Raw genomic sequence first — 141385 nt, 5'->3', positions numbered from 1 at the left:
TAAAAAGTATTATACAAAAATATTAAAAAGTATAAAATAAAAATATTAAAAGGAATAAAATATAAATATTCATATGTATAATATAAAAACAATAAAAATGTAATATAAAATGTTAAATAGCATAATTCAAAAATATTTAAAATATATAAAAGAATATGAAATAGTATGAAATAAAATATATTCAAAAGTATAAAAAAAATATCAAAAAGCATAGATTAAAAATATTAAAAAATAAAAATATTAAAAAGCATAATTTAAAAATATTAAAAGTATAATATAAAAATATTAAAAAGAACATAAAATATAAATAAGTATGAAATAGATTACATTAAAATGTATAAAATAAAAATATAAAAACTTATAATATAAAGTAATTATAAAGTATACTATCAAATTATTAAGAAGTATTAAAATATATGAAAAAGAATGATATAAAAATATAAAAAGGTAAAATATAAAAATATTAAAAAGTACGATACCAAATATATAAAAGTATAATATAAGATACTTAAAATATAATATAAAATATTAAAAAGCATGATATCAAATTATAGAGAAGTATGATAAAAAATATTAAATATATAATATAAAATATTAAGAAGTATAATATTAAAATATTAAAAGTATAATATCTAATATTATATATAATACAAAATATTAAAATATAATATAAAAATATTTAAAAGCATAGTTTATAAATATTCAAAAGCATAATGTAAAAATATTAAAATTATAATATAAAAATATTTAAAAATATAATTTAAAATATAAAAAAGTACAATATAAAAATATTTAAAAAATATAATATAAAATATTGAAAACTCTAATATAAAATATTCAAAAGTATAATATAAAAATATTTAAAAATATAATTTTGAATTTTAAAAAGTAAAATATAAAAATATTAAAAAATAAAATATAAAATATTAAAAACTATAATATAAAATATTAAAAAATATAATATAAAAATATTAAAATATAATATAAAATATTAAAAAATATAATATAAAATATTAAAATGTATAATATAAGATATAAAAACATATAATAAAATATATACAAAAATATAACATAATAAAAAGTATAATATAAAACTATTGAAAAGTATAATATGAAAATATTTAAAATTATAATATAAAATATTAATATTATAATATAAACATATTAAACAGTATGATATAAAAGTATTTACAAAGTATAATAAAAATATTAAAAACATATAATATAAAGTTTTAAAAAGTATAATAAAAAAACTATTGAAAGACATAATATACAAATGTCATAAAATATAATACAAAATATTAAAATATCTTATGTAAAATATTAAATAGTATAATATAACAATAAATATTTTTGTATTATACTTTCGATATTTTATATTATACATTTCTTATTTTATATTATACATTTTAATATTTTGTATTATATTTTTTATATTTTTATATTATACGTTTAATATTTTATATTATACTTTTAATATTTTATATGATACTTTTTAAATATTTTTGTATTATATTTTAATATTTTATATTACATTTTTAATATTTTTATATTATACTCATCAATATTTTTATATTATATTTTTTAATGTCTTAAAATTTTACTATTTGTATTTTGTACTTTTTAATGTTTTATATAACAATTTTTATATTTTATATTATACTTGTTAATATTTTTATATTGTATTTTTTAATATTCTTATTTTATATTGTTTAATATTTTCTATTATATTTTTTAATATTTTTGTATCATATGTTTAAATATTATATATATATATATATATATATATATATATATATATATATATATATATATATATATACATTTACTATTTGATATTATACTTTTTAATATTTTCATATTATACATTTTATATTTTTATATTATGTATTTTAATATTTTTATATTATGCATTTTTATATGTTGTATTATACATTTTAATATTTTCATATTATACAGTCTTTTATGTTTTTATTTTATACGTTTTATTATTTTATTTTATACTTTTTAATATTTTAATTATGCATTTTAATATTTTTATATTATGCATTTTAATATTTTATATTATGCATTTTAATATTTTATATTATGCATTTTAATATTTTTATATTATGCATTTTAATATTTTATATTATGCATTTTAATATTTTATATTATGCATTTTAATATTACATTTTTTATATTTTTATTTTATACTTTTTAATATTTTATATAATACATTTTAATATTTTAAATTATTTTAATTTCAATTATGTTATTTTAATATTTTATTTTATTTCATTTAAATTAATTTATTTTATTTTTTAATATTTTTCCTTTTTTCATATTTTCATTTTAAAATTTTAATAATTTTTATTTAACTTTTTAATATTTTTATATTATAGTTTGGAGTATCTATATACCATACTTTCAAATATGTTTATATAATACTTTTTAATATTTTGTATTACAGTTTTGGATATTTTTGTTATATACTTTTTAATATTTTATATTATATTTTTTAATATTTTTATATTATACTTTTCAATATTTTATATCATATATTGTAATATTTTTATATTATACTTTTTATATTTCATATTATATTTTGTAATATTTTTAGTTTATACTTTTTAATATTTTTGTATTATAATTTTTAATATTTTTTGTTATACTTTTAAAATAATTTTTATTATACTTTTTTAATATTTTATATTATATTTTTTACTATTTTTATATTATTGTTGTGGCCTTATTTTAGGGGTTCACAATATCAAACAGGAGAGTCGGTAAAGTCATGTCAACGATTAGGCTGGCATGGAATCTCTGATTAGAGAGTCCAAAATGGCTGCCTTTCACAGCGATGGGAGAGTCCATGTGAAGACAGGAATAGGGGTGTCAGTTACCCCAGAAAAATTATACTTTTCAATATTTTTATATTATACTTGTTAATACATATTATTTTAGAATCAATTCTCTATTGATTAATCTATATTATATTGTACCCAATATATATTAGTGATTTCAAAAGTTAAAAAAATATATAACTCGGGTTCCATCAGTTAGATTCGAAACCGAAACTTATGAAGAATTCTTGGTAAAATTATCCTTTACAAGATTCAAGCAAACTAGCAGGAACGCCCGGATGGTCCATAGATTTTAATCACTTTCCTACAACTTCAGCTTGCAAACATAATTTTACTCTGGGATCGTCATGTTGACACTACTGGTTCACATTAGATGAACAAAGTTAAGTAACGTTGAGTCTGGTTTATACCATATGATTGACCATTTTAAAATACCAGATGCTGTAGATAGGAGGACATCTACATCTCCTTGCCTTGAGATTGTCTGACTGTAAACTCATAAAGATTCTGCACGCTAATATTGAGAATCTGTCTTCCAAATTCATCGGTCAAACATCCACAGGCAACATGAACTGTAACAAATACGCTGAGCACATTGCCAATTTTTACAGAGCCACTATTCAAAGAAAATAGGCTGGCTCTATCCCTCTAAAAAATGAAGCACACTAGAGAGCAGCCTATATTTTTACAGAGCCACTATTCGCCCATGATGGAATATTGTTGCCATATCTGGACTGGTGCATTTACCACTAGTATCTCACTCTTAGACAGGGTCTAAAGAAGAGCCTTTAAGCTACAGGGTTGGACAATAAAAGTGTCGCCCTAGAAAAGACGACATGATTCCATTTCCGTTCGATGAAAACCGTTTCTGGGATTGTTTTTCTTTATGCAGACCATCTACTAGTTACCCAGTTGAGTACAAATCCCAGCAGTGATATGAGGTTTCTATCATGTCTGAAAGTGACACGATGTTCAACGAGCGAGATCGGAGATTCACCACTGTACGACTCATGCTTTTTACCTATCAAAGTTATGATAACAGGACCATTGCCAACACCCTCAAAATGCAAATCCGAATAGTTCAAGGCTTGAGGCACAGCTTAACACATCGAACAACCCTTTCCAGACACAATTATGCTCTTTGGTGTGGTTTCAAATGAGAGCCATATCATGCCAACTCACATCTCCAAAGTTGGTTTGAAAGTCGACACCAAAATGCACCTGGATGTGCCAAAGAGTGTGGTGATCCCCTGGCTGTGACAGCAGGACACGGCGCCAGCACAGAAATCCAAAGAGACCTAGACTTGGTTTCAGGAGGAGGGCTACGACTTTGTGCCCATTTCTCACTGGCTCCCTCCTTCCCCGACCTGAACCTGCTGAATTACTTTGTTTGGTCGTACGTCGAGAACATCACCAACATGACCTCCCACAACACCAAAGCCAGCCTGATCACCACCATCCACTGAGTACTCACCGAACTCCCACCGATGCTTGTGGAATAAGCATACTCCCAGTATCAAGGCGATGATTGAGGCTGAAGGCGGCTACATTAAATAGATGTCAGCTCTACTACATAATCAAGTTACCTGAATTGATTTTTCCAATAAAAGTTTGAAAATAAGTCTGTAGTATTATTTAATTGGAATTCCTTATTGAGATGAGTATTATTTATTAATTTATTTATTGCGGACTATATTCCTCATCTTTCTTAGCTGTTGTTTCACGACGTTACCACCTGACGAAGGCCAGAGGAATAGTTGGCCGAAACGTTGTAAAACAACAAGTAAGAAAGATGAGAATAATAGTCCGCAATAAATAAATTAATAAATCTGTTTTCTTTAGGCGACAATTTTATCGTTCCACCCTGTAATGTCCCACACTGTTGACCAAGCTCCAACCTCTGTCTCATCACTGCAATATTGTATCCCTGTGCCTGTTTTACAAGTACTTTAATGGAATGAGCTCTGATTAGTTTATAGCACTTGTGCTCCCTCGATATACATACACCCAACCAGCGGCAAAATCCCACCCTTTCACTGTTGAGGTTCCTAGATGCTGGAAAACCTTATATTCTAATAGTTTTTTTTTTTTTTTTGTTCAGACTACTAGATTTTGAAATTCCCTTCCTGTTTCCTGACTGTACTAACCTGCTGAAGTTTAAATGCAATGTGAACAGGCATCTCGCTGCTCAACTCCCCACAGTCCCCTGTTATGCATGATCCCAAATAGTAACCCCAAATATACAAACGCTTATTTCACTGTGCAACACTCAAAAAAGTACGGAACATCTCTGGCCATTTTAAGATGCAAAATGGTATTGAAAATCAATTTTTGGCTTTCACTTTGTCGAATTAGGGACAGTTCTTTTTTTTTTTTTGTAAAATGGACACGTTCAAGAATTTTGCAGAGAATCTTAGTGATGTTAGTGATGAACATGGCGATGTGACCCAATCCCCCACCATGAGTATTCTGATTTGTATCCACCACACACTGGCTTGCAATATTCCATTTTCATAAGAGAAAACGGTTACTGATTCCATTTTTATTTTAAAGTGCGTTTAATTGGATTTTCAATTTTTATTATGTCAAGAGTCATATATTCTATTATATGAATATATTTTTTTAATATTAGAAGCCTGTTATAAAAACAATCTTTGTTTAATCTCCATATTGCAGAATATTGGAATTTAATATCATTTAAAGTTTTTTAAAAATAATTATTTTTAGAATTCTGTTTTTTTCTTGTAATTCAAATAATTATATCACCAAGAAAAAATTATCAAGAAAAAGTGTTTTTTTTTGTTTTTTTTAACATAATGTTGCGATATTGAAATATGTCAATATCGTATCAACAAAAATAAATAAATTTAATGGTTAAAATTTAATGGTTAAAATAAATAAATTTAATGGTTAAAATTTAATGGTTAAAATAAATAAATTTAATGGTTAAAATTTAATGGTTAAAATAAATAAATTTAATGGTTAAAATTCCGAGACGCGAAGGAATCAAAACAATCAAGCAAACCAATCCGTCGCCATGACGACGATGGCAACAGCGAAAAAAAAAACAAATTAAAAAAAAACGCTGATATATTTAAAATTCAGAAAAATGTAATCAGCGTTTCTTTCGAAGAAAGTTAACTGTTAAGAATTTGAAACGCGAGTTAGTTGCAGAAAAGATTTCAAGAAGGAAAGACGTCTGTGTATCTCCACTGATAAAAAAAAACACGAGAAAAGAAAAACTTATTTGTTGTCAACCAGCGTAAATTAAAGGTCAATCTATCTTCTACTCTTCTCATTTGTCAGTCATATATATATATATATATATATATATATATATATATATATATATCGAACCAATGTGAGAGAACTATTAAATGTCAAAAACTTAGAAATCTCGCTAAAGTTTGATAAAAAAAAATATAGCTTGAAAGAAAAAAGAAAAATAATAAAAGGGAAAACTCTTGTTATCGGGAGCTCAAAAAAAAGAAAAAGGAAAAAGGAAACAGAGAAGAAAGATATATATATTATTCCTTAATTGGAATTCATTTTTGAGATGAGCACTATATATATTAATTTTATTAATTTATTTTATTTCGGACTATTAGTCTCATCTTTATTTGTTGTTGTTTTTCATCTTTTATTGGTTTGTTTATTCACAACGTTTCGGCCAACTATTCCTCTGGCCTTCGTCAGGTGGTAATGAGCATATATAATTCGCATCTCAAAAATGAATTCCAATTAAGGAATAATATATATATAACAATCGGTACGGACCCGACTATGGAAGATCAGATAATAAATAAACGTGGATTTATAAGATCAAAGAATCCAACCTTGATCGCCCTTCGGGGCCCGTGGCGCAGTTGATAGAGACGTTGAATCTCTACGGTTCCAGATGAACATTGTCTGAAGATAGCGGTTTCAATCCCACCCAAAGCGTTCCAGAGGTTAATTGGCCAAAAATGTGGTGAGACGACAACAACTACGGATGGCAGTGATGACTGAGAATGCAGTTAGGAGATTCGAAGTTCCTATCTGTCATGGTTACCACCTGACGAAGGCCAGAGGAATAGTTGGCCGAAACGTTGTGAATAAACAAACCAATAAAAGACGAAAAACAACAACTAATAAAGATGAGACTAATAGTCCGAAATAAAAATAAATTAATAAAAAAAGAGAAGAAAGACTTATGAATTTATATATATTATCATTTTTTTTAAATTTGTATATATTACCTATTCGTTCTTTGATTCTGCTCATTAAAATAAAAAGGAATATATATGTATATGTATATATATATATATATATATACATGTTGAATTGATTATCTTTTCATGTTAAAAATATATGTTGAAACTTCTCTGACCTACTATTTCTTACAGCGACAGAACAACCGATTGCTAAATAAATCTATTTATTCATCTGATATCTATTTTATATAACAAACAAGCCTATAGTTCGTGTTTAGGTCAAGAAGAGCAGATACTTGTTACCCCCATTTAAAATGCTCTTTTTGATAGAGGGAGTCAATTAAATACGGGCTGGCGCCTAGCTCTTCACGTTCTTCTACACAACCTGAGGAAATTATTTCTTTTTTTTTTAATTAATTTATCACGATTGGATAACACAACTAACCTCAGAAGGGGCACGTCACAATAATAATATTGATTTTATGTCCAATTTTATTTACAACATTAAGGTAAGTGAAATAAATAACGGGATTTTATATATTTATCGAAAATTTCAGGAAAATATCACTATTATTTGATTTTTGCTAGATTTTTAAAACACGGGTATATTTACAGCTTCAAAAACGTCGCTATATAGGAACGTTGTTATTTTTATTTTATTTTTTTTATTACATTTTTACCCCAAACAAGGCACATTTCATTTTGGTGTAGGGGGCTACTATCAGGGGCAACAACTACTGGGGTATTATGCAGGGATTTGAGCAGCAAGATGTCGGTTCATGTTGCACTTGAACTTCTGCACGTCAGTACAGTTGGGAAGCAGAGACCTGGAATGGAATTCCAAAGTCTAGCGGTTCTGGGGAAGAAACTACTGGAGTAGAAAGATCTTTTACATCTAGGGATCTCATCAGTGTGGGGGTGTGGGTGTGATTTTCATTTCCTTAAAAATAATTTATGTCACTAATAGTAATAATTAGTAATCTATTAATACTCTATTTTTAAAAGAAAAAACATGAATTTTTAATGTGATTATTTACAATTGAGACAGTGAAAATATCGTAGTTATCTCCCCTTGATTAGTTCGGATTAAAAAAGTTAATAGGGATAAGGCTAAGACTGTCGGGTTTGTCGAGGGTGTTCACGTCGTAGGGCCACAAGTGTTTGCAGTTCGTCAGAGCATTCACCATTAAAATACTTGAACAGGCAGAGGGATGCAACGTTTCGTCGATGGGACAGAGGCTGAAGCTTAGATGCCAGTTCAGGGCCTATCAAAGCGTCGATAATGCAAACACGATTTTTGTATCGCATTTTCATTATTTTTGTATGCTGCAAAAAATTTTTTTAAATATTAGTAGTTTATTTGAAGCTTCTTTTAAATGGAAAAAGCAAGGATAATAATATTAAATCAAATTACAGTTACATCGTGTTACATATAGGTTAAAACTGTGGTGTGCGTTAATGTGCGTTTTATATTTTGCCTAAATAAAGTATTAAAGGATGACTGATTATTACTATTAGTGACATAAATTATTTTTAAGGAAATGCAATTGGAAAATTAGTTAAGAACAATTTATTTGGATCTTTGCCAAACGAATGTGAAGAATTGTGAAAAAGGGGCACATTATTCCGTGACGTCAGATTTGTATTAACTATACGAACTATGGAAAAGCAGAAACGACTTAATGATTTTTTAAAACCTTTGTTTATCTTCTTCAAACTGCAATTAATCATTAATCTTTGTTATAATTTTGTTAGGTTTTAAGATTTACACAGTTTAATGATTAATAATATTATAAACATTTATATATTAGATATGAAATACGGTTTTACTGAATGTTCATTCGGTTAACTACCGGCTCCCATTAATATTTAAAAAAATATATATATAAAAAATAAACACAATTAATTGAAAATATATGTTATAACGGAACATTTTGAAATAATGGAATTTTAATCGTTTTAATCTTTTAAAAATTAATTGTACATTGTTTGTACACATTTATGACCTATTAACGTTTTTATCGCAAATAAATCACAAATTAGAAAGTAAACCAAAATAAATTTCTAACTGTGTCTTAAAATAATTTATGCCGTTAATAGTAATCTTTACTTAAAACAAAAATATTCCAAATGTTACATTTTTTCTAGTAGAAGTTCAATTGATCGAATGCCATTCCTATTAGTTTTTTTGTTTGTTGTTTTTTAATCCGAACTGATCAAGGGGAGATAACTACGACGTTTTTCGCTGTCTCAATTGTAAATAATCACATTAAAAATTCATGGTTTTTCCTTTTTAAAATAGAGTATTAATAGATTACTAATTATTACTATTAGTGACGTAAATTATTTTAACGAAATACATTTGGAAAACTAGTTACACACAATTTATTTTTATTGTTATACACATTTTTTTACCTATTTACGTGAAAAAGAATTTATAATAGAATTTATGTGCATTTTATAGTTTGCGTAAATACCGATTTCGAGCAAAGTAGCCATCTTTGTTTAATTTGTTTCATTTTACCTCAGTCAAAGTCCTCAGTAATCGAGGGCCCTCCTTGATCTCTATATGAGATTACATAGCTATTCAAATATTCCATTAAAATACTCCTTTACATCTCAAATATTGAATTATTAATAGCAGTCTCCCTAATTGAACAATTATATACGGCAAAATCGCGTTGATACACCGGTTTTCGTCATTATTATTATCATCATCATCATCATCATTATTATTATTATCATTATTATTATCATCATCATCATCATTATTATTATGTACGGCACAATCATGTTGATACACCTGTTCTAGTCAGATTACTGAAGTTAAGCAACGTTGAACCTGGTCAGTACTAAAATGGATGACTATTTGGGAATTCCAGGTGCTGTATACGCACTCCAGTACTTCACTTTTCTTGGAATTGTTTTCAGTCAGTTTTGTGCCTCTCCTTGCCATTGGACCCAAGCAGCAGTGCTGAATCAGTGCTGCTTAGCAGCACTGATTCAAGAGAGGTGTTGCTTGAGATTGCGCAACCCTTGTCTCACAAGTACATGTGCAGCTGCCCTTACAAAGGTGTCCGCTAAAATGTTTTTGACCACTAATGAGGTTATGCCACCAATGATTTCGACAATCGTTTCTATAACCACAGTTATAATAATCAACTAATCAGAGGCTTCAAAAAATATTATGAAAAATGTCGAATTTTGGATTCAATAAGTTCGCCGTCGGCCTCTGTCTTCAAATGACTCAAGATCGGGACTGCATTGATTCTTCGCCGCCATCTTTGTTACTAGGAATTGCTTAGCACTCAAGATCGGGACTGCATAGATTCTTTGCCGCTTGGATTTACTGCCGCCATCTTTGTTCAACATAATGTCTCAACACTTAACAGTGTCCATTTCTCTTGAGACTAAATGAAGGAATCGCAATCAAACAATTGTTTTATAGTTCAGTGTAACTCTGATATAAGAGACTTTTTATCGTGGAGGGTCGCAACTCTCTTATATCCGGGTTACACTGTACATTAACACAAGCTCTAATTTGGGACCAGAAAAAATCTCTCTTATATCCATTTTTCTTATATTCTGGTCTCTTATATCCGGGTTACACTGTATGTGCTTTTAGTGGTTTTTATTGCTCTAGGACAAGAATTAATCTGATGGAGTATTCGGGTTAATGCTGTTATTATACGTAATTTACTTCTCAGTAATCAAAGGGTCCCTTCCTGGGGCTTACACGAGCATACGTAGATATTCAAATATTCTATAAAACTTCTCTTTTACTTATCCAACGCTGAGTTAATAAAAAATTAAAAATTTTCCTATGATGATTGTATATTTTTGAAATGAGGATTGATAATTATTTTTTTGTATCATTTGGAGTATTGTTCTCATCTTCGTTGCTTTATCCACAACGTTTCGGCCGATGTAACCTCCGACTATCTTCAGGTGCAGTCAACACTGGATGTTATTGCATCTTGAATTTCTAACAGCGATGTTTGTTGGGAAAGCAAAAAAAAAAAAAAAAACGAACAAATATTTTTCATTATTCACCAATAACATCCAGTGTGAATACAACTGAAGATGGCCGGAGGTTACATCGGCTGAAACGCTGTGGATAAAGCAACGAAAATGAGAACAATAGTCCAAACAATACAAATAATAATAATAAAAAATAATAATTAATTTTCTTATTATTTTTTTCCATTCAAACTAATCCAGGGGAGATAACTACGATATTCCTGCATTGTAAATAATTGTATAAACAATTCATTTATTTATTGTTTTTGTATATATTTTTTTTTAATAGAGCATTTAAAGATTACTAATCATTGCTATTAGTGACATAAATTATTTTCAATGAAATGTAGTTGGGAAATTAGTTACACACAATTTATCTTAATTGAGCTACTCATTTGTGATCTATTTACATAAAAAGAAAAAGAACTCATAATGGAAATTCGGTACTTTGTACAGTTTAATCAAGACATTAAAAATGAAAATATCAAAAAAAGGTTATATTGTACGTATTCGTTTGAACTGAAGATCTCCGAAAAAAAATTTCACTTAATTTGATAGAGTAATTTTTTGTGGGTTTTTTTTTTGTTTGTTTGTTTGTTTTTATGACAGCGCATTGAAGGCAGTCATCTTTGATTTTTTTAAATTTTTGTTTGGATGTTAGAAACGCCACGGGGAGATAACTCCATGTAAAGCGCCGACACTCCCTCCCCATTTTTAAAACTAGCTTTTCTTCCTAAAAATCGAACCTTTTGCTCGGTATCATAACAAATTGTTTTTTCGCTGTAAAAAAAAACAAAAACTACTTGATGAAATTAAGTAAAAAAAAAATTTCCCCCACTCTTTATCTGTGCCTAAATCAAAGCGCGGATTCCATGAACAAAGCTTCTTTCTTAGAACTGCACGCCTGTGGAACTCTGTTCCGTCTGCCTGCTTCCCACCTGACTACAACTTGGATGTCTTCAAGTCCAACGTTAACAAATTCCTAATGAACCGCCCCCTTAAGTAAACACTTTATCAAATCTCCACACTAACGTACTGTACTTGCAATAACCCTTATCCCTGAATGGCTTCCGGGCCTTGATAAGTGGTGACCACCGTGTAAAAAAAAAAAAATATGATATTTCCGTTACGTGATCGGTATGTACATCATAAATATTTTTCTGTAATTTTGTTTTTTCTTTATTTTTTTTTTTTTCGAATTAGGTTGAATTCTAAATTAATTCATTCAAGTGGTGTCCTGCCTGGTTCAGGCATTGACGGCTATGACTCTCCGTCTATTTCTCTCTACCTGGAGGCATTCATGAATTCATCGTTGCTCATCATTCACAACCCCATTCATGCTGTTTTCTCGAAAGGGTTTTTGGTGTATTTCTACATCTTTCTTTGCAGTTATACAGACAGTAGGTTGCAGTTTCTTTCTGTCCGAGCAGTGCCCATAATGAGCGATTGTTCTGACCATTGTATCCAAAGTATCTATTTTCTGACCATCGCAACGAGATATGAAACCACAAACAGAATTATTCCTGATTACTTTCGTATTACATCAGTCACTTGCTTTCCATGACCTCACGTTACTTTGGTCAGGGGAGTGGGGGCTGAAGTGCGTGCTCGACCCTGCCCAGGAGTCTCCCACAGACTAGAAGAGGGAAGGATATGCCTAACTTTTCCTTTGACAGTAGTGCTGTCCTAGGTGTATCTGAATTTTTGTAGGAATTTTTGACACCCCTAACACGAAACTGCGAATAAAATATAAAAAAACTCGTAATTTCTCTTTTAAAGGCGAGTTGTTTATTTTCTTTATGGATTATACTTCCAAAATAAACTATTAAATTTGTTTTAAAAGTAATAGAAATATATATATATTTTTTTAAACAGTAATGAATTTTACGAACTCAATATTTTTCAATTTTTAAACTTTAAAAATCTATCAAAATTTCTCTATTGATTCTATTTTTACGATATTTTCAGGGTCAATGTGAAATTGTATGCTCTTTCCAATAAACCGAATATAATATTTTAGACAAACGTTTTTTTTTTTTTAATTCACGCCCCTCCCCCATTTTCAAGTGTCTATTAAAAAGTAAATAATTAATTTACTCACCAAAGTTTTATATATCACAAATTGAAGAGAAAAGGTCAATAAATAATATATTCAAATTTAAAACAAAAAAAAGTAGTGTTTTTTAGATATTTACCTGCAAAGTTCGAAGTTTAAAACCTTTTTTTTTTAACCACGTTGTTTGTTTTTTCTTTTGTTTTTTTTTTGTTTTTTTTTTTAATGAAACCTTGGTCCTTGCTCCTTTAATTGAAAAAATATTAAGGCTTGAATTACATTTTTCGAGTAGTTATAAGCTTGGAAAGACAGTGGGTCGAATAATTCACGCCTCCCATTTTGAAATGTTTATTAAAAAGTAAATAAATAATTTAGTCACCAAAGTGTTATATATCACAAATTGAAGAGAAAAGGTCAATAAATAATATATTCAAATTTAAAACAAAAAAAAAGTAGTGTTTTTTTAGAAATTTACCTGTAAAGTCCGAAGTTTAAAACCTTTTTTAAAAAAAAAAAAAACACGTTGTTTGTTTTTTTAATGAAACCTTGGTCCTTGCTCCTTTAATTGAAAAAAAAATTAGGGCTTGAATTACATTTTTCGAGGAGTTATAAGCTTGGAAAGACGGGGTGGAATTATTCACTATTTTTCACGAAATTTCTGACACACCTAGTGCTGTCCTTCCACTCTGTACAGCGCCTAGTATTCCCAAATGGACACACATCAAGTATTAGCCAGATTCATCATTGCTTAACTTCGGTGATCTGGTTTATCTACGTGATTGTGCAACATATGAATTCTAGATAGAACCAAAAATGTTATTCTAATATTTCAAATTTTGAAAATAGTTGAAAAGAAAAAAAAGATGGTCAAGGGGACATAACTATGATTTTCCTGCTTTTAATAAGAAGGCAATGTGAACGAAGACCGTTTTCAGTGATTTTTTTATTTTTATTATTATTTAATTCCATTTTCAACCAAAACAAGGCACATGTAGGGGGCTACTATCAGGGACATAATTTTCCGGGATCCTATGTAGGGAGCTGAGCAGCAAGATGTCCGTTCATATTACACTTGAACTTCTGCATGTCAGTACAGTTGGGAAAGCAGGAACTCGGAAGGGAGTTCCAAAGTCTAGCAGTTCTGAGAAAGAAGCTATTACAGTAGAAGGCTTTCTTACATCTAGGGATCTCTATCGTGAAGGGGTGTGATTTTGCTGCTTGTCGGGAGTATTTACGTCGAGTGAATACAAGGGCTTGTAGTTCATCGGAGCATTCACCATTAAAATACTTGTAGAACCGGCAGAGGGATGCAACATTACGTCGATGGGACAATGGTTGAAGGTTTGATGACAGTTCAGGACCAATCAGATTGGCGACTCTTTTGAACCCTGTCCAGGAGCGAGAGACTGGTAACAGATGCATCAGCCCAAATGTGATAACAGTACTCCATACATTTTTTTTTTCTCTTTTTTTTTTTACATGGGGTTCACCACTTATCAAGGCCCGAAGGCCACTCAGGGATAGGGGTTATTGTGTGGACAGTACTCAATGAGATAGTATTGTAGTAATCATTAGTATTGGGTGGTTAGATAGAGTGTCTTACTTAAAGGGGTGGTTTATCAGGAGTTTGTTTATGTTCGACTTGAAGACGTCCAAGTTGTAGTCAGGTGGGAAACAGGCAATTGGCAGAGAGTTCCACTGGCGTGCAGTTCTAAGAAAGAAGCTTTGCTCATGGAATCTACGTAACATGGGCGAATGGTGGCCTTATAGAGACACAGGATACTTTCAGGTGTGAATATCTTTTTAGCACGGTAGAGAGAGCCCACCTTTTTCACAGCAGCCTTGGCAATGCTCTCAATGTATCTGTTCCAGTTCATGGTCCTTGTGAATTGTGTCCTTACTATCAACAAACATCGCGCCGAAATCATTTGCAAATGAGTGAGAATCGTTGAAGCCAAAATTGTGGAGAGATACATTGCGAGCGTTCATACAATAGTGAACTGTGAAAGAAATAAAAAAAATAAAAAGTGGTCGAGCATAGTCGAAAACAACACAAAGGCTCCCCTTCCATTAACTATTACCCTGAGATATATGGGAAGGGAGAATACCACTCCACTCATTTCCTAGAATTAATTTTAAGCTGTTTTTATCATTACTAGTGGGGGGGGGGACTTTTGCCCAGGGGTAAAATACGCTTAAATACATTTTAATTTGTCCAGATTTCGTATATATTATTATAGAGTCAGGATTTCAAAAATAAAAAAAAAATATTTGGGTGCCATCAGCTAGAATCGAAACCGAAACTAGCATTCAAAGTGGGTGACTTTACTACTGTACTAGCATGGCACACACTTTTTTTTTTTTTTTTTTTTTTTTTTTTTTTTTTTTACATGGAGGTCACCACTTATCAAGGTCCGGAAGCCACTCGGGGATAAGGGTTATTGCGTGTACAGTAATCAATGAGATAGTATCATAGTAATCGTTAGTAATGGAGATTTGATAAAGTGTCTTACTTAAGAGAGTGGTTCATCAGGAATTTGTTTATGTTGGACTTGAAGACATCCACGTTGTAGTCAGGTGGGAAACAGGCAAACGGAAGAGAGTTCCACAGGTGTGCAGTTCCGAGAAAAAAAGCTTTGTTCATGGAATCCACGTTTTGATTTAGGCACAGATAAAGAGTGGGGAAAATTATTGACAGCGGTTTCAGCTAGACGGGTGTTTATCATGAAAGATTGGCGAGGGGGGGGCAGAGATTGGAGCTCAGACGGGCACTTGCCATGAAAGTAATGATAAAACAAAGACAGGTTCACAACGTCTCTTCTGTGGGAGAGAGGTTGCAGGGAAGAGAAAAGAGCATCCCCCACTGAGCCACGAAGTCTATTTTGTACTCTGCTTAAAAATTAAAAATAAACTAAGATCAATTTACAAAATGTATAACGACTTTTTCCATTTTGACCCCTTAACGACCATGTTAACCAGCTAAAGACCCATAAAAGAACGGTTCATGAAAAATCCGATTATTTGAAGTACCTAGCGCCACTCTACGACTTTTAGTTTCGGAGGAGATAGAGTTCGAAAATATGGAAACAGACAAACAGACATATAGCCTTTTATATATTAGATTATTAAATATACCATCCATAGATTTTATTAAAAAAACTTCTTATACATTGTACGGCCCACAATTTCCACAAAGTTACTCAGATTTGCTTGATAGCGGACATCAATAACTGGAAAAGGCCGATCGCAATATTAGGAATGAATGGTTTTTAGCTAATATAAATCTAAGCATGCGACTTTTTCATAAATTGGAAGAAATAAAAATGTCATTTTAATCACACAGGTTAGAGTTGGGGGTTAAATAAACGTTTATTTTTTTCATAGCGTTTTGAAAGATTGAAGAACGCTCACCTGGCTTTTTCCAGTTATTTCCGTCAGCTGACGAGTGAGCTTCATCCAATTTCGTGGAAATTGCAGATCGTAAAATGCATAAGTACAAAAAAAAAAATGAATCTATCAATTATATTTGGATTCAAATTTAATAAAAATGCTGATCTGATATTTTTAATTTTGTAGATACTTGAACAAAAAATGAGTTAATGGAATTTGCAGGGAACCGGGGGGGGGCAACATAATACTATTAAAAATCGTATATAGGTAATAAAAATGTTTTTTTGTTTTTTAATATTACATGAGAAACCCTAACCTGACTTCAAATCTTTTTAGTACTATGCATAAAATCTTGTTTGAAATGTGTGAATAGTCTTATCGATTAGTTTGGACTTTTTTTTTCTTACCATCCAGTCTTATCGATTAGTTTAGTTTGGTCATCTTTTCTTAATTGTTAAAAACATGGAGTTGTGTCTTCTGTTCTTAGTCTTGTCGATTAGTTGTGCCTTCTATTTTTATAGCAATGGCTGTCCGAGAAGCTCCAAGACTTTGCTTGTTCCAACATCTGGTCTCCCAACTAACTCGATTACAACTTCAAGATTGTTATGTGTGGGGCGTGGGGCGTAGTCACAAATAGTAAATTAACTTTTTTTTTATATTAAAATTTTCTCAATTTTCGGTACACACAAATATTTTTTTACTGGTAAATACTGTAGACTAACCTGACAAGTAGGCCAGCAGAACAATTGAGTGTCTTTTGTGAAAGTTTGGCAAAGAGTGATCATAGATTGGAGTTCTGTCGAGCACTTGCCATGAAAATAATGATAGAGCAGAGACAAGCTCGCAACGTCTCTTCTGTGGGGAAGAGGCAGGAGAAGAGAAAAGGGCATCACCTACTAGGTTTCCAAGATGGTTTTGATCTCTTTTTTTTTTTTTTTTCACAAACTTAGGGGAAATGTTAAAAATATTGTGTTGAACATGAAAAAAAAAAAAAAAAAAAAAAAACAGTTCCTTTAAGTTAAAATTGTAATTTTTTTATAGTAGGTTTACAAAAAAAATAAATAAATAAATAAAAAAATAAATAAATAAAATGACAATGAAAATGTTTTATTAATATTTGTTAAATACCCTCAAACAATTGTTTATTTTTAAGAAAAAAAAATTAAAAAAAAAAAAAACACATACGAGTTCGTGTAGATTAAACTCGATTGCTTCTTGTTGTTCTTGGCATAAGAAGCCTAGGTTGCTTGAATGGCGTGCTTTGTTTAGAAAAAGCAAGGGGAGGCAAGAACGTTAACGACACAAGGGAGATCACTTACTTTAGTCGGTTTAAACGTAGATTAAAAAAAGGCGTCTTTTCTAAATAATATCGAAAAATTGAATTTCTACTAAAACCAATGTCTATTTACTTGTCATGTCGAAATTAGGAACACATCCAAAAATTACGAAAAATTAGAAATAAATTAATGAAAATAGTTTTCAAAGTAAATTACAAGTAAATCATAAATAGAAGAGTTTGTAATTGCATGAAGTCAGGGGAGGTAACTGCAGTCTCTTTAGTGCAACGGCCCAGTTGTGAGAGTATCTCCAATTTAATTAAAGAAAATTATCCAGGTTTAAAAATCAACATTTACCTAGAAAAATATGCGTATGTTCTGTTAACTTTGCTATGTATCCCTGAAGCATGGTGTGGGTGAAAGCATGGGAACTATCAGCAGCAAAGGATGGTCAGCATGTGAAAAGATTAGCAGCAGCAGAAAATCGCACATATGCAAATTAGGAATTGTGAGAGAGAAAAGGAATGAAAAAAAAAAAAAAAAAAGAAAAAATGCAACACGTGCTCGGCAGAGAAAAAATAATGGGCATCGAGAATGGACACAGGAAGATGCAGGTGAGAAATGGCTGGCTGCAGCTGGTCTGCAGTGGGAAGGAGAATTGCTTTCCAGGCTAAAATGAACATGTGGCCGCGAGACACTTTTTTTTTTAAGTGATGCCGAAAGTAATGGTAATAAAAAACCTTTTGTAGAAAAAGAAAAAATGTCGACCCGGATTTTTTTTTTTTATTTGTTTAATTTTTTTTTGTTCATTTGCAACATAACGGCCACACACAAAATAATGTTTATTTTTTTTTTTTTTATAAAGATTTTTAGTATAAAAATAAAAAAAAAAAAGACAGCATACCAGTTCGTCTAAATTAAAATCGACTGCTTCTTGTTGCCCGACATCTTTGGTTGCTTGAATGACGTGCTTAAATATCACACAAAAAGAGAATCGACAAGTTCATTTGTTGCTAAACACCAAAATGGTGATAAATTAAAAAAGTTTAGCCAGTTATAAATTTTTAAAAACGGAAAAATTTCGAAGTTATTTTGATAAATAAAAAAATTCAACAGTTACCTAAAAAAATATGCATCCACTTTGCCGTGTATTTCATGTATTGTTTTTCTTTTAATAAATTCTTTCTGGCTTCATTCACATTTAAAATGGTGAGTTACTTCCCTTGAGCAAGTCACATTTCAAAAGTTGACCTTTGGATCAAGATCAAAGTGTAGTATCTGTTCTTCAGATGCTACACTTCAATTTTTTTTTGTTCTCTGTCAGTGGAGGAGAAATCCTTCACGACTGAGACAATTTTTATTTTTTGTTCCTTTTCTCCACATTAAAAAACGACCCCGGTATCTAACTCTGTCCAGTGGGGAGGCATTGTAAATAGGAACAATGGTGAATCACCGGATTGTGACAGTACAGTTTTTTTGTAATACAGTAATGTTTAACATGAAAATTATGTAGACAACATGACTTCGTTGAAATTCAATTTTTCGAGTTTTGATTTTTGTTTTTCCAAACAAGCCCTGAGTTAAAAAAAAAAAAAAAAAAAAAAAATGAGCTCTCCTGTGAAAGGAGAAAAAAAAAAGAGCTCTCAGTGCTTCTACATTATAATAACGAAAAAATATTGAATTTTATGTGAAACAAATGGTACCTACGTAATTGTCATGTCGCAAATAATAACATATCCGAAAATTATGGAAAGCGATAAGGTAGAGAAATAATTATTCATGAAAAACAGCTTTCAATAAAGTCTAGATGAGGATAAAATATGTCCAACATTTTGAATCATGTTTGTCACGTGACATAAACAGAACTTCATTATCTACCCTGTCAACTTATCTTTTTTTTAGTAAGTGTAATATAGTGGTTTTACTTACTTTCACAAATTTCTCATTAATAATTTTTTTTTTCATAATTTTTTGGATATGTTACTATTTGCGACCTGACAATTATGTTGGTACCATTTGTTTTACTTGAAATTCATTTTTTACCCCGTTATTATAATGTAGAAATGCTGAGCTCTCTTATGGAAGAAGGAAAAAAAAAAAAAAAAAAACACTTCATGACATGAATGTAAGGGTGCTTTTCTTTTTAATATCAGATAACTTTACAAAAACAAAAAAAAAAAGGATGATTCTGATATATTTTTTTCTTAGATTTTGTATTTTTTTTCTGTACATTACAGGTGGAGGAGGAGGAAGGGGTGGTGGAAGAGGCAGGGTCGTTAAGTATGAATTACTACTTACAATGGTTCATTTTTATTTTTGTCAGAGTTGTTTGTTGTTTTTGTTGTTTTTTTCCAAACAGATTTTGGTTTTTTATTTAGAATTTGATTTGATTAAAAAAAATAGACAAATCTTTATAATGTACATATCTGTCAAAGAACAAAGATATCATATTCCAAAAATCATATAAATTGATCAAGTAGTTGTTTTTTTTTTGTTTTTTTTTTTTTAACTAGAAAAAAATCAAATTTCATGACGAGGGAGCTGGGAGCCACCATTTTGTTTCAGAATGTGTTAAAATTCGAGGACAACAACTTAATTTAACTACTGAGATTTTGTGTGTATATTAAAAATAACTAAAACTTTTTTGTTTTGCTAAAAATTGTAAATTTGGATTTTCTAAGTTAAAAAAAAAAACTACCTGATTAATTTACATAATTTTTGGAATATGACATCTTTGTTCCGTGGCTAGTACATACATTGTAAAGATTTTTTTTTTTTTAGTCGAATTCTAAATAAGAACCCAGATTTTGATTTCATTTGCTTTTTTTTCTCCATTTTTATTTTTTGTTTTGTTTCCTCTGAAGATGTACATAATTTCCTCCGACCACATATTTTTCTTTCCTTTTTTTTTTATTTATTTATTTATTTATTTCAGTCCAAAATACGTCTATCAAAAGTTTTATTTTACACAAAGAAAAGGGAGAGGGAGGAGAGGAATAAACAACAGATCGTTGTCATCCTCCTCCAGGTTTTATATTAATCCTCGTCTCTTTTTATAATCTTCGAGATTTAACGATCTCCGTGGCGTCACTTCCTTTACGGGCTGAGCAGCACGGTTGTAGGGCACCATTGATGATCCTGGAAAAAAAAGCAAAAAAATTTAAAAAAAGATGTTTATCTATTGGAACCCTATGTCGATAAGTAAAGATTACGTTAACTAGTATGAATTTCGGCAATGGCCACATTAAGTACATGTCACAATAAACAGGTGGAAAAACAGAAACAGACCTAGTCGCAGCTGGCATGATTTAAGCTAGTCAAAGATAACTCCCTAGAAAAAAAAACATGCATCTTGTACCTTCACGAAACCATTATTCGCCCTTGTTTTCATATACAAACAAAGGAAAGAAAGAAATTGTTTGCCTAAGATATAGGGGAGGGGAGAATACCACTCCACTCATTTCTTAGGATTAATTTTAAGCTGTTTTTATCATTACTAGTGTGTGGGTGGGGGGTGGGGGCTTTGCCCGGTCGTAAAATACACTTAAATATCAGATATTGGTCAATGTAGGGGAAACTCTTCATACCATTTGTCACTATCCAGCTTTGTTTGTTTGTTTGTCTTATTCCGTCAGTTATTAACACAGCTGAGTTATAGAGCTCCACTGCACTGAGGCTGCCCACTTCCTACAGAGGTCCAGTCCACTAGGCGATTGAGGTTGGGACTAGGGTAGCCTTGTGTTGGTAACTGGTCAAGAATCTTTTTCAGCCAGATGTTTCTTGAAAGTGTCTGGCTGGAGTGGGGGGGGGGGGTTAACTCTTCTTATATTTTTTTTTATTGCGGCTGGAATACAGCTGAAGGTTTCTGTACCACTGTAGGTGAATCTGTAGTGGGATGAAGAACTTGATCCACTGTGTAGTCTGCGGCGTTATTTTTATATAACACAGTGTCCCTCGCCGCTGGTGGGGGAGTTCTACTATTGTTGTTTTCTACGCTTCCTTCCAAGATTTTCCATATATATATATTGTTTTATATATATATATATATATATATATATAAATTGTTTTCTTCGACGTTGTAGTGAATACAGTTACAGCTCCTTCAACCTCTCCCAGTAATTCATTTGGTCTAATCTGCATATTTTGCTGGTGAATGTTCTCTGGGGTGCTTCTATTCTGCAAATTTCTGTTACTTTTTTTTTTTGTGGAGACCACAGCTGACAGCAGTATTCCAGCCCTCACTGTTCATACTCCTGAAGGGTCTCAGCATCCATCCTGTTAGTCGTCTTACGGCTGCTGTGGTCTACATTTTTTCTCTTTTAACATTTTTTATTACTGCTACTTTCCCCGTCTTGACACCACTTAAAGTCTCTCGCTGCTACAGGTCATCTAACCTGGTATGTATTTCTCCTTTCTGTCCATTCTTGTCCTCGACCTGACACATTCATTTTCTTCGAGGCCCACTTTCCTTCTACCCTGAGCACATGGTGGATTTTTCTCTCCTTTTTTCCTTCTTTGTGCACACTTTATAGTTTGCACATGTGCACAATTTTTAATTGCTGTTATTGCTAATCTCTTCGCAAGCCAGCTATCCTTTGCTGCTGCTGATACTTTCTGATGTGCTTATATGCACTATGTTACAGAGTATTGCTGCATCTATCACTAGTCTCTCCCTCTTGGATAGGGTCCAAAAAAGAATCTTCCATCTAATAGGTTCTACTTTGTCAATGAGGCTCCAACTCCTGTCCCATTGCCCCAATGTTGCATCTACAGTATGAACTCATTGCTCTTGTACAGGTATCAAATGATATATGATCGAATGAGATATGATCAAATGATATATGACATGATCAAATGATATGACATGATCAAATGATATATGACATGATCAAATGATATGACATGATCAAATGATATATGACATGATCAAATGATATGACATGATCAAATGATATATGACATGATCAAATGATATGACATGATCAAATGATATATGACATGATCAAATGATATATGACATGATCAAATGATATATGACATGATCAAATGATATATGACATGATCAAATGATATATGACATGATCAAATGATATATGACATGATCAAATGATATATGACATGATCAAATGATATGACATGATCAAATGATATGACATGATCAAATGATATGACATGATCAAATGATATGATATGATCAAATGATATGATATGATCAAATGATATGACATGATCAAATAATATGACATGATCAAATGATATGACATGATCAAATGATATGACATGATCAAATGATATGACATGATCAAATGATATGACATGATCAAATGATATGACAAACGGATGACATTACATGTTCAGGGGGGACAAAACAGAGTTTTTAGTTACTATCTTACTCGATTAATGAGACAGGTGACATGTGTCTAACAATGTAGAGAGAATCTAAGTGAATGTTGTCTCGAGACTCTGCCCACATGTCGACTAAGTTAGAGAAACCAAGTTAAGAAATAATCAGAATTAAATATTAGTCTCTCCTCCTATGAACAAAAATTCTCTAAATAAAACCTTTAAAAGACAACAATTTTTCATTGTGTTTCCATGCATAAACAGATTCGTCTAGAATTAAACAGAAGATCGGCAATCATGAGGAGTCACGGCCCAAATATGGAAAAGCAACGATTGTAGAATAAAGACCAGCAACCACAGATGTATGTAAAAAGGACTTTTTCTTCATGACTCACAGGTGAAAATGCACATGCGCAAGTGTGTTGATGTAAAAGACCATGTGCAAACTGGTTGTGTAATATGAAAATGCTACAATGCATTTTCACGTATTGTGTACAGATCAATAACATGCTTTACACTGATGCAATCAATTTCTTTTTCCAATTTTTAAACATAATGTGATTTTTGGCATATGATATTTTCGTTTCATCATAAATACACACATTATACAGATTTTTTTTTTTATTTTTGTTTCTCAATAGTGTGGGAATTCTGGACAAAAACCCAAAATTAATCACTGAAAATTTTATTGAAATCATAAGTTGTTTGCGTTTTTGTGTTGTTTTTTTTTTTTTTTTTTTTATTTAGATAAAAATTTGGTAATTTTCTTTATTTTTTAAATTTACTTGACCATAATTTTATTTGGAGTTATCTCATTCTTACTACCCTATCGATACTAATTTCTATTAATGCTCAAGTGGAAGATGGTAATTCCAAATAAAATAAAATGAAAACTTATGAATATATTTATCAGTACAAAAAATTACAGAAAATCATCAAGTAGAATTTTAACAAAAAATAAAATTAATTAAATATTCAAAGTGAACAACCTCTGAACAACATGTCAGCACGTCATCTTTTATTTTAGAAAAAGGGAGATAATCTTCTATGACGTGCTGGCTTGATACGAATATTGTCCAGAGTTCCTTGGAGGTTTCTCTTTATCTTATAGTTTAGTCTTATCGATTAGTTCTGTCTTCTTTTATAGTTTAGTCTTATCGATTAGTTGTTCTCCTTTTTCTCATCAATTACTTTTGTCATCTTTCTTTTTTTTTATTGATAGTAAATATTTATGAGATTTTAATTTCAACAGACATAAGACCAGAACCAATAAACTATATCCTTTCCTTTTATCTTAAAATAATTGAATTATCTCCCTTACAGTTGAAACATTCTAAGTCATTATTTTAAATTGTCTCCAGTGAGATACTTTTCTAAGCTCCACTGGCTTTTTACTTGCCTCCCCACGAGGGCAGAGATACAAGGTTGGTTTTTAATATGGAGGAAATCCAGCTCCCCAAAATGGGGTACTCTGGATAGGAACAAAAATAAAAATTGTCTCAGTCATGAAGGATTTCTCCTCCACTGACAGAGGACAGAAAAGATGAAGTGTAGCATCAGAACAGATACTACACTGTGATCTTGGCCTAAAGCTCCACTAGCTATAAGTGAATGTTGTCCAGAGTTCTCAGAGTTTGTCTCCTAGTTTAGTCTTATCGATTAGTTTTGTCTTCTTTTCATATAGTTTAGTCTTATCGATTAGTTTTGTCTTCTTTTCATATAGTTTAGTCTTATCGATTAGTTTTGTCTTCTTTTCATATAGTTTAGTCTTATCGATTAGTTTTGTCTTCTTTTCATATAGTTTAGTCTTATCGATTAGTTTTGTCTTCTTTTCATATAGTTTAGTCTTATCGATTAGTTTTGTCTTCTTTTCATATAGTTTAGTCTTATCGATTAGTTTTGTCTTTTCATATAGTTTAGTCTTATCGATTAGTTTTGTCCTCTTTTCATATGGCAATTGCTTCGTCTTTACAGACGTTAACAATCCCAATGCTCACCAACAACCTCATCAGTTTTCAGATTAATCGTTAGCGACACCCAAACACATTCGTGGGCCCGAAGATGACTTTTCAGGCCAGCATTTGACTTGCACATTCGGTCACACATATAGCAGACAAAATTATGTGTTGAAACTTGTTTTTTGGTTCCATTTGCTTCTTTTCATATAGTTAAGTCTTATTGACTAGTTTTGTCTTCTTTTTCTGACTAATTTTTTTTTCATTTCAATGATTTTTACTAATAAGTAGGAAATTTAATTGAAAACGAATGACAAAACAAGCTAGTACAAAATAAAACACACTTATTAGAAAAAGTTAACGAAGGTATTTTTTTTTTTTTTATTATTATTATTTTTATTTTATGGGTGTGAAAGTTCCAGTACTCACCTGACATTGGTACTTCCAGATCTATTTTGATATCAAAGTCATGTACAGCATACAAGTCTTCGGAGTTGCGCCGTTCATTAGGAACTTTGCCATCTGCTGTTTTTTCATTTGGATTTGAGTTCTACAAGGTTGATTTTTTGAAGAGAAAAATTTAAAAAAAAAAAAAAAAAAAAAAAAGTTATAGAAATGTTTAATAAAAAAGGCAAGAGCAATAAAACAGTTTCAGACAATAATTAACAGATAATTAAAAGATAATTAAAAGATAAAAGATAATTAAAAGATATTTAAAAGATAATTAACAGATAATTAAAAGATAAAAGATAATTAAAAGATAATTAAAAGATAAAAGATAATTAAAAGATATTTAAAAGATAATTAACAGATAATTAAAAGATAAAAGATAATTAAAAGATAAAAGATAATTAAAAGATATTTAAAAGATAATTCAAAATAATTAAAAGATAATTCAAAATAATTAAAAATTAAAAAATAATTTTAAAAAATAATTTAAAAAATAATGGTGAAAGAATAAATTTATAATAGAGTTCATACACATTTTTACTGTCCATTTTCAAGCCTTTTCCAGACAAATTTCAAGTTTTCAAAATAAAATTTGGGGTTTGTTTTACAATCTACAGCAATTCAAAAAGTGGTAAAAAAAAAAAATCAAATAAATACAACAAATAAATGTTACTATAGCTAATAAAAGTTACTTTGCAACCTACTTGCATCATTTTTAACGACCTCTCAACCATTTGTGGTTATTTAAGTTCATGTAAATTTTCATGAATAATTTTTATTTTTATTTTAGTTGGGGTTTTTGGATTCTTAAGGAAATTGGTTGTTTGGAGTGTTTTTGCATCAGGAGCTGAATCGTTGTGGTTTCTTGAGTTAGGTAGTAATTGTGATGTTTTGTTTAGTTGCATAGATATGGTTTTTAGGTTTTAATGCATTGTTGTGAGCATTGAGTTAGGCAGGTTGCTTTATATTTTAGATCTGTGTAAGAATTTAACTAATAACTATATAAATAAAATAATACATATATGTGTGAAAATATTTAACCAATAAACTCGTAAACTACAGGTCACATAACACTAAAATTAATAGGAAATGGTAATCATACATCTGAGACAGTTTATAACGAGTAAAATCTTTGTTTAGGTGGACGAATGATGCGTACAGAAATAATTTTTTTTTTTTTTATTACATTTTAAATCCAAACAAGGCACATTGCCACTTTGGTGTAGGGGGCTACTATCAGGGGCAGCAACTACTGGGGCACTATGTTGGGATTTGGGCAGCAAGATGTCGGTTCACGTTACACTTGAATTTGTGCATATCAGTACAGTTAGGGAAGCAGGGACCTGGAATGGAATTCCAGAGTCTAGCGGTTCTGGGGAAGAAACTACTGGAGAAGAAAGATCTTTTACATCTAGGGATCTCTACTGTGTGGGGGTGGGATTTAGCTGCCTGTCGGGTTTGTTGAGGGTGTCTACATCGTGGGGGCACAAGTGTCTGCAGTTTGTCAGAGCATTCACCATTAAAATACCTGTAGAACAGGCAGAGGGATGCAATGTTTCGTCGATGGGACAGAGGCTGAAGCTTAGATGCCAGTTCAGGGCCTATCAGATTGGCGACTCTCTTTTGAACCTTGTCTAGGAGCGAGAGACTAGTAGCAGATGCACCAGCCCAAATGTGACAACAATACTCCATACATGGGCGAATGGTGGCCTTATAGAGGTACAGGATACTTTCAGGTGTCAGTAGTTTTCTAGCACGGTAGAGAGAGCCTACCTTTTTTGCAGCGGCCCTAGCAATGTTTTCAATATAATTGTTCCAACTCATGTTTCCTGTGAACGTTAGGCCAAGCAGTTTGAAAGATGTACTCTCAGACAGGGAGTCACTGGCCATTGCTATTGGTGGCAGAGAAGGTTTCTTGTAATTATTGAAGGAAACAAGTTTAGTCTTGGCAGCATTGAATGTGACCATCCATTTATGTCCCCATTCCACTACAGATTGGAGGTCATCCTCTAGTGTTTTTGCCATTTCTTTAGTTATGTGTTCATTTGTTTTCCTGTCATGCCTGTTATAGAGTGTGGTGTCATCAGCATATATACCCATCTCAGAGGCAGTTTCGTCAGGGAGGTCATTAATAAATATTAGGAACAATAGAGGTCCAAGGATATACCCCTGAGGCACTCCCGCATTTATATCACATATGTCAGCAAATTGAAATGCAAAATGTTCATTTCAACTTTTTTTTTTTCATGGTAATCAAGGTCCAGAAGCCATTCAGGGATAAGGGTTATTGTGTGTACCATAATCAATGGGATAATATCATAGTAATCATTAGTAATGGAGATTTGATAAAGTGTCTTACTTAAGGGGGCGGTTCTTCAGGAATTTGTTTATGTTGGACTTGAAGACATCCAAGTTGTAGTCAGGTGGGAAACAAGCAAACAGAAGAGAGTTCCACAGGCGTGCACTTCTAAGAAAGAAGCTTTGTTCATGGAATCTACGTTTTGATTTAGGCCAACATATTTCTTATTACTTTTGTGCATGCGCAAATTCAATCATAGCTTGAAATGGTTTAATTTTTAACTCTTATCTACCTGCCAGGTTAGGGAACACAGCTGGAATGCTAAATGGTTTTGGTTTTAATTCTAGCTGATAGCACCCAAGTCATTTATCTTTTTAACTTTTGAAATCAGTAATATATATATATATATATATATATATATATATATATATATTAGACTTTTTAGCTCATTAAAAATAGGTAAAAGTTATAGCCTGTTGACTTGGAATGAGTGCGTTATGCCAAATGGTTGAATATGGTTAAATTTGTGTTTATTTTTGCGGAAAATACTAATTCCTATCAATCCTTAACCATGCATCGAACAGATACCATAACACTGAGTTTGCTGTACCTTATCTTAAAAAAAAGGTTCATACAAAATTTGCGCCAGATCAGTCCAGTAAAGGAACATAGGGACAGTGAGAGAGACTAAGAGAAACAATAGATATGGTAACAATTCTTGGCCTTCGGGTGAGGATCACAGTGTGGTATCTGTTCTGATGCTACACTTCACTTTTTCGGTCCTCAGTCAGTGAAGGAGAGATCCTCCATGACAGACAATTTTTATTTTCGTTCCTATCCAGAGTGCCCCTTTTTGGGGAGCTGGATTTTACCCACATTAAAAACTGACCTTGTGTCTAACTCTGACCTCGTGGGGAGGCAAGTAAATAGGAACAGTTACAAGTATAGATATAGATATACATACCGCTGTTTCTTTACTTGCAGCCGCATCGCCATTTGCATCACCTCCTCCCTCTTCCCCATCTTTAGCCTAAAAAAGAAAAGAAAAAAAAAAATGAAGTGGATGAAAAGCATACAAACCTACATTATTATCTCATTTAATTACCATAAGGTCTCAGCCACTAAGCATGGGCAAACTTTTTCTTTTTACTCATGAGTCATCACTTATTAAGGCCCAAAGGCTACTTGAGGATAAGCATTAATGAGTGTCAGGTGAATGGTGAAATAACACTGATGATTAGTAATGATGTTGGAAGTTTTGCAGAATCTGATTATTTAAGAGGATGGCTCAACAAGAATTTATTTACATTAAACTTGAAATCCACAATGTCATAGTCAACTGGGAAGCAGCCCCACAGTATCATTTTCCACAAACAAGCAGTTCCAGGAAAGAACCATTGCTCATGAAAGTTTTCATTTTAAGGCACACATAGAGTAAAAGGAAAATTATTGGTAGTGGCTGTAGCTAGACAAGAGGGGACCATAGATTGCTAAGTCGGGCACCTGCCACTTGTAATCTTATGCAATTAATTGAACAACACAAGCTGAATAGAAGTGAAACCACCCACAGACTTCTGGGTCGAAACAAAACGTACATTTACATACAACGTACACAATGTAATTCACAAAAGTGTATTATCACCAATTTTATATTCAACAGTAAAATATTTAAAAATACGGAATTAAAAAAATATGCAAATTTATCAAATACTAGACCCGATGTTGCCTTGAATTTAGAGATGACCAATGAACTTTTCACACTTCCATATTTTTTATTGCTATAGAAATCGGTGAAACCGCCTATTTTTCAATCAAATCAATCGATAGCCTGCTCTAATTAAGGATCCATCACGGTGAACCGGGAGAAAGCTTCACATACTTCCCTGCAGTTACTTAGTCCACAATATATTGTAGTCTACATTGCACTGCAGAGAATCTACTGTTGATTTTATAAAATTATTTTTTATATAAATTGCCTTCAATTAAAATTCAACATGCGAAAATCAAACATCATGCTTCAATTGTGCTTGAAACAGAAATATCCTACTGTTGATTTTATATGCGTGGGCTTACTGCTTGTGTGGTAGTAGTAGCTGGATTTTAAGATTAAAATAAAACGGTCAAGTATCATGGGGAAACTGTGCTTTAAACAGAAACAATTATTTCAAACGCGCCCCTGTCATATCAAAGAACCGACTGTTTATATGTTGGGCCTTTTGGCTTGTGTGGTAATAAAACTTCTCAGAGACACTCGTGATGTTAGGCTGTGTAAGGTGTTAACTTTAGTCGAAAACGCTTGTCCTTTCTTTCATTGGATTATTTTGATTATCGATACTCATTGAAGACATTTCGATACAAAACATCTACGAACACTGGCAGGTATTTGTATGAAATTTCAAAAAAAAAAAAAAAAAAGAAGCCCAGCTGTTTTAGAGTCTATAGGAAATAAACTCACACACACAAAGTTCCTTTTATATAATAGAGATTTTTTTCCATTGTTTACTTACTTTTTCTTTATTTTTGAGTTCTTCAGCTAATTTGGCCTTTAGTACATTGTTGACTTCAGGATCTCTTAACTGGAAATAAAAGACAAAGGAAAAATGAACAAAGTATAAATAATCAAAATTGAAATTAAAATAATACAAGTGATTACATTTTGGAAACCTGAAAATTCTTTTTAAATATCTATATAAAAACAAAAAAATTAGTTGAATAAAAATATAATCTCAAAAATCTCAAAAAAAAAAAAAAAAAAAATCTCAAAAAGATCTCAAAACAAAAAAATATCTCAAAATAAAAAAAAAATCTCAAAATAAAAAAAAAATCTCAAAATAAAAAAAAAATCTCAAAATAAAAAAAAAATCTCAAAATAAAAAAAAAATCTCAAAATAAAAAAAAATCTCAAAATAAAAAAAAATCTCAAAATAAAAAAAAATCTCAAAATAAAAAAAAATCTCAAAATAAAAAAAAATCTCAAATTAAAAAAAATCTCAAATTAAAAAAAATCTCAAAATAAAAAAAAATCTCAAAATAAAAAAAAATCTCAAAATAAAAAAAAATCTCAAAATAAAAAAAAATCTCAAAATAAAAAAAAATCTCAAAATAAAAAAAAATCTCAAAATAAAAAAAAATCTCAAAATAAAAAAAAAATCTCAAAATAAAAAAAAATCTCAAAATAAAAAAAAAATCTCAAAATAAAAAAAAAATCTCAAAATAAAAAAAAATCTCAAAATAAAAAATCTCAAAATAAAAAAAATCTCAAAATAAAAAAAAATCTCAAAATAAAAAAAAATCTCAAAAAAAAAAAATCTCAAAATAAAAAAATCTCAAAATAAAAAAAATCTCAAAATAAAAAAAAAATCTCAAAATAAAAAAAAAATCTCAAAATAAAAAAAAAATCTCAAAATAAAAAAAAATCTCAAAATAAAAATAAATCTCAAAATAAAAATAAATCTCAAAATAAAAAAAAAATCTCAAAATAAAAAAAAATCTCAAAATAAAAAAAAATCTCAAATTAAAAAAAATCTCAAATTAAAAAAAATCTCAAAATAAAAAAAAATCTCAAAATAAAAAAAAATCTCAAAATAAAAAAAAATCTCAAAATAAAAAAAAATCTCAAAATAAAAAAAAATCTCAAAATAAAAAAAAATCTCAAAATAAAAAAAATCTCAAAATAAAAAAAAAATCTCAAAATAAAAAAAAAATCTCAAAATAAAAAAAAAATCTCAAAATAAAAAAAAAATCTCAAAATAAAAAAAAATCTCAAAATAAAAAATCTCAAAATAAAAAAAATCTCAAAATAAAAAAAAATCTCAAAATAAAAAAAAATCTCAAAAAAAAAAAATCTCAAAATAAAAAAATCTCAAAATAAAAAAAATCTCAAAATAAAAAAAAAAATCTCAAAATAAAAAAAAAATCTCAAAATAAAAAAAAAATCTCAAAATAAAAAAAAATCTCAAAATAAAAATAAATCTCAAAATAAAAATAAATCTCAAAATAAAAAAAAAATCTCAAAATAAAAAAAAATCTCAAAATAAAAAAAAATCTCAAAATAAAAAAAAATCTCAAAATAAAAAAAAAATCTCAAAATAAAAAAAATCAATAAAAATTTAGTTTCTTAAACAAATAACACCAAATTAAAATTTAATTAATTGTAGAGAAAAAAAAAATCTAAAAGAAAATGCAGATTTGGATTTAAAAACTGACTTACTTTTGTTACAAGACTTGGGCGGCAAGCTCGACGGGTAAATGGATCAGCAGCAGCTTTCCGAGCTGCCTCTCCTTCAGCAACGACAGCCTTTTCTGCTTCAATCAAATTTCTTTCTCTGTTACGTTGGTTAATATAACTGAAAAAAATTTAAAAAAGATGAAAATAAAGTCATTAAAAATCATGGAATAATTAAAGTCATGTAATTCAAAAATGTCAAGTCATCCATTTTCTTTTAGTTTTTTTTTACGGCATATCAACTCTCAACAGGTCATTTTATGCTAAACGTGGAGACGGGAAACAGATCAGTTATCAGCTTGTACCCGTTAAGGTAACTCCGGTCTCGGATTCATGGATAGGTGGAACTGTTCCGTCTGCCTGCTTCCCACCGGACTACAACTTGGATGTCTTCAAGTCCAATGTTAACAAATTCCTAATGAACCGCCCCCTTAAGTAAACACTTCATCAAATCTCCACACTAATGTAATGTACTTGCAATAACCCTTATCCCTGAGTGGCTTCTGGGCCTTGATAAGTGGTGATCACTGTGTTAAAAAAAAAAAAAAGGTCCAGCCGAAAGAATCCAAAACACAAAAAGGAAAATACATCTCCCCTCAACCCACAGCAAGTTAGAGAAATTGCTTTCTGGACTAGTGGTAAATACAATTTTGAAATTTTCTCATTGACCAAACATTTAAAAGAAAAACAAAAAGGAATTTTATTGTCATTGAATTTTGTTATTAATAGAGTGAATAGTCACTTGAAGTCTGGCCTGTTAGCAGTTCTTCATTTTGACTACCTTTCCCTTCATAACCCTCCACTTCCTCGGCCTAATTTTTGACCAAAGTTTCACCAAGCTGCCTTTTCTTTTGTATTTGATAGTAGTAATTCTAAACAACTGTATCTTTTGTTAACCCTTTTCGTTTATTTTGTTATTGTTGAAAATAAAGGAAAAAATCATTTTCCTAAAAATCATATTTCATATTTTTAATTGTTACACCTTTGAGTGTAACAATAGCCCTAGTTATCACCCATGGAGCCCATATCACATATTTGTGTCTGAATTTGTACTACTAACAATGAATCAATGTCATAAAAACGTTCCACTAGATCTACAGCAGATGTGCTTACAGTTATATCTCATAGGATTAGCGAATCTCTCGACAGAGGCGACCTTTCTAGGGCAATTGCTCTTGATGTATGAAAAGCCTTTGATAGGGTATGGCATAAAGGTTTACTTCACAAGATCTCTGAAGCTGATGCAATTCTCTATCTATATAAGAGTCAAATATGTCCAAGTATGGAATACTGTTGCCACATATGGGCAGGAGCTGCTAGAAAAGACTTTTCCTGCCTTGATAGGATTCAAAATAGACTTCGTGGCCTGGTGGGAGATGTCCCTTTTCTCTTCACTGCAACCTCTTTCTCACAGAAGAGATGTTGCGAGTTTGTCTGCTTTATCGTTATTTTGTTCGACTGAGCTTCAATCTATGGCCCCCCCCTCACCAAACTTTCACAAGAAACACTCGTCTAGCTGAAAACACTATCAATAATTCCCCCCACTCTTTATCTGTACCTAAACCTAAACATAGATTCCATGATCAAAGCTTCTTTCTTAGAACTGCACGCCCGTGGAATTGTCTTCCGTTTTCCTACTTTCCAGCCGTCTATAATATGGTTGTCTTCAAGTCCAACGTGAACAAGTTTCTGATGGACCATTCTGATTAAGTTAACAAATTTACCGAACTTTCATTACTATCGATTACTATATTGTCCTTTTGACTGCTGTACACTCTTTAACCCTTATCCTTGAGTGGCCTATCGGCCTTGATAAGTGGTGACGCCTATGTAAAAAAAAATAAAAATAAAAATCTTGAAAATTACACACACACACACACACACCAGGGGTCTATGGACAAATGTATCTTTAGTTGACCTTTGACAACTAAATATTTTCGTTTACTAGCCAAACAGAAAAGTTACTAGCCAAACCCACGTGATTTTTGGAATATGGCAGCTTCATTTTATGACGATTATGTACATCATTAAGTTTTTTGGATTTTTTTTCCGTTGATACTTGAAGGTATAAACATTCGAATTTCCTCAGATGTTTTTTTAAACATCCTTCGTTAAAAAAAGTATATTGTTTTGTTAAACTTTTTATTGTTGGAATAATTTGACTTTGCTCGTTTTATATAAAAAAAAAAAGTTGAAAAGATATTTTTCACTCAGTAGTGAGCCTTGGGGGATCGTTAATGAAAGAAATACAATCGCCAAAAGATAAGCGTTTCATTATTTTTAGTCGCAATTTTGAAAAATCACTCGCAATGTAGAGCCCTGCAAACACATACGTCCATCACCTAGTAAACAAATTAAATGAAACTCGTTTTTCCATAGCCCATTCTCTTTCTTTTTTTATGGAAATCGCTTGGTGTAGGGCGCTAAAAATAAAAAACAAAACACTGCTTTAAGGTCAAAAACTTGCCAATGATAAGTGTAAGACGGAAAAGATTATGACTAAGAAAGCAGCAATTTTTCCCCCTTTGTCAGAGTCATCGCTCATGGAATGTGAGGACTAGAAGAACTAAATAAGGGAAGTGAGAGTTATGAGGCTGCTGAAAGTAAAAAAAACTTCTGTCAACTCCTAGGATTCAATATAGAACCTATTAGAAATCCCTGCTTTAGATGGTGGAAGAAAAGAAAAAAAAGATGAAGCCACCATGGAATTTCCATGACGTGTCGTGAGAAATCATTGAAGTTTTCACCTGATGGAATTTATGTTGCTCGTTCGGCGACGATCAAGTTCGACGGCGCGTTCTTCAAGTTCTTCAAGTTGTTTATTAAGATCCCTTGCTCTTTCCTTGAGCCCTTCAACTTCAGCTTGATCCTGTGTAGAGAAGGAGGAGGAGAAGTGTCAAAAAAAAAAAAAAAAAATTTTGATTTAATATTATTTTTGGAATTTGATTTGAGCGATGTAGATTAAAAGATCTTGGCTATGAAGAGAAAAAAAAACTCACTCTCTGTTTCAATAAAAGTGTCTTTCTCATTGCATAATTGTGTGGGTTTTTTCTGAATTTCTGCTTCTCAGCAACGATCTAAAAAACAAAAAATAAAAAAAATTATTAAAAAAGATATAAAAAAAAAAAAATGGATAAATATTTCTAAAAAAGAAACAGGAAAATATTTGAAAAAAAGGAGGTATTTTAAAAAATAGCTGAAATATAATTAAAAAACAGAAATATTAAAAAAAAACAGAAATATTAAAAAAAAACAGAAATATAAAAAAAAACAGAAATATTTAAAAAATAGAAATATTTAAAAAAAAACAAATATTAAAAAAACAGAAATATTAAAAAAACAGAAATATTTAAAAAACAGAAATATTTAAAAAACAGAAATATTAAAGAAAAAAGGGAGAGATATAAAGAGAAAATATTTTTAAAAAAATAAAAATAAAAATAAAAATAAAAGGAGAAAATATGTAATAAAGGGGGAAAATAATAAAAGGAGAAAATATTAAAAAATGGGGGGAAATAGTTTTTTAAAAATGAGGCGGATATTTTTTTTAATTGGGGGGGGGGGGATATTTTTTTTTAAAATGGGGAAAATATTAAAAAAGGGAAAAAATTTCGACTCAATTAAAAATGGGTTTCGATAAGAGTAGCCAATACGTCTGAGAGAGAGCGAGATAAGAAAGGACACACATAACGAGTATACGAAAGCGGGGAAGGGTAATGAAAAAAAGCATGCGCACAACAAGTAGAGGCTTAAAGGCATGTAACAAGTATGGGAGAGAAGACTCACAAGGAGTACAGGTGAAAGGGAGAGAAAGAGAGAGAGCACACTAACAAGTAGACAATTAAAACACAAGAAAGCAGAAGACGGAATACAAAAGACTTACCTCCTCAATATCTCCATCTTTAAATTTATAATTGATTGCATTGTTTATGTCTAAAAATTTCTTGTCTATTTCAGACCGCGTAGGTAATGTGATTCCTGCACGGGCCATTGTCTCTTTCCATTTAAAAAATTCGGACTCTGTGAAATCTTGATTCGAAACAAACTCTAATCGATAAACACGCTCAGCATTGCCGTGCCTGAAATTGAGAGAAACAAGGAAATCAAGATTTGGAAAAAAAAAAAAAAAAAAAAAGTCACTATTAAACTCAGATTAATGTAGAGCAAGAGATTTAACTATAATATCCAAACAAAAATGAACACTCACTAATAGTTGAGTGGAAAATAGTATGACAAATGTAAGAATTTAGATGCCCGTGTAGATTGTGTCTGAATGAGAAATTCAAAATCCACAATTTTAAGAACCCCTTAAAACATTTAAACTCTAGAAGCAAAATAGCAAAGATTTGTATGTACAGAAGGAAATTTACTTTAGGATAACTATATATATATATATATATATTATTTTTCTACTTTATCGCTTTCCATAATTTTTGGCAGACATACACAAAGAGACACACACACACACATTTTCACTTTTATATATATAGATTAGTTATTTTAAAAACAAACAAAAATACAGAAATATGAAGTGTGTACTCGTCACAGAAGATGTCATATTCCAAAAATCATATGAATTGATCAAGTAGTTTTTTTATTTATTTTTTTTTATTTAAAAAAATCAAATTTTATGACAAACCAGATAAGACACGTGGTAGGCACCATATTTTATTTAGGATGCATTAAAATTCAATTAACAAGATTTAGCTATTTCTCCTCAAGTAAGAGATCATCGATAGTTGCCAAAAAATACTTAATCGCTAAAAATCGTAAAATTCAATTTTCTTAACTGAAAAAGAAGTTACTTTATCAATTTACGTGATTTTTGGAATATGACATCTTTGTTCTATGATGAGTACATACACAAACCCCAAAGATTTTTTTTAAATAAGTATAATTTTACATATGCACCTTTTTTTTTTTTTTTTTAAACTTATATTCACATCAAACAAGACAACTTGTCACTGAAACATAAGGGATTACTATGAATTAAGGGCATTCTAAGTAGGGAGTTGAGCAACATGATATCTGTTTGTTTTAAACTTAAATTTCTGAAGGTTAATAGTCGGAGAAGCAGGTGACAGGGAGAGAATTCCGAAGTTTACCTGTTCGAGGGAAAAAGCTTTCAGAGTAGAAAGATCCCCAGCATCGGTGGATCTCTACAGTGAAGGGATGGGATTTTGCTGCTTGTCAGTTAAACCGAGATTATTTACCAGTGAAAAATATTAGTGTACATAAAAAATTACGGAAAATTATCAAGTAGAATTTTAATAAAAAATAAAGTTAATTTACTATTCGTAGGTCACAAACGCCGAATGATGTTTCCGTCAAACCATCCAAAGGATGGAGGACGAAGAAGATGAAAAAGATGAAGAAATGAAATAAAGATGAAAGATAATTAAAGATGATGAAAGATCCCGAAACAAAATAATGAAAGAAGATGAAGATGAACAAAGATGATGAATATATGTTTTATTTACAGAAAGTTAAGATGAGTCATCAGTACTGTCGGTTTCAAACCTGATAATAGGGACCGTTTTAGATACTCATATCACGCTCTCTTTAGCCAATGAGTATCGGTTGAAGAGAGCTTGATATGGGTATCTATAACGGTCCCTATTATCAGGTTTGAAACTAACGGTATCAATAACTTATCTAAACTTTCTGTAAATAAAACAAATAATAGCTCTTATTTTCGGATTTTTCCTTATAATAGAGTACTTTGCTGGAATCTTTTTTCCAAAAAATATAATTACATATATATAGTAGAAATGGTAATTAATAAAAACCTGAAGGAAGTGCTCAATACTGTTGTAGAGCAAATATGCGTTTTATTTTTTAGTACAGATTTTTTTCTTTTTAGTTACACTATTGTTTCAGCTATGCGACCGTTTTTTGGCCGTTATGTAGCCTCCTACATAACGGCCAAAAAACGGTCGCATAGCTGAAACAATAATGTACCTATTTACTATGCCTCCCCACGGGACAGAGTTAGACACCAGGGTCGTTTTTTAACGTGGAGAAAAGGTACAAAAATAAAAATTGTCTCAGTCGTGAAGGATCTCTCCTCCACTGAAAGAGAACAAGAAATGGAAGTGCAGCATCTGAAGAACAGATACTACACTTTGATCTTGACCAAAAAACAGAAAAAAAGCGGTAATAAAAAAATAAAACGCATATATATATATAGGAAATTTATTACTGTGAGTCCAGAATGAGTTTACAAATTGTTTCAGCTAGAGGAAAATCCTCAAAGAAAGGAAAAATCCAACTAGCATCATCAGAATTCATAGATGGATTTTTCCTTTCTTTGAGGATTTTCCTCTAGCTGAAACAATTTGTAAACTCATTCTGGACTCACAGTAATAAATTTCCTATATACTGCTCTGACTACACATTGAGCACTCTAGTCCGGTTTTTTCACCACTGGTAAATAAATATATATATATATATATATATATATATGACTACTAAATTTATCACATAAATTAATATATGAAAATATGCGTAAATTTTCAGTATTTACTGAAGCTTTACAGAGCTAGGTAGTAAGTCATAAAAATATATATGGCAATTAAGCTACACAATATTCTACATTTCATTCTCGTCAGGCTTATGCATATATAGGTGAAAATAGATGGTGATGATGTAAATAGGAAAAAAAAATTTTAAAAGAAGCCATTTTTGTTTTTTACTTACCGTAAACGAATACCTTTATTTGTCTTTGTTGTGCCCAATTGGTATATTTTGGCCGTTTCTACGACATCCATAATCTCAGCTACCTGCAAAATGACAAATTTTTTTTTTAAATCAAATTTTATTTGAACAATGAGAGGAGTTAAATCTTGTAGTTTACAGTCTTACAAAATATTGTTGAGAGGAAATATTTTTATGTAAGATACTCCAGCCAAATAAAATATCTCAATATACAAGATAGAGCAAAAATAAAAATTGTAGGATTTATATAGTTAATTTTTTTTTTTTAAGTAAAAAAAATATAGAATTTTTAAAACAAACAATTTATTGTTTGAAAGTAGAAATACAAAAAATTAAAAAAAAAAAATCTTTTTTCACACCACTTATCAAGGCCCGGAGGTCACTCGAGGATAACGCTTAATGAGTGTACAGTAGTCAATGGGACAACATCATAGTAATCATTAGTAGTGGAAATTTGGTAAATTGGATTACTTAAAAGGAAAGCTCATCACGAACTTGTTTACGTTGGACTTAAAGACAACCATATTGTAGGCAGCTGGAAAGCAGGGAAACGGAACAGAGTTCCAAAGGCATGCAATTCTGTTACATGAAAGGGCTGTCCCCTTCTCATGTAAGTAAGAAGACATACTAGATAAGTGAAAATCATATTAGGATAAGGTTGGAATCGAACCCTGTAGGCAAGTGTTAAAGATAATGAAATATGGAATGTTAGAAATTAAGTCCATTGTTAATTCTACTAGAAATAGTTAAATATTGTTAATTCTACTAGAAATAGTTAAATATTGTTAATTCTACTAGAAATAGTTAAATATTGTTAATTCTACTAGAAATAGTTAAATATTGTTAATTCTACTAGAAATAGTTAAATATTGTTAATTCTACTAGAAATAGTTACATATTGTTAATTCTACTAGAAATAGTTACATATTGTTAATTCTACTAGAAATAGTTACATATTGTTAATTCTACTAGAAATAGTTACATATTGTTAATTCTACTAGAAATAGTTACATATTGTTAATTCTACTAGAAATAGTTACATATTGTTAATTCTACTAGAAATAGTTACATATTGTTAATTCTACTAGAAATAGTTACATATTGTTAATTCTACTAGAAATAGTTACATATTGTTAATTCTACTAGAAATAGTTACATATTGTTAATTCTACTAGAAATAGTTACATATTGTTAATTCTACTAGAAATAGTTACATATTGTTAATTCTACTAGAAATAGTTACATATTGTTAATTCTACTAGAAATAGTTACATATTGTTAATTCTACTAGAAATAGTTAAATATTGTTAATTCTACTAGAAATAGTTACATATTGTTAATTCTACTAGAAATAGTTACATATTGTTAATTCTACTAGAAATAGTTACATATTGTTAATTCTACTAGAAATAGTTAAACATTGTTAATTCTACTAGAAATAGTTAAATATTGTTAATTCTACTAGAAATAGTTAAATATTGTAAATTCTACTAGAAATAGTTAAATATTGTTAATTCTACTAGAAATAGTTACATATTGTTAATTCTACTAGAAATAGTTACATATTGTTAATTCTACTAGAAATAGTTACATATTGTTAATTCTACTAGAAATAGTTACATATTGTTAATTCTACTAGAAATAGTTACATATTGTTAATTCTACTAGAAATAGTTACATATTGTTAATTCTACTAGAAATAGTTACATATTGTTAATTCTACTAGAAATAGTTACATATTGTTAATTCTACTAGAAATAGTTACATATTGTTAATTCTACTAGAAATAGTTACATATTGTTAATTCTACTAGAAATAGTTACATATTGTTAATTCTACTAGAAATAGTTACATATTGTTAATTCTACTAGAAATAGTTACATATTGTTAATTCTACTAGAAATAGTTACATATTGTTAATTCTACTAGAAATAGTTACATATTGTTAATTCTACTAGAAATAGTTACATATTGTTAATTCTACTAGAAATAGTTACATATTGTTAATTCTACTAGAAATAGTTACATATTGTTAATTCTACTAGAAATAGTTAAACATTGTTAATTCTACTAGAAATAGTTAAATATTGTTAATTCTACTAGAAATAGTTAAATATTGTAAATTCTACTAGAAATAGTTAAATATTGTTAATTCTACTAGAAATAGTTACATATTGTTAATTCTACTAGAAATAGTTACATATTGTTAATTCTACTAGAAATAGTTAAATATTGTTAATTCTACTAGAAATAGTTAAATATTGTTAATTCTACTAGAAATAGTTAAATATTGTTAATTCTACAAGAAATAGTTAAATATTGTTAATTCTACTAGAAATAGTTAAATATTGTTAATTCTACTAGAAATAGTTAAATATTGTTAATTCTACTAGAAATAGTTAAATATTGTTAATTCTACTAGAAATAGTTAAATATTGTTAATTCTACTAGAAATAGTTAAATATTGTTAATTCTACTAGAAATAGTTAAATATTGTTAATTCTACTAGAAATAGTTAAATATTGTTAATTCTACTAGAAATAGTTAAATATTGTTAATTCTACTAGAAATAGTTAAATATTGTTAATTCTACTAGAAATAGTTAAATATTGTTAATTCTACTAGAAATAGTTAAATATTGTTAATTCTACTAGAAATAGTTAAATATTGTTAATTCTACTAGAAATAGTTAAATATTGTTAATTCTATTAGAAATAGTTAAATATTGTTAATTCTATTAGAAATAGTTAAATATTGTTAATTCTATTAGAAATAGTTAAATATTGGTAATTCTATTAGAAATAGTTAAATATTGGTAATTCTATTAGAAATAGTTAAATATTGGTAATTCTATTAGAAATAGTTAAATATTGGTAATTCTATTAGAAATAGTTAAATATTGTTTATGTTGGAAAAAAAGAGTCGATTGTCCATTCTTTTAGAAATCTGGATATTAAATATGTCAGTTAAATGAATGCACAATGCAAGTTAAAATATATTGTATAAAAATAGGTTAGGAGTAGAATTGAGGATTCTTTTGTTTGCCAAAAGTGTATTGGACAAACATTTGTAAATCCACGTGAAGTAGTCACATTGGTAAACACACTTCTGATGTCATAAACAAAGGAGATTTCTCAATATAGGACTCTGAGGGTTTGAAGTTGGAGAGTTGATGAGGATCAGATATTCAGAGCAGATCAAACACGGTGATAGTCAGTTGGAGAGGAGAGCCCCTTAGAAGGGAAGAGGGGAAAATAGACCATGTAAATCAAAGTTTGAATTCCTGACATCCCCGATCGGTCAATTGAAGAATAAAGAAACCAACTATGTTTGTAAGTGTTGTCTCGTGTGTTGTCATTCCTTACAACCCAAAGGTAAATGTGTTTTATCATCATCTTGTAACGAACTTTGTACAACCCTTACAAGTAATGAGCCTCCTCCATCTATATATATAAAAGCGAAAATGTATGTATGTGTGTTTGCTTTTTCTGTATGTCAACAAAAGGCTTTTTTCAGAGAAGCGGTCGCTCGCTTCACAACTTTTTAAAACTTTTTATATCACATATAAATCGTAATACCTCACCACAGTTAACAACGAAGCTCGCCTGTCTATTTAATTTGCTTGATTTCGGGAAGATAAATATTCAATATTTGTCGCTCGCCGCATGTGGGTTAGTCTTTTTCCTATAACATCTTGGGGGAGGGAAAAAAAAGCGTTCAGCAGTAAATGAATACTATCCCGCAGTCAAACTTGACCTCATTAACTCATTAAAACGGGCACCTGCTAAATCCAAGTAATTAAATAAATTCAAATGTGTTTCCGTTAGCATCTCGCGGTGGGGCAATGGTTAACGTCGCACGTTTTTTTGGGTTTTTTTCACACTTGAATTTACAACTTTGCCTCAACGGTTCGGGTTCAATCCTCATACTTACTTTTTTTTTTTTTTAACTCCCCTACACACCTCCAAACACCCGGGCAACGCCGGGTACCCCTTGCTAGTCATCAATAAAGTATCTCTCGCCTCCTCTATGTGTTAACAAAAATCATCCCAGTAAGAAAGGTCTCCCTCATTATCATCGTCATCTGTTCTGAGTCTTCGTTAATGTGTCCCCAATATGTACACCTATGCAACAGTTCTTAGAAGTTTTGTTCATTGAATCTATGTTTAAAAAGAATTTTTAACAGTTTGATTGAAAAAGTAATGTAAAAAAAAAAAAAAAAAAAAAAAAAAATATAGCAAACCACAGGTTTCTGAAATTTGGAGACAAGTACTGATATTTGGATTATTCAGACTACTGTTCTCATGCCATAACGGATAAAGTACTTGGTAAATTCGGTTGTAACTGACACTCTTGAGGAGGTTGAAGGGTAAATCCTCAGTGCAGGTGATATGAAGAATTATGAATTACTTCAGACTTCTACTACCCTGTTATGGTTGACAGAAATGAAAGCATGCAAGTCCTGTGGATTAAATAAAGCCTTCAGTTCAAAATTCTGTGCAAAATAAAGAGTTTGACAGAGTGTTTCCATGAGTTCAACAAGATACAGCTGAAAAAGGTCGGAGATTATATCGGTCAAAATGTTGTAAAAATAACACTCAAGATGAGAACAGAAGTCGGAATAATCCGAATACAAGACGCATATGGTTCTCCAAGAGGAGAAAATTACCTAACCATACGGGTCACATAATTATAACCTCCTTATTAAAAATAAGTTGTGTAATTTAAAAGATTTTAGAAATTTAAAAACTTTCTTAAATTAGCAAACTTTTTCTATGAATACCATTATTTTAAGCTCAGTTTTTTTTATATTTATTGTTCTGTTTGAAAACGTGCCTCAGATACCATTTGTCTGAGAGCGCAGACGTGTATGGCAGCAAGAGCCAACGTATGCAAATAACCGAGCCGTGTACAAGGGGATGTCACAGTGAGGAAGAGGGGAAAAAAAAAAAAAGATTATAAAAAAAGAAAAACGTAGCCGAGAAGTAGACATGTGTAACATGTGACCCGAGAGCGGCAGGGAAAAATGTGTTCTAAACATGGCCGGACAAAGACAGAGTACTACACGTTCGGCACGGCAGAGTCTTGTTAAGCACGTTGGAGTATGAGAAAACTTTTGAACAAAAGACTAGGCATTATTCTGTAAAGTACCTGTAAATAAATGTCTTGTTTCAACTAAAAAGAAAGGAGAATTAAATTTTTTCCTTAATTTTTTTTTTTTTTTTTTTTTTTGCGACTGTCTGCATACAACGTGCGGAGCCCGAGTTGACATGTTATGACTACGCTTACCCATTTTCTTTTGGCACATTCAATTTACTACCATTGTAAAACACACACACACACACACAATTATAAACACGCACAGTCCGACAGGCTATCATCCACTTATCACAAATCCAACAAATTAATCCCAATTTATTGTCTGATTATCCGCTTTTAATTGTATTGTTAAAACTGTCATTCTGTTTATGTCGGTAATATATATATGAAACCCCTATACAAAAATCATTAAACTGGAAAACTACTTTTCTTTTTAAACTAAGGAGTCATCACTAGGTCTATGACAATAGAATATTCTTATTATTATTTTGACTCTCGAGTATATATCTGACACAGTTAATCAATCGAGAACCACATCACTATCTAAAAGCATAAAGATATCAACTGATATATATTCGAGAGTCAAAATAACAAAAAGAATATTCTCTTGTCATAGCCCTAGTCAGTACTTAAGGCCAAAAGCCACTCAAAGGTAATCATTAAATTAAAACCTATTATCTTTAATTAACTGTGGAATTTTCATAAGCCCTCAAATAAAAATAAATCAACTTTACCCTATAGACTGGTCGACCTTCGTGATTACCAATTCCAATTCGAACATAGCAACCCAAAACTGTATTTTTGAAGAATGGCATATGACACCACCTGCAATAAATAAGAAAGAACAAAAGTAATGCTTAGTTAAACTGCAAAATGATACATAAATTTTGATATCGTCAACAAATATCAACCGGCAACAGTCAACCTTCGAATGAACAACGCAAAACAGATCAAGTGTAGAGTTTGCTAAAAAATACAAGAGTTTTGTTATATGTTTAGAACACACACTCCACCTTATAACTCAATCGTCAACGAAAAACACTTGGTTCTTCGTTCGGTTTAAAAGAACAGAGATGAGGAAGAATGACAGGTGGAAGAAAGAAAAAGATAAATAATGGAATGAAAAAGAAAAAGATAAATTATAAAATAAAAAAGAAAAAGGAGTAAGAAAATGAATTAAAAATAAGAGAGAGAAAAGGGGAGAAAAAGAAAAGAGGAAAGAAAAACAGAAGAAAGAAAGAGGGGAAGAAGAAAGAAAGAAAAAGGGGGAAGAAGGAAGAAAGAAAAAGGGGGAAGAAGGAAGAAAGAAAAAGGGGGAAGAAAGAAAAAGGGGGAAGAAGGAAAAAGGGGGAAGAAGGAAAAAGGGGGAAGAAGGAAAAAGGGGGAAGAAGGAAAAAGGGGGAAGAAGGAAAAAGGGGGAAGAAGGAAAAAGGGGGAAGAAGGAAAAAGGGGGAAGAAGGAAAAAGGGGGAAGAAGGAAAAAGGGGGAAGAAAGAAAAAGGGGGAAGAAAGAAAAAGGGGGAGGAAGGAAAAAGGGGGAGGAAGAAGGAAAAAGGGGGAGGAAGAAGGAAAAAGGGGGGGGGAAGAAGGAAAAAGGGGGGGGAGAAGGAAAAAGGGGGGGAAGAAGGAAAAAGGGGGGGGAGAAGGAAAAAGGGGGGGGGAGAAGGAAAAAGGGGGGGGAAGAAGGAAAAAGGGGGGGGAAGAAGGAAAAAGGGGGAAGAAGGAAAAAGGGGGAAGAAGGAAAAACGGGGAAGAAGGAAAAAGGGGGAAGAAGGAAAAAGGGGGAAGAAGGAAAAAGGGGGAAGAAGGAAAAAGGGGGAAGAAGGAAAAAGGGGGAAGAAGGAAAAAGGGGGAAGAAGGAAAAAGGGGGAAGAAGGAAAAAGGGGGAAGAAGGAAAAAGGGGGAAGAAGGAAAAAGGGGGAAGAAGGAAAAAGGGGGAAGAAGGAAAAAGGGGGAAGAAGGAAAAAGGGGGAAGAAGGAAAAAGGGGAAGAAAGAAAAAGGGGGAAGAAGGAAAAAGGGGGAAGAAAGAAAAAGGGGGAAGAAGGAAAAAGGGGGAAGAAAGAAAAAGGGGGAAGAAAGAAAAAGGGGGAAGAAAGAAAAAGGGGGAAGAAAGAAAAAGGGGGAAGAAAGAAAAAGGGGGAAGAAGGAAAAAGGGGGAAGAAGGAAAAAGGGGGAAGAAGGAAAAAGGGGGAAGAAGGAAAAAGGGGGAAGAAAGAAAAAGGGGGAAGAAAGAAAAAGGGGGAAGAAAGAAAAAGGGGGAAGAAAGAAAAAGGGGGAAGAAAGAAAAAGGGGGAAGAAAGAAAAAGGGGGAAGAAAGAAAAAGGGGGAAGAAAGAAAAAGGGGGAAGAAAGAAAAAGGGGGAAGAAAGAAAAGGGGGGAAGAAAGAAAAGGGGGGAAGAAAGAAAAGGGGGGAAGAAAGAAAAAGGGGGAAGAAAGAAAAAGGGGGAAGAAAGAAAAAGGGGGAAGAAAGGGGAAGAAAGGGGGAAGAAAGAAAGGGGGAAGAAGAAAGGGGGAAGAAGAAAAAAGGGGAAAGAAGAAAAAAGGGGAAAGAAGAAAAAAGGGGAAAGAAAAAAGGGGAAAGAAGAAAAAAGGGGAGAAAAAGGGGAGACAAAAGAAAAGGATAGAAAAAAGGAAAAAAAGGTAAAATAAAGAAAAAAATAAAGAAAAAAGGTAAGAAAAAGGGAAAAAAAAGAAAGCAGATAATGATTCACATCATCTTAGTTTGAAGATAGAGACCGTATAAACAGTTTCATAAATACATACTTTCCTGTCTATTACAATGTCTTCCCACCATGGAATTTCCAAAGCTAAAACTAGTCAAGCATGAAAGTAAAAGAGCTGCCATTTCTTACCTTTCCATTTTGTTCCGAGAAAGACGGATTCGCGTAAGATCTTCTTTCGTAGCATAAACTGTGACTTTCCGTCGGGAAGAAGTACTTCTGCAATTGAAGGAGAGAAGAAATAAGACATTGTAGAGACAGACAGACAAAAAAAATCAAAGAATATATATATATGTATATATATATATATATATATATATACACACTAGCAAAAGTACCCGTCGTTGACTGGGTTCAAAAACAGCCTACAGAAAATGGACTCTGATTTATGAAAGTATGATAGGTTATGAAAAGGAAAGGTTGTAAAGAGATAGCTTTGAATTTGGGGGTATCAAAACCAAAGCAAAATATGATGAAAGTAAAAATAAAATAGATAAACCCCATAATTTATTATACCATACCTGTTCACACTGAAACACTTATCACAATATTCTGTGGATCTATATTAAAAAACCTTGTTAAATTTTGTGACATATTTCCATTCTATGGAGGTCAGGTGCGAACGAACACCCCATAATTTTATCATACCATATTTCTTCAAACTGAAACATAATTATCAAAGTATACTTATGCAGATAGATATGAAAAGTCTTTATTAAAGTTTGTGCCTATTTCCATTCTATGGAGGCCAGGGGCGAACACAGACCCCACAATTTTATTATATCAACCCTATTTAAGTTAAAACATACTTATCAAAGTATTATTATGTACATCTATATCAAAAACACTTGTAAGCGTTTTGTTTAATTTTAAATCTTTTATTTCCATACTTTGTGGACCAGGCGCGTACGCAGACCCCACAATTTTAATGAATCATCATTATGCCAGATCAAACATACCCATTCCTGTGTCTCGATACATCTTCTATCATTATATGTGATCAGTTTTCTATAATAGTCAACCATATAGGAGCCTATTCGTTATCAGACACACACAGACGTTCAGCTTTATATTATAGATATATATACATACTAGTAGGCGGCCCGGCCTTGCAGGTCGTAAAATATGCTTAAACATGTTATTTTAATTTATGCAGATCTCGTTTTTATTTTGTTTTTTATTTTACAAAGGAGTCACCACTTATCAAGGCTCGGAGGCTACTTGAGGATAAGGCTTAATGAGTGTACAGTAGTCAATAGGAAAATGTAATAATCATTAATAGTGGAAATTTGGTAAATTGGATTACTTAAGGGGATGGGTCATTAAGAACTTGTTCACATTGGACTTGAAGTATATAGACGCTAGAAATAAGGTTAAGAAAGAAATAGCGACAGCTAAGAGAGAATTTACGGAAACCACTAAAAAACGCATCGAAGCACAAAAATTAGGAACTCAAGACTTCTGGAAAATCTACAACAGTGTAGTAAATAATGGGCAATCAACAATTCCCCCACTAACCAACAATCACGAGGTTGTCTCCTCAGCAACCGACAAGGCTAACATGCTTGCCAGTCGGTTTGCCTCAAACTCCACACTAGACTTTCCTATGCGGACAGATGCCACACTAGACGATCTGAAAATCACCCCTGCTCAGGTGCATGCCATCATAAAAAACCTTGACACTTCAAAAGCATGTGGACCCGATCTCATTCCAGCTGTGCTATTAAAAAAGTGCTCAGCCGAAGTAGCTCCAGTTCTCTCCAAACTCTACAACAAATGCCTTAATGAAGCTTGCTTTCCGGGCTGTTGGAAAACTGCTTCTGTTGTACCAGTATTCAAGAATACTGGCGAAAGGGCTGACCCATCAAATTATCGCCCCATTAGCCTCCTCCCACTTTTTGCCAAAATATTTGAGACCTTAATTAACCATGCTCTAGTCCATCACCTTACAGATGCTAAACTTCTAACTGACCAACAATATGGATTTAGACAAGCCCGTTACACAACAGACATCCTAACTGTAATCTCTGAACGTATATACCATTCACTGGACAAAGCGGGGGAGGGCAGAGCGGTATCTCTAGATATATCTAAGGCATTTGACAGGGTATGGCATGAGGGTCTCCTCAGGAAAATTAGATCATACGGTATCACTGGTAGAATACTTAACATAATTAAATCCTTCTTAGATTAGAGAAAAATCCAGGTTGTCCTCGACGGTCATACATCTAAACAATATGATATAAATGTGGGAGTGCCTCAGGGTTCTATCCTTGGACCTCTATTGTTCCTGATATTCATAATTGACCTCCCCGACAAAATTGCCTCTGAGATGGGTATATATGCTGATGACACTACACTCTATGGCAGGCACAACAGGAAGATGAATGAACACATTTCTAAAGAAATGGCAGAAACACTAGAGGAAGACCTCCAATCTGTAGTGGAATGGGGACAAAAATGGTTGGTCACGTTCAATGCTGCCAAGACTAAACTAGTTTCATTCAATAATTACAAGAAACCCTCTCTACCACCTATAGCAATGGCCAACGACTCTTTATCTGAGAGTACATCTTTCAAACTCCTTGGCCTAATGTTCACAGGAAACATGAGTTGGAACAATTACATTGAAGGCATTGCAAGAAAGGTGGGCTCTCTCTACCGTGCTAGACAACTACTAACATCCGAAAGTATCCTATACCTCTATAAGGCCACCATTCGCCCATGTATGGAGTATTGCTGTCACATTTGGGCTGGTGCATCTGCTACTAGTCTCTTGCTCCTTGACAAGGTTCAAAAGAGTCGCAAACCTGAGAGGCCCTGAACTGGCATCTAAGCTTCAGTCTCTGTCCCATCGACGAAATGTTTCATCTCTGCCTTTTCTACAAGTATTTTAGTGGTGAATGCTCTGACGAACTGCAATCACTTGTGCCCCCACGACGTGAGCACCCTCGACAAACCCGACAGGCTGCTAAATCCCACCCCCACACTGTAGAGATCCCTAGATGTAAAAGACCTTTCTACTTTAATAGTTTCTTCCCCAGAACCGCTAGACTTTGGAATTCCATTCCAGGTCCCTGCTTCCCCAACAGTACTGACGTGTAGAAGTTCAAGTGTAATGTGAACCGACATCTTGCTGCCCAAATCCCTACATAGCACCCCAGTAGTTGTTGTCCCCTACACTAAAGTGGAAATTTGCCTTGTTTGGGGTGAAAATGTAATAATAAAAAAAAAAATAAAAAAAAGACAACCATATTGTAGTCAGCTGGAAACAGGAAAACGGAAAAGAGTTCCACAGGTGTGCTCTTCTAAGAAAGAAACTTTGTTCATGGAATCTACCTTTACGTTTAGGCACAGATAAGAGTGAGAAAATTATTGATAGTAGATTCAGCTAGCCAAGTGTTTTTTGCGAAAGTCAGGACAAGGAGGACCATAGATTGGAGCTCAGATGAATGTGTCTTCTGTGGGAAAGAAGTTGCAGATAAGAGAAAAGCACATTCCTCACTAGGTTACGAAATCTATTTTGATCTCTGCCAAGGCAGGATAAGCTGCTTCTAGCAGCTTATCCTGCCCAAATGTGGCAACAGTACTCCATCCTTGGACGTACTTGGCTCTTATACAGGTAGAGAATTGCATGCAATGAGATATTTACTAGAGCAGTAGAACAATCCCACCAACTTTCCAGCAGCCTTGGCAACAGATTTGATATACATTTGTGTTCTATCTCCAATTAGGAGTAAAGGTCAGACCTAGAAGCTTGTCAAAACATAAAATCTCCCTAAGATGAGAACCATTCATTTCAATTGATGCCAATCGGAAATCAGAGCATTGACGAGGGAAAGATAGAAGCTTGGTTTTAGATGCATTAAAATTAACCAGCCACCTCTTTCCCCACTGCACTACATGATCAAGATCAGAGAGAACTTGGCCATTTACAGCCTTTGAAGTGTTGTCATACATAGTAGTGTCGTCAGTATAAATGTTTACAAATGACCTTAGGATGTGATTTTGGAGATCATTGATATAGATCAGGAAAAAAGTTGGGCCCAGGATGGACCCCTGAGGGACTCCAGCATTAAGCTTCTGATTTCTGCCTATCAACCACTACTCTTATGAACCGATCAGAGAGAAATGATTTAATAATTGAAAAGACATTTCCAGTTATACTGTAGCTGGAGATTTTGTGGAGTAGACCTTTATGCCATACTCTATCAAAGGCCTTCGATATGTCAAGAGCAATTTCTTCAGAAAGGAAGTCTCTGTCAAGAGATTTGCTAATCCTATGAAATATAACTGTTAGCACATCTGCTGTAGATCTAGCAGAATGGAAACCATATTGCATGTCACTGAGGAGGTTATTTTTGCTGAGGTGGTTGACTACTTCTCTATTTAACACAGATTCCAGCATAACGCACAGGAGACTAATTGGTCTGTATTGAGAGGGAGATGACTGAACACCTGAATTTTAATATAGGACGTACTAATGAGGTTTTCCAGGGTGTTAGGAAGCAATTCTCCTTAAGACAACACTTAAACAGCGTTGTAAGTATGGGAGGAGCTAGAAGAGTGTTTTTCGTATATTTATTATTATAGAGCCAATTCTCTATCAATCAATATATTGAACCCAATATATTGATTGATTTCAAAAGTAAAGGAGAAATATGATTTGGGTGACATCAGTTAGAATCGAAACCAAAACATACAATTCTCCAGCCTTATTCGTTACCTGCTGAGCCACGTCCATACACATATAAAAAGTTTAAAAATAACATTGTCAACCGAAAATGGATATTTGCACACGTGTAAAAGAGTACTTTTAAGTCAACTTATGCTTGCCAAGTTGCAATTTTTTTCAATTTTAACATCTTAGTAACTATTTTTCCCAACTAAAAACCAAATTGAATGTTTCACAGGTCCAGATCCCTTATGTATTAAGTTTCAAGTCTGTAGACAAAAACTGACACAAGCTTGTTAGAGACGATTCCTAACACAAAGTTTATATATATATAAGTGAAATTGTCTGTGTGTGTGTATAATTCCCTACCAAATTACTCTTGTCACTTTTCAGTTTACAGACTCGAGATTTGACATAAGAGATATTGAGATTTGGGAAAATCTTTTTAATCAGTTTTTGGCCAGAAATTTGGCTGTCAAGGGATCAAAGTTCAACGATTTGACTTTCAAAAACTCTACCAAACTCCTCTGCCAATTTTGTATCTAAACACTTGAAATTTTAGATGTAGGTTACTTGGACATGGATCAAACTTTTTAATTTGATTTGAGCTGAAAACAAATGTTATGGGGTCAAAATTTGGGTCAAAAGTTTTAAAAACTTTGATCTCTCAGCCAATTTTTTGTCTAAACATTTGAAATTTTACATAAAGGGTATTCAAACATAGTGCAAGCTTTTTAATCGGTTTTTTGCCCAAAATTTGGCTGCCAAGGGGTCAAAGTTCAAAAGATTTTACCATTGCGCTCTCTAGTAAACTATTCAGCCAATTTTGGGTCTAAACATTTGAAATTTTACATAAAGGGTATTCAGACATGCAGCAAGCTTTTTAATCAGTTTTGGGACAAAAATTTGGCTGCTAAGAGGTCAAAGTTGAAAGAGTTGATCTTTGCAGACTCTACTTAACTCATCCTCCAATTTTGGGTCTAAACACTTGAAATTTTAGAAGTAGGTTACCTGAACCCAAGTCAAAATTTTTAATATATATATATATATATATATATATATATATATATATATATATATGCACATAAAGTTATGAACAGTACATAGGGCCCAAGCAAAGCCGGGTTGAACTGCTAATGTGTGTTTATATATATATATATATATATATATATATATAGAGAGAGAGAGAGAGAGAGAGAGAGGAGAGAGCGCGAGAGAGAAAGAAAAAGAGAGAGAATTTAGCAGAGAAGCCAACAAACGAAAAAAAAGGGTAAAAAATTCAAATATTTAACAAATAAGTTTTACCAAAGGCACAATAAATTACTCTTCTACCTACTTGGATAAGTTTTGTGTGTTTTAACATTTTGGTTAATGTCTCAAAGTAACAAGAAACAGGGATAAAGAGAGAGAGAGAGATGAGGAGGAAGGAAGAAATTAAAAAGAAATGTCACTTACTGTCCCCCCTCTGAATCTGAGGTGTCTGATGACTTTTCATCACTTGATGACGAGGATGATGATGATGATGAGGCTTTCCTTTCGCTCCTATCTTCTTTATCGTTTTTCCGGTCCGTACTTTCACGTCCGTCATCATCGTCATCATCATCATCGTCGTCATCATCCGAGTAAATACTGTTCACTGTCGTCTTCTTTTTCTGTTGCTCTTTGATGGCAATTTCTATAAAAAGGCAAGAGAAATTGTTTCCATTAAAAAATAAGAAAAAAAAATCACGGAAAGGAAAGAATGCACGTCTAAAATAGAAAATCTATCATGACAGATTTTCAAACTGATATAGTGGAATATCCAGACACCCACGTTTTGATCCTACAGCATTCAAGATAAATTCGAGTGTCAATCTCTTACTTGTTACATAGTATCATTGTACAATAAACTTGTTATAACTTTGTTTGTTGAGTCTCATTTCATCTGATTATATTCTCCCAGAGAGATATCACAAAGACATGCCCAAATAGCATTTAACCTGACAAATCAAACTACAAATACAATAGTTACATCCCTTTATCACAAAACTACCCAGATAGTTTCATGATAAAGGAGCATAACTCTTGTATCCACAAACATACAATGTAATTTTGGAACAATGCAGTTTGATTTTATTTTCAATATTTAAAAAAAAACAGTTTAATGGTATTTTTAATACTTAAAAAAATAATTTAATAGTATTTTGATTTTATTTATAATATTGTAACAGAAATTTTTACTTGATATAAAGAATACGATTTTCACGACATTTTCAAGAATTACCTATATTTTGAAGGATCAAGTAATACAAAAAAAAGTCTATAGATAACTTTGGTGACCCTATACTTCTGTCATATACAAAGAATGGTAGTGTACAACACCAATTTGATCTGTACTCTTGTATGGTTGAGCAATATGGTTGAACGTCCAGGTCTGAAACCATTTTGGTTTGAACAAAGATGTGCATCCATTTTTGGTTGTATTCTGTTTAGGATCATTTTGTTGACACGTTTCGAGATGAGATTGTATGGTTGCAAGACGTGTTAATGATGAAATGGTAAAACATTGCTGTAACGCACTATAAAGGACTCCATTAGGAATCGTGTTGCACAAACATCCAAAACGTTTCAACGTGTATTCTACATTTGTGTTGATGCTCCTACATCATCCGGTAACCTACTCGAGACAAGGATGGGGATCAGTTGATGAGGACCAGATCGTATTGTACAGCACAAGTGAAATAAAAACAAATAAGCAGCACATAGAGTCATTCATAACATGTCTAACCTCAGTATGAGACAGAACAACGAAAACTGAAAATAAAATATTTAAATCGATCCGACTATTGTTCTCATCTTCAGTGTTATTTTCACATTTCACTCGATGTAACCTTTGACCTTCAAGTGTATTTTGTTGAACTCCAAAATCTTATTGCCAAACTCTGGAATCTGAACAAAATATTGAATTGAGGTTGAGAGATGGTATTTAGTTTTCTCCCACTGCAAGAACTGTGACAGAGTCGGAAAAGTAGGTCTGAGAAGTCAGCGTTCCAGAGGAAGGGCACTCTGACCTGCAAAATGTGCCTGGGCAGCCCCATCGGCATTCCCTGGTAAGGGCACATCAGCTGATTAGCAATAAACTAACCCCTTCTCAAAAAGAGAAGGCAAAGCCTGTGAGGATGGACCTCCTAGAACTGCACAGGACCAGCATCACACTGCAATCAACAGGGACCAAGTCATTACAGGAATGGTCAAATCTCTGTTGATTTTGGGGGAACCCTGAGGATAAAAATCCTTCAAATGGAACCCTTTATTTAATCCATGGGGATAGCATGCTCTCGTTCTGTCAGCCATGACTGAGAGAAGTGGTAAATAATTTATAATTGTATCTTTGAGCATCGCCCACACTAAGGATTGAACCTTAAACCTCCCCCCAGAAGAGTGTAGCTTACAAAACTGAATTTTATCGACTCAAAATGAGAACAGATTAATCCAAACAATCCGAACTGTCAATCCTCATCTAAAACATCATAAACATAAAAAAATAAAATGTAACAGAGCGCGTATGAACGCGTGGGATAATATCAGCAAGAGCTGTAGGATAGCTGGCTTGTGAAGATATTAGCAGCAGTAACCGAAAAGTGTGCGCTGGCTTGCATGACAAGAAAAAGAAAAAAGGACTCCACATGGTCGGGAAAGAGAGGCAAAGTCCGCGCCGGAGAAGATGGATGTATAAAGTCAAAAGGTAAGAAATGGTTGGGTAATGCCAGCGTGAGGTTGAAGAAAAGTGTATGCCAGACGAGATAGACGTGTGGCCCCTTGATGGCAGCGAGATACTTTTAAGCTGGTATCGAGATGGTGGGGGTTTTGTTAATCTCATGGCAGATGAAATGAAAAAAAAAAAAAAAAAAAAAAATTGTTTGGAAAGTAATGATAATAAATGCCTTTTGCTGAAACAGAAAGAAAAGTAGAGTTGGATTTATTTATTTTTGTTTGTTCCTTTTCAACAGTGCCAAATGGCATGGGGGTCTGAGAAATGTTTGAACTTTAAGGAACAGGGTTCAAACGACCGTCGTAATAGTAAGTAATAACCTTCAAAAAACGAGACAAAAAAATATAAAAAAAACATTTTTTCAAACCTTTCGTCTTCTTTTCTTCTCTCCTTGCCTTTAAATTCTTAAACAAAGACATCTTGCTATCTTTCCGATCTTCAATGTTTTTCCGTCGTTCTTTACTCCGTTGACTTGGGGTCGCAACTTGTCTCGCCGAAGTCGAATCTGAAGAAGATTTCTTTTTCTCTTTCTGATCTTTCTTTTTAGCCTGCCGCAATTTTTTCTCGATTTCAAACCTACAAAATTGAATGGTGGAAATAAAAAAGAAAAACGTTCATTAATGCTAGCCGACCTGACCCGGCATTGCACGGTAGAATTTTTTTGCTTGCATAGTTTCATTTTATCCCCTGATCCCAACAAAGAATGCATCGATGAATACAGAGTTATGTCCCTGTTTTTAGTGATGTTATATAAAAATAATTCAGAACAAATTAAGACGCTACAAATGGGTTCCACTATGTATTTTTTACTTTTAATGCTAAAAATCTCCATCAAAAAATAAACAATTTATATTATTTTAATTCTGCAGACTATTGTTCTCCACTTTTTCTGGTGTATCTTGTCGAACTCAAGAATGTTTCTGTCGAACTTGGGAATCTGGACGGGATTTCGAATGGAACCTTTTAATTACTTTCACAAGGACCTTGTGGTGCAGTGTGTTAGAAAAAACCAATTGTAAAGTGATTGGAAAAAAAATAATAATTGTAAAGTCATTGGAAAAAAAAAAAAAAAAAAAAAAAAAACAACAGTAAAGTGATATTCTCCTGAAGATTAAAGCTCCAGTCCTCAATGTGGGATATGCATTGTCTCTTAATACTGAACAGCATGAAGAGACAATAGATACTCCACACTGCAGACTGAACCTTTAATCTTGATACACTGTGTTACTTTTAGACATGATAGAAGGCTCCTATTGCTCTTGGGATTTGTACACAACTGGCCAACTAGTAGATGGTCTACAAGAAGAAAAGAAAACCAGTTTTCATCAAATGAAAATGGAGTCCTGTTGTCTTTCTTTTAGGGCGACAATTTTATTGTTCCACCCTGTAGAGAAAACGATCTAACATTAAATAACTGTTTATGGAGGTATATATTTGTTATATAACAAAATCAAAACAAACAAAAACACCAGTCAGTCAATATGAGAGAGATATATCGTAGAGAAAAAAAAAAGACAAAAAAAATAAATAAATAAAAATAAGGACAATTGGATGAACAATTTGTGTTTTTTCCTTTTTATTTTTAACCGTCCATTCTTTTCTTTAACATCGTTCATAGTAATAGTTCCTTTCATTTTTGTCACCCGATTTCTTAAACTTTTGTCTGTGAACAATTATCGTTTGCCACTATGAGACATTACCAAAATACATTTCTCTCATTGTCGTGGTTGTTGTTAAACTAAGAATATCCCATTTTCTTTTATCTTCTGGGTTTATTTTTTTTCTTCATTCATCTCGTTTCAAGATATGGCAGGATTTTTTTAATATATTGTATATCTTCCGCCAACAGACATTTTTCTATCACAGCAATCCCTGGCAAAGCCCTCTGCTCTGCACTGTCAGCTCTCACCTCATACTACTCCCTCTCTCTCTCAACATCTCCCATGCACTCACGTTGATGTCTGGATCACCTCCTACTCTCTCTATAGGTTCTCCTACTTTCTCCACTCCTCTCTCATTCATAGGTTCTCTCTCTTTTTACTTACAATTTTTTTTTTCTTTTTTACACAGACGATAAATAAAAATAAAACAAAAGATATATTTCCTCTTCAGTTTAAAATAAAATTAAAAAAACAAAAAAACATTAATATTATCCTAGCATAGTCGACATATGATGACTAAGGCTATGACAACAGCATATTCTTTTCATTGTTTTGAATCTCGAGTATATATCCGACACAGTTAATCAACTGAGAAGCACATCATTCTCTATAAAAGCATATAAGATATCAACGGATACACGTTCGAGAGTCAAAACAACGAAAAGAATATGCTGTTGTTCTGGAGGTAGTGATGACATAAGCAGTCTTTTGGTCTCATCCATTAACTTATTCCTGCAACTCCTTCACCTTCAAAATTACCAAAGTATGGAACAAAACCTTATTCACTCCACTCTTTCTTTCTTTCTTTCTGTTTTTTGAATCAATTAATAGAATCCTGTGTCTCCTTCCTCTTCAAAATTCCCCGAATCTACAATCGTGCTTAAAATACTGTTCACTACACGACTACAGACAGTTGTTAATTAGAACCAATCCTTCACTCTCCCCCAAAACAAGGAACCGAAATAAAATCTTAACCTCTGACAATAAGCATGCAAAGACGGAAACGTCATTATCGTACCTTGTTTTAAGCACCGCCCGTCTTTCACTTCTGTTGTACAATTCCTGTTCTCTTTCCTTTTCTGTCATTTGTTCTAACCGTTTCCGATCCTCTTCGTCGCCAATAAGATCTTCATCGTAGCCATCAAAGAATTTGTCGTCAGATTCGGAACCAGACATTTCACTTGAACTATGATCAGAATCCGTTACTTCACCTGGAAAGAGAGGTAATTCGCATTATAGAACGAAGACTTCTACACTGAAAACACAATAAACAGATAAAACTTGAAGTAACCAAATGGACAGTGATCCCCAGCATTGCTAGAGACAAAAGTGTAAAAGAACTCCTATCTCTCTCTTTTTTACCAAACCCATTTCTCTCTTTGGATACACACACACATAACGAGTCGACATAAGGGAAATAACTAGTAGTGGTGGGGGGGATCAAATTACTTTTCTTAGCATAATAACTAGGGCTAGTTATTTCGTTGTTTTGACTCTCGAGTGTGTATCTGTTGATATCTTATATATATAGTGATGTGGTTCTCAGTTGATTAACTGTGTCGGATATATATACTCGAGAGTCAAAACAATGAAAAGAATATGCTGTTGTCATAGCCCTAATAATAACATTAAAAGACTTGTATACATCTTGATAACATTAATCAATACAAATAGCTATTACACAGATTTAAAAATACCAACTTTGCAGGTGTTTGTTGTGTATTTTCCAAGTTTTAGATAGACCTACAAACAAGCATTTGCCCTGGTCCAACTACACTACAATAACGAAATTCCAAATTTTTACTACTGAATTTCAAGGCAAATCAATGGTCTCTACTTAATTGTCATATTACAGTAATGAACATATCCAAAAATTAAGAAAAACCATAAGGTAGAAAAAAATCATTAAAAGAAAACATTTTTGGACAAAAATTAGTGAAAATAAAATGTTTAGCTAAAAAAAAAAAAAAAAGACATGAGAGTTCCAACTGAAGGCAGATAGCATGTAACTATTGCCAACTTTTTTAGATAAATTGTGCATTAACAATTATAAATATTAGTTGCCTTATTTTTTAGCATAACCGAGTTGCTTCCCTTGTCATTATATCATGTGTTCCCAAAGAAATACGGCAAAGGTTTTTAACAATAAAGATTGAAAATTTGATTTTTTTTTTTTTTTTCAAATAATGCGGTAATATTTAAGTACTTCTAACATGCCAATTAAGTAAATATAATTGCTTTTAGTGGAAATTGGCACAAAAAATAAAAATCAGTAGATACCATTGTAACCAGATGGTACACTGGGCAACGCCAAATAGTTTTGCTGTTGGGTTGAGAAGCGGTCGGGTTTTCTGGGTTCAGGAGATTTCACATTGTTGGATGTAACAGTGATGATGATGAAAACAAAGACATCAGTGTTCTTAACAGATAATCAAAATGACCTCCCCACAAACTGGATAGTTGAAGGATTTAAGTGGGAATCATGAGAATATTTTCCAAGCCGTGAAAATTGGCACTTAAGTTTTATTTGAGGGACCACCAGAAAATCAAGTAGATAGCTGTCAAGTGGTCAGTTAATTTGTAATTGGTCATGAGGCCCCCTTGGAAAGGCGGTTAACCGATTTTATTATCGTGCCTTATATAGGTGACCTTTGGGAAGAGTATTCCATGATTGATGGTAAAAGAAAAACTAAAGACAACAGGAGTGGGGGTGAAGGCAGTGGGGCTCTCCCACTTTAGCGATGATAAGAAGTGCAGATAGAGGGAGGAGGAGAAAAGGAAAAAAGTCCCTCAAAAACTTGAAAAATAATCTTTTTTGAGATTGGTCCATGAAATAAAGTTCTGTTGATCAGGGAGGCGAGGCTAAACTACCTGATTCTGAATATAACGAGAGGCAACAATAGCCTCGAGGATACCTCTACCCGACCACCAGGAGATCCAGACCTTTGAGAGAAAACACATTTTACTTAGGTCTATCTCTGCTTCAAACCACCGAGTCCACACTGAAGAGAAAGGCCCCTCAGACTTCGGGTTGGTCACCCCAACTTTATTAACAAAAGCCACCAATCCCTGAGTATTTGTATCTGGGCTCGAGAACGGTCAGAATTTTTAACTATCCTTGAATAATTATCTTGTTTTTGTTATACAACAAGCTGAGTTGTCTTTCTTCTCTTCCTTTGTTTTGAAATAACCTCTACTTTTCAGTGACGCTGACTTTGGATACCAGAGCTGAACGGATTGCACACTATCAAAAGCAATATAGGGAGAGTGGCAACCCATGCAACCGAATTGTCTTACCAGCCAAGATACTTGCCAAAGAGACGGCATAGTTCCAGCAGCCACTCGAGATCAGAGCAGACAAGCCAGGTGGCACCACTCGCTGGACCTCTTGGGGTGTGGGGGTATAGCATTGATTTTTTTTGTTTTCCAAATTTTGTTATTATAGTGCAGTTGCACCTTTGCCCTTTATAGAACAGATACCTATGACAATATTTTTGACGTACCTTTCCCATTGAAAGGTCAGAAGGAATTAAAACTTTAAGATTTGTAGTAAACAAAACAAAAAAACTGCAGAATAAAAAAGGGCTGGCAGCCTATTTAATAATTGTTAATAATGGATATAAAAAACATATACAAAATTAAAAAGAGGGACGGCGATAAACGGGGATGGCAAAAGTCGAACATTTTTAAAAAGAGAAGTTAATATCACATGCTGAATTGGACTGCTTCTGGGTCTTACTGAATTCATTCACTAGGTTCTCATCAATTATTATGTTCATAAACACGGCATGGCTATGTGTAACGTTGTCTGGGAACCAACCCATGTTGTATGCTTCAGTTGTAAAATGGACAAGAATAGAAAAGAACTTCAACTCGTTTTTATTTTCTTTGTAGCAACAACATTTATTACAGGTTACTCACGTAATCATCTTCTCCAACGTGATCTCAAACGTCATTCAGATCTCTCATGTAATCTCGAATGTTAACCACGTCTCCTCGTGATTGTCGTCTTTTTAGTCTTTTTCCATTATCAGTGACGTCATTCCACATGCATTTGCATATAGACGTCCACCGCTATGTTACATACATCCAACTTAATTCAGGACAATTGACACCTGCTGTGTTAATCGGCCTTAGAATCAACTTCCCTAGACCAGATTTTTGATTTTCTCAAAAATCTTAAAACTTTGGCTATCATGCCTGGAAAATATCATTCAATATTTCACACATTGGATGAAGAAAAAAAAAAAAAAAAAAATTGGAAAGAATAGTTTTGTTTGTACATACCTTCTTCAGGTTCAGAAGCACTTTTTTCACTTTCCTCTTCGCTCTCGGATGATATGGCGACTGATTTTCGGTTATTTTTTTTCGGCGTCTTCACCTTCTTTTTGGAACTGCTCTTACCATCCATCGTCCACTGGAAAAGTTACAAAGAATACAATTCTCAAAAGACAAAGAAAAGTAACCGTAAATAAAATTATATATATATATATATATATATATACACAGGGTGTCCACAAAATCTGGCTACATAATCTACAGGGTGTCTGGCTGCATAATCTAAAGGGTGCCCATAAAGTCTGACTATATAATCTAAAGGGTGCTCATAAAGTCTGACTACATAATCTAAAGGGTGTCCACAAAGTCTGGCTACATTAAGTAGCCAGACTTTGTGGAGACCATATATATATATAATCTTGGAAGTTTTTAACCTTTAAAACTATACAAAAAAAGTTGTTTTTTTTTCTTTATCATTCGTTAGAAAACCATCTAGTCAGTAAGTCATTTAATCACATGCAATCATTGCATCAACTTGCTCTCTCGAATTCACTATAGTACCAGTAATAATTTATTTTTTAAGAGATCATCAGTTGTTTACCATGAAACACTGTTTCGGGGATTTATATATATATATATACACACACTAGTAGACCGCTCGGTGTTGCTCGGTCGTAAGATACACTTAAATTTGATATTTTAATTCATGCAGATTACATATATATTATTATAGACAATTCTCTATCAATTACTATATTGATTATATTAATATGATTATATTAATATATATAGCAAGAGCAAAACTATATATATATATATATATATATATGACTTGGGTGCCATCAGCTAGAATTGTAACCAAAATATACAACTTTCCACCCTCTTTCCTTAGTTTCTGAGCCATGCACAGACACATATATTTATATATCTCGCAATCATGAAGGGAAGACTTTTATAATTCATGATCAAAAGAGTTTTAAAATAAAGTAAAAGGGGTGAAAAAGAGAAGGAAAAAAGGGGGGGCAGCTGACAGATTTCACCTTCGCTTTCTCAAAGCTGTATCGAGGGATTTTTATTTATTTATTTTTTTTTTTTTACACTCATGTTCACCCCTTACAAAGCATTTTTGCCACTTGGACGTAAGGGGCTACTATTTGGAGCCATGTCTAGGAAAGATGAACAAGATATTTGTTTATGTTACATTTAAACTTCTGCGTATCAGTACAGCCAGGGAAGCAGGCAGCAGGAAGGGAATTCCAAAGTCTAGCTGTTCGAGGGAAGAAACTATTAGAATAGAAAGCTTTCTGGCATTTAAGGACATCAACAGTGAAGGCGTGAGATCTTATTGCTAAGCGGGTTTGTCGGGGATATGTATGTCGAGGGGGTACAAGTTAAATGAGTTCATCAGAACACATTCCATTAAAATATTTGTAAAACAGGCAACAGTGATGCAACATTGCGGCGATGAGACAGGGGCTGAAGCTTAGTTGATAAAGTGGGACCGATTAGATTGACAACTTTTTTTTTTACTTTATCTAAGAGGGAGAGACTAGTGGTAGATGCACCAGTCCAGATGTGGCAACAATACTCCATGCATGGGTGAATGGTGGCCTTGTAAAGGTATAGGATACTCTCAGGCGTGAGTAGTCTTCTAGCTCGATAGGAGGTAACCCACCTTCTTTGCAGCAGCCTTTGCAATGTCCTCTATGTATTTGTTCCAGTTCATATTGCCCGCAAATGTTAGGTCGAGGAGTTTGAAGGTAGAATTCTCAGGTAGGGTGCTATTTGTCATGGACATAAGGGGTTGGAGAGGCGTCTTGTAATTGTTAGAAAGCAGCTTAGTTTAAAAAAAAAAAAGGGGGGGTCGAAAATATGTACAATTTAAAATAAAATTACATTACGTTCTGTTATGTGTGGGCGGGAAAAAAAAAAGAATTGAGGGAAAAGCGATTGAAATAAATCAATGTTATATTATTACTCACAGATCCTCGAGACTATTGCCCCCCCCCCCAATTTTTTTCATTCAATTCATTTTTTCAAAGAATTTATTAAATCGGTATATCTTCCTTCTTTTTTTATGCTAATTCTTAACAGCACCTGTTACTGGACCACTGGTCATATAAAGCCGACCAACTTGAACCACCTGCCTCTTTTCAATGGCAATGGATTCCCTGCAGATGCGTTGATGGACAGTTACTAACCGAGATTACAAAAGCTACTAGTGATAAACACTATATCTTTAATGAACATGAACCAATGAGCACTTAGCATCTCAAGAAGAGACCGGTCTACAGTTGCAAACCAGATGGCGAGAGAATGCTCCCCCCCCCCCTCACCTGGGAAATTCATCTTTCTGAAGCCCTTCCTCTTGGCTTAAAATTATCCAGAGTCCAATACAAAACACTCAGCTGCCAAAGAACGGGAATGGGTTGATCAAAAATTGCTCAGGATAGACGCAGCTACAAAAACGATCCAACCAACTGTGGATGTGGAGAGGAGCACCATACAAGGTAACACTGTCCTGTATGCCTTCTGCCACCGAACCAGTGAAACTTTAAAAAAAAAAATCCCATTTTTGCTTTCTTTTGTTTTCCTTTATGTATTATTCTGCTGATAAACTGATTTCCTCTTATTTTTTTTTTTGTTATATTTCTTTTTTTTCTCTGACAGTTAGGAGGAGAGGGCACTGATAATATCACACCAACATGTTATTTATCACAAATTTGAAAAAAAAAAAAAAAGGTAATCTACAGAAAATTACTAAAAAATTTTTTTAAATGAATAAAAAAAAAAAAACACATGGACAATCAGAGATTTCAAATCATTCAATATATAAACAGACAAACAGGAAATTTCCATCAAAAAACAGTCAAACTTCAGTTAAAAGAAACCAACAATTGTATTTCCCATCAAAGTTAGATGCAGAGGTTTTATTGCTAACACAACCTCTTGAATAATCTTGGCCATTGTCCATCATAAAAGAGGAAATATATTGAATAAAAATACAAAGCTCTGTGTCAACATGAATATGGCAATCCTACGCAGTGCCTGTGAGCTATTGCTGTGGCGCTCTGAGCTAGTTGTAATGATGCTTTGGACCCAAAACCATGCCTAAACAGAGAGTCATCTGATGAAGGCTTTGTTGGAAGCAATGCTGCTATGCAAGTGATAGTTATTGTATTAACATTATATATATATATATATCTTTGTCCGCCTGTTCGTTCCACTTTTTCTTGGAAACTACTAAGCCAATCTGGCTGAAATTTTGTATGGACCTTTAGGATAAGGTGCGGTGAACTAAGTGTTATGGCATCCATTCCATGTATAGTTAGGGTTTAATAAAGATTTAATTTAATGTAAAAATGAGTATAAATTTAACCATATTCAATTTGATATAAAGCACTCATTCAAAACTTAATGGACCATAACTTTTTGACCGTTTTTAATCGTCTAAAAAGGTTTAGTCTAAATATATTAATACTTGTTATGCCTTTTATAGCTTTCTTGCAATAAAAACTAGGGAAATAGATTACCTCATCATCGCTCTCCGACGTTGCAGAGGATGCATTCTGTTCCGTGGTTGTAGTGGCCGGTGCAGGCGTTGATGCCTCAGAATCTGCTCGCTTGCGCTTGCTCAACAGTTTTAATTGCTGTCAATAACAAAAGTAAAAACAATTAGCAAAAACACAATCGATAAATTTTTTTTTTCAAACAGAACAAACCGAGCATGCGGGATTTCCCCTTCACAAGTGAAAAATTTATTTTTACCATGACTAATGTTTGTGCAATATTTAAAAAAAAAAAAAAAATTCAAGGCGTGGTTATCGAGAAAAGTGTGAACGGATGAAGAAGAGTGAATTACTAGGTCCAATCCGGCCTTTTGCTGGGGAACCAAAAAATAATTAAAATTTTTTTTATTATGGAGGAGGGGTTCAATAAATTAGAATTAAACATTAGGTTGGTTGGTTGGTTGGTTGTTTTTATTTTATGCCATATCAACCCTTTTCGGGTTATTTAATGCCGAATCCAAAGATTCGGAAGAAAAAATTTTTTTAATAGAATATTTGTTGTTTTCAAGTCGGTTTCTATTTAACCCATAGTTGAGACCCTAACAGGTACTACCACTCCAGGTCAGAGTGAACCTGGGAGTAATGACAATTAAAGGGTGGCTCCACACTCCCCAAAGCCCACAAGCTGGGGCCTCACCACTGGATATAGTTTAAGGTCATATCCAGGACCTAAACTTTAGGAAAAACATTTTAAATTAGTACATCATCTTATTACCAGTATAGCATTCTAAGCAAATCATACCGCCATTTTGGGAATAAGCTGATAATACTAGCATATTTACTCATAAAAAAAGTGTTCTCCAGATTTCATGCATAATATTATTTGGGATTTGGTAAATTTGGAGAGTGACGGCCTAAACAGAACGTGATAAAAAATTGCATATGTAGGCATTAAAAATGGTTTTCAGTTGTTTTTTGTGTTGTTAGTTTTTTTTAATAATGTTGTACAATTCAAGTTAGAATCTATTTGGTATTACATGTATACTCTGAAGAAAAACATGTTCAAAATGTTCAAATATGCTAGAATAGTCAAGATTTTTTTTAAAAAATGGTATCTTACTGGAACCGGAAGTAGGGTATAAGGTAAAATGAAACAAACAAGTTCTTTTACTGACCCAGGAAACGTTTATTTTTATTCCCATAATACTATTTAATAATGGCTTCTTAAAACTTGACAATGTTTCCTTATAAGTTGTTTCTGCTTTATGATTATTGAGATATAAAAAATGTTTACAAATCTCTCTCTCTCTTTATATATATATATATATATATATATATATATACACACATACAGGGTGGAATGATACAATTGTTGCCCTAGAAAAGACGATATGATTCCATTTTCATTTGATGAAAACCAGTTTTCTTTTTTTTGCTGGTCAGTTGTGTACAAGTCCCAAGAGTGATAGGAGCCTTCTATCATGTCTGAAAGTGACACAATGTTCGACGAGCGAAATCGGAGATGTGCCACTGTACAACTCATGCTCTCTACCAATCAAAGTCATCACAACAGGATTATTGTCCGCACCCTCAAAATGCAAATCTAGACAGTTCTACGCTTGAGGGCACAGCTCAACACAGACGACCCCACGGTTATGATCTTTGGTGTCATTTCAAGTGAAGGCTACATGCTACCTCATATCTTCGAAGTTGGCTTGAAAGTCAACTTCGAAGTGTACCTGGATGGGTTGAAGAGTGTGCTGATCCCTTGGTTCAATCAGGTGGCTGCTGGCAGACCCTGGGTGTGGCAGCAGGACTTGAAGATCATGGAAAACCTTTTAAGCAAAAAGATTTTCCATGATCTTCGAGGTTGAAGATGCTATTAATTGTATTATTGTTTAAAATTCAACAAAAAATCCACACACACATACTTCCCCAAAACTTCTGGCCTTGATGAAGGATAGATTCAAATTTGCTGCTATGGATTCAAATGATCTGAAATAACAGCTAGGGAGACTTGATTCCAAATATTTCTCATTCATATGTTATATCTCCCCTCTTTTGGAAATAGGGTACGATTACGAATATCTCCAGTATGAAATAATAAAAATATTTTCCCCATTAATACTTAATACTAAATTGATTTTGACCCCAAATATTATCCATGCCATAATCGCTAAATAAAAAAAAATTAATTGATCACCTTTATACAATTTTATATCACCTTTCCGGAGAATCTTAACCAATCTGTAAAGTAAAATTTTAACTACTTTTTTTATGATTCTTATTTTGGTTGCTATTCCCTCCCCCTCTCCCTCATCTGTACTTTTCAACAGAAGAAAAAGCAGGATCCTTAAAAATAATATACACTCATTACTCGTCATTAACACTAACCCTAAGGCTGAGGTGATTATACGAGTAAAGAAAACTGAAATATACCAGCAGTTATAAAAATGACATTTTTTTTCGTTTTGATTCAGTATGTATTGGGAGGGGGGCTTACAAAAAAAAATGTCTACTCGTTAGCTGATCAATAATGCTTTGTGATCAGGAAGCAGGTGATCATCTCTATATAAATAAAATGAACTCATTTTTTCCCGACGGATTTTGACATTAATAGGATTAAAAATCAAGATATTTCATGCAAATATAATATGCACAAACGGCAGAACAATATCTGAGGTGTGTTATAGGCTTATTATTTCTCAAATTCCTCGATAATCTTAGATTTCTATACTTTTTCTGCTGAGAAGTCACGGCCAAAATCGGTTAAGATCAATGGAAGTGGTAAAATATTTTCTCTCTAATAAATTCCTCCTCCCCCTGCCACCACTTAACACCATTTGGGGATCGTTCACAAGGAACAGTTGAGAAGAGAACACCGGTTTGGCTTCGTAGTTCTTTCATGTAAAGTTATTTAAAATCACTAAACTAAGCTGCAGTGCTCTGTGGCGTAGTGGTTAGCGTGCTGGACAATTCACATTATATTTTCACGTTCGCGCCGACCTACCGTAGTCGTTTTTTGTTGTTTTTTTTTTTTCCTAAACAACTGGAATGGACTTTCCTACTTTTACTCATGACTCCGGGTTTGATCCTTCCTACTTACCTACCATAACATTTTTTAAAACTCCCCCCCCCCCGTCCCGGAAACAAACACTCGGGCAACGCCGGGTACCCCCGCTAGTAATTAATATTATAAGTTTATAATTTACTAGCAGGGGTACCCGGCGTTGCCCGAGTGTTTGTTTCCGGGATGGGGGGGAGTTTTAAAAAATGTTATGGTAGATAAGTAGGAAGGATCAAACCCGGAGTCATGAGTAAAAGTAGGAAAATAAAGTGTGAAAAAAAACAAAAAAAAAAAACATCTGCAATGTTAACAGTTCGGCCACCAAGAAAAGTTCATTCCAGTTGTTTAGGAAAAAAAAAAAAAAACGACTACGGTAGGTCGGCGCGAACGTGAAAATATGTGAATTGTCCAGCACGCTAACCACTACGCCACAGAGCACTGCAGCTTAGTTTAGTGATTTTAAATAACTTTACATGAAAGAACTACGAAGCCAAACCGGTGTTCTCTTCTCAACTGTTCCTTGTGAACGATCCCCAAATGGTGTTAAGTGGTGGCAGGGGGAGGAGGAATTTATTAGAGAGAAAATATTTTACCACTTCCATTGATCTTAACCGATTTTGGCTGTGACTTCTCAGCAGAAAAAGTATAGAAATCTAAGATTATCGAGGAATTTGAGAAATAATAAGTCTATAACACACCTCAGATATTGTTCTGCCGTTTGTGCATATTATATTTGCATGAAATATCTTGATTTTTAATCCTATTAATGTCAAAATCCGATGGGAAAAAATGAGTTCATTTTATTTATATAGAGATTATTACATTTTCCAAGTATTGAAGAATAATCGCATGAGAAAAAAAAAATATATATATATTATATATATATATATATGTGCATGTATATCGTTGTCAGCAAACGTCCACCTCAAGAACCGATGGTGTAGCTCTGGTGTCTATATGCACCACCAAAAATGGCTAGACAGTTCAATTCGGGAGTGGTAGTCCCTGCTCCATTTGGTGCAGATGAAAGTGGATGGCTACTGGGGCTGCTAATGTCACTGCTTCTGCCTGACTCCTCACTGCAATTGATTCCTCACGTACAGCATCTGCAATGAACGTGCCCTGTCGTACTGCCAATCGTTAAACAGAGCGATTGTCAGTCAGGCTTTCCCATGTGTAAAGGGTGATGTCACACTATTTCATGTCCCTCTTTCAAGTATCTAAGAAACGTAGTTTGGGGTACCCTGTGTTTCTTCTGCTCTTAGCCAGCTCACTGTAGAGAAGCACTTGAGAGATGTGTTCCATGTCCATCCTCCTGACATGTTGCAACCATCACAGCAGGCTTTCAGCAATACTATTGCTTGCATGCTGCACATGTTGGTTCGTCCACATACATCAGTGTTGGGGATCCCCTTCTGCCACTTGATCTGCAGGATGCCACGCAGGCACCTCATGTGGATTGGTTGGTTGGTTGTTTTTGTTTTACGGCATATCAACCCTTTTCAGGTTATTTAATGCCGAATCCGGTGATTTTGAAGAAAATTTTTTTAATAGAATATATTTGTTTTTTGCAAGTCAGTTTCTATTTAACCCATAGTTGGGACCCTTACAGGTACTACCACTCCAGGTCAGAATGGACCTGAGAGCAATGGCAATTAAAGGGTGGCTCCACACTCCCCAGAGCCCGCAAGCTGGGGCCTCACCATCGGATATAGTTTAAGGTCATATCCAGAACCACCTCATGTGGAAGCTGTCCAGTTTCTTATGCCTTGCGTAAGTGGACCATATCTTACTGCCATAGAGGAGGGTACATATACACATATATATATATATAATAATATCACTTTTATTTTTCTCTTGACAATGTGGGGGCAAAGGATAAAATTTAACCAAAAATTATTTAAATAAATTCTGTGACCTTTATTATGAGTTTCTACCAGTACTTTGTTTAATTTTCGATTTTTAAACGATTATCGAGACTCCCCATATGACCAGTATATGCCAGACTTTTTCTTCTCGTTCTAACTTGACACCACTTGTGTTTCAAAGTAAATAAACGTTTTAAAATAGGTTGAAACCCACAAAACTTATGCAGATAGGTAGAAGAGTAACTTATGTTGCCTTTGCTAACATTTGTTATATATTGGGGACCTTGTTGGCTTCATACAAAAATAAATAAACGGAACAATGTAAATATATAAGTAAAAAAAATAAATAGACAAGCCAGAAAAACTCCCAGCTCAAAGTCTGTAACAAGCAGTGTTATGTCAAAATTCGTTTCTGATATTAAGGACTTCTTGTTGTGGTTAAAAAGTAAATAATCAAATATATGTTAAAAAATACCAGGAAAAGTTTAGTACGAATTTTTTTTTATCTTAAATATATGTGCTTCTTCGTCATTAGAGTGAAAATTGAAATATTGAATTTTAATTTTAACCAATAGCATGTACTTAATTATGTCAAAATTAGTAACAAATCCAAAAATTACGAAAAACGATTAAGTATTAATGAAAATAGATTGACTCTTTTGAAGCCAAATTTCGTGAATTTGGCTTTTTCTTTCTTTTTTTTTTTTTTTAAGCAGTTTAACCTAGAAAAATGGTATTTACCATTTTTTTAAATTTTGGTTTTACATTAAGTTTAGATACAAAACTATAAATTCTGAAATAATTCTTTCCCGCCCAACATGTAATTGCAAAAATCATAATGTAAAATTTTCAAATATTTTTAAAGCTATCTAATATGCATTAAAAATATTTAAAAACGGTAAATATATTTCTTAGCACAAGTGTTTTTATCAAAAAATAAATAAAAATAAAAAAAGCCTCTGATTTCAATTTCATGATGGTACATCAACAGCATGAAACAGAAGAACAATCTCTATTTATTCCAAAAACATAAAAAGCCTATGATTTCAATTTCATATTTATGCTGATGACACTACTATCTATGGTAGCACATCTAACACCGTAAACAACCAAGTTCTGATTCTCTCTCCTCTGATCTTGAGCAGGTGATACAATGGGGAAAGAGGTGGCTGGTTACTTTTAATGCATCTAAAACCAAATTTTTATCTTTACATCATCAATGCTCTGATCCCCATCTGGCATCAATTGAAATGAATGGCTCTCGTCTTGGGGAGGCCTCATGTTTTGACAAGCTTCTGGGCTTGACTTTTACTCCTGATCTTAAACAGAACACATACATTAAATCCGTTTCCAAGGCCGCTGGAAAAATGGTGGGATCCTTCTATCGATGCAGTAAATATCTCACTACTGATGCAATTCTCTATCTATATAAGAGCCAAGTACGTCCAAGGATGGAGTACTTTTGCCACATTTGAGCAGGAGCTGCTAGAAAGGACTTATCCTGCCTGAATAGAGTTCAAAATAGACTTTGTAGCCTCGTAGGGGGATGTCCTTTTCTCTTCCCTGCAACCTCTATCTCACAGAAGAGATGTTGCGAGTTTGTCTCAGCTTTATCGTTATTTTCATGGCAAGTGCTCGACTGAGCTCCAATCTATGGTCCCCCCCCCCTCGCCAAACTTTCACAAGAAACACCTGTCTAGCAGAAAACACTATCAATAATTCCCCCCACTCTTTATCTGCGTCTAAACCTAAACGTAGATTCCATGAACAAAGCTTCTTTCTAAGTACTGCATGCCTGTGGAATTGTCTTCCGTTTTCCTGCTTTCCAGCCGACTACAATATGGTTGTCTTCAAGTCAAACATAAACAAGTTTTTGATGAGCCGTTCCATATAAGTTAACAAATTTACCGAATTTCCATTACTAACGATTAATATATTGTCCAATTTCTACTGTACACGCTTTCACCCTTATCCTCGAGTGGCCTCTTGGTGATGCCTATGTAAAAAAATAAAAAAACAAAAAAAAACATCTTTACTTCATCACTTAAGATGAAAATACTGACATCAAGGACCTAGAAGAACATTAAAAATACAAATACAAGGTGTTTTAAAGAAGTTTCCAGACTTTTTTTGTACAGACATTTAAAATTGTCATAAACTCTTAAAAGTCAGTATGTTATTACTATGTACATAGTATGAAATAACTGATCAGTTTTCATGATTCCAAGTTCAAATGAACAGCTACCGCAGGAATTGAAATACACCTTACTAAAGCCGGATGTCACAGCTGGTGAATTTAAAAAATGCAATTTGGACGTGAGGACACTTTAGAAGAAAGATATGCAATAAAACCGTTTTAAACTTGGAAAAAACGTCACAGAAACGTATGGAATGCTTCAGACTGCTTTTGAACCATCTTGCATGAATTGAGCATCAGTTTTTGATTGGCATAAGAGATTCAAGGAAGGCAGGGAATCTGTGAGGGATGAGGTGTGGGAACAGTAAGGAAGTCAGAGCATCATGACCAAACAAATGTATTTATTCAAACCACACACACACACACACACACACACACACACACACACACACACACACACACACACACACACACACCTTCAATAACGCACCGGTTACCTGTCCTTGTGGTAATTCTCATCTGCCCAACAATTTTTCTTTCTCTCTCAATCTTTCTTTCTTTTTGATTCAAACCTCCAATGTGAGTGGACACAAATCTTAGACACACCTCGGCAGGGCGTTTTTTCTTCTCCAAGGTAGGATCGAATACTTGTATATACCTTAACAAATTCTTGCATACACCCTGAACATCCAACGTATACTTCAACGAACTCTCGTGCACACTCACGCACACATACACGCAACATATTTCTACATGCATGCTAATTCATATACAGACACTCTAATGTTCGTAACCTTTCTGTGTAAATAAATATTTCTCGTACACATGTGAATATGTAATCCTGCTTTAGCGTGCTTCATTTTAATGTCTTTTTAATTGTACTCGTAACATGTGTCATTTATTGTTGAGCGTTTCATTATGCTGTCAGAATTACAAACGACGAGTAATCGACCTTCCCAATAATCGTTTCCACAACGCAGCCTACAAAGTAGGACCCCAGCATATGACGGATAATAAAAAACGTTCCTGGTGTCGGCAACAAATGATACTGGGTTAAACAGATCTGAGAAGGAAAAAGATAATGAAATACCAAGGTCTTATGTACGGCATGAAAAGAAACTGGAATCTTAGGAAGATTTCTCTCATTCCAGTATTTATAAGAGCAACTGGACTCATAAAAAAAAAACTTTAAAAACTACCTAACGAATATACTCGGTGAACTAAGTGCAAGAGAGATTCAAATAATTACACTTAAAGGGACAATAAAAATCTTAAAAAGATCTCTCGGTTGTAATTATGAAATAGCAGGTAAATGTTTGGCATCCAGTAGGATGCCCCATCTTCAGCTTGAACAAACCGATAGGAAAATTGAAAAAATAAATGAAATAAAATTAAATAAAAAAAATTAAGACACAAATGTTTGGGAGAAGTGGGTGATCACTTTTCCATGTAAATTTAACTTAAAATGAGTACCCACTTTCCGGTCACCTGAGAGAGTGAGGATCTTTTTGTGTGTTTATTGGCTAAAAAGTTTTGTTTGATTTCTTTTGCATGGTATTAACCCCTGAACTCTGCATGACCATATGCGCTTGCGCGTACAAAATGGCCACCCGTGATAACATATAGAATTACATGGTTTAATATTTGGAAAACTACTTGTTTTTTGTCTAATTTTAATTTTTTCGCCAATACTACACTGTGACAAGGCAGTATGGTACGCGAGTGCACATTTAACAGCCTTTTTTATGCTCGCATGTAGCGTAAACGAAGGCTGGGTTGTGAAATGGAAAATAGTCCCAGAGTTAAGGGGTTAATACCATACAAACGGTAAATTTGCGATGGAAACGGTTACCATATTCTTTTAAAGCACACTGAAAACTACAAAAAACTTCTTTTTTTTCTTTACGAATGTGAGACGAGCCTTAAAGTAAAATAATACCGATTTTTCTTTATTTTTTTAATTTCCTCGTGTCTTTATTGAAAGATGAAAACAGAAAAAGAAATCGAAAAAAAACTTTTAGCCAATAAAGAAATTCCCCCTCTCTCAGATGGCCGGAAAATGGGTGCGCATTTTAAGTTAAATTTACATGGAAAAGCGATCACCCACATTTCAAAAAACTAATTTCTTCATATCATGAAAACTATTTCTTTGCGACGGAAATGGTTTGCAGATTCGTTTTTAGCACACCAAAATCTACAAAAAAATATTTTGTTATATACGAACGTGAGACGAGCCTTAATGTAAAATTTTACCTCAATATTTCTATAATCTGGCAACCCTGACTTCTCTTGGGTTTACGTTCCATGCCCCAAACAAATATGGTCGTCCATTGAATCATGCAAATATGTGTTTTATGTAATACTTGACCAATTGTGACATAAGTAGATAACATTGCTTTTAGTTGAAATTGATTTCCCGAATTTTGGTAAATTTTTAAATGAAGGGAGGGGGGGGTAAAACTGTTGATATATTTTGAGCCATCAGCCATTCATTTTGCACATACCTAACAATCACCTTTAAAATGACGACTTACAATGGCTTTCGGGTATATTGAAAACGAATATCGCGCAAACAAGTTTTCCGGATATTAAGCAATGTAATTCCTTATGTTATCACTGGTGGCCATTACGCGTGTGCACGTCAAAAATGTGCGCGCATGTGTATTTTACAAAATGGCCAGTGATAACAAATAATTACATTGCTTAATATATTAAAAAAAATTACTTGTTTGCGCCAAATTTAAACGCGATATTCGTTTTCAGCATACCTGAAAGCCTACTAAAGTCGTCATTTTAAAAGGTGACTTAAGGTGGAAAGAAAGTAAAACTTAACCGTTTTTATTAATCGCCATTTTGTTTTACTAACGTTGAAGAGAAAAAACATTATGCGCATGTGCGTTGTTTATGTTATCGTCTGCAGTTAAAAAAACAAATAAAAACATGGCGGCCACTGAAACATCTTTAACATTATTACATTTGGGGGGAAAAAAACGATGTCTTAATATCAAGAAAAATATTTGTCGACGCCAGTTTTAAATGTGATACTCGTTTTCAGCAAATCCGAAAAACCTATAAGTCGTCAATTGTTTTTAAATAAATCGGGGAGAAAAAAAATCTCATTATGATTTCTTACGTTGATTTATATAGTTGCCACATTCCACAAGGGGCATATTAGATTAGAATAAAAATTTAGATTGTCTCGGTCTAGAAAGATTTCTCCTTCTGACCGAGAACAGAAAAGATGACGTATTATCAGAACAAATTACACTTTGCTCCTAGTCGCATAAACTTACACTAGTGGGATTGTGAGCATGTCTTGAAAAGCATGACTGGGGTCTCCTGAGAAAAACGGTTGGGAATCTCCCACCCCATTAATTCACTCGTGCTATATTTACTACGCATCATAGGCAGCCATTGGGGTTGATCTATATAGGCGCAAGTAACTGCGCATCTCATCCTCAGTATACGCGTACCAACAACTGAAAACAAACACTACGAACTATGCATGAAAACTCATATTTATTGACTTATATTATAAGTACAAACTCAGTCACTCAATACTTTCGTAACATTTGTTTATTTTTTTAAACTTTTGTTTAGAATCATTGAAACGTTTCGAAATTTTTAGGCGAGATTTCAAACTGAATACAAATTATTAATTTGGGCGGACCTGAAGAATCTTGCTCCTCTTTCTTTTTTTCTTTCTTTTTTTTTTTTTTTTTTTTTTTCGGCGGGTTATTACCGAATGAACTATCAGATTATCAAAAGAAATGAAAAAAATTTTTTTTTTTAATCAATATTTGAATATTTGTAGGGGCTGCTCAGTTTCTGGTAGATCGACTACCCATTTTAGAACCATACGATATTTTTTATGCCAAATTTCGTAAATTTAGCCTAAATAGTTTAACCCTTTTTTTTTTCTTCTTTTTTTTATCTCAAAAATGCTAAACTGCTTTTAAAAAATTGCTAAATTCGCTAAATCTGGCCTCTAAAATGGAGGGTTGATATTTTATTTATTTATTTATTTATTTATTTTTTTTTTTTGCATTTTCACCCTAAGGCTCAGTGCCACTTTGATGTACCTATTTACTATGCCTCCCCACGGGACAGAGTTAGACACCAGGGTCGTTTTTTAACGTGGAGAAAAGGTACAGAAATAAAAATTGTCTCAGTCGTGAAGGATTTCTCCTCCACCGAAAGAGAGCAAGAAATAGAAGTGCAGCATCTGAAGAACAGATACTACACTTTGATCTCGTCCCGAATGTAGGGGGATACTATCTGGGACATAATTGCAGGGACACTATGAAGGGAGTTGAGCAGCAAGATGTTTGTTTACATTACACTTGAACTTCTGCATATACTGATTTACTAGAACGTTGCATTAGAAACTGAGTACCATCTACAAATATTTAAATATTGACTTTTTCAGCATTTACTCTTTTTTTTTTATAATCTTGTAAACTAGTGTCCATTTGAGAATAATCTTCTGAAAAAAAAATTTAAGAAAAAAAGGGACGAAAATGAAATTTCAAAAATAGAAAGGGAAGGGGGCAAGATTCTTCAGGTCCGCCTAAATTTGGGAATCTATGTTTTCTTGTTGTAATCTGTATACAGATTATTAATTCATATTCGGGATAATTGGACTGTTGAATTCTAGGAGTCAAAGTCAGACCTTGTATATTTTCAGACCATGTAACCTTTGTCTTGCATGTTAACATTCCCGTGGGCATCACCGAATTACCTGAACAAGAAGAGTTATTATTATTGTGTAGATTGAATTAGATTTGTTTAAGAAAAAAATAAGAAGGACAAATATGGTTAATGACGTTTTAGGAATTTAACTTGACTAGATTCTATAAACAATAACAAAAAGGAATTTTAGATAAATAAAAACAAATGTTTTCAGAAAAAGGAATATGCGTTAACAATAATAATATCTAGATACGTGATACAGATGTCGGCTGATAGGATTCATTTTGGATGTGCAAATGATGTAATCACAAAGAAATAGTTTAATATATATACGGATGTTAGTCGAAGAAGTTAGGGAGAAGACACTATGGAAGCTTGTGAAGTCAAAATCAAAATGTGAAGTCAAAACGTAATTTTAAAAATGTTGACACGGTGTGTGAACAAATGTTATATGAAATGTAACCTTGTGTGGTGCCATCTTTCGAAGAAACAGGTTTGTGAATTCGTCTCAGTTGATACTGTCATCTTAAATGTTTATCGAACTCTTAAATGTTTACAGACTTTATTATATAGACTGTTGCTATTATATACAATTTTCTTTACCAAAAAACAGCTGCCTAACTCGACACCAAAGAACAGCTGCCTAACTCGACACCAAAGAACAGCTGCCTAACTCGACACCAAAGAACAGCTGCCTAACTCGACACCAAAGAACAGCTGCCTAACTCGACACCAAAGAACAGCTGCCTAACTCGACACCAAAAAAACAGCTGCCTAACTCGACACCAAAAAACAGCTGCCTAACTCGACACCAAAAAACAGCTGCCTAACTCGACACCAAAAAACAGTTGCCTAACTCGACACCAAAGGACAGTTGCCTAACTCGACACCAAAGGACAGTTGCCTAACTCGACACCAGAGAACAGTTGCCTAACTCGACACCAGAGAACAGTTGCCTAACTCGACACCAAAGAACAGTTGCCTAACTCGACACCAAAGAACAGTTGCCTAACTCGACACCAAAGAACAGTTGCCTAACTCGACACCAAAGAACAGTTGCCTAACTCGACACCAAAGGACAGTTGCCTAACTCGACACCAAAGGACAGTTGCCTAACTCGACACCAAAGGACAGTTGCCTAACTCGACACCAAAGGACAGTTGCCTAACTCGCCACCAAAGGACAGTTGCCTAACTCGACACCAAAAAACAGTTGCCTAACTCGCCACCAAAGAACAGTTGCCTAACTCGATACCAAAGAACAGTTGCCTAACTCGACACCAAAGAACAGTTGCCTAACTCGACACCAAAAAACAGTTGCCTAACTCGACACCAAAAAACAGTTGCCTAACTCGACACCAAAGAACAGTTGCCTAACTCGCCACCAAAAAACAGTTGCCTAACTCGCCACCAAAGGACAGTTGCCTAACTCGCCACCAAAGGACAGTTGCCTAACTCGACACCAAAGTTTGTATGTTTGTATATCTGCCAAATAAAAATGTTAGGTCATGTTATATGCTACTGGTACCATGTAGCCCAGTACTACCTGCCTCATGGTCGGGTCACCGGCGATTAAATTGGTTCCCCCACCAGACTTGTTTGGTGAGGAGGGTTGCTAGTCTCCCTGAAGGATTAAAAACAAGACCTTCCAAAGGGCGAATAAACCCTTTTTCGGGGTCAACGGCCAACTAGCATCGTGTGTTTGTGTGTATGTATGTGTGTGTTGGGGTGGAGAGGGCTCCTATAAGCCATGGTGAAGGCAACCTTTCTAGAAGAAGCAAATCTTATTTAAAAAACCAGAAAGCGGGAGACCAGTACCTGCATTAAGCTGGTCTACAGTTTAACTTGCTGCTGGCTATCTTGCTCTTGCTTGTTGCTGGATCTCAACATTTTGAACCGAGGGAGAGAGACTTATCTGTCGTACAAAGCTAAGACTCTGTAACATCATCTGTGTACAGATACTCCCTCAGGCATTTGTCTATTAAAATGGTCCTGTGGCGATGGAAGTCATTTTTGGGCTCATAGACTTTAAGTGTCTGAGAGAGTGGCACTCGTCTGACAAGATGTTGCAATCATCATATCTGCCAAAAACTTTCGACAGACGCGACGGATCCTGATAAGATCGGTATTGTTTTGAAGCTCAACGTCTCGGATGACAAATATTGAAAAATTGGCCAAAAACATTAATTCCCTCAACCTTAACTGGCCAGTTTTCTACAAAGAGAGGTTGATTTTTGCGTCGCCATTTTCACAAGTCATCGTATCGGTTGGACTGACTACGCTTAATTTCAATGTTCGGAACCTCCGGTCGGGCAATGGAGACATCGGCTACGTCACATTTTTTTTTTAACCTGTTTTTCTTCTGCGCGTTACGCCTACCACCACTTTTTTTTTTCAACACCTCTGCTTAATGTTGTTTTCATTCCTCCTTCCCCGCTATTACCACTTACCAATTGCTACCATTAATCCTTTATGACGTCATCGATTTTTAATTAAATATCTGTATATCTATAAAAGTGAGAATGTGTGTGCGTGTGTGAAATTTTTGATCTACTGACTTGAAATTTGATATATAGGGTATTCACACATGTGGAAAACTTTAATTTGTTATCATTCGGAAAAAAGGATTGCTAAGGAGTCAAAATTTAAAAATTGGTCATGGAGATGGGATCTTTATCCATTTGTCAACTGTTTCAACAATGCGCATGCGTTAATTGTTCACATGGCATCACTAATGCGAAGAATAAGTAGGTTTGAAAACATTTTAAATATCGCGTCAAGCTGGCCTAATGGTTATCATGCTTGATTCACTGTCTTTACGTTTTGATCTCAGCTTGAGTATTTTTTTTTTTTTTTTACTTACAAGAAGTGAACTGTTTAAAAAAAACATTAGCATGCTCATGTCTCAGTTTCTTTTCATTCTTTTTACTTCATTTTTCTTTTTTTTTTTGAAGGAATTTAATAGTGTTGGGACGATTCCTAATTTTTTTCTGATTCCAATTCCAGGAAGATGTTGATTAACGATTCCGATACCAAGTATGGTTCCGATTCCTGTGGAATTGTTGTTTTGAAATATACCATTATATAATCGAAAGTTTTTGTGTAGCGAAAAAAATTTGATACAGCAAAAAAGTGGAAATACAATTAAGGGAATTTCGAAAATGATTTGATTTTTTTCGTAAAATTTCTTTCATTGAAGATAAAAGTCAAAACAAATATTTTAACCATGAATTAAACATGCACCATGAAATTAATAACAATCAATTTCAGGAGTTATTTTATATTTAAAAAAATATAAAGAAAAAGGGCGGACATATACAAATGCTACCCCTGTAGCAAAATACGCATCGGCTCCGATGTTGTACGTTATTCGACTGAGGGAGAAGTTATTATTTTTTTGCATGTGTGACCTAGTTTTTTTATTATTTATTTTGGCTTGAAATTTGTGCATGATTTTTGTTATGATTTTATCTGTTTTTTGTTTTTTTGTTGTTTTTTTTTATGGATATTTTTTTTTTGCCGGAGTTTATATAATTATTAACAGGAAAATTAGTGAAAGTCAAAATGGAATCCGCGTTATTTTTAGTTTTACGATATCTGCGTTATTTTTTTTATTTAAAAATCCGCTTACTGGTGTTTGAACCAACAATATTAAAGCCTACTGTTCTCATATTAAAAGAAGACTGAAATACATATCGGGATCAGTAGGAGAAATGAAATGGTCTCATGTCGATGAGGCTATGTATAGAAAGGCTTATAACATGAAAAGTGAAAAAATATTGGATAATTTTGGAACATTTTTAGAGCATGTTCATGAAAAATATGGTAATTAAAAAAATCCAAATAAGCTTTGTGAAAAAAAAACATGTTTTGAACAACTGAAATTTTTATTTTTTAATAAAAAATAATTATTAAAACAAAAACAGTAGTGTGCTCGTCGAGTAGTTTTTATTTTATTCAAGAAAATAAAAGGTACTCATGCACTTTTTGAGCCGTGGTGAAATAATGACATTATTTAGAAAGCCATTTTTAACATGGGGACGAGAGGGTGCTGTTTTTTTTTTTTTTTCTTACATAGGCATCACCACTTATCAAGGCCAAGAGGCCACTTGAGGATAAGTGTTATTAAAGAGTGTACAGTAGAAATTGGACAATATAGTAACCGTTAGTAATGGAGATTCGGTAAATTTGTTAACTTATATGGAACGGCTCATCAAAAACTTGTTTACGTTAGACTTGAAGACAACCATATTGTAGTCAGCTGGAAAGCAGAAAAACGGAAGACAATTCCATAGGTGTGCAGTTCTAAGAATGAAGCTTTGCTCATGGAATCTACGCTTAGGTTTAGGCACAGATAAAGCGTGGGGGAAACTAGTGATAGTGTTTTCTGCTAGACAGGTGTTTCATTTCCAGCTATACCATAGCTGGAGATCTTGTGAAGTAAACCTTTATGCCATACTCTCAAAGGCCTTTGATATGTCAAGAACAATTGCCCTAGAAAGGTAGCCTCCGTCGAGAGATTCGCTAATCCTATGAGATATAACTGTAAGCACATCTGCTGTAGATCTAGCAGAACGGAATACATATTGCGTGTCACTAAGGTTATTTTTGCCGAGATGGTTGATTACTTCTTTATTTAACACAGATTCCAGCAACTTACTCATGACGCACAGGAGACTTATTGGCCTGTACTGTGTACCTATTTTGTACTTTCACAAATTTTCCTGTTAATAATTACATAAACTCCGGTACCCCCCCCCCCAAAAAAAAAGATAAAATCATAACAAAAATCAGTGAAGCTTAGATAAGTAGGTCCCGCAGACGAGCCTTGTTCTGACATTCAGAAAATTTAGGTTAACAACCGGTGAAGCTACTGAAAAGTAACTCTTTTGAATTAATATTTTAAAAATTAATTTCTTAATTTTACTTAAAAACAAAATGTAAACAAAATATTTTAGAAAATAATTTAATTTTAAATAAAAATTGATTGTAAAGAATTTTTTTAAATAATTATTGAAAAATATTGCAAAGTGTTTACATAGCTGGTTCTTTGGGATAATAAGGGCGCCTAACCCCCCCCCCTTCCAAAACGAAAAGAACTTTAGTGTTTTTACTATTTTAAAGCGCTTTTATTTTTTTTTTTAAGTTTGAAACTCATTAAGATAAATAAAGATTACCTTTAAAGTAGTTAATAAAATTCTTGTACATCATATTAAATATGCTATGAAAAGTTCTATGACGTTTTTATCATAAATTTTTAAGAGCATTAATCTCACTTCAAACAAACAGTTCAACTTAAAAATATAAGAGAATCGTAAATCTAAGGTATTTTTTAACGATGTGATTCTGATAACCCCCACCCAAAAAAAAAATACACGATTCTTACGATTAACCGCCCCACCATTAGAATTTAACGTTACGTTTAATACTGAGCAATGACGAGTACTACTCATGCGCACACAAACAACCACACATACAAGTCATCGACGTTATCGTCTGTCAATCTGTTAAGCCTTATTCATTGAAATATTCACTGAACTATTTTTCTAATATGATGAACAAAGAACACCGACTTTTATAAACAACTTTCAATGAATCATAATTTATTTTATCGAGCAGAGAAGTTTTGATTTCGATTTCCCTGACCCCTGAAACTCACAGCTCTTAATTGATCCAGACTTCTAATGTCTCAACTAATAAACTCCATTGTTTTTACAAGAACTCTAAAAATATTCACGAGCATTCTATGTTTTTCCTATTGCTGTAATCCTTCCATTTTTAACATATATAAATTATCTCTTTTGTGAATATATGTCTTCTTAACTGGTTATTTTGTTTTGTTTAATGTATGACAAGGTCTCTCTTCTTTCTCACATTTGACAATAAAACCTGCAAATCTTTTTCACTGAAACTATTTCTCTGAATCCGGTTCATCCCCAAAATACTTCTCTCCTTAGGAAATGCTCTAACGTTTAACCTCAAAACTGGCATGAACATAACCGTAAAAACTAATGACCAACATCCCTAAAACTGGTGATTGAAATCCCATATAATTATTGGAAAACATTCTAAGCAATTTTTTATGCTTTATTTAAGATTAAATCTAAAAAAAAAAAAAAAAAGTAAATTGCAGAAAAATGTTTTATTATGTATGTATCCATCACGGAACAAAAATGTCATATTCCAAAAATTATGCATTTTTTTAATATAGAAAATCATTTTTTATAAATTTTAGTGATTTTAATAGGAAATTGTAGCCATTAAAAGGCTGATTTTGATCTGTTAGATGTATATTTTTTTTAAATCATCCATAATTATGTTCTGACATTTTTTGTTTAAAAATGGCAGACCCTTAATTTAAGTCAATTAGTAATACTAAATTGGGTGCACAACTCTTCCGCATTAAAAACATACGATGAGGCTTATTCAAATTGGCACTTATGGTGGCAATTAAAAGTAAAGAAAATATCAGAAAATCTGTAATGACGTATGTACTCATTAAGAATGTCATATTCCAAAAATTACGTAAATGAACAATTGTTTTTTTTAACTACAATCAAAATTTATGATTCTTAGCAATATTACCACTAAACTATTGAACATAAGGCTGATGTTTTACATCTCAACTTCGATTTGAGTTGTCTGCCCCTTATTTCATCGGATTTCAATCATGGTTGCGAAAACGCTACAACTTGCTTATTCGTGAAATTTGATTTTTTTTTGGGGGGGGGGAATTAGGTATTTTTTTTTTTTTTACATTAAAAAGGTTCGCCTCCACAATTTTCTTTAAAATGATTTTTATAGGCTTTCGAATATGCTAAATAAGAAAATCACATTAAAATTTTGCAGAGACAAGTAGTTTTCGACATATAATGACCTGCATTATGCACTGTAATCCAGTGGCGACCATGTTTGTATGTGCAGGCAATAAATATATCAACCTCCACAATTTCCTTTAATTAATGTTAAGAACGGCTTCCCAAATAAACACACCCAACCTCCCCATGTTAAAAATTGTGGAGATGGGCCTAATGTAAAAAATTCCCCAAATAAACTATTTGATCAAATTACGTAATTTTTGGAATATGACATCTTTATTCTGTAACCAGTATGTAACAGAATTTTCTGTATTTTCTTAACTTTTAATTGTAGCCCGTAAGTGCCAATTTAAATAAGCATCCATGCAATAAAACCCAAATTCTTTTTTCACTTGCTGGATTATTTTTCGTAATTTTTTCAGCAGAGATATAGTTTGAAAATATGGAGACAGACAGACAAACATAGTGAGTTTTATAAATTATATTTTACAGATTTTTTTTTTTAAACTAAAACAGCAAGTTCGATTACATCGAGGCGAGGTTTTCACCTGACACCAGTATGGTCACACTTACGGTCACCACTGCTTCCGAATCGCCAGGAGGATTGAGAATTTATTAGCTATGTTGTTATATTCAAATTCATAACGTTTCGGCCGATGTAACCTCCGACCTTCTCCAGGTGTATTTTTCCACAGGTCAGAGGTTACAGGGGTCAGAATGTTGTGATGGAGGATAATGAAAATATAAATTATGTAGACATTTTCATATAAAAAGAAACAATAAAAATACAAACTGAAATTGGAGATTTCAGCATCCACACACACACACACACACACACACAAAATGAGATCCAAAAGATGGGGTTTTTTTTGGGGGGGGGGGGTTAACAATACTTCTATTTTTCAAGCCATCACAGGAAAACATCCTTAAAAACTTATCTTCCTTTTTGTCACTTTAATGGCCGACATCCTCCTTTAGTATTTGATTTCAGAAATTGCATAACTTGAAATGTGAACATTCACATTGCCATACTAGTGGGTAATTGTTACGGCTTTACCTTATCATGTGGTACAAAAAAAAAAAAAAAAAAAAAAAAAAAAAAATTCTTCGTTTCTTTTTCTCTCTTAGTTTCCCCTCTCTGTCCTGCTCTAAGTAAATCTGTCGACCTAGTCCACAAATTCCAAAATTTCATCATGACAAGTTTCAAGAAAAAATACACGATTAAACCCGGTTCTCCAACTTCCAACGTAGACCCCTACTACCATGTCTCCTTCTCCAACATCAGGGGTCTACGTTCTAACCTTCCAGAGGTTGAAACCCAATTACAGGAGACTAAACCAGACCTTTTATTTTTAAGTGAAACTGGCATTGGACAGGCTATTTCCCTTGATGAGTTTGCAATTACAGGATACTCTAACTTAACTTCTAAATCTGACCCCCAAGATCGCCATGGGCATGGAATATGTGCCTATATTAAAGATAGCTTTCCATGTGGGAGGGACATCTCCAGGGAAGATCCTAACTTACCTTATATGTGCTTCCGGGTTGCTTTAGCTCACACTACTGCATTTATATTTACTCTCTATCGCCCCCACAACAGCGGAGTTACTATCTTTCAAAGCATATCTGAGAAAATTGACCAAGTCCTTTCTACTTATCCTTCAGCTAACATTCACGTATGTGGAGACTTCAATGTTCACAACGTCGAATGGTTGACCCACTCAAACAAGACCGATGATGAGGGGAGGTTCTGTCATGATTTCTCCATTGCCTATGACCTCACTCAGATTGTTCAGGAACCTACCCGTGTGCCCGATAATGACGGCCAGTATGCGAGCCTACTAGACCTTTTTCTCACAACTTGCCCTGAACTATGTTCAGTTTCTGTTCTGTCGCCTCTTGGATCTTCCGACCACTCTGTTGTATCAATTAAGATAAAAATGAAATGTAATAAGTCCCCAGACGTACCTCTTCATCGTACAGTATATCGATACACTAAGGCTGACTGGGATAGCTTCCGTACATTTATATCTGATCTACCTCTGCATTCCATGTTTAAAAAGGATGTGTCCTCTATAGTATTAGACCTAACTGAATGGTTAATTGTAGGTATTGACCATTTCATACCCTCTAAAAAATTTCAGCAAAAACCTAACAGCCAGCCATGGTTCTCTCCAGAATGTGCTGCTGCCATTGCGCACAGAAATCACTTTTTCCACTGCTTCAAACGTAATAGATGTATGGAAACTAAAGCCGTTTTCAGGACTGCCAGCAACCATTGTAAGAAAGTAATAAGGAACGCAAGAGAGTTGTATGCTCAATCTGTTAAGTCCAAAGTAGCTGAGCAGCGGCTTGGTTCCCACCAGTTTTGGCAAATAGCAAACAGAATCCTGAACAGAAGCGTGTGCTCCATCCCAACTATTATCAATGGATCTGAGGTAATCTCGTCAGCATCAGACAAAGCCAAACTCTTTGTCAAGAACTTTGCAGCTAATTCTACCCTTTGCGACCAAGACCGCCAACCCCCAATATTTCCTCTTGTATCAGAAAACACGCTATGTGATATACGTATATCTGTACGTGATGTTGCCAAGCTAATCAAAAACCTTGATTCCAGTAAAGCAACTGGCCCTGATGGTATTCCAATTATAGTACTCAAAAAACTTCAACCTGAACTAGCGCCCATACTTACAAAACTGTTTAAACGTTGTCTTAAGGAGAATAGTTTCCCATCTCCCTGGAAAATCTCATCAGTATGCCCTGTATTTAAGAATTCAGGTGATCGCTCATCCCCCTCTCAGTACAGGCCAATAAGTCTCCTGTGCGTCATGAGTAAGTTGCTAGAATCTGTATTAAATACAGAAGTAATCAAACATCTCAACAAAAATAACCTTCTTAGTGACACTCAATATGGTTTCCGTTCTCCTAGATCTACAGCAGATGTCCTTACAGTTATATCGCATAGGATTAGCAAATCTCTCGACGGTGGCAATCTTTCTAGGGCAATTGCTCTTGACATATCTAAAGCCTTTGATAGGGTATGGCATAAAGGTTTACTTCATAAGATCGCTAGCTATGGTATAGCTGGAAAAGTCTTCTCAATTATTAAATCATTTCTTTCTGATAGATTCATAAGAGTAGTAGTTGAGGGGCAAAAATCAGAAGCTCACAATATTAATGCCGGTGTCCCTCAGGGATCCATCCTGGGCCCAACTCTTTTCCTGATCTACATTAATGATCTTCCAAATCATATCCTTACATCATTTGTAGACATTTATGCTGACGACACTACCATTTATGGTACCACATCTAAGACAGTAAACGAGCAAGTTCTCTCCAATTCTCTCTCCTCTGATCTTGAGCACGTAGTACAATGGGGAAAGGAGTGGCTGGTTACTTTTAATGCATCTAAAACCAAGCTTCTCTCTTTACATCATCAACATTCTAATCCACATTTGTCATCAATTGAAATGAATGGCTCTCGTCTTCAGGAGGCCTCAAGTTTTGACAAGCTTCTGGGCTTGACCATTACTCCTGATCTTAAATGGAACACGTATATCAAATCTGTTGCCAAGGCCGCTGGAAAAATGGTGGGATCTTTCTATCGATCCAGTAGATATCTCACTGCTGATGCTATTCTCTATCTATATAAGAGCCAGGTACGTCCAAGGATGGAATACTGTTGCCACATCTGGGCAGGAGCTGCTAGAAAGAACTTGTCCTGCCTTGATAGAGTTCAAAATAGACTTCGTAGCCTCGTAGGAGATGTCCTTTTCTCCTCCTTGCAACCTCTATCTCACAGAAGAGATGTTGCGAGTTTGTCTCTGATGTATCGTTATTTTCATGGAAAGTGTTCAACTGAGCTTCAATCTATGGTCCCCCCTCGCCAAACTTTCACAAGAAACACTCGTCTAGCTGTAAACACTATCAATAATTTCCCCCACTCTTTATCTGTGCCTAAACCTAAACGTAGATTCCATGAACAAAGCTTCTTTCTTAGAACTGCACGCCTGTGGAATTGTCTTCCGTTTTCCTGCTTTCCGGCTGACTACAATATGGTTTTGTTCAAGTCTAAAGTAAATAAGTTCTTGATGAGCCGTTCCATATAAGTTATTAAATTTACCAAATTTTCATTACTAATGATTACTATATTGACCAACTTCTACTGTACACTCTTTAACCCTTATCCTTGAGTGGCCTCTGGGCCTTGATAATGTGGTGATGCCTTTGTAAAAAAAAAAAAAAAAAAAAAAAAAAAAAAAAAAAAATTCATTGGGTGATAAGGATTTGATGTCATGTTATTATTACAGCCGTTCTCATTGGTCGATTTGAATTTTAACGCACGCACGGCAGTTAAGGAAATAGTTCCTGTATACATTTCTTAGAGGATGGATGGGGTTTTACATCTCTCCTTTCTACTAGTATGGACTCATTAATTTAAGAGCGATTGGAGCCCTCTCTTCTCTCCTCAGTGAGACTATTCTGTAATGTAAATAGATAAAGATGAGAGAGGATAAGGTATGATTCGGGGGAAGGGGGGTTATACTGACACTTGGTCAAGGAAAGGCAGATGTTCATGAGGTTCTGTCCACCAGAGAAATAATATCTATTTCAATGAAAGGAAAATCTGATAGTGGGATTCTTTGGAACAAGGAAACTACGGAGAGAGATTCTTTTTCTAGTCGGGTTTGGTAAAAATGAATTTTAAATAACTAATGAAGGCAGACAAGTATAATAACTGAGATTCAGAAAGACCAGAGTTTTGTTGTCAAGCATATAGGAAAAATTATAAATCAACAGAGGTGTGACCTCAGTTTCCCAGCTGTTGCATGTCTGGTTGGTTGGTCACCCAGATAGTTGTGGATGGTGATGGACCCCAATCTAGGAAGAATCAGAATTGATTTTGCAAAGAACCTTTAGAATATATAGGGAGGAGGTTGGACAGATAAATAAATTGAACCTTGGAAGATAATAGTTTCTTTGAGAGAAAATTAATTTGAGTTAAAGAGAAAGAAAAAGGGAAAAAAAGAGAATTTTAAAGAGAGATATGGTTACGAAAGAGAAAGAAATTCACACGAAAAGAAAAAAGAAAAAGAATATAAAATAATGGGAAAGAGAAAGAGATTCAGAGGAAAAAAGAAAGGGTTTCTGTGAACCCAATTTTATGGATACGTTGAGCTCCAGAATGTACATAGACCTCGTCCCAATAACTGTATTCACAGGCATTTTAAAATGCTGGATGATTTTAATCTAGAATTCAAAATTCTCCCTCAGTTCAAATATGTTCCTTTCGCCGAAAATTCTGCAGATTTGTTTGTAACTAGAGGCTTTACAAGTTTGAACAATTATTCAATTTTTGGGTACACAGTCCCGATTGGTTAAATCGACAAACCATTGAGTAGCCCGTGTCTCCTTTTGCCTTGTCTTAATGACATGAAAAAAAGAATCATATCATCTACGTTCTCCAATGGTCCATGTACCAATAAGAACGGTTTACCCATAAATATCACTGAATTTTCGACCTGGGCGATTAATGTCTGAGAGAAGGTGTTAAGGTTCTATGATAAGCTAAAGTACCGAAACAGATACAAATCATAGAGCTAAATTATTGCTCTTTTCTTATATGCAGAGGGAAGAATTTCCCTATGAATTGGAATACTTGAGCCAACCCACTAAAAAGGCTGTTCCTCCAAGGGTATCTGCTCTTGGCGTGTTTATCGATAAGAACGGTCTGGTGCAAAGAAAAGGTTGTACTCAGAATTCTAACATCCACCCGTTGATGTTAAATTCCTATTTCTAGGGAAACATCATTCTTTGATTGAATTAGTAATCAAAGAGGCACATTTAAATTGATGCCATCTAGGAACCAATTCAACTCTTTCAAAGTTGAGGTTATCTGGATTTTGGATTCCCCAAGGGAGGTAATCAGTGTAGAAAATTCTATGCAATTGCATTATTTGTAAAAAAAAAAATTAATTTTTTGCCATATAAAACCCCCTCGGGATATCAACTGCCCACTCATCGGGCAAATTTTGTTCACCCATTTCAACAAGTGAGTGTTGATTTTAATAGTGATTTTTTGGTAAAGCACAAGGGCGAAGACATTAAAATGTACATCTTGTTGTTCACCTGCAGGAGTCTGCATGCTCTACATTTGGAGCTATTACTGGATATGAGCACTAGATCCTTTATATTAGCATTTATTAGGTTTACCAATTTGTTTGGTGTTCCTACACATGTTTATTCGGACAATACAAAGACCTTCTTGGCGTCCAGTGTCTTGTTATCCGAAATCTTCGTTTCGGACAAATTCAAAGAAAATTTCAGGTCGACTTCCATTAGTCATCTCACCATTCCTCTTTATCCGACTTGACAAGAAGGTGCATGGGAGAAAAAGATAAAGACAAACACCGTTTGAAAAAAGTAAATCACTAAACTCCTTTCGTTCTCTCTTTAAACTCAGTATTTATTAAATTATCATTTGACTTATGTTCAAGTTATCATTCTTCTTAATAAATATATTGGCAGGGCTCTACAGACAAACTTATCTTTAGTTGACCTTTGACAACAAAATATCTTCGTTTACTAGCCAAATAGAAAAGTTACTAGCCAAACCCACATGATTTTTAGAATGTGACATCTTCATTCTGTGACGAGTATGTACATCATGAAGATTTTTCTATATTTTTTTAGTAAATGTAATTCTAAATATACAACAAATTTTATGTTGATAACTTGAAGGTATTAACATTCTAATTACTTCAGATGTTTTTTTTTAACAGCCTTCGTTAAAAAAAAAAGAAAAGTATATTAAACTTTTATTGTTTAAATAATTTAACTTTGTTCGTTTTATATAAATAAAAAAAAGTTAAAAAGATATTTTTCATTCAGTAGTGAGCTTTGGAAGATTGTCAGTGAAAGAAACACAATCGCCAAAAGATAAGCGTTTCATTATTTCTTTTATTTATTTGTCGCCACTTTGAAAAATCACTCGCAAATGCGACTGTTTCACTCGCAATGTAGAGCCCTGATTGGTAATCTAGAGTAACTAGATTTATTGGTTATAAATTCATTTATCACAAGCAGACAGTCACACATGGTTACTTTAAAATAAAATAAAAAATTAATAAAACCTACAATGGTTAGTTAGTCCTTATGACCAAGAGAATCCTTGTCGTTTAATTGACAGCCTAATGCACAGTTACCTTGTATTCAATATTTGGAAAAAAGTAATGGATACCCATTACTTTTTACTTCCTCCTTTGCCAGTGTGTCAGAAATTGCATAACTTGAAATGCGAACATTCATTGAATGACAAGGATTTGATGTTTTTATTACAGCCTTTTTTATTGGTTGATTTGAATTTTAAACTGCGCACGCGCGGGTAGTTAAAGGACACGTTTCTATGTGTATTTCTTAAATGATGGGCAGGGTTTTACATCTCCTTCTTACTAGCATGGACTCATTAATTTACGGGTGATTGGAGTCCTCTCTTCTCTCCTCAGCGAGTCTATTCTACCTTACTTATGTTAGAGAATGGATCAAGAGAGAGAGAGGTAGGTGTGTAAATTATATCGTAGACATGTTGACCGGAAGTCAAGATCAGCTGATCGGATTGCGTGCGAGTCATATGATCAGGTTAGCTGAATTGTGGAGATTTGGTTTGGACTTAGAAGAGGACAGACGGCTTCACCGTTGTCTCCTCCCCTTCACTGGGGGGGGGAGATGCTGACATGTGTAGAACAGAACCACACAGGCCAGATTCACTTTCCATCCATTCTGCGAGACATCTGGAAAGTGAAATAAACTATAAAACCAATTCATCGTGTTGGAGTGAATGAATATTCGTCTAAAACAAGTACTAGTGTCCCCTCCAAGACTAGGGATTTCCAGATGGACCAACATCCAAGAAGCAGAAGGTATGTCTGAAAATACATGTACCACACACACACACAACGGCATATGAACAAATAGACAGAACAACTAGACGATCACACACGATCCCCTTTATGATACAACAAATATATAATATACGTCATCTCTTCTAACCCCTTATTAGAGATAACAACGCAACACTAATTAGGTTTTATTCCTTGACATAATATCGTCTGCTTTAAATCTGTTAAAAATTTTGATATTGAAATTACTATTCGGCAGAACCAACTGCCTACTCTATTGGAATCATAAATAAATGGATCCTTTTGCCAAGAACATTCACACCCTACTCAGTAGAAATTTAACTAATGCTTCTTACGAAGCATCACCTACCAGACTCAGCTGAAATGCAAAATGATGCAATGATGTTGCAACTGAGAAGTAAAACGTCGGGTTTTTATCATACCAGGTAAGTTTGCCTTTCTTTAGTTGTGTCAATTTTCTCTCTGCCAGTTAGTTCTAAATTATGCGGGATTAAATTTCTCACAGAGTGATAGACTTTTTTTTACTAAAAACAATAACAGTAGTTCTACTTGATGGATTTTCGTAATTTTTGGATATATGACTATTTTCGACATGCCAATTAAGTACTGTTGTTTTTGCTTAAAACGACATATTTAAAACAAAACAAAAAAATCAATAAATCCATTTGTCAATTATCCTAACAAGCACCACATTTAATTTGGGGAGCAGATGCTATGAAGATAAATTCTAAGCATTTTTTTTAGGGGAGAATCTACTTTTAGGTGATTATGCATTAACCACTCAGACTTAGAATTAGTGGGAAAAGAAATTAATTATGTGCTTAGAAGTTTAGAATTGTCCATAAATGGGAAATCATTTTACCTCAAACTAATCGGTATTTTCTTTTTTTTTTTAGGGATAGAAAAAGATATATATATTTGCTGCCTGGAAAACTCGTCTATTTTTGCTAGGTATTTTTATATACTAGCAGTTCAGCCGACTTTGCTCAGGCCCTATGTACTGTTCATAATTTCATAATTTTATATATAAGTTTGACTCATGTCCAAGTAACCTGCATCTAAAATTTTAAGTGTTTAGACCCAAAATTGGCAGAGGAATTTGGTAGTTTTCAAAGGTCAAATTTTTCCCAAATCTCAATACTCCTTATGTCAAATCTTGAGTCTGTAAACTGAAAATTGACAGAGTAGTTTGGTAGAGAAATGTACACACACACACACACACAAACAATTTCACTTTTATAGATATATAAATTTTAATTTTTTACCACTTTTCCATACCTCTGTGGATTGTAAAACAAACAAAATTTATTTTATTGAAACCTCTACTCACGTTCTTCAAGAATCTTTTTAATTTCATTTTTTGTTGTTTATTGTTTTGTTCTGAGGGAGATATAGTTTTTAAAAAAGCCCCCTCCCTAAAGTATATTTAAAAATATTAAAATTTATTTTTTTTTTGGGGGGGGGGCTCTTTTTTAAACTATATCCCCCTCAGTATTTTCTATTTTTGAGCTATTATTGAGACTCCCAAGATGCAATCTCCTCATGTCGAACATTTTTTCTTGTTCTTGCGGAACACTCGACACTACTTGCTTTTTGAACTGAACGCACGCTTTAAAATCAGTTAAATCACTGGAAACTTAGCCAGCTAAGTAGAAAACGAACACTTAGAAAAATCAACAAGCTTGTACAAGAGTGACCAGCCTCTAAAAATGCGTGTTTTTCAGCTTCTTTTTTTTTTTGTTTTTAGTTTTTTTCCGACGATTATCATAGATCAGAGTTTGAATATATGGTTAAGTGTTAGTCATGCTCATTTAGAACTGGTTTAAAGCTTCACCGCTCACTCATTTTACGGCCAAATTTTATAGTTCATAGGTCACGTTCTCAGCTATATGTAAAATTTTCAATTTTTGCTCATTAAAACAAAAGCTATAATAAAATTACTGGTGTTCAAAAGTCTTCAGAATAAGTAAAACATGTGAGAGACGGTTTCTTCTGGTTCACCATTGGTTACCATAGCAACTTTTTCGTCATCTTCATAAATCATAGTGGGAATGTTGCTCGCATGCCATCTTATTTGGGTTATATAGAGAGAGTTAACAAAAGTGACCTCTTTGCTATGCTAAGGCTGATAATCTTTCGCTTACGACGTCGCCCATTAATTCTGTTTCGCTCTTTTTTTGCATCTTCTTTGTTTATTTACTTAATTACGTCTTATTTGATTTTTTTTTTATTTAGCCAATTTAAGAAGTTGGTAATAATTTTTTTTTTTATGGATTGTTGACAATGCATATGATATTGAACAGAAAAAAAAGAATATTATTTCAAAGCAAAGCCTGGAAAAAATAATGGATTACATAGAAAAATGCAAGTATGAAAAGTAATAGGGTCAAGATTAAACTTAGAAAAGTAAAAGGACTAGTTGTTAAAATTGGAAAAGAAAAAAAGATATTCTAATAAAAAAAATTTTTTTTTTTTTTTACATGAAGGTCACAACTTATCAAGGTCCGGAAGCCACTCGGGGATAACGGTTATTGCGTGTACAGCAATCAATGGGATAGTATCATAGTAATCGTTAGTATTGGAGATTTGATAAAGTGTCTTACTTAACGGAGCAGTTCATCAGGAATTTGTTTATGTTGGACTTGAAGACATCCAAGTTGCAGTCAGGTGAGAAACAGGCAAATGGAAGAGAGTTCCACAGGCGTGCACTTTTAAGAAAGAATCTTTGTTCATGGAATCTACACTTTGATTTATGCACAGATAAAGAGTGAGGAAGGTTAATGACAGTGGTCTCAGCTAGATGGGTGTTTATCGTGAAAGACTGGCGAGGGAGGACCACAGATTGAAGCTCAGACGAGCACTTGCCATGGAAGTAACGATAAAACAAAGACAGGCTGGAAGTGGGAGAGAGGTTGCAGGGAAGAGAAAAGTGCATCCCCCACTAAGCCACAAAGTCTATTTTGTACTCTGTCAAGGCAGGATAGGCTGCTTTTAGCAACTCCAGCCCAGATGTGGCAGCAGTACTCCATCCTTGGATGTACTTGGCTTTTATACAAATAGAGAATTGCATTAGTAGTGAGATATCTTCTGGAGCAGTAGAAAGATCCCACCATCTTCCCAGCGACCTTGGCAATAGACTTGATGTATATGTTTCATTTCAGATCAAGAGTAAAGGTCAAACCCAGAACATGGAGCCTTCCCAAGATGAGAGCCATCCATTTCAATTGATGCCAGATGGGGGATCAAAGCGTTGATGCCAGATGGGGATCAGAACATTGATGATGTAAAGATAGGAGCTTGGTTTCAGATGCATTAAAAGTAACCAGCAACCTCTTCCCCCACTGTACCACGCACTTAAGATCAGCGGAGAGAGAATCAGAGAGAACTTTTTCATTTACAGCCTTTGATGTGTTAGCATAGATGTCAACGAATGATTTAAGTATGTGTTTTGAGAGATCATTAATGTAGATCAGGAAGACAGTTGGGCCCAGGATAGACCCCTGAGGGACTCCAGCATTAATACTGTTGGCCTCCGATTTCTGCCCATCAACCACTACTCTTATGAGCCTATCAGAGAGAAATGATTTAATAATTGAGAAAACATTTCCAGTTATACCGTAGCTGGAAATCTTGTGAAGTAGGCCCTTATGCCATACCTTATCGAAAGCCTTTGATATGTCAAGAGCAATTTCCCCAGAGAGGAAGCCTTTGTCGAGAGATTCGCTAATCTTATGAGATATAACCGTTAGCACATCTGCTGTAGATCTAGCAGAATGGAAACCATATTGCATGTCACTAAAAAGGTTATTTCTGCTGAGGTGGTTGACTACTTCTCTAATACGGATTCCAGCAGCTTACTCATGACACACAGGAGACTTATTGGTCTCTACTGAGAAAGAGATGACTTATCACCTGAATGCTTAAATACAGGGCATACTGATGAGGTTTTCCAGGGTTTTGGAAAGCACTTCTCCTTAAGTCAACGCTTAAACAGTTTTGTAAGTATGGGGGCAAGTTCTGGTTGAAGCTTTTTCAACACTATAATTGGAATGGCGTCAGGGCCAGTTACTTTACTGGAATCAAGATTCTTGATTAGCTTGGCAACATCACACACAGATATTTGTATGTTGCATAGCATGTTGTCTGTTATAGGAGGAAATACGGGGAGTTGATGGCCTTCGTCGAATAGAGTAGAATTAGCTGCAAAGTTCTTGGCAAATAGTCTGGCCTTGTCTGATGCTAACGAGATGACCTCAGGTCCATTGATGATGGTTGGGATAGAACGCACGCTTCTGTTCAAAATCCTGTTTGATATCTGCTAAAACTGGTGGGAACCAAGCTGCTGATCAGCTACTTTGGATTTAACGGACTGAGCATATAGTTCTCTTGCATTTTTTATTACTCTTTTACAGTGGTTGCTGGCAGTCCTGAAAGCAGCTTTAGTCTCAGCACATCTATTATGTTAGTAGCTATGGAAAAAGTGATTTCTGTGCGCGATGGCAGCAGCACATTCTGGGGAGAACCATGGCTGGTTGTTAGGTTTTTGTTGGAATTTTTTGGATGGTATGAATCGGTTTATGCCTACAATTAACCATTCAGTCAGGTCTGATACTATAGAGGACACATCCTTTTTAAACATGGAATGCAGAGGTGGATCAGATATAAATGTACGGAAGCTATCCCAGTCAGCCATAGAGTATCGATGTACAGTACGGTGGAGAGGTATGTCTGAAGACTTATTATATTTCATTTTTATCTTAACTGATACAACGGAGTGGTCAGAGGATCCCAGAGGAGATAGAACGGAACATGAACATAGCTCAGGGGAATTTGTGAGAAAAAGGTCTAGAAGGCTTGCATACTGACCAGTAGTATCGGACACACGGGTGGGTTCGTGAACAATCTGAGTGAGGTCATAGTCAATGGCAAAATCATGACAGAACCTCCCCTCGTCATCTGTCTTATTTGAGTGGGTCAGCCATTCAACATTATGGACATTGAAGTCACCGCAAATATGTGAATGTTAGCCAAAGGATGAGCAGACAAGATGTGGTCAATTTTCTCAGATATACTCTTAAAGATAGTAACCCCACTGTTGTGGGGGCGATAGAGGGCAAATATAAATGCGGTGGTGTAAGCAAGTGCAATCCAGAAGCACATATAAGGTAAATTAGCGTCTTCTCTGGAGATATCCCTACCACATGGAAAGCTATCTTTAATGTAGGCACATATTCCATGCCCATGGCGATCTTGGAGGTCAGATTTAGATATTAAGTTAGAGTATCCTTTAATCATGAACTTATCTAGGGAAGTGGTCGGCCCTATGCCAGTTTCGCTTAGAAAGAATATGTCCGGTTTCATCTCCTGTAATTGGGTTTCAACCTCTGGAAGGTTGGAACGTAGACCCCTGATGTTGGAGAAGGAGAGATGGTAGTAGGGGTCTACGTTGGAGGATGGGGTTCTAGGTTTATTTGTGTTTTTTTTTTCTGGAGATATTTCATGTTGAGGTTTTGGGATTTGTGGAACAGGTTAACATACTTGGTTAGAGCAGGATAAAGATGGAAAGTAAGAGAGAAATGGACAGGAATTTTTTTTTTTTTTTTAAACATGATAAAGTAAAGCCGTAGCAATTACCCACTAGTATGGCATCGAGAAGCCCCACCAGAAACTACTGCATGGTCCAGAATCCATTCACTAAATGACAATACAGCAGCCCCAGTACTTTGCACCTGGTGATAGGACAGCCTTCTTAGTGGTTAATTCAAGGTTCGGGTCCCTGACTATCAGGCGGATAACATCAGCCCAGATGAAACGTTTACCTCCAGCACCCTTACTAGTGACATGGCCACAAGGACAGACATAGAAACAGAAGATTTCCGACATCTCAGGCTACTGTTCACGAAGTACTACCGACCTGGAAAGCAGCTTTTTCTTCACCCTTTGTCAGAAAAATTACTCACTGGAAATGAGGACTGAGAGACAAAAAATGAGAAGCGAGAGATACTGGAGCTGCCGATAACACATCCACAGTGCATTATCTACTCTCCATTTAAAAAAATAGAAATAAAAAAAATAAATATAATTTATGACTTAAAATATTGCCGCATTAAGAATTTTTTTTTAAATTCAATTCAACATTATGTATAAATTCTTAATGCTTCAATATTTTAAGTTATAAATTTATTATATTTTTTACTAGAATATCTTGTCTTTTTCTTTTCCAGTTTTAACAACTAATCCTTTACTAAGTTTAATCTTAACCATATTACTTTTCATGCTCCCATTTTTCTATTGAAATAATCATATTAACAGAAAATTTAATGACTTAAGGGGGTTCACTTTCTCATTAAACTGTTCTAATCACCTGACTTCGGTACAGAAATGGACAGTAAGTCAGGTAGCAATCAAGTAGAACGTTATAATGAGAAAATGAACCCCCTTCTAAAAAGTTATTAAAATTCATTTTTTTTCAAATTTTTTCTGCTAATATGATACTTAAGTCTATAGTCTATGATAATCGTCAGATAAAAACTTAAAAAAAAAAAAAAAAAAAGTGTAAATCACGCATTTTTAGAGGGTACGCAGTGAGGCATTCTCGTACAGGTTTGGTGAAAAATTGATTTTATCTTTTTAAAAACAACAATTAAATAAACATTTTTTTTTTTTAAATATTATGGGGAGGGGGGTATTCTCTTTTAAAAACAATATCTCCTTCAAGAACGGTCATAAAATGCGTTTTCAACTGATATTAATTCAATAATGGACCAGTTTTCCTACCAAGCAAAAATGGATGAGTTTTTCTTAAATTCATATATATATATATATATATATATATATATATATATTTCTATGGAAATATTCTTTAATCATTTGTATTTCCTTTTTATAAATACCAATCCTTTTGGCCATCTTACAATTTATTCCTTTCATTAAGAATTGTAAATGTCAACCGAATTAAAGAAATAAATTGTAAGATGGTCAACATCATGAAATTTGGAATATAAACTTTTTTATTCATTTTATATATATATATATATATATATATATACACACACACACTTACAACAAATAAATGTTACCAAACGTAAGCCAAGATATTCTTTACTTATTTGGATGATTTTATTTCTTTATTTTTTTACTTAAAAACAAAAATAAAATAAAATCTGAAGAGTCAACAAATAAATTAAAAAATCCGCGATTCTGCGCTTTTGCCACCGCGCTATTTTTAAATAATGTTTTTTTCGGGTTAAATTCAAGCTTCACGATATCTTTTTATTATTATTATTAAATTGTTAGGTGGAAGCACGGAATAGTTACAAAACACACTTTCTCCACATTAAAAAACGACCCTGGTGTCTAACTCTGTCCCGTGGGGAGGCATTGTAAATAGGTACAAAACACCCTCCCCCCTCCCAATGTTAAGAATGGCTCTCAAAATAACATTATTTCAGCACGGTGGCAAAAGTACACAAGTAGTCTTTATGTTACTAAAAACACCATAGCAATTGCTCGATGAATTTTCGTAATTTTTGGATGTATTACTATTTTCGACATGAAAATTAAGTACGTAATAATGTGTTTGCTTAAAACGACGCTTAAAAAAAAATCGCTCTGTCGATTCTATCTCAACTTTGTAAACAGCGAGTGATGAAACTTGAAGATAACCTTAAACTGACTATCTTTAATTATACAATAATAGAATTACCCACCGCCAGAAAAAAAAAAGTGGATTTATTTTAATATTTACAAAAGAAAAAGGAGTCAATGTGCTCCGTTTCGCCAACTGAAAATGCCTCAGCATTTTCAGATAAATCAACAACTAATCTGGGTTTTCAGGTATCCTGACGGAATATCGCAGGGATAAATAGCGCAAAGTTTTCGAGATATAAATACTTGTATTTTGAAATGAAAATAACTGGCGGCCATATTTGAACGGGCGGCATATGAAAGCACCAAACCCTCATTTTTTTTTTCAGCACAATTCCGAAAGCTGTTCTAAACATGGGGAGGTTGGAGGGGGTGGGGTCCGAAAGGCATTTTCTTATTTTTAACCTCTCAATGTTAAGAATGGCTTCCGGAATAAACAGGTTGGACAACCAGTGCAGTTGGACAACCAAATTTTCTGGAATTTGAATTCTTGAAAATAATTTTTTGGGTGGGATTAGCTAGAAATAACGTTGAATAAACGTTTGCATTTCGTAGACTTAACTTTACAGTTTGTCTGCGCATGTTCACTGAACCATTTCATTGAAACAACAAAGATGGCGGGCAATTCAAACTACTAGAAACTGCATTGCATACTGCAGGTATTTATATCTCGAAAACTATTTGTCTGCGCTAATTTTCTCTACGATATTCGTTTTCAGCATACTCGAAAACCTCTAAAAGTCGTCATTTTTTTTTTTAGAAAATGTTGAGGCATCTTCAGTCAGCGTAACGGAGCACATTGACCGAAAAAGGTTTTACAATGACGTAAATTTATAAAGGAAATCGTCGGTGGGGGGGGGGGCTAAAAAGACGAACGTGAAAGAGCTTTCCCCTTACCGTAAAATAATTCCTTTTTACGTTTTTTTATTTTTCTGTGGATCATCGTCGATAACAGACTTAACTTTCATATGAGCAGAAAAAAAACTTTTGGTACTTCTACAGTTTATCGCCGAAAATGGAAATGCAATTTTTTCGGGCACCTGTCGTTAAAATCAGAGGGAGAAATCAGTATTTTAAACTATGACCGAAGTAGGAAATAAATAACAAAAATTTTTACAAAATTGCTTTATTAAAATTATATTTTCTTACGCAGACTTTTCAATAAATATCTATAAAATTATATTTTTATACAATAAGAAATGTTTTTGTTTTCAAATGGCGCTTTTCGCCCAGTTTAAATAATTATGTCATTTTCATTTTGTATAAATTTTTTAGAAAATTCATTTTTTAATAAAATTATATATATATATATATATATATATATATATATATATATACACACACACATTTCATGAAAAACTTTCCCGTTTTCATTAAATCAAAGCATTTCCAATTAAACAATTACGGATGTATGCGTTCTTTCACTTTCTTTATTTACTTTTTTTCATAGTTCTTTCCGGAAGCAATTAATATCTGGTTTAATTTTTTTGTTATTTATTTCCTACTTCGGCCATAGTTTAAAATATTGATTCCTCCCTCTGATTCTAATGACAAGTGCCCCAAAAATGGCGTCTCCATTTTCGGCGATAAACTGTAGAAGTACCAAAACATTTTTTTAAGTTTATTAAATGACTTAACATTTATAAGCAAGAACGACCGCAAAGTGGGGTATCAATCAATAATTTAATTGAACGTTATAATTCGCTTCCCCACGTTTAAAAGTCATTAGGTAAACTTAAAAATTTCCTGCTAATATATGAAAGTTAAGCCTGTTATCAACGATAATCCGCAGAAAAAATAATTAAAAAAATAAATTTAAAAAGAACATGAAAAAGGAATTATTTTTACAGCAGGGGGAAAGCTCGTTCAGGTCCACCATTAAAATCGTTTAACACAAAAAAAAAAAAAAAAAAAACTAATACACACTGCAAAGATGTGACCCTCTCGTTTTGTATTGTTCTCATGTAACGTTTAACACTACTTGCTTTTCGAACCGAATAAACGCTTTAAAATAAGTTAAAACACTAAAAACGTATCAAGCTAGGTAGAGGAGTAACTCATACTGTATCTGATAACATTCGTTATATACTTGTTTATTTTATAACTTTGTCGCACGAGTCAAAAATGGCCATCACTGATAACATAAGGAATTACACTGCTTAATACCCGGAGAGGACAACTATAGATTTGAAGGGTTTGTATTACTGTACACACAGATTCGAAAAAGTTGTCCAAAAACAAATATATAACAAATAAATGTTATCAAAGGCAAGATAAGTTACTTTTCTACCAAACTGGATATAATTTTCGTGTTTTTATTCAATGTAACATGTTTATTCAACTCGAAAAGCATACAGTGTTTACCGATGTATTGGAAAATTCCAAATGGCGCGCGACTCTCTCTTTAACACGGTAAGTTCGGGAAAAGGTGTTATAAATAATAAACTAGACAACATACTGTTAGAAGTTCGCTCAATATATGTTACCGTGACATAAGTTGACATATATTCTGTGGTTTTTAAATAGTATTTTGTCTAGTTTATTATTTATAACACCTTTTCCCAAACTTACCGTGTTAAAGAGAGAGTCGCGCGCCATTTGGAATTTTCCAATACATCGGTAAACACTGTATGTTTTTCGAGCTGAATAAACATGTTACATTGAATAAAAACACAAAATATATCCAATTTGGTAGAAAAGTAACTTATCTTGCCTTTGATAACATTTATTTGTGAAATATTTGTTTTTTAACAACTTTTTCAAATCTATGTGTACAGTAATACAAACCCGATTTAAATGCAGTATTCGTTTTATTTTCAGCATACCTGAAAACCTATAAAAGTCGTCATCTTTAAGTTGATTGGTTGAAAGTATATACTTGTTTATTTTATAACTTTGTCGCGCGAGTCAAAAATGGCCATCACTGATAACATAAGGAATTACACTGCTTAATACCCGGAGAGGACAACTATAGATTTGAAGGGTTTGTATTACTGTACACACAGATTCCAAATGGCGCGCGACTCTCTCTTTAACACGGTAAGTAAGTAAGTAAAATTTTACCAAAAACAGCTTCCAGGTAGCCCCCCCCCCCAAAAAAAAAAAAAAAAAAAAAAAATTATCACAAGGTGGCCAGAAAATGGATAGCTCATTTTACGTTAAATTTATGTAGAAAAGTGATCCCATTTTTGGAAAAAAGTAATTTTTTCATATCGCGAAAACTATTTCTCTGTGCCACTTTTAAATGTTATATTCGTTTTCAGCACACCCCAAAACCTTTTAACGTTGTTATTATAAAGTTGTTTCGGAGTTGGAAAGAATGTTCATATTTTTTTAGATTAGGTCCGGTGGAGGTGGACTCCACCTCCACAATTTTCTTTTAAATGACGACTTTTAAAGGTTTCCGAGTATGCTGAATACAGAAATCGCATTGAAATTTTACAGAAGTAAGTAGTCATCGAGATATAAAAATAGTTGTTTTATGCATTGTATTCTTTGGCGGCCATCTTTGTTACGCACATAGATTTGTTTATGACGTGCGCGCAGGCGCGTAAAAAAGATGGCCGCCAGAGATTACAATGCATTATACAACTTTTTATATCTCGATAACTACTTATTTCTGCAAAATTCCAATGCGATTTCCGTATTCAGCATTGTCGGAAACTATGCAAGTCGTCATTTAAAAGAAAATTGTGGAGGTGGACCTAATCTAAAAATTTACCGATTTTTTTTTTAATAGTATTTTTAAGTTTAGTTCTCAGTTATCTTTTGTTTTTATTACATTGTTACGTAAAAGTACAGAATAGTTGCGAAATACTCTCTCCTTCCCATGTTAAGAATGGCTTTCTAAATAACATTATTTCAGCATGGTAACTTCTATACGTGCTTATTTTTGGTACCGCGCTATTTTTAAATAGTTTTTTCAGGTTAAATTCAAGTTTCACGGTATCTTTTTTTTAAATCAAATTGTTAGGTGAAAGCACGGTACTAGTGCATGAGCTGGCCTGGGCGTGGCTTATCACTCGCTCGGATTTCTCCGTAAAATGACGTCACATGCTGCCATCTGACGGAGAAAATGGACGAAGGGTGGGGTGCGTACAGAGCATTTTCTTTAATTACTATAAAATTAATATAGTGGTAAAATTATTTAAAAAAAAAAGAAAACAGAAGCCAAATTTGAAGCCAAATTAAAAAAAAAGAAGGCCAAACCATTTCAAAAAAGGTCAAATTCACGAAATTAGCCATTAAAAGAATAATAAATGGTAACAATAACATTATGAATAAAAGTTACTTTCCAACTTATCTGCATCATTCGTTGGTATTTTTAAGTAGTTTTAAGTGCTTTTTATTTCATATCGAATGTTAGAGCGGTTTCCGCTAACTTTGCCAAATTTTAAAATGCCGTAAAACATACCCTGTTTTTTTTTTTTTTTTTTTTTTTTTTTTAATAATTACTACTTTTTTAAATAGAAAAATGAATGATGCAGGTAAGTTGCAAAGTAATTTTTATTGTCAAATAATAACAGAAAAACTTACCGTAATTATTTTTCACATGCATGGGAGTCAAATAGAAGAAAACTTGTAATGTTTCCAAGGAAAAAAGCTAAACAAAAAAAAAAAAAAAATGGACGACTCTAGCAGCAGCAGAAGCGCCAAATACAAGTTTCCAGTGCTTGAAAAATGAATTGACGAATAACACCGACCAGTCCGACCACTCTAATTTGTTTTTTTTTTTTTTTTTTTTTTTTAAAGGTAATTGAGGTCGCTGACAACGAATCTGATAGTCAAACTTGGTGCAAATTTACCGTTTGCATGGTATTTACCCCTGAACCCACGAACTACTTTTGACCATTTTGCAGCTTCCGTTTATGCTACGCGCATACAGGGGGGGGGATGTGGTGTTGGGGCGCGCGCGCGCCCCAACACCACATCCCCCCCCCTGTATGCGCGTAGCATAAACGGAAGCTGCAAAATGGTCAAAAGTAGTTCGTGGGTTCAGGGGTAAATACCATGCAAACGGTAAATTTGCACCAAGTTTGACTATCAGATTCGTTGTCAGCGACCTCAATTACCTTTAAAAAAAAAAAAAAAAAACAAATTAGAGTGGTCGGTGTTATTCGTCAATTCATTTTTCAAGCACTGGAAACTTGTATTTGGCGCTTCTGCTGCTGCTAGAGTCGTCCATTTTTTTTTTTTTTTGTTTAGCTTTTTTCCTTGGAAACATTACAAGTTTTCTTCTATTTGACTCCCATGCATGTGAAAAATAATTACGGTAAGTTTTTCTGTTATTATTTGACAATAAAAATTACTTTGCAACTTACCTGCATCATTCATTTTTCTATTTAAAAAAGTAGTAATTATTAAAAAAAAAAAAAAAAAAAAAAAAAAAACAGGGTATGTTTTACGGCATTTTAAAATTTGGCAAAGTTAGCGGAAACCGCTCTAACATTCGATATGAAATAAAAAGCACTTAAAACTACTTAAAAATACCAACGAATGATGCAGATAAGTTGGAAAGTAACTTTTATTCATAATGTTATTGTTACCATTTATTATTCTTTTAATGGCTAATTTCGTGAATTTGACCTTTTTTGAAATGGTTTGGCCTTCTTTTTTTTTAATTTGGCTTCAAATTTGGCTTCTGTTTTCTTTTTTTTTTAAATAATTTTACCACTATATTAATTTTATAGTAATTAAAGAAAATGCTAGAATTAATTTTTCAAGTAGTTTCATGTCGAAATGTTCTGGAAACTTGTATTTGGCGCTGCTAGCCCCCCCCCCTCCCCCTGTCGGCCATTTATTTTTTTGCGTTTTCTCTCTCTGTACGCACCCCACCCCCACCCTTCGTCCATTTTCTCCGTCAGATGGCAGCATGTGACGTCATTTTACGGAGAAATCCGAGCGAGTGATAAGCCACGCCCAGGCCAGCTCATGCACTAGTACCGAAAGCACAAAATAGTTACAAAACACCCTCCCCATGTTAAGCACGGCTTTCGAAATAATACCGTTATTATTTAAGCGTGGCACCAAAAAATACATAAGTACTCTTCTCTGTAATAAGTACCCCCACCACCCCTAAAAAAAAAAAAAATTGATGTGTATTTTGAAACTATTAGGGAGGAGAGGTAGCTCATACAGAATTTGAACCAAACTTTTTTTTTTTTATCTCTAACATAAGTTTTAGGTAGTCGATTTACTTTGGTTTAAATTCTGCAGAAGACCAATTTTTATGGTTGTACGGTTAGTTCCGAATTTTAATCTACAACTTAAGTGTCTTATGAATTAAAAAAAATAATATTAATGTTTAACAAAAAGATTGATCATGATGTTTTAAGAATCTATTTTTATATTTAAAATAGTACCCTTAATGAGAAAAATTTAAACAAATTTTATATTTAGGATTTTTTTTTTTTTACTAAAATTCTTTTAAAATGTAAAATAAACATACTAGTAAAATTTTACACGTAAATTTAAAGAAATACATGTATATATAAAATCGGTTATTTTAAAATGGCATTTTTTAATATAATAAATGTAAACGTGTAGGTTAAAAAAATGAAATTAAGGTAATCAATTAGTCTCCATTCAGGTGGGTTTTTTTTTTTGTTTTGTTTTTAGTGATAGCCTCAGTTTTAAAGGTCTTACAAGTGCTCTAAAAACGATTTTGATATTGAAAATGGTTGTATTTCAGTAATTTAGTGGTTATGTATCCTAATGTTAATCCTAACGGTCCAAGATACGAAGATAGAAAACGATTTTGAGCTCTATTTGGAAACGGGAGTGTTTCTATAAAAAAATAAAAATACCGTAAAGAATAGTAAAAAAAAAAAATATTAATCGTTATAATATTCAATATAAAAATTACTAAATAATAAATATTTATAAAAATTATTAATATTTTTAAAATAAATTACACGATCGTTTTTATAAAACTAGAATCTTGTTTGAAAAACGATTGTCAAATCCGTTACAATCTCGGCATGTTTTATGTCTTCGTAGTGTTTTCTAAAATGAAGAATAGGTTGTATAAATGTCTAACGATTAACTATATTCGATCAGAATTTACTAAATATACGATCTTACTTATATTAGAAGCAGAACTATATTTAATCCAATAAAAAAATGAAAATATACGTTTTATTATTTAATTTAAAAAAAAGTTTTATTTGAAAAAAAAAAAAAAAAAAAAAAAAACGACTTCCAAGGGCAGATAACTCTGTAATTCTTCCCATCACAAACATGCCGGATATTTTTTTAAATATTTTCTTATATAAAAAGATGAACAAATACAAAAAGGAGGAATTTTTGAATATAAAATATATCTTTATATTTATTCCTCCCGCCTCAAAAAAATATTAGAGATCTTACTTACCTCATCGAAGTTATCATCGCTGCTTTCCGAATCACTATCCGATTCTATCACGATTTTTCTTTTGGACATGTTTGTTTTCAAGAGCGAAAAAAAATATTAAAAATATATATTATTTTTTATATAAATACTTCCTTCTGGTCTCTACCTGGCGTGTTGAAGCTATCTCCAGCTGAGAGTAGCCGGGTGGCCAGTTAGTGACCTCTAGATTAACCGTAGTGAATATTTTTTTTTGAATGGAGTCAGCTCAGATAGTATAAAGGTATTGAAAAAGTGTTACTCGTTCAATACAATGGCAGAGAAAGCCGGAAGTAGTGGTGGCGGTGGGAGCAGGAAGTTAGTAATAACAAAGAGAGGGTAGGAGGAGTTTTTTTTTAAAAATTGAAGAGTGTCGAAGCACGCCGTGGAAATTCAACATTTTCATTAACTCCTTTTGACCTCGGGTGTATGAAATTCTCACAAATTGCGAAAATAAAGAAATGCCTAAAAAGAGAATCTGTTATAACACCACAATGCCGTGGACGTGTTTACTTCTTTTTTTTTTTTTTAAAGCAACTGTGGCCTTTTGGCTATGAACAAATTGTAGTATCTTAGATTTTTTTTTTTTTTTGCAAAGGAGCCACTACTTATCAAGGCCCAAAGGCCACTCGAGGATCAGGATTGATGAATGAAAGGTGGTCACCAGGACAACACCTTAGTAATAATTAGTGTTGAAAATTCGATATGATTTGATTATTTATGGATGGTTCAACAAGAACTTGTTTACATTGGATTTGAAGACGACCATAGTCAGTAGGAAAGCAGACTAAGGGAACAGAGTTCCACAGGAGAGCTATTCTAGGAAAGAAGCTTTGTTCATGGAACTTGCATTAAGATTTAGCCATAGATAAAGAGGGGGATAAATTTTTGATAGTGGTTGTAACTAGAGAAGTCTTTGTATTTTTTTTTTTTTTTTTTTGGAAGTTGGGCATTGTCCTCTGTCACTGAAGGAGAAGTCCCTCTAGACCGAGGCAATTTTAATTTTTATTCCAATCCAGAGTGCCGCATTTTGAGGAACTAGATTTTCCTACATTAAAAATCGACTTTGTGTCTAACTTTGCCCTCGTGAGGAGGCAAGTGAATGGAAATTTCTACTGTCTATATTTATAAAACCCGTGAATCTTTTGGTCTTGTTTGTTCCCGTGCACCCTAATGACGTCACAAAAGGAAGACGTCATCCATTAAAACAGGGTGCGTTGGGTTTTTATTTATTTTTTTTTTTTTTTTTGCTTTTGGTGTTCTCCTACTTCTTCCTTTCTCCTTCTGAAACAAATGACAAGCTGGAATCAGTCTGACTCTGAAACAAATACTGCCCATACAAGAAAACTAACCGTCTTTTATGCTCACAATACACACACATATGCTACATACACTTTTGGTCCAGTCACGCACCTGCAGAACCATTTCTTCATTGGCGCCATGACATTCGCCTCAATGCGCATTGTCTACATCCCTTGTCTGATCCTTGATGGCATTTGTCCGGGGTCGCATATCTTTATTATAGCACAGGACGCTGTCGACAATAATGGCTTCAGGGTTGATCACCTCTGTTACTGTTCCTTCTTGGAACTTACACGTGCACCAACAACCAGGCAGATTAACACATACTGAGTCACCCAGATAGTACTGGTTTTGTGTGGAGACCACTGGCATGGGCACTGGGTTGATATTCCTTATCCTAACCTCATATCTGTTGATCCTGTTGGCAGGTGCAATAAGCGATGATGTATCATCATTAGGTGTGATGTTGTACAAATACACTGCTTCCTGAACAGAGCACCTCTGTAACTGCAATCTGTTTAATACTATGTTGGCCTTGTTCTACAATGTCATTGCTTGCTCACACATAGGCACATTGAAATCGCAGGTTCACTCTCCAGCTAGCAAAAAACTTCTTGAATGCCCCACTAATGAACGCAATGCCATTGTCAATAAGCAGTTCTAGCAATGGGCTACACTCAAAGAATATTGATTCGAGATGCTGAATGATGTTTCCAGTCCTGCCTAAACAAGGGCCACAAAATGGTAAAACATTCTAGACCACAATCAGTGACTGTCATGAACTATTTGCCGGTATAGTGGGTTACATCCATCCCCAGCCTTTGCCAAGTAGCTTTTACCGCTAATCCCCCTTTTGTCGAATGATCATTTGCCTCACCACACATTGTCTACACAGAGAGTGTGAGAAGAAGCTTTATGACTCCATAACATTAAATTAAAGAGAAACAAGAAGTAGTAGGAGTAAGAGTTTCTTTATGACATCATAGCATAATTAAAGAGCAATTGATTATAGTCAATATTTATTGCTCTTTTTGACTCCCGGTTTCTGCTTCTGGTGGGACAACGGTGACAAGCAAAATATGGTCGCTCCTGATTAATAATCTTCCTTTTAGATGATGTGAAAGCCTCTTCTTTTCCCATGTTAAGAATGGCTTTCTTGCCAGCTTGACCATGTTTAAATTATTCAGTCAAATGGACAGCAGAAATTGGAAGTCAAAAAGAGTGTGGTGAAGCTGCTGAAAAAGTAATATTTATAGATGAGCAAAAAATAAAGAAACCACTCTCACTAACTGGAGTAACTTACAAACCGTGTGAATTTATTACGGGCAATTTATTACAGGCAATTTATTACAGGCAATTTATTACAGGCAACATATACAAGACATGCACAAGAAAATCATAAAGAGTGTGGTCTTAAAACATCCATTCAGGACTGTCCCAGGTACAAGAAAGCGAGAAAGAGAGTATAGTAGTAACTCTTCTAACGCACTCACCTCTAAAAGACAGAAGGTCTGCTCTGTCTGCTGTTGATACACGGGAGCTGGGAGAAGAAGAAGAAACAGTAGGTGTGGTTGGTTTTATTAGGAAAAAGGCAAGACTAACTACGAGAATTCCGGAGACTTCAAAGGGCTTGGACAAGTAGGGGGCCATGCTTTTGCTCAAAATAGAAAGAAAAGTTCCTTTCAAAAGAGGATTCCGAGGTGTGAGGCAGAAGAACCCAGCAGTTTTCAAGCTATGTTGGCTAACAAATGGCAGGCAAAGCATTCAATATCAGTCTGATTCCTGAATTTCATGGCATCTCACCCAATCACACAGTGTCCAAATGGTTGGAACAGGTAGAGCTGGTTTGTGAAATTTGTGGGGTTGACAATGTTGAGCATGTTCTACCATTCAGGCTGAGAGGTGGCGCATTGTCCGTATACCAGAGATTAATCAGAGGGCAGATTTGAAGCAAGTAAAACGAGCACTCCTCATGGCTTTTGCACCGGACCCTTTGTGGCATATGACAAGTTTGTCTTCCATTGATTGCACCCTGGGGAAATTGTTGACAAATACTTGGATGACCTGCAGGATCTTGCATAGTTAATAGAAGAGAACCCCTCTGATCGATGGCTCAGTTGCGCTTTCATGTCAAGACTCCCCAGTTCCATTAGGCAACAGTTGCAGGGATCTTTCAAAATGGAACAGATAACCCTGGAGTAGATTCTTGCAAGGGTCCAGACTCTTATGATGGAGGAGACGGTAGTGGAGAGACCTGTTGCTGCAGCAGTCAGAAGAAGCAGAATTTTTCCTCATTTTCCTGTGGACCAACCTTAAACCTTCAACCTCTGACCAGCAGGATCCAGTCACAGAGCGGTGCCACAAGTGTGGAGGTCCCAATCACTTTGCCAGACTGCTGGTGGCCCAGGGGCAAAGCAGGCAGGGTGGTTCTGGAGATACACTGTTATCGATGCAAGGACATGTGGCATCAAGGTGTCCAGGAAATAAGGCAAGCACTACTCTCTCCCCACATGAAGTAGGAGAGGTGCTCCCGTGATAAAGGTAAAGATCGATAGGTTAGATCAGATAACATTAGTGGACTCTGGCTGCTCATCATCTGTTGTAAGTGGGTTGTTATGTTAACCCAAAGTATGGAAAAATACTGCGATTCTGATGGCAGGACAGAAATGCCTGTTAAGCCATGGTGTTGGCAGTATAACATTAACAGAAATCCCCTGAAGAATGACGTACTGGTGGTAAACAGCAAACCATTGGGATTTGATCTCCTTCTAGGGATGGACATCATCAAGAAATTTGGCGGCGTGCATATCGATAAGGGAGACAAGGTATGGCTTTTGCTTTGGATGCGACAATAGAGCTGGAACAGCCTGACTTTTGCGCAGAGTTCAACCAACACACCAGAACCTGGACCATGTCATGGAAGTGGTCCAGTGATCAGCCACCACAAAAATTATGCAACAGAGTATGACATCTCTGTAAAAGCCCGCGCAAACTACAAGCCTGGATTGATAATGGGTTGTTGGTTCCGTGCCCAGAGACGGAATTGGGGAACCCAAAGGGCCTGATCCCACTAATAGCAGTCATTCAGCAACAAAAGGTGAGGCTGGTGCTCAACTATTGGGAAAAGGTAAGAGAATGGCAAGCAGGATCGAATGTATCGGTGTTAAGTCTTCACTGTGTCACTATCAAACTGTACTACTCAAGCAACAAAGATTTTGCCTGACCTGCATAGGGTTTTGACTTAATGTGGCACCGTCCATCATGCAAACAATTGTTAATGTTATCTTCATAAAAGACAAGTGCATACAGCAGGCAAGATCCGCCTGTATTGATGATGTGCATGTGGACGAGAGTGTTGTGCCTGCAGCACATAAGAAAGGAGCATCTCTATAACTTCGGGCTTCTTAGCAAAGAACCAGAGAGACAGCAGGATGGCGCACGAGTACTTGGTTGCAGACCTGGGGAGAGGATAATGCTCTGCACTGGAGAAGAGGGAACAAGATCCCAGACGCACCTCATGTCGTCACGCGGCAGAATATATTTTCATTATGAGGCAAGTCAGTTGGACATCTTTCCGTAGATGGTTGGCTTCATGTTGCCGTGTTATTCATCAAGAGGAGAGCATCTGACGTCACTTCAGGGTGGGGGGGACAAAGTAAATGACGCCCCTCTCAACACCATGATCAAGGAGGTCCTCACCAGAGGCCACAAAGAAGACCCGGCAAGGCAAATGGTGCGTCAAAAGCAAAGGTCTTAATATCTGAGTTGATGCCAGTTTTCTCTCTCTACTGGCATGTCATTGATATATAATAAGATTGTGATAAACGATGCATGCTAGTTACATCCAGAAAAGGATTCTCAACATATCAACCTAGCAGAACTCGATGGCATCATTAAAGGAATGAACTTGACAATCCTCTGGAAAATGACCACCTTGCACTTATTTACGGATTCCACATGTCCATAAACGGGTCTCAAATACCCTTACCAGCAGAGCCAGGGTATGGGCTAAAGCTACTAGTGATATGCTCATCTGATGGTGTCTTGACACAATAAGGAAATTGGTATAGGAATATGCACTGTCGATGGATGTATTCTTGGTCAAATCTAGAAGCTACTAACGCCCAAAAGTATCCTATACCTCTATAAGGCAACCATTCGCCCATGTATGGAGTATTGTTGTCATATTTGACTAGTGCATCTGCCACTAGTCTCTCGCTCCTAGACAAGGTTCAAAAGAGAGTCACCAATCTGATAGGTCCTGAACTGTCATCTAAACTTCAGCCTCTGTCCCAGCGATGAAATGTTGCATCCCTTTGCCTGTTCTACAAGTACTTTAATGATGAATGCTCTGACGAACTGCAATAACTTGTGCCCCCTTGACATAAATACCCCCGACAAACCCGACAAGCAGCTAAATCCCACCCCTTCATGGTAGAGATACCTAGATGTAAGAGAGACTTCAACTTCAGTAGTTTCTTCCCCAGAACAGCTAGATTTTGGAATTCCCTTCCGGGTCCCTGCTTCCCCAACTGTACTGACATGCGGAACTCCCTACACAGCACCCCTGATGCTTATGTCCCTGATAGTAGCCCCCTACAACAAAGTGGCAATGTGCCTTGTTTGGGGTGAAAATGTGATAAAAAATGTTTTTTTTTTAAATCTAGCCAAAACAAAATTGATTGACGAGTGCCTCAGCTGTGGCTTGATGCAATTAAGAGGAACAGTGAGCGTGTGCAACCTGCTTGCACTTCATCCATGAGCTTGGTCAGGTTGGACAAGATCAAAATTGCTAACCAACAAAATGGTCATCCTAGTGTGAAACAGGCACTCTACTTTGCAAAACAAATTAACCCTGAGGTTTCTAAAAATCACTGTGAGAATAATCATCAAAGTATACAAAAAGTGTCAGTCGATCGCTATCCCTCATACACTGGTTAAAGGGGGCTTTAAATGTTAAACAGACATGGCATAGACTAGCGTTGGATATAACTTATAATGATAGGGCTTATTTTGTTTACATTGATTGACTGTGACCTCACTCAGTTTACCATCTGACATACGCCTTGCCCATACACTCGTTAAAGGGGGCTTTAAATGTTAAACAGACATGGCATAGACTAGCGTTGGATATCACTTATCATGATGGGACCCTTTTTTTTACATTGATTGTACTGTGACCCCACTCAGTTTACCATCTGGCGACGCCTTGCTCAGCAAAATGTGAAAAGTATAATCAGCCAGCTAGAAATTCTAACGGATAACGACATTTCCCTTTGGAGCAGCTTGTTTAAAGCCTTCATACATGAGTGGAGAATCAGACTTTGATTTCGTTGTGCATATGTTCCCTTCCAGTAACGTCATTATTAAGTGATCTCATAGAAGTGTAAAAAGGATCGCAGCCAGAAAATGGTGTAATATTCCGGAAGCAGTATACTAATGTACATTACGCTGAAGGATGACTTGTTCTCTGCTACTGGACCTGTCAATATGGTCTATCAGTACTGTATACAGCTGAAAGGAATTGATGAAACAGTGGCACTGATAGACAAGCAACAGCAGACTTGTTGAACTAGAACCTCCTTCGCTCATCCCAATGCACTAAGTAACCATCTTTCTTGTAACATCTCCTGTTTAGCATCTGAACAGCCAAAGCTTTCTCTCCACCCCTCCAAGCGACCTGCTTTATATTACATTCATTCACATGAATCTCGCGAGATTACATGAGACTGTTTCTGTTAAATATCACAGACGCCATCTTGCTTTTTCTATTTCCTGTCCAACGTGCATGACAAGCAGACATGTGGGCGCTTCACAGGTAGGGCACGTGTATGTGCGTTTTTATTTCCCCACAAGACTGTCTTCAAAACGGGTGACCAAGTGTGGGTAAAGGCTCTACACGGACAATGTACCACAAAGTAGCTGTATGCAGAATATATCAGTTGATAAAATGCCACGCCATGTGAGAGATCTGTGACCCATAGTGGGACCTGGCCTGCTCTGATACGCCTTCGGAGAGTGGAAGTGAGAGATTTTTGACCATAAATGAAATGCTGGGTGAACGAACACCCATTGTGGATGTAGATGATGGCTTGCCCGATGACATTCCAGATGAAGATACAATGAGTGTGGGTACTCTTCCTAATAAAGACACGATGATCGTATTATTTGGATTCATCGGACTACTGTTATAATCTTAAGTATGATTTTCACAACGTTTTGGTCGATGTAACCTCCGACCTTCTTCAGGTGTACCTTTTGTAAAAATCAATTGTATAAAGTGATATTCTCCTGAAAGTTGAAGGTTCAATCCTTAGTGTGGGCAACCAAAAAATACAATTGCAAATTACTTAGGACCTCTATCCAGCCATGGTTGATGGGACAAGAGCGTACTACCTTCGTGAAGTAAATAAAGCGTTCTGCTCGAAATTCCACTCAAATTCCTGAATTCGACAAAAACATTCCCGAGTCCGACAAGATACACCTGAAAAAGGTCGGAGGTTACATCGACCGAAACGTTGTGAAAATCACACTCAAGATGAGAACAGTATTCTGATGAAGCCAAATGATACGAATTTTGATTTGCGTTCATCACATGACATAAGCAACAGAACTTAATTATCTCCCCTGTTAACTGTTCTCATTTTTAGTAGCGTAATACAGTAAATTCACAAATTTTTTTTTCATTAATTAATTTATCGTTTTTTTTCTCATTTTTGGATATGCTACTATTTGAGACCGGACAATTCTATAGGTACCATTTGTTTCACTTGAAATTTGATATTTCTTCGTTATACAGCATTATATAGAAGCATCAAAAATTTTATATTTTTCCGACTTGTTCATTTGAAACTTTTTGAAACTTTTAAGCTTTGTTATTTTTCAGTTTTATCAATTTTACTAGTCTAAATTCTTCTCGATTCTCATACAATTACCGTTTCTGTTCTTAATTCTTGCTTTTGATACTGTAATGACATGAGCTGGGAAAACTTAGTTTAGGAAAAGTTCCCTGTGCAGAATTGGGAATTCTACAAAATTGGTAGTATTTCTCCACATTTTTGTAACATTAATAATAAAGAAATGTAAATGAAAATAATATGTCAGCCATGAGATGTTATGGCCTGTATAACACGTCTTTATCTCAGAAATAACCAAGTGCAGCACACAAACGGCAGAAATGGCAGAACACAACAACTAAGGGTTATATATATGTGTATATATATATATATATATATATATATATATATATATATATATATATATATATATATACTAGCAGGGGTGCCCGGCGTTGCTCGGGTGTTTGGAGGTGTATGCTGTGCTTTTTTTGCACAGCATACACCTCCAAACACCGATGTGCAAAAAAACAAATAAAAATGGTTAATTTTTTAAAACTTTGACCCTATTATGACCCCTTAAAATTCATAGTTTCGGGTTCAAATCACTTTATTAAGTTAGATCCAGGTTCAAGGAACCTATATCTAAAATTTCAAGTGTCTAGACCCAAAATTGTCGGAGGAGTTTGGTAGAGTTCTTAAAGGTCAAATCGTTGAAATTTGACCCCTTAACAGCCAAATTTCTGGCTGACACCCGTCACATCGATTTTCCCAAATCTCAGTACCCGGTATTTCAAATTTCGAGTCTGTAGACTAAAAATTGACAGAGTTATTGCGTAGGGAAATGTACACAGACAGACAGACACACAGACAGACAGACAGACAGACAGACACGTTCATTTTTATAGATATATATATATATATATATATATATATATATATAATGCTTTTATTACACAACAGGGTTCAATCTCCCCAAAAGAATCCCCCCAGGAGGTATGTAACTCCCAATGCAATCCTCTACCTGTATCAGAAACAGATATGTCTTAAAATGGAATACTGTTGCCATATCTGGGTAGGAGCTGCTCGGAGCACTCTGTATTGCCTTGACAAAGTTCAAAAACCAGCTCCAAAACCTAGTAGGTCATATCCTTTTTCTTTCCTGCAACGTTGTGAGCCTGTCTCTGCTCTATCATTATTTAAGTTGTTCGAACATGTTTTCCCACACATATACACACCCACACGTGCGTACGCACACACACGCACGCATATACACATCCTCATACACACACTCACATTCATGCGCATACACACACACACACACGCTAACGTGCACACACACACACACACAAACACACACACACACGAGCTGTAATGTCATTTCCTTTAAAGTGAAAGCCAGACATGCGCAGTCAGAACACTGACCCCAGTATAAAAGTCAACAAAACCTGTCAACTTCCCTTTTTTGTCTGGACCAGCGTTTGAGCTGCTTAGTCGACGAACCGACCACACACTCTAACGTCACTTTCCCTGCTACTGTAATGTGGGGCAAGCGCAAGCACACTTTATACGCTTTCTCTCTCCATGAACTGGATTGACTTTTCTCACTCTATCTCCCCTTCGCTTTGGCCCATCGACACAGACATGTGCGCGATGTTCTACTGAGTTTAACCGTGGCCTTCGTTATAAAGATGGCCGGCCAGCTGAAAAAATGACGTCATCGCCGAGGTCCCAACAAGCAAGATATGTGGAACTCTTAGACTGTCAATAATGAACAGTAATTTTTACAGACAGCGTTACAAAACTTCAAAATTGGATTAAAATAAAGAAATAAAGAAAGAACACGATTTATACTGAAACTCATCTAATATTAATAATAAAAAAATAATAAAAAAAAACACAAGTTATTTGTTTAAGTATATTATAAGCAATTGAATATTTCGTTGTATTATAGATTTTAAAGATTAGAATGCGTTCTTTAATTACTTATAAATTACATTTTAAAAAAGTGAAGGAACACGATTTGATTTGAAATAAACTTGAAGTTTATTTAATATAATTAAATGAAAATTATGCATGTAAGATTATGAATATTTGAAGCAGAACACAAGCAAAACATTTGATATGAGTTAAGACAATAAACAAATATTAAAATTAAACTTTTTTTTAAAGCAAAATGAATATTATTTTAAATCAAAATGAATATTTTTTAATCAAAATGAATATTTTTAAATCAAAATGAACCACAATATTTTTTTTCAAAATCAAAAACAATATTTTTAATAAATTCATGAAATATTGCACAGTAAAAAAATTAACCTAAAGAAAAAATCATGTTTCTTATTTAAGATTATTTCACCACATAACAAAAATAACATGCAAAATCATTTTTTTATATCCATATTTTCAGTTTGTTAAAATACGTGGGTTTGTATTACTGTACACATAGATTCGAAAAAGTTGTCAAAAAACAAATATATAACAAATAAATGTTATCAAAGGCAAGATAAGTTACTTTTCTACCAAACTGGATATATTTTTCGTGTTTTTATTCAATGTAACATGTTTATTCAGCTCGAAAAACATAGTGTTTACCGATGTATTCGAAAATTCCAGATGGCGTCTGATTCTCTCTTTAACACGGTAAGTTTGGGAAAAGGTGTTATAAATACAAAACCGGATAAAATACTGTTAAAAACTCGCTCAATATATGTTACCGTGACATAGGTTGACATATATTCGGCGGGTTTTTAATAGTATGTTGTATAGTTTTTTATTTATAACACCTTATCCCAAACTTACCGTGTTAAAGAGAGAATCAGACGCCATCTTGAATTTTCGAATACATCGGTAAACACTATGTTTTCGAGCTGAATAAACATGTTACATTGAATAAAAACACGAAAAATATTTGGTAGAAAAGTAACTTATCTTGCCTTTGATAACATTTATTTGTTATATATTTGTTTTTGACAACTTTTTCGAATCTATGTGTACAGTAATACAAACCCAATTACGTTAATGAAATGAATTGTACTTATTTACTATGCCTCCCCACGGGACAGAGTTAGACACCAGGGTCGTTTTTTAACGTGGAGAAAAGGTACAAAAATAAAAATTGTCTCAGTCGTGAAGGATTTCTCCTCCACCGAAAGAGAACAAGAAATAGAATGCAGCATCTGGAGAACAGATACTACACTTTGATCTGGTCCCGAAGGCCAAGACTGTTTAAGACCACGAGTGAACGCGCGTTTTTTTTTGTTTTTTTTAGTTTAGTTTCATATATATATATATATATATATATATATATATATATATAAAAAAATAAGTATTTTTAAATTTTATCTTTCTAGCTTTAAAAAAAAGTTTAAAAATTTTATCAGCCGGCATAATTTATTTTTAAATATTGAAAAATTTCAGGAAAATTAATTTTTGTTAGATTTTTAAACGTGTGTCAACAGCTTAAAAAAAGCGTGTTTTAAAGAGTCGATGTTGTCTCGCATTTTCATTAGTTTTGTATGCTGTAAAAATTTTTTTTTTAATATTAGCAATTTATTTGAAGCTTCTTTTGAATGGTAGAACATTTAGGATGATAATATTGAATAAAATTATAGTTACATCGTGTTAAATACAGGGGGTGGGGAGCACGTTAAAACTTACTTTGCTGAATGGAGATGGTGTAAAATCTTTTTTTTTTTTACTGCATTATAATTCTTTATCTTTCGGAAATGAAAATACTGTCACTTTTTGGTCCTTTACGATAATTTCCTCAGCAAGTTGGAACGATGCACCGTGAAGGCATTTTAATAAAAAAAGAAATATTACACTGACTTCAAGACGTTACGAATGCCTACCGGTGACTACCGGTGTCACCGGTATGGACTATCCGTGATGACGTCACCAGATTAAATTATTTTTGCTCACCGGCCATCTTGTCTTTTAAGACGGTCTTGGTTTAACCCTTTCTTTCTACAGACGGCTTGCCACTTCGCGTTTCTCTATTGCATTCCCCCTTTCCTTCTACGCGCGTAGTCGTCAACAGCTGAATGAACACGTGTACACTGAAGACTTTCATTTCTCAACAGAAAATAAACGACATGTTTATTTTATTCCAGCATTTGAGTTCTTTGTTTCCTTCATTCAATTCGTTTCATTATTTTTTCTTGTAGCGAGTTAGGGTATTTTATATCCTGGTCGGCAACAAAGTATAAAAGCAAGTGCTTAACTGAGCTTCAATCTATGGCCCTCCTTTGTCAAACTTTCACAAAGAAAAACACTTGTCTAGCTACAGTGGCCATCAACAGTTTCCCCCACCTTCCAGTTGACTATGATATAGTTATCTTCAAGTCCAATGTAAACAAGTTCTTGTTGAACTGCCTCACTGCCCCAAATAATCCATTTCTACTCCATTTCCATCACTCACTATTAATATGCTGTTGTTTCAGTAACTACTATACACTCATCAACCCTTATCCTTGAGTGGCTTTCGGGCATTGATAAGTGGTGACTCCCATGTAAAAAAAAAAAAATGAAGAATCTTCGTACAAATACCCAATGAGCCAAAAGAGATACAAGCATAAGAAGTCAGTAAATAAAATAAAATATAACATTTTTTGTCTGTAAAAAAGATGCATACAAAAAGCATATTAAACATGAATGTTACATGGAATTGGATTGGCTCTCCAATGGAGATGGAGAGGTCGTCTTGCACAGATAGGAGGATTAGAAAACACAACATAATTAGCTGGATGAAACATGTGGCGTCCAGATAAACGTAGAATGTCCACAAGAAATAACATTCCAATGACAAAGATTTCTGGAATTTCAATACACGATAATATACTCCCGATAAAATCCCATCATTTGGCTCACATCTACTTCAGCGGGGATCAACATTGTCCTTCTCCATCTCTAGCAAGTATCTCTGTCGAATTCTGTTCCTCCATTTTGCATTCTCTTCAGTGAGATCAACATGGTCCTTCTCTCCAGTAAATAAGCTTCTTCGATGAGCGGTTCCTCATAGGATAGCTGAAGATAAGTTCTTTTACTTTACGTGAAGTAGCCACATCTTCTTCTGCATCTCAATGCAATGTAGTCATATCTCTTTTGTGGCCTTGTGCCATACAGTGACAATTCCTTTGCATCTCTGTGCAAGAAAGTCAAATCTGTACTCAGTTCGCCTTTTTCTGTTCATTCCAACTCTGCAGATCGGTTTGGGTGCGTTGTAGTTGGGCAGTTACCATCGATCCGCATCACAAGGCAATCAATGAGGCATTTGCCACTTTGCGTCTTCACTGTAAGTCAGTGATGTCTTGAATGATTTTCTAAAGGTTTCCTCCCACTTCTCTTTTATAATTATCAGACAACCAGAAAGTCCTCCTCCTCTGAACGCCCACAGTTAACACCTAAACGGAAGTGATCTAGACATTTGTTTCATCCCTCACCCTCGTTGCAGTCCCAATCTCTTTATTTCTTTCACTATTTTAGCTACACATCCTCTCAAAGGTGCAGCAAATGGAAATAAAACAATTCAAAGACAGTAATCACCCTAAACTCTTATAGAATAAGAGACAATGAAATGGAGTTTTATTCTTTATTAATGAACAACTTTATTTGTTATCTTCGTTAGTAGCATTAGACGAATGGGTTACTAGAAGAGTGTTCTTGTGGAAAGATAGATTTAATATCATGCCGGCTGGTTGAAGGAGAGAATAGTTCCATTTACACGTGTTTATAGCTAGTAATCGTCAGGACAAAGGATGCTGGTTAAAGGAAAAAGAAAGAACAAAGTCTTCAGTGTAATATGTATGTAGGAGTGTGCATCCAATAATAGAGACAGGGCAAAGGGTTAGTGTCACGTGGTAAGAAAGTGTTAGTTTGAAGAGAGCCATTGTTATCTTGTACTCACGTTCAGCCACGGACCAAAGCGATCCCTGGCGACATGTGCTGCTAGGCAGAGCAGAGAGAAAAGAGAATTGCCTTTTATATACTCGGTCACGTGATTGAGAGCTGGCTTGTAATTGAACAAGCCAGGGAGAAAATGAATTTCAAATCTCAAGCCACGAGAATTAGCTCCTGCTTGTGATTGTAGTGAGTTTCGGCTGCTACACTCTCCACCCCAAATAGAAGAGTCATTACTCAAAATGACAATGTATTTAAAAATAAACAAAACTGCTGCAATATTTTTATGTAGATTAAAGAAAGTTGGAAGGTTCTACTTATAGACACTGGCGATAGGAACTGACCAATCAGACGGATCCATCCTCTGCTAGCAACCAATCAGAAACTAGAATTGCTCCATAAAAATATTGAATCTTTTAGCATTCCCGGCGATCATTTTTCCGTATCAACAAAAGAAAGATCTTTGCTTTTTGCAAAATTTTAAAGTCCAACACTTATACGGAACAGCAACCCACTGAAAACTCACGATTTCTGGAAAATTTATAGCAATCAAATAATTTTGCAATCAACAATTCCTTCATTGCCAAACAACTATGAGAGATTTTACACTGCAACTGAGAAGGCTAATCTGACTTTCCCGGCAGTTTGCCTCCAACCCCACATCTCTCTCCCCAATTTTTTTTTTGCAGACAGAAGCCACACTCTTAGATCTGAAAATCATTCCTTCCCATGTTCGTAATATCATAAAAACCCTAAATATGCAATAAAACAAAACAACCAAAGCAAACCAAACACCATGAATAAATATTTGAATATTTAAAGAACTTGACGCATAAAAACATTTGGTAAAATGTGTAGTTTAGCAGTGTAAATTATTTGACAGAAAAAAAAATCATAAAACATTATTAGACCCAAAGACTGAAATGAAACCAGAAAAAATTTCATTTTATTATTTTTTTATCATTTTTATTAGACTAAACTTTTTATGCCATATTTTTTTGTAATGAAAGACCATAAAAAGGGCCAAATTTGGCCTTAAAAAGGCCAATCTGTCAAACCTTAGAAAGGCTAAATTTTACAAGTCTTCCATCAGCTGCCTCAGATCTTCAGGTTCACAGTTGGCGTCGTGTGTTATTTGTTGGATGTACGTGGATCTAGGTCGTCCTCTACTTGCGCATCCGTGTCGTGGAGTCCATAGCAATACATCACTAACCAATTCATGCTTGCTCCCCAGACAATGACCGGCAAATCATAGGCGTCTTTCTCTGATGCCATTAGCAATGGCAGGTAGATTGCCATAAAGTTGCTGCTTTGTGGGATGATTTTGCCAAGATATATTTAATATTGTTCTTAGCATACGGGTGTATGTGCCGTCTAGTTTTCTTTCCAATCTTTTGGTGAGTGTCCAGGTTGTAGCACCGTAAACAAGGACAGACTCTACTACTGCCCTGAAGAACTGCCTTTCAGTTTGTCAGCTAGTCTCGAAGTCCATACTGAATGTAGCCCATCCAATGCGGTCCATTCTTTTGAGATGCGAATTCCGATATCTCTCTCTGTGGAAACTATGTTGCTGCCCAGATACGTAAACTCAGCGACTTCTTTCAGTGTTGATCCAACCAAAGCCCTGATCTCTCCTTTCACATTGAAAGTTATAAACTTTGTCTTATCCGCATTTATGTGGAGACCAATGTCATTTGCAGACTTTTCTAGCTTACGTAACAGTGTTTGCGCATCAGCAGTGTTGTTCACGAACAAAGCAATATCGTCTGCGTAATCTGCATCAGTTATGTGTGCTGATTGATGACGTCTGTTTCTGGATTCATTTAGGGTGAGGCCTAGCGTATTGTGTATATGAACAAAGGTGCGAAGTACAAAGTCAAGACAGACAATGAAAAGAAAAGGGGCAAGAGTATCTCCTTGTAGACCCACAGTGCGGATGTCAAAAAATTCAGTGTCCCCATCTGGGGACCTGACCATTGCTCGAGAGTGCTCATATAGCATCATGATAGCATTAATGACTTAATTTGGAATGCCATATGCTTTTAATATGCTGGCCATTTTTCCTCTATGTACATAACAAAACTACTATAAAATGCATTGAGTTACAGAAATTAGGAACTCACGATTTCTGGAAAATTTATAGCAATCAAATAATTTTGTAATCAACAATTTCCTCACTGTCCAACAATCATGAGGGTTTTTACACTGCAACTGAGAAGGATAATCTGGTTTTCCCGGCAGTTCGCCTCCAACCCCACAACTTCTTAGGGTCCTCAAATGATTGGAGTTTTTATGGACCGTTATTTTATAAGTCTTTAGCTGGTTAAAATAGTTTTTAAGGGATCAAAAATGGGTTAAAATTGACGTCACGTTGGTACAGTGGTAACATCACCAGCTTTGAATGCTATAGTTTTGGTTTTGGTTTCGATTCTAGCTGATGGCACCCAAACACATTTTAATTTACTTTTGATATCACAACTCTATAATATATATATATATATATATATATATATATATATATATATATATACGAAATCTGGACAAATTAAAATATCATATTTAAGCATATTTTACAACCAGGCAAAGCTGCCTCCCTGCTAGTGACATATATATATATATATATATATATATATATATATATATATATATATATATATAAATCTATTCTTTGCTTAATGGTTCCTGTATTGTATTAAATTCTATGCTAGGTCTGCTTAGTAGGTCATCGTCACCCAGCATAACCGCTATTTCTTTGAGTTTTCTTACCGTGCACTGTTTTTCTGTCTATAATTTTTACTTCGTCCCAAAGACTATATGGGTTCCTTTTTCCCTCCACATGTAGTCAGCCATATCCGACTTTTAAATTCTCCCTATATTAAAGCTTTTCAATCTTCTTGCAACCTTACATGTAGGGAACATGTTACACCTTTGTATAGTTTTCCCCATTTATGTAGGATCTCATACACACAGTCCTTAATCCTAATTTTTTCTATAGGAGATTTGACTTGCACAAGATGTTTCGGGAGAGTTGAGTCATTCCTAAATACTGTCCAGATGTCATATGGAGTACACATTCTTTGAATTTTTTTTTTCTGACAAGCCCTTCCTTCTAAAAAGTAGAACCTCTTATTGCTTAACACAAAAAGTTGAAGGGCTATAAAGACGGGAGTGGGACCATTAAAACGAGTAACCTTTTCTGCTTCAGAATTTATTTTTCTGAATAATCACCACGATTCGAAATGCACTTTTGCCAGGAATCCAATGACGTATCTTTGCTTCTGATGCACGTCCATGACAGGGGTTGCTTTCTTAGAATATCACACCATCAATACCTGCAACAGAGAAATGATACTTTCAGATGAAAGATTCAGCCATCATAACAATGCAATTCGCTTTCTTTGATCCATTTGGGGGGAATAAAAAATAGGAGACAGTACTTTTGAAACACCTCCTCATACAAACTGCAGTGAGTTTTGGGGTTGGTGTCTTTTGGTGTTTGGTTCAGATTTCTTGGAGCTTTTTGAGTAGGTGTTTCGGTGAAGGGTTTCTCTTAAACTATCGATCTCTTCTTGGTATGTATTGCCTTTGCTTAGTGTTGTACCTATTTACTATGCCTCCCCACGGGACAGAGTTAGACACCAGGGTCGTTTTTTAACGTGGAGAAAAGGTACAAAAATAAAAATTGTCTCAGTCGTGAAGGATTTCTCCTCCACCGAAAGAGAACAAGAAATAGAAGTGCAGCATCTGAAGAACAGATACTACACTTTGATCTTGTCCCGAAGGAATTTCTTTATTTTCTTTCTTTCTCGATGGTATTTATTTGCTCCCCCACCGAGCAAATTAGGCACAAGGCCGATTTTTAATGTGAGGAGTGAAGGGGAAATGGGGACCAACTCCCCGGGGAGTAGGGGAGCTGGATAGTGACAATTGGTATGAAGGGTTGCCCCTAAATTGACCAAGGTCTTATCTGTGGGGGTCGCCCCCACATATGGTCTTTGCTTGCAGTATCTGCCGGAACAGATACTAGAGAGCGGTGAAGTTTAGATATTGTCCAGTGAAAGTTGGCTTTAAACTCACCGGCCAGTGCAAGTTATCAGCACATCTAGAAACAATTTTTTAATATCTCCCTTTTCCATCGTGAACTGTATAAGTGGATGGACAGAGTTCCCATGGTTTATAATGTTTGAACACAATACCTGGTGATGGCAGAGTATGAATGTGTCAACATATCACAGCCACATTGTTGGCTTTGGTGACGTTGATCCTAATGACATTTCTTCTAACATTGTCCAGCACTAAAGACAATGGTAATCTCACGGCTAAACTTTCTTTCTGCCCATGTATATATGTTAGTGTTGGGACAATTAATCGGAATCGGGAAAAATTTGTTTCTATTTTCCAATGCTATAAATAATTCCTTTATCTTTTATATGATTTTGTTGAAAACAAACTCTTCCATTGCTTAGTATTAATAATAAAACAATAAATATATTTCTTGATTTTCAACTATCAGTAAAATTAAAATCTATAGACACACACACACACAAGTGTGTTTTTACGTTTGAAAATATATATGCACATTTAAAATGTGTTTTTAAGGTGATTGTGAAAAAAATAATTTTATAGTTAAATATTTAGAGATTTATGAAGAATCAGAATCAGTATATATATATATATATTAGTGATGAGACAATTCCAATATTTTTGTTCAATTTTGATGTAATTATCGATTCATACTAAATTACAGATTCCGATACAATTACTGATTCTGATTCTTCATAAATCTCCAATATAATATAATATAATCTAATATATATATAATCATAAATCTCTAATATAATATAATCCAATATATATATATATATATATATTAGTGATGAGACGATTCCAATATTTTCCCCGATTCCGATACAATTACCGATTCCATACTAAATTTCCGATTGTGATTCTTTATAAATGTCTAAATATTTAACTCGCAAAATTTTCACAAGAAACACTCGTCTAGCTGTAAACACTATCAATAATTCCCCCCACTCTTTATCTGTGCCTAAACCTAAACGTAGATTCCATGAACAAAGCTTCTTTCTTAGAACTGCACGCCTGTGGAATTGTCTTCCATTTTCCTGCTGACTACAATATGGTTGTGTTCAAGTCTAACGTAAATAAGTTCTTGATGAGCCGTTCCATATAAGTTATAAAATTTACCAAATTTTCATTACTAATGATTACTATATTGTCCAATTTCTACTGTACACTCTTTAACCCTTATCCTTGAGTGGCCTCTGGGCCTTGATAATGTGGTGATGCCTATGTAAAAAAAAAAAAAAAAAAAAATATTTAACTATAAAAGTGTTATTTTTTACCGATTATCATAAAAACATGTGTTAAATGTGCCTATATTTTCCCAAATGTAAAATCAGACCTGTGAGGCGATAATCTAATATGATGTTCTTATTTTATATTTTGCTGTCTTGATTTTTGCAAAAATACACACACGCATATATATAAGATTGTTTTTTTATCTATTTTTTATAAACGATTCTGTGGTGTTTTTTTTTTTTTTTCCACTCCCTGAGTGCTTTAAAAGGGACAGGTTATCTGCTCTTTGTTTATATTCTTGGGACGTATTATTTGTAATTAATTTATTATTTAAATATCTATTTAAATATTTTCTACTTAATTTTATGCATGTAGAAAATATTTAAATAAGTTATATATATATATATATATATATATATATATATATATATAATTATAAAACTCAAATGACCTTGTAACGAGTGTTGTAACCCAACATTCGGTTTACAACTTCCGGTTGCTCATAATCAACAATTGTTTTACTGTGTACGTTTACAGCGTCCCAATTGTTTTTTTTTTGCGATTAAATTAAAAGATATATCAAAATTTTAATTAACTTTGAATTATTATGGTATCTGGGTACTTGATGACGAGTAAGGACCTTGCGCAAACAGTGGTCTATTTCAGGCCATAAAAAATAATAATAAAATGCCAAAGAAAATGCTAAATTGATTTTAAACTCAAAATAATCGAGCGTGTTTTCTCTTTTGACTTTTTTTTCTTTGAGTAAATTTGATTCATACTTGTATTTTGTGTTCGTTTTTATTTTATTTCATTTTAAATTTATTTTTATTTTAATTCATTTAAATTTATTTTATTTCATTTTAAATTTATTTTATTTTAATTAATTTTAAATTTATTTTTATTTTAATTCATTTTAAAATCATTTTTTTTTATTTTCTCTATTAAATATTTTTTGTACATGTAACTATTTGAATGGAGAAAGGACTTTGATTCTTCTCATAACTTCCTCAAAAAACGAAAAATACATCGTAGATGCAATGTAGTGTTTGTCATCAGGAGATGCCTCTCAAAGTATCGTGATACAAAGATTTTTCCGTGCAAAATTCATGTGTCAGAAGACATCCAGTAAAAAAGGATCTTTTTTAAAAAACTCTTAATTAACTTTACAAGAATTTATAAAAATTGTGTATGTCTGGTCTAGACAGATCACTGGTGTTGTCGCTGCTTATCTATGCGAATTAAATGTGACTACCCTTTATTAATTTGCCATTTTCTTGGGCTTAAATTTTTTTGGGGGGGCCTGAAAAAGTTTTTCATGGCTAAATAGACCCATGTTTGTGCAAGTGCCGGTATCTGTTCAGTGCACATTTACCTATAAGTATGGCAAACCACTTATAATTCAATGGCTGAAAGTTTTTATTTTCAAAAATAAATAATTATAAACACGACTCAAAAATCTATCTATATTCTTTTTTCATTTTAATATATTTTCATAGAAATGTTTGTTATGTCACAAAAAACTATTTTCTTTATGCCGTGTCATGCTCATACATTAATTCCATAGCTAATACAGGGTGACCCCCTCAAAAAACGGGCCCTAACTCTAATTAGGCCCCGTTTCTTAGTGTTTTGTCCGAATGAAATGAAACTTTGGTCATAACTAGTTTATTATATTCAAAACATTGCATCAAAATACTAGGGTCTTTGGCCTGTTTTTCTTCGTTGACTGTAAAATGCTCAGAAAAACAATTGAATGTTCTGTTTTTTTTTTTTGGGGTCACCCTGTATAAAATATTGACCCAACGGGTCACGGGTAGTCTAGTATATATATATATATATATATAGTCTTCGAAGTTTTCAACCTTTAAAACTATGCAAAAAAATATTTTTTATCATTCGTTAGAAAACCATCCAGTCAGTAAGTTATTTAATCACCTGCAATCACTGCATCAACTCGCTCTCGAATTTACTATAGAACCAATAATTTATTTTTCAAGGGATCATCAGTTGTTTACCATGAAACACTGTTTCGGGGATTTAAAAACAAAACAGTATATTACATCATGGCTCCCCAGCAATGTTGATCAAACACCACAACCCTTAATCTTAGGAAGAAGACATGTTTCAAACATTTGATCCAATTTCCTATTCTTAATTGCAGTTACGAACCTTTTCATACTAAAAAAATGAATTTCTTACCTGTGTGATTCATTAATTTCCACATTTAAAATGGATATATACTTTTTAATTTTTAAGTCTTGTATTTATAAGATTACGGATTAATCCATTTAACTACTTATCACCCCCACTATGAATTGTATTTAGTATATTTACATTTTTATTTATTTTTAATAAGATATATAAAGGTTAAAAATATTTTTACATATATACTGGTTAATCTTAAACGATTCAAAAGCATCAGGATATCGAACAAATGCTTTATTTAACTGTATAAACATTTTATTTTTATCTCCACCTTGTTTTATCATCCTTATTACTAAGTTAGAAACTGGTGGTATAAAATCTGTTAATTTTAAAGTAACGCGAGCTATTCTAAAAAACTCTGACATAATGGTTCCATAAAACATAAAAACAGGGCAGGTGCTATCTTTATGCGGCATACATACTATTATATATATATATATATATATATATATATATATATAAGCAGACATTGTTATAAAATAACTGAAAGTTTCTGCTTAATTATACCTTTATTTTTATTTTGATCTTTTTTATGTTAAAAATCCAAAACAATAAGTTTCAAATGTATCACAAACGTTTTCGATTCTTTGTTGAATCATTACCAGGTGAAAAATCAAATGAACAGAAATAAATACACACCACATATATATACACACAGATACACATAAATATCATGCAAAAAAAAAAAAAAAAAAAAAAAAAAAAAAATACACACAAAATAAACCCTAATATTTATCCATAAATTTATTAAGAATAATAGTGTACATTTTACAACTTTGCATATATCTCGTTCCTATAACTTCTATATACACACAATGATTAGTAACATTAATAACAGAGAGAACAGGTTACCGTTATACAAAACTTACCATTTATAACTAGCACAGATATTAGACAGAAACTGAAGACTGGGTACTTATTTCTCTCCCACCACTAGAAACGTGACACTAGGGTCGAAAAGTGGGATTGAAAAATCAGCGCCTCCAAAAGAAGGAGTACTCTGATCTGAAAAGGTGCCTAGACAGCCCTGTCTGCATTCTTCAGTGGGGGCGCCTCAGGCGAGCAGCAACACCCTAACCCCTTCTCAAAGAGAGAAGGCAAAGCCCGGGAGGGTGGACCTCCTAGATGGGCACAGGATTAGCATCGTACCGCAATCAACAGATGGAAATAGCTCATTACAAGTATGGTACAGACTCTTTATTTTGGTGCTGAGGGAGATGCTGATAATGAGCCACGCACTACCCATTCTTATTCATACATCTTTGCAATGGAACCAGCTATTTCAGAATTAGTTCAACCTCCCCAAAATCAGTCTTTTTTTTTTTTTTTTTTTTTTTTTAAACATTTCATATCTCTTTGGATTGGACTTTATAGTTTTCTCAATAAAAATCTTGAACCAAAAAAATTAAAAAAACCAAAAAAAAAAAACCCCTTTATTTTTCAATTATTATTTTTTTTTTTTACAATCAATAGCTCATTTGAATAAGTACACAAAAACAATTAAACTGGTTTCTTAATATGAGTTTAACCATCAAAATTGGACCCTTTTCTTTTTTAAATAATTCAGTTTAATTAAAAAAAAGGGGGGGGGGGTAAAATTGTAGTGTTGCACTCTTTTGCTAATCACCCCATAAATAATAATAAAAAAAAAATGAATTCTACCTTTTTCATGTAATTACATATGTAATCATCCTTCAAGATTTAGCAATGAAAAATAAAGTATATTCTAAAATTTATAGGGATCACTTTCACATATAAATTTAATCTTGATATTTACCTGGCAGTCACCCACTTCCAGACCAGATAGTGTTTTATTAAAGACTTTCCTTAAAAATACTATTTGCTCCGAATTTATATGCAAAAGTTATCCCTTCAGTCTAAAGTTCATGTCTTTTCATGAGATGCCTTTGCTGGACTGGTCACGCTCTCCATTATCAATGAGGCAATTTCATCAGAGAAGCCATCGATCCGGTTCCACCTCGGGTCTGGAAGAAGCGATGCATCTGCTAACTTAAAACGTGGCTTAGAATAGTTAAGATTCCGACAATCTATGGGGTTTGCTGTTGGAACCGTGATTGGCTGTTGATAGGGTCAGCATTAGCAATGGATTGGACTTGGTCAGCTTTCGTACAAGATACAGTGAATTCATTGGAAGGAGCCGACTTAATCGATCAGAGGTGAATGCAGCCTCAAGACCAAAGTTTAAACTATTATTTTCTTTGTTCTATTTTTTTTTAATTTCTTTTTGTTGCTTACTTTTTTTTTAGCTGTTTACACCTAAAATAGCCCTTTTTTTTTTAAATTATATTTTGGGTGCAATCGGGCTTCAATAATTTATTACAATCAAGAAAAATTTAATTACTGACCTGGATTCATGTCATCAAATAAAAACAATCTCCAGGCCATAATTTGAGGGCCATATTTTTTAAATACAATTTTTTTTAATTATTATTTTTTTTTTTGATTAAAAAGTTTTTTTTTCACACACTTAACAAAAATGTTAAAGCGAACCAATTTTGTTTTTTTTTTTTAATTTTTTTTTTAATTAAAAATTTTTTTTTATTTAAATTTTTTTTTATGCACATAACAAAAATGTTTAAGCGAACCAATTCAGACAATATTAAAAAAAAAGAAATTAAAATTAAAAATTATTGTAATATACAAAAACCGTATTCTTTTCTTTAAATTCTGAATTTGTTAAATTAATAATTATAAATACATAAAAAATAAAGATCACAAATTAATCAAATATTTCGTAATTTGATTTTTCTTTCTTTAAAAAAATTTTTTTTTTTTTTTTTACAAAGATTTTCAGGACACAAAAAAATGAAATCCAAAATTAAAGTTCAAAAAATAACATGATTCTCATTTTTCTATCATATATATAATTTCTTTTTTCACACTTATTAAGACATTATACGTTTTCATAAATATACATGGTTCCGTTTTTTTTTCCTCTATATCTGTAAAAAAAAAAAAAAAGTTGACATTTTTCTTTTCAAAACAAACACAAAATATAAATGGAGAAGTTTAAATAGAATCACTCGACTCCTCCACAAATAAAAAAAAATAATCACAATTGAAGAATATTTTTAGCCCACTTGTATCTATATATATATATATATATATAAGACACAAGCAGGAAATATAATATCTTAAAATTTACTGATATTTCCATAAATGGGCAAAAGTTTCAAAGCATATATATATATATATATATATATACGCACACACTTGCACAAATGTGCATAAACATATATATCTACAGAGACAAATATATAAAACTTTGACCTGCATATACATCTGTTTGTGTGTGTATGGAAATGAAAATTTGGAATTAAATTTACTAAATTCAAAAATTTACGACAAATTTTTTATTTAACTAAATTTTAAAGTTCTTTTCTTATTCCTTGTCGAACAATAAATTGTCATAATTTTTTTTTAATTTACAAAGCTTAATTCCAAATTTTCATTTATACTATTGCTCTATCTCGTATATTGAGCTTCTTTTTTTTTTTTTAATTAATTGGGATTGTCTTATAAATATTGATACTAATATTTATATAAACTTGATTTTTTTTTTTTTTAATTTATTTACGAGCTGGAATCTGAAAGTATTTGAAAATTTCAGTTAATTTATATATATATATATATATATATATATATACATATATATACACACACAGATGTACATAAAATATATGCATACACAAATGTATATATTTGCACACATGAAAATTATATCATGATAATTAGGGCTATGAGAACAGAATATTCTTATCATTGTTTTGACTCTCGAGTATATATTCGACACAGTTAAACACAGTTAATCAACCGAGAAGCACATCACTCTATATAAAAACATATCCGATATCAACGGATATATACTTCAGAGTCCAAAAAAAAAATTTAAAAAATGAAAAGAATATTCTGTTGTCCTAGCCCTAATAATGATTGCTACTTCTGGACAGAAGCTTGCCATCTCTTCAGGTTAATGTTGGGTGTTCATATGCATGTAGATGGCTCTTCTGGCCAGCTACCTTCTTGCATAATCATTCACAGAGTTTGAGTGTAGTGTCAACCCGCAGACTCGCCCACAGATATTACAATACTTGGGTGGTTTGGGTTGCAGCACATCCTCATAAAATTGTTGACAAGAACAACAATTATATATATATATATATATATATATATATGTACATGCACAAGCAATACATTATGTATGTATGTATATATATATATATATATATATACACACACACACACACACACACACACACAGTAAAACTCCTTTAATTTGAACTTCCTCTCATTTGGACTTCTTCTAAACCTGGACTTTCTCTAAACTAAAATCGTATTAGCATATTTGATGCAGAGTTGCAGTAAAACCGTTTACATGGTTTAGTCAGATATTGCGCAGAAATGTTAATATTCGTACTATGTAATTAATGTAGGTTAGCTATTGATAATTAATTTACACTAACTGTAAATTTTTTTTTTCAGATTGCTATATTTAAAATAGTGTAAAACAACCCATCACAATGGCTTGCAACTCTAAAAGAAAACAAGTGACACTGACTTTACTCAAAAAACGTCAAATTATAGAAAAATTTGATGTTGGAATTGAAAATAGCGTTATATTGAGAGATTATAAGATTGGAAGAAGTACACTGTTTTACATCAAAAAGAAAAAGGAGGAAATATTGAAGGCTGATCCTTTCTCCCCAAATCAAAGACATGTCAAAATAAGGACTCTTTGCAGACCAAAGCAAGTTGAATTCGATCGAATATTATGAGTGGTTTGTAGCAAAACGGAATGAAAGTGTAGCAATATCTGGGCCCATGTTAATTGCTAAAGATAAAACTCTTAAGGAAGAGTTGAATATCACAGAATATATGAAATTCAGTGAAGGCTGGCTTAGGAGCTTTAACAGTAGACATGATATAAGACAATTAACAATGTCAGGCGAACAACGGTCTGCTGATACACATGCAGCATCAAATTATTGTGACAAATTCAAGACAATAATTGCCGATAATGGTTTAACACCAGAGGATGTTTACAACGCTGATGAAAGTGGCATAAATTGGAAGTGCCTACCGACAAACACATTAGCCGGATCCGAGGAGCAGAAAATAAAAGGATTCAAATTAAATAAAGAAAGACTAACAGTGATGGTATGCACTTATGCTTCTGGAACTCATAAACTTAAGCTTCTTGTCATCGGCAAATCAAAGTGTCCCCGAGCATTGAAAGGAGTTTCGCCTTCGCCAGTATCCTATTATTCTTCACAAAATGGATGGATGAATCAACAGTTGTTTAAAAAATGGTTTTTGCAAGAATTTGTGCCAGTTGTCCAGAGGCGTTTTCTTGAATTAGGTAAACCTGATTCAAAGTGCTTGCTTCTGTTGGACAATTGTAGAGCACATCCTCCTGAGTCAGAACTAGTGTCATCTTGCGGGAATAATTTTTGTGTGCTACTTACCACCTAATGTGACTTCTCTCATCCAACCTATCGATCAAGGGATTAGTTGGAACTTAAAATGTTGCTACAGAAACGATTTCATGATGAATATGATAAATAGTACCGCAATTTTCAGTGCCATTTTACTATCAAAGATGCCATATTTTCTCTCGCATGTGCATAGAATCAAGTTCAAGCAAGCACATTAACAAAAGCATGGGGTAAATTATGTCCAGCGCCAAAGGCTTCTGAAGTGAAAGAATCAGAGAATACATCTGGTCTAGAAAGAATTCTTGAAACCAAACGGTTACTGACCAACCACGTTGTTCTTAAATCACTTAATGCAAATGATGTTGAAATGTGGATGCAACAAGATGAGGAAACTACTGATCAATATTCTGAAGGCAGTAATGGTGATGAAAATAGCGACAGCTCCCATTCTCTTGACCCTAATGTAAATAACCAAGAACACTCTGATGAAGCAATATCATGGGATGATGCAGAAAAGTCTATGAAGACGGTTATAAAATTTCTAGAAAAAAATCCTTACTTTAGTGACAACTATGTTTTGCAAGCAATGTCACTCCGAAGAGATATAATCCTAAAGAAGCTACAGAACCAAGAAATTGTAAATTTTCGTGATCGCTTACGGAATACAATAGCAGCGACCGAGAGCTCAATCGATGAAAATAGAAACTGCAATGATACTCATTCAATGAATAAATAAAAAAAACTGTATTTTACATAAATGTATGATTTCTGTAGATGATAACTAAGGTAATAAATACATAACAAGTAAGAGTAAAATTAATTTATTTTCAATGTTTTTGTTCCTGGTAATAATATTTAACAATTGTTACTTGCAATATATCGTAAACTCAACTTAATATATACTTGAAGTATCATATAGCAATGAATTTCATTTACTATTTCTTAATTCTTAGAAAATTAAAGTTAACTGCAGCACATTTTTTTATCACGAAACTTGAACAGCATCCTCTAATTTGAATGGAGCGGATGTTCAGATTATAGGAGTTATACTGTATATATTAGCATATTAAGCGATGCTCTTTGTGTAAACAAATCGAGTGGAGGCATTTGGACAATGTCAAAACATTGTTAATTTATTACCCACATAGCATCAGCCGTATAGCGTAATGGTGAGAAGCCTTGACTGTCATTTGGGCGGTCGGGTTTCGATCCTGGCTTGAGGCAGTTGCCTGTTTAGCTGCACTGATGAGCTGTGAAACAGCAAAACAGTACTGTATGTGGATGACTATGCACATATATATATATATATATATATGTGCAAAGATAAACAGTGTATACATACATACACACAAACGCATGCTCTCTCTCATACATAACAATAATACATAATTAAAAGGAGTTTATCTAATTATTGTTATAAAACTATCTGAAAGGATATCGAGCCCTTTATGTGTGAAAGATTTGCTGTTGTGGATAAGATATGTTCCAATTTCATCAAGTTGATTGTGTATATATATATATATATATATATATATATTTTAGTCTTTGAATTTTCAACAAAATTTTGCACTAATATATATATATATATATATATATTATATTATATATACTAGAAATAATCTGATTGTTGGGTCATCCATTGGTTAAATTGTTTGAATAAGATAAAAAAAAAATTAGTTAAAGATTAAAAAATTCTACTAAATCAGATACATTTTTTTTCTTAAAGAAAAAATTTACCAGATTTCTTAATAATCAAATATATTTATTTAATTAAATAGAAACAGTTATTTGGAATAAACTATCGGCTTTATAGTCGTTTCCCAAGTAGATCAATGTATTTTCAGCTGAATCGGGAACAGGAAATTTACTGAATTTTTGTAACATTAATTTTAACCGAATGCTGAGCAATTCTTTTAGATTCGATTCAGAATCTATTTGGAGGGTAGAGGTATGAAACCAATAATATCAAATTTGCATCTATTTAAATAAATAAATGTATATATATATGTGTGTGTGTGTGTGTGTGTGTGTGTGTGTGTATATATACATATATATATAAATAAACACACACACATGACTATTATCATGATCAATTTAAAGTTGTTAATTTGCATAAAGTTTGATAAAAATTTATATTTTTGTCTTGCGTACGTGGTGTGAGTGGGGGGGGTGTAATTAGGTCACATGACGAGTCTGCTTTTTAATGGCAAAGCCATTTTATTTTTTGCTTTTTAATTTATTAATTTTTCTTTAACTTAAAATCCATGCATTTAAAAAGGTTTTATTTTCATATTTTTTCCCCAAAACATTGATTAACTTTTTTTTTTGTTTAAAAATTTTTTTATTTCTTATTAAAAAAGTTTTTCAGAGAAATTTTGTTTGTGTTCTGTATATAAAGTGTTGCCATCTTTTTTTTTCTTTCGCTGTAAGACTAGCAGGATCACTTGACGTTACTCGGGAGAATGAGCAAAGTTAAAGTTTGAGTCACAGCTTTCTTTTACAACTTCTCTCGCTTTTCGATTTCAGATATGGTGGCCATAAGGAAGTGGATATTTTCTATTTTACCTGTTCAATTAACTTACAGAGATGCTTGATGGAAGAATGTGCAGAGAATGGTTTTACAAAATGCAAAAACATGAATTCAACCCTTGAAGATGTCTAATCGAGTTTTATAAAAAAAAAAAAAAAAGCTGAGCATTGTTCAAATGTATAAACGCTAAATCGATTTTTTGATGTACATTTATTTGTGGGCGTTCCAAATGGCTACCCTGAAAAACATGCGAAGGAAATCCTTCGAATAATAAACAAATATATTCTGCCAGGGACTACAGTCGTATCCGACTGTTGTAGGGTCTATAACAAAGTAGGAGGAGAAGGGTTCCACCACCTGACAACAAAGCACGTCGAGAGGATGTGGAGGGAAGCAAAGCAAACAAGAATGCGTGGCCAACCAGGAGCTTCTAGGTACATATTTACTTGAATTTATGTGGAAACAAAAATTCAAAAACGATTCTTTTGTCTCCATTATCAATCACATTTCCGAAAGCTACCCAGTACTTGGGCAGCTTCTTTCCATTTCCTTTACTCCCATCACCTCCCTCTCTGCCGTCAATGGCTGTCCAACAGTCAACCAAAGTAAAAACTCCTAAGGAAAAATCCTCCTCTTGAGCAGTAAAATAACTGAAAATAAAAATATCAAGTTTTTATGAAAAAAAATTAAAATTTTTTTCTGTACTTTGTGAAAAAAAAAAAAGATAAAATAAAAATAAAACTTGTACTTACACCTAACAATTTATGGTTAAAAAAGTGAAACATTCATCTTTTCTTGAAGAAAAAAGAAAAACAGTTTTGTTGATAAATAATTTGTAACAAAAAAAAAAATAAATATTTTCAGTCACTCTAAGGTAGGTTTTTGTTATTTTTTGATTATTTGTATTTTTTTCCCAGTTTTTTTTAAAAATTAGTCTGCGTCTGTTACAACGCTCAGCTTAAACTGATGATTGCCGGTCTCACCCGATCCATGCTTGATAAGAATTCCCGAGAATCCAGGTCAAATTACGCAAGAGTACCAAAAATACTTGTGGCACTTCAAAACTTGGCACTGAAGATTTATTCAATACACATAAAACTGTTCATCGTTGTGCGAATCATAACTAGTTATGAGATGATTCCAATATTTTTCCCAGATTCTAATACAATAACTGATTCTAAAATTGACTGAGGGGGAGAAGAGGTAGCTATTTAGGGGAAGTCTTTGTCTGCTTTTCTATCCATCCACTAGTGCTGTCTTTATTTGTGCCATTTTTTTTTCTGTGTCATTTTCACCTAAATCTGTAATTATGATCTAAAAATTTTAGTATTACTTAAAATCAATATTTTATCATTAGTACCAGTAATGGAAAAAATAAAAATCAAAGAATAGTTTTTAATCTAAAACGTTTCTTTTTTTTTTTTTTTATTCCAATATCGATACTCCAAAAAGTTAAAACTTTTTCCAATACCCAATTATTTATCTCGATATTACTCCCTCCCCTTTTTTGAGGACTGGTTTTCTTGTGCAAATCAACCATTGTCACCTGACAAGGACTTCTGGTTTTAACCTACCATTTGTCCGAAAAATTAGCATGTTAAGTGTCGTTAGCATAAAATTTGTTTATATTAATAAGAGTATATCTTGCTCTCCTTTTATTATTTATTATCTAATAACTTCATTAAATTAATTAGTTATCACTCTTGAATACATCTAACCTGGTGTGTGTGTGTGTGTGTGTGTGTACATGAGCATGCAAGAATGAAGCGTAATATCCGGAAGAAAAATCTGTCAGATATATCAGGTCTGTCGGAGGATTTCATGCAGAACCACACCTGTGATTTATGCGGTAAAATGACTTTATCCAGAGCTGGCCTGGCTAGCCACAAGCGTTCACATGGAGATCAATCTTTCTTTGATGGGGAAAACTTTTCAGGGCACAGATGTTCTGTTTGCTCTGTGGTCTGTAAATCGAGTGGAGGCCTAAAGCGTCATATGAGCGTCTACAGTAGAGCAGCACTGGTTGGCATCCCTCAATCTCAGTTTAAGTGTGACCTTTGCAACAGCTGTGTAAAAGCAGGCTGGTCTGAAGAGCCACCTTCACTCGCACAGAAAATAGAAATTGATGCATTCTTGATCACATCTCCACATGTATATATAAGTGTGTATATATGTGTACATAATTATAATAAAAAAAATAAATATATATATATATATATATTCCAAAATACATGAAAATAATTGAGTAATCAACAATAAAGCAAGGGAAAGATGGTCTTCTTCTGTCAAGAAGTGACAATGACCATGTCACCATATATATATATATATATATATATATATATATATATATATGAAGCCAGAGATGGTTTCTGTTGCCAGGTTTGAATCTATCGACTGGTGTTAATCATGACACCCTGCACTGATGATTCATGAAAGGATGAAACACTATTGTTTGTAGGTATTTAATTATTATCATAGTAAATAATTATATATATATATATATATATATCATCAAGTATCATTTCACCCTAAAAGTTAATAGATTAAAAGAAAACAATACTTGTGCATTTTAGTTATTGTGGACAATTTTTTTTTGTTCTCATATTTGGAGAACTCCACTTGAAGGAACAGGGGTGGGGGGTACTTCAGGATCTTGAAGTTCGTTTTCACCCCCCCCCCAACAAAAAAAACGTTGCCACACTTTCCAATATTGACTGTTCAAAACTATTAAGAAATTTTAATAATTATTATGTGTGTGTGTGTGTGTTTACTGGGTAAGACACAAACTTGCATTGGGCAAGGCTTTCACGCCTGCCCAATTTTAAACATCCATATTTCCCAGGCTTTTTTATTTTTTACTTTTGCCTACCCTATTTCTAAACCCTAAAAACTACTCAGGATTTGAGCACAAAATTCATCCAATATGAGTGTTACTTGTACCAAACATGGTTAGATTGCTGAAATGACTATAAATTTTTGTAACATATCCATAGGTGGTGGTTTATTTTTTTTAGTTGGGGGGGGGGGGGGTCTGGTAAAGTTATCCTGTATTTTTTAGGGCTTCATGTATAAATGCAATAATACACTTCTATAAAAGTTTGTCTGTCCGTCTGTCGATTAGTCGGTCCCTAGGTCAGTGTGTGAGGTTTAACTTTGAAATATCATTTTTTGGATTTACATTTTAATGATTTCATAAGTTGATGACATTTTTTTTTTTTTTTTTTTTTTGGAGGGAGGGAGCAAATAACCTTGCAATTATACTTGACATTTTTTTTTTTTTTTTTTTTTTTGGAGGGAGGGAGCAAATAACCTTGCAATTATACTTGACATTTTAACATTTACTTTTCTTGTCATCCAAGCTCAACTTTTTTTTTTTATCAATTTTTGAAAGGTAAAGAATTCATCTTCAAAAGTTAACCTTATGCATGAAAGAGAGATAGAGAAAAGGGAGAGAGAGAGATGAAAGAGAAGAAAAGTGAAAGAGGAGAGAGAGAAAAGTGAAAGAGGAGAGAGAGAAAAGTGAAAGAGGAGAGAGAAAAAAGGAGAAAGAGAGAAAAGAGAAGTGGAGAGAGAGAGAGAGAGAGAGGTGGAGAGAGAGAGAAGAGCGGCAAAAAGAAGAGAGGCGGGGAGGGAGAGAAGAGAGGTGGGGAGAGAGAGAAGAGAGGTGGGGAGAGGGAGAGAGAAGAGAGGTGGGGAGAGGGAGAGAGAAGAGAGGTGGGGAGAGGGAGAGAGAAGAGAGGTGGGGAGAGGGAGAGAGAAGAGAGGTGGGGAGAGGGAGAGAGAGAGGTGGGGAGAGGGAGAGAGAGGGAGAGAGAAGAGAGGTGGGGAGAGGGAGAGAGAGAGAAGAGAGGTGGGGAGAGGGAGAGAGAGAGAAGAGAGGTGGGGAGAGGGAGAGAGAGAGAAGAGAGGTGGGGAGAGGGAGAGAGAGAGAAGAGAGGTGGGGAGAGGGAGAGAGAGAGAAGAGAGGTGGGGAGAGGGAGAGAGAGAGAAGAGAGGTGGGGAGAGGGAGAGAGAGAGAAGAGAGGTGGGGAGAGGGAGAGAGAAGAGAGGTGGGGAGAGGGAGAGAGAAGAGAGGTGGGGAGAGGGAGAGAGAAGAGAGGTGGGGAGAGGGAGAGAGAAGAGAGGTGGGGAGAGGGAGAGAGGTGGGGAGAGGGAGAGAGGTGGGGAGAGGGAGAGAGAAGAGAGGTGGGGAGAGGGAGAGAGAAGAGAGGTGGGGAGAGGGAGAGAGAAGAGAGGTGGGGAGAGGGAGAGAGAGAGAAGAGAGGCGGGGAGAGGGAGAGAGAGAGAAGAGAGGCGGGGAGAGAGAGAGAGAGAAGAGAGGCGGGGAGAGAGAGAGAGAGAAGAGAGGCGGGGAGAGAGAGAGAGAGAGAAGAGAGGCGGGGAGAGAGAGAGAGAGAGAAGAGAGGCGGGGAGAGAGAGAGAGAAGAGAGGCGGGGAGAGAGAGAGAAGAGAGGCGGGGAGAGAGAGAGAGAGAGAAGAGAGGCGGGGAGAGAGAGAGAGAGAGAAGAGAGGCGGGGAGAGAGAGAGAGAGAGAGAGGCGAAGAGTGAGAGAGAGGCGAAGAGTGAGAGAGAGAAGAAAGGCAGAGAGAGAGAGACAGAGAGAGAAGAGAGGCGGAGAGAAAGAGAGAGAGGGGAGTTGTTATTGCAGGAGATGCACGTCTGTATGACTTACATATTTTTGCAATGTATTTTCTTCTGCACCTGCATGTTCTTACTCGCGGAGTGATTAATACAGTAAGTTCAGTAAGAACACACTTGAAAGTTCTGACTCTTGTTAGGATATATATATATATATATGATAAGAACACTGCTTGCATGGAAGGCAACTTTCATTTTTGGCCAAACCTTTTGCCTGTAAATTATAAAGTCTCTTTAAAAGATGTCAGCACGACAAGACATTACATCTCTTTCCTCGCCTCTAGCAACAACCTATAGACTCAATTCTATTTCTATCGTACATATATGTCGGTGGAATAAACCTGTTTTACATTTCTGTTTTCATAACTCTTTCCAGACCAAATTTTCACGTCGATGGAAATTGTTGAATCCAATTGATTTCAATTGTAGAGATGTCCTTTAATCCTAAACAAAACTTTTTCTTCCTAACAAACGACACCAGTAGGATGATCACAATCGCAGCAGCTTTACTAACAAATCTTCTCCCTTCTCTACAAATTGGATCACGGGTTGGGGTCGGTCACCATGCAAGTGCAAAAGAAAATAGATTTGATAAGCACACTCTGGCCTACAGAAAAAATGCCTGAGCAACTCTGTTGAGATCTATATGAATATTTTTTCTTTTAAATGTTCCCATCCGTAATGGAAAGGATGGCGATATTCACGGATATTTTACACACAGTCGGTTACATGGATAAGTACATAAGTATGTAGGCGAGGGAGTGGGGGGCTTGTTTGACAATTTTAAGGTAGGAAGGAAATGATGTGGAGCGTAACACATGCACATACACGCAATGTCTCTCACACATACACACAAAAGTATCACACTATTTCCCAATCCTCTTCGAGTGTTGAATTTTCCAAAAGGTCCGTCGCTGCTGACACAGATGACTGGCGTTTGCGGTAGACGAATTTGGTGTGATGCCGGTACAGCTGAAGTTCTTTGCTGATAGCCCAAAGTTCGTTTGATGGGGAGGCTGGAAATAGGAAAAGAAGAAAAATGATAAATCATCATAATTGGTTTTATTTTATTTATTTTATTATTTAAAAAAATTTTTTTTTTTCCTTTGAAGATTGTAATGCTGGGTATGAGGCAGCCAATACAACTGCCAACATTGCCCTGCTTTTTATTGAAACCAACCAAGAGCTCTTTTTAGTAT

At 33.9% G+C, this 141385-nt stretch overlaps 2 protein-coding genes across 3 annotated transcripts in view; both read right to left on the bottom strand.

Annotated features, from left to right (window-relative positions):
* Nucleotides 1-19894: 19894 nt before the first annotated feature.
* Nucleotides 19895-106289, bottom strand: LOC145256253 (RNA polymerase-associated protein RTF1 homolog). Its single transcript, XM_080114911.1, has 17 exons — nucleotides 105982-106289; nucleotides 64487-64603; nucleotides 60963-61092; nucleotides 57694-57886; nucleotides 55382-55590; nucleotides 52719-52938; nucleotides 46721-46807; nucleotides 44603-44693; nucleotides 38751-38833; nucleotides 35935-36130; nucleotides 35051-35128; nucleotides 34799-34920; nucleotides 32037-32172; nucleotides 30334-30402; nucleotides 28791-28856; nucleotides 25507-25627; nucleotides 19895-20917 (listed from the first exon to the last, which is right to left on the bottom strand). Exons 1-17 carry the CDS (start codon nucleotides 106048-106050, stop codon nucleotides 20811-20813), a joined length of 2094 nt encoding a protein of 697 aa, XP_079971037.1. The 5' UTR covers nucleotides 106051-106289; the 3' UTR covers nucleotides 19895-20810.
* A 34612-nt stretch (nucleotides 106290-140901) lies between these two features.
* The window catches only part of LOC145256251 (tectonin beta-propeller repeat-containing protein 2-like), a 168058-nt gene continuing 167574 nt past the window's right edge, over nucleotides 140902-141385 (bottom strand). For both annotated transcript variants that reach the window (XM_080114907.1, XM_080114908.1), the window contains exon 17: nucleotides 140902-141202. In XM_080114907.1, the coding sequence (XP_079971033.1) occupies nucleotides 141048-141202 (155 nt within the window). In that variant the 3' untranslated portion in view covers nucleotides 140902-141047. The remainder of the gene's footprint in view (nucleotides 141203-141385) is intronic.

The sequence above is a fragment of the Euprymna scolopes genome, chromosome 32, assembly GCF_053919585.1.
Source record: "Euprymna scolopes isolate OS-2025 chromosome 32, ASM5391958v1, whole genome shotgun sequence".
In the NCBI taxonomy this organism is placed as follows: domain Eukaryota; kingdom Metazoa; phylum Mollusca; class Cephalopoda; order Sepiida; family Sepiolidae; genus Euprymna; species Euprymna scolopes.
Note: the sequence above shows the minus strand (reverse complement) of the source record. Positions and strands in the feature narration are given on the sequence as shown.

What these genes read in the sequence shown, in the direction of transcription:
- LOC145256253 (XM_080114911.1), bottom strand. Translation starts at nt 106,050, where the DNA reads ATGTCCAAAAGAAAAATCGTGATAGAATCGGATAGTGATTCGGAAAGC. An exon ending in AAGGTCGACCAGTCTATAGG is followed by an intron (nt 38,834 to 44,602) that starts GTAAAGTTGATT and finishes GTCATTTTGCAG; the next exon opens with GTAGCTGAGATTATGGATGT. An exon ending in AACTCAAAAATAAAGAAAAA is followed by an intron (nt 28,857 to 30,333) that starts GTAAGTAAACAA and finishes TTTCTTTTTTAG; the next exon opens with GCTAAAGATGGGGAAGAGGG.